This window comes from Palaemon carinicauda, chromosome 2 (assembly GCF_036898095.1).
Source record: "Palaemon carinicauda isolate YSFRI2023 chromosome 2, ASM3689809v2, whole genome shotgun sequence".
NCBI lineage: Eukaryota > Metazoa > Arthropoda > Malacostraca > Decapoda > Palaemonidae > Palaemon > Palaemon carinicauda.
The window spans coordinates 35,905,019-36,015,018 of NC_090726.1; the positions used below are offsets into that span (position 1 = coordinate 35,905,019).

General features: G+C 41.5%; 1 protein-coding gene across 2 annotated transcripts; it reads left to right on the plus strand.

Moving 5' to 3' along the window:
- The first annotated feature begins 48,322 nt into the window (after positions 1-48,322).
- On the plus strand, positions 48,323-103,348 carry LOC137623796 (E3 ubiquitin-protein ligase trim-21-like). 2 transcript variants are annotated; one of them, XM_068354613.1, is made up of 4 exons: positions 48,323-48,485; positions 61,292-61,954; positions 82,705-82,866; positions 103,121-103,348. In XM_068354613.1, exons 2-4 carry the CDS (start codon positions 61,295-61,297, stop codon positions 103,331-103,333), a joined length of 1,035 nt encoding a protein of 344 aa, XP_068210714.1. In that variant the 5' UTR covers positions 48,323-48,485; positions 61,292-61,294; the 3' UTR covers positions 103,334-103,348. The 2 variants fall into 2 exon arrangements, with proteins under 2 accessions (XP_068210714.1, XP_068210722.1); XM_068354621.1 differs by lacking the exon at positions 82,705-82,866 and having other exon boundaries at positions 48,328-48,485.
- The last annotated feature ends 6,652 nt before the right edge of the window (positions 103,349-110,000 follow it).

Below are 110,000 nucleotides of genomic sequence, written 5' to 3' on the forward strand. Positions count from 1 at the left end.
AGTCAAGTAGTTTAGAGGATTACGGTCCTCTAGGAATGTCAGCGGGAACTTTTGGTCCGCACAATAGGATCCAAGATGCTCAAGAGATGAGCCTATGCCTGAGAGCTCATTCTCTTGAGTTTGGAGTTTATCCCATGTCTGGAAGAAATTCAAGTAAATCCCACAGTTGGGAATTCCTGCTTGCACCTGGTGAAGCCAAAAATGAATTATGAGTATGGTCAGAGGTCGTGACTCCTCTGCCATGAAGTGGGAACCTTCGTCCTTCTGAAATGTGGCTAGGAAGCCATACCAATAAAAGAATTGTGTCAGTTCTGTGACACTAATGGATGGGATGAGTTGGAGCGAGGCCCTCAGCATTAATTGCCTATAGTTACCGGAGACTGGGCAAGGATGGCAGGAGGTTGCGGAAGCCTTAACACCCTTCTGCAAGCCCGGCCGGAAAAAATGGGGCTGCAGCAGTTGGGTTGTGCGCTTCACCCCAGGGTGCTCTCCCAGTCCCTCATGGGCCATTCGTAGCACCGGCAAGCGGGAATTATGGGGGACAACTACACGCTGACGCAGGGCCTCAGCAGGATCGTGAGAACCTCGGGTGATTCTGAGGAGCACCCCATCCTTCTGCAGGAAGTTCTCCTTTGAGAGAGTAATTCTTTTTGCTTTGTCTGAATCAGCAACTTCCCCGTAGTTGTCCAGCGTCTTGTCCGACAGCTGAAATCTGATGGGCTCTCTTTGGCTCCTGGGGGTCTCTGGAATGATGGGTGCTGCCCCTCGGTCCTCCTCTGAGACCTCTGGCCTGTTGGGAAGCATCATTGCTTTAGCTGGGGAGCTCTCTCGGGTACAAAGCCTAGACTCATTTCTGGAAGGGGGAGACGCCTGGCCCTCTGAGACCTCTGGCATGGTGCTGGAAATAGCTCTATACCCTGTGGTGGGATGCAGCACACCTTCACCAGAATTAACTTCTGGCGTATGAGGCTCAGACTCACTGCTGGAGGAGGAAAACTCTTGGGCCTCCTCACTTAGCCAAGGTATTTCCCCAAGGTTAATGGTACCTAGCCAGTCGTCTTCCCCTGCAGGTTGCGTCCTCACAGTTTTAGGCTCCGGCTTGGCAGCCTTCATGCACCTGAGGGGCACTCGCTGTACACACTTCACAGGCTTTTGACCCAAGCTTGAGTTGTAGCCCTCATGTGCGAGATCACTCCCTGCCCCCAGTCCACACTTCTTGCCGAGCTGGGACATGGTCGCCTTCAGTTCCGCTGTAGGGAGTTCCTTGGTGAAACCTTCAATGCACTGTTTCTCTCTGCAGTTGTCCTGCTGGTCGTTGGCACTATTAGGTTGAGGTAGCGAGTTACTGAGCTGGGCTAATCGAGCGTCTATTTCCCGCTTCTTTAATTCATACGCTCTCGCTCTTTCTCTCGCATACTGCATCCTTTCTTGCTCCGTTCTTCTCCGGGCATTGGCTTCATCCGTGAGTTCCCGCACATACCTTCGCAAGGCCTCTCCCTCATAGCCTTGTCTTTCTGCCAAATCCACAAACGCACTGATTTCAGCAGCAGTCATCTTGCTAAGTTTTTGTGGAGACAGCGACAAAAAAAACTCAACAGCACAAGGTACGATATTGACCGTGCAAGAATTTACACGAAGGGGAAAGACGCTCTAGCCTTATGCAAGAGTCTCATGGAAGGAAGGATGAAGATGGAGCTTGGGGAAATGCACAATGGCTGTAAAGAAATGCCTCTCGAGAAAGAACTATCACCAAATAGTAATTGGACAGGAGCCTAACTCGAAAACCAGGGTCACGACAATGGGTGAGCTTAGGCTGTCCGGTTGTAATGCATCCAAACAAGTAATGATATATATGACAACTACTACACAATAAAAAATGGAATCACCACTATACAGTAAGTGACCCTCTAGGCTAGTCAGGAAAAAAAATGAGATCACAACTATGGGTGACACTATGTTGGACGAAATAAAACGGAATCACAACTATGGGTGAACCTTTATACTAATCATAAAAGAAATGGAATCACCAAAATGGGTGAATCTCTATGCTAGTACGGAAAAAAAAATGTAATCACAACAATGGGTGAACCTCTATGCTAGTCTTTTGAAAAAAATGGAATCACAACAATGGGTGAATCTCTATGCTAGTCTTTAAAAAATTAGAATCACAACAATGGGTGAATCTCTATGCTAGTCTTTTGAAAAAATGGATTCACAACAATGGGTGAATCTCTTTGCTAGTCATAAAAAAAACCGAATCACAACAATGGGTGAATCTCTATGCTAGTCATGTAAAAATGGAATCACAACAATGAATGACCCTCTGTGCTAGTCTTAAGGAAAAAAAAATGGAATCTCCACGATGTGTGACCCTCCTATGCTAGTCTTAAGGAAAAAAAATGGAATCTCCACGATGTGTGACCCTCCTATGCTAGTCTTAAGGAAAAAAATTGGAATCTCCACGATGTGTGACCCTCCTATACTAGTCTTAAGGAAAAAATTGGAATCTCCACGATGTGTGACCCTCCTATGCTAGTCTTAAGGAAAAAATTGGAATCTCCACGATGTGTGACCCTCCTATGCTAGTCTTAAGGAAAAAAAATGGAATCTCCACGATGTGTGACCCTCCTATACTAGTCTTAAGGAAAAAAAAATGGAATCTCTACGATGTGTGACCCTCCTATGCTAGTCTTAAAAGGAAAAACAATGGAATCTCCACGATGTGTGACCCTCCTATGCTAGTCTTCAGGGAAAAAAAAATGGAATCTCCACGATGTGTGACCCTCCTATGCTAGTCTTAAGGAAAAAGATGGAATCTCCACGATGTGTGACCCTCCTGTGCTAGTCTTAAGGAAAAAAATGGAATCTCCACGATGTGTGACCCTCCTGTCCTAGTCTTAAGGAAAAACAATGGAATCTCCACGATGTGTGACCCTCCTGTGCTAGTCTTAAGGAAAAAATGGAATCTCCACGATGTGTGACCCTCCTATGCTAGTCTTAAGGAAAAAATGGAATCTCCACGATGTGTGACCCTCCTATGCTAGTCTTAAGGAACAAAAAAAATGGAATCTCCACGATGTGTGACCCTCCTATGCTAGTCTTAAGGAAAAAAAATGGAATCTCCACGATGTGTGACCCTCCTATGCTAGTCTTAAGGAAAAAAAAATGGAATCTCCACGATGTGTGACCCTCCTATGCTAGTCTTAAGGAAAAAAAATGGAATCTCCACGATGTGTGACCCTCCTATGCTAGTCTTCAGGAACAAAAATGGAATCTCCACGATGTGTCACCCTCCTATGCTAGTCTTAAGGAAAAAATTGGATCTGTAAAAATGTGGGGGTGCGTTCTTGCAACACCACCACTTGCAACTCTGTGACTTTAAAGCAAGTTTGTATTTATACTTAAAGTATAACAAATTAAAATAAAACAGACAATGTCACTGAGATTGCTTAATGCTTCGTTAAAACCTCAGCCCCTTTACATACTTTCCTTTTAGAAGAAAAATGAATTTAATAAATTACACTCCCAAATATTTTATCTTAATGATCTTATACCCTGAATGAAAAAATTTAAATTAAATGTGACATCATAAGTCCTTTATCTTTAGGTTAACCATATTACACAGTCTAACGAAAATTATCCCCTTCAAAAAAATGTACATAAAGATAATATCCCACGAGAAAGTAATAAAAAGAAATTACATACCCTTACTTGTCAAACGGGAAAATTGAAAAAATGAATGGCACGTGTGCTTATGGTTACCAACACAGGAAATTAACACGTGTTTTAGTCTACCACGGTTTCTTCCTAAAATTTCGTAAATTTCAATTCACTTAGTTATAACACGAAATTAAACAATCACTCACTGCACAATATATATGAATGAAAAAATTTATCCCTATCAATAATGTACATGAAAATAATATCCCACGAAAGTATTAAAATGAAATTAAGAACCCTTACTATGAAAAGGAAAAGAAAATTGAAATAAGAAACACCACGTGGTCTTACCGTTACTCTACAGAATGATGCCTCACTGTCGTAAAACGTTTACGTGAATCGTAAGCCAAAGGTTCCGATATGAGACTAGTCTGTATCCTAGCACTAAAGATAAATGATAATATATTCCGTGCACAAAATTAAACGATTGATGTGCGTGGATACAACGAAATTAGACTAAAATCTCGGGTCTGCATAGAATTGGTGAACAATTAACAAAGATAATAATAACAGACAATATACCTTGGCTTCGTTCGGAAACACGGCGGCGGGCTGAGTTATACCAGGTTGGCCATGTTTTGAAATGAACACGTGCTCAGCCTGCCACGCTTTTTGTCCTAAAATATCGTAAGTTTCACTTCACTTATTTTCTGTTTTAAACACAAAATTACACAATAAGACATTCACCTACTGCACAATGTTTTAATAAATGGAAAATTTTAACACTGTGATAATAAACACTCAGAAAAAACAGGACACAAATTATTCTCATGCGGTTGGCTATCCTGCTAAACAATCGGACTAAAATCTCCCACGTGGTTTTCAAAACAAAAGGGTTCGCGGTGACTGCGAACACACGCACTAATAAACACAAAACTTTAACAATGAGATTAGAATGCTTTTGCTGTTTTCTTCCACGGTTCCAACTCCAGTGATTATATAATTTACTTGAAATGAAATTGAGGTTCGTCAAGTCGCTAAAGACAGAAAAAGGGGGGAATTTGACTTTAATAAAATTAATTTTAAATTACTGTCTTAACGAATCCTGGCAAGGTCGCCAATATGTTACGGGCCACTGGTTCGAGTCCGGCCTTGCTTAAGGGACTCAAGGGCCATAACAAACAAATAATAATGGTAAAGGTCGCCAGTCAGCAATGATACAAGGAATACTGACAAAAAGATGTATTTACAATAATATTTAAATAGAAATAAATGAAAGGGGAGCACAGCAGATAACTATTTTAGTTTGAGCCACGAGGAGCTTCGAATGGAGTTTGGTTGGCCGTGGATGAAACGCCAGCACAGCAATCACGTTCCCTGGAAGGGGGAAATAAATTGAATTATTAACAGCACACTTACTTCTACCGGCTGGGAACACGATGAAATCGTGTGGTTAAAACCTTTAAGCAAATTAAATGAAAATGCAAAGCTTAGGGATTTAAACGTTACACATGGGAATCAACACTGTCACAGGGTGAATGTATTAAAACTAGGACTAAACTGCACACGTGGTCTGGGTATAGGGGGATAGGATACAAGGTTCAGTGGGTAGGATTTTCTTTAGAGGATAAGGAAAAATGGGGTGTGATAATGAAGGGATGGCAGGTTGGGTAAGGATATTGAGAATCTCAAAATCAGACGCCTTACCTTTAGTAAAAATGACTCTGGTTTCTTTCCCTTGTGGAAAGATGTAGACAGAGGTCCTGCCTCCCTGATGTCTTGAGGGTGAAGAGAGATGATGTTTCCCTCAAGGAGGTTGAGTGAAGAAGAGGAGATGTTCTCCTTATGGGTGCTGACTTACGAAGGAAGATCCCCAGTTTTCCCTGGGTAGATCAACCCCACTTGACCCCCAATTGGGGGGGGGGGGGGTAGGGGGGATTGGCCTGACCGCTGTCCTATTGGTCAGGCTTGATCTCGTGTCCCCACATCCTTCACAGCTCGCTTCCCTTGTCCTGGGACCTCGATGTTCTCACGTGACTTGTAGAAGGTAGCTGAAATTGAGATCTCAGGGGGAGTAGACTGGTATAGGATGGTGGGAGGGGGGGTGAGACTCTGGGTAGGGTCCCAAAACTCGTGGCATTTCGACCCATGCTGGCGGGGTCTTTTGTTATTGGAAAAAAGGTGGCGTAAAGACCGCCATTACTAACAATATGTATAATTATATATCATATATATGTATATATATATATATATATATATATATATATATATTGAACCCACAAAATCATGTAGAAAATATTGGAGTGTCGTAGCTAAACAATTCCTTCCGTTAACAGCTATATTTGATTATTTTAACATTAGTCTTGTTCAAGTTACCGATGAACGAAAAAAAGTAATTTGAATTATGTTTCAATGTTAAAAAATATTAATAAAAACACCATACATAAGTTATACCCACATAAAGGACGTTCAGAGAGAGAGAGAGAGAGAGAGAGAGAGAGAGAGAGAGAGAGAGAGAGATCAAATGGTTTGAGCTTACTCTAGTTAATGAAGTAATGTAACAGCACATAAACTCCTTTTTAGACATTTATGCATATCAAAATATTGTTTGTCATCATTATGCAATGTTTCCAATAGAAATGATTGTATTATGCTCCCAAAAGCTTATCGTTATTTTTCAGATGATAGATTGACTGCTAAAAACTACTTACAGTTTATAGATATTCATTGAATGTAACATTTCGTAATATGTGAGGATACTTTATTGTAAAATATTTCCCAAATTATTCAGATTCAGGGGTATGCGCTATTTCAGTCATTAGACTCTAAGCCACTTTCCCTTTATTCATCATTTATGTTACATTCCCATTGTTGAGCTTTGTCATCTCACCGTCTGCTCTCTTGGCCTTGAAGGATTAGCATTGCCATTTGAACTAAAATCTTAAACATATATAGTAAAATCTTTACTACATTGCTAATTCAATCTTTGTCGTAAGTGCTTTATTCACTTGATAATTATTAAAACTAAATGGCAAAATTGGAGATAGTTATTACAGGATATAAATAACGGGATTATTTTTTTAGGATCAAATGCTTATCTAAATAATGGGTGATTTTGGGGGAAAATAACTATAAGTGCTTTTGGGCGTTTGGAGGATTTGCCTCCTTAAGGATCCGTATACCATTTGTCCGGCTGCATATAGTTTGTTCATTATAATTTATACTCCTCTATATACCTTAAATGCTCTGTAGGAAAATTTAACCAGTTGCTTTAAAATCGACTAAGATATTTTCGTTAACTGGAATAATGATAGAGGAATGGGAAATATATTGTATAAAAAATCTGAGGGGCACCACTTATTCATGGAAGCATGCTTCACAATGCATTTTTTTTTTTTTTACTTCGATGGAGATTGTAAAATCTAAGGTAGAGGGAAATGAAATACAGATCTCCAAATGCCTTATTCCGGAATCCAGCTAATGAATATCTTGTCTTGGTGTCACACAAATATCAAATAGTTCCAAGTTGGAATGGTCAAGTGAAGGTGTTTCTGCTGCCGCTTGGGAGAAATTTCTTTTATGGAGGCACAGTGAGGAGCTAAGAACCAAAGTTGACGCCCTGAGACGAGAACCGAGGCAGAAGGGCATTCATTTTAAAGATAATATTTAATAAATAAATGAATAAATAATGATAGAAAGAAACACACATATTAAATAATGAATCAGGGGATAGAGGAAGAAGCTCAGGAAATAAAATCTAAAGAATGAGAGAAAATATTTAGGAATCCATGAGTATCACTCCTCAGCTGTATAAGTTAATGATTAAAAGGACAATGAAACTTTTACTTTCGAGATATTTTCCATCCATATACCAAAGGCACTTCCCCCAATTTTGGGGGGTAGCCGACATCAACAAGAAACAAAAAAAAGGGGACCTCTACTCTCTACGTTCCTCCAGCCTAACCAGGGACTCAGCCGAGTTCAGCTGGTACTGCTAGGGTGCCACAGCCCAACCTCCCACATTTCCACCACAGATGAAGCTTCATACTGCTGAGTCCCCTACTGCTGCTACCTCCGCGGTCATCTAAGGCACCGGAGGAAGCAGCAGGGCCTACCGGAACTGCGTCACAATCGCTCGCCATTCATTCCTATTTCTAGCACGCTCTCTTGCCTCTCTCACATCTATCCTCCTATCACCCAGAGCTTTCTTCACACCATCCATCCACCCAAACCTTGGCCTTCCTCTTGTACTTCTCCCATCAACTCTTGCATTCATCACCTTCTTTAGCAGACAGCCATTTTCCATTCTCTCAACATGGCCAAACCACCTCAACACATTCATATCCACTCTAGCCGCTAACTCATTTCTTACACCCGTTCTCACCCTCACCACTTCGTTCCTAACCCTATCTACTCGAGATACACCAGCCATACTCCTCAGACACTTCATCTCCAACACATTCAATTTCTGTCTCTCCATCACTTTCATTCCCCACAACTCCAATCCATACATCACAGTTGGTACAATCCCTTTCTCATATAGAACTCTCTTTACATTCATGCCCAACCCTCTATTTTTTACTACTCCCTTAACTGCCCCCAACACTTTGCAACCTTCATTGACTCTCTGACGTACATCTGCTTCCACTCCTCCATTTGCTGCAACAACAGACCCCAAGTACTTAAACTGATCCACCTCCTCAAGTAACTCTCAATTCAACATGACATTCAACCTTGCACCACCTTCCCTTCTCGTACATCTCATAACCTTACTCTTACCCACAATAACTCTCAACTTCCTTCTCTCACACACCCTTCCAAATTCTGTCACTAATCGTCCAAGCTTCTCTTCTGTGTCTGCTACCAGTACAGTGTCATCCGCAAACAACAACTGATTTACCTCCCATTCATGATCATTCTCGCCTACCAGTTTTAATCCTCGTCCAAGCACTCGAGCATTCACCTCTCTCACCACTCCATCAACATACAAGTTAAACAACCACGGCGACATCACACATCCCTGTCTCAGCCCCACTCTCACTGGAAACCAATCGCTCACTTCATTTTCTATTCTAACACATGCTTTACTACCTTTGTAGAAACTTTTCACTGCTTGCAACAACCTTCCACCAACTCCATATAACCTCATCACATTCCACATTGCTTCCCTATCAACTCTATCATATGCTTTCTCCAGATCCATAAACGCAACATACACCTCCTTACCTTTTGCTAAATATTTCTCGCATATCTGCCTAACTGTAAAAATCTGATTCATACAACCCCTACCTCTTCTAAAACCACCCTGTACTTCCAAGATTGCATTCTCTGTTTTATCCTTAATCCTATTAATCAGTACTCTACCATACACTTTTCCAACTACACTCAACAAACTAATACCTCTTGAATTACAACACTCATGCACATCTCCCTTACCCTTATATAGTGGTACAATACATGCACAGACCCAATCTACAGGTACCATTGACAACACAAAACACACATTAAACAATCTCACTAACCATTCAAGTACAGTCACACCCCCTTCCTTCAACATCTCAGCTTTCACACCATCCATACCAGATGCTTTTCCTACTCTCGTTTCATCTAGTGCTCCTCCTCACTTCCTCTATTGTAATCTCTCTCTCATTCTCATCTCCCATCACTGGCACCTCAACACCTGCAACAGCAATTATATCTGCCTCCCTATCATCCTCAACATTCAGTAAACTTTCAAAATATTCCGCCCACCTTTTCCTTGCCTCCTCTCCTTTTAACAACCTTCCATTTCCATCTTTCACTGTCTCTTCAATTCTTGCGCCAGCCTTCCTTACTTTCTTCACTTCTTTCCAAAACTTCTTCTTATTCTCTTCATATGACTGACCCAGTCCCTGACTCCACCTCAGGTCAGCTGCCCTCTTTGCCTCACGTACCTTGCGCTTTACTTCCACCTTTTTCTCTCTATATTTTTCATACTTCTCTATACTATTACTCTGCAGCCATTCTTCAAAAGCCCTCTTTTTCTCTTCCACTTTTACCTTCACTCCTTCATTCCACCATTCACTGCCCTTCCTCATGCTGCCTCCAACAACCTTCTTGCCACATACATCACTTGCAATCCCAACAAAATTTTCTTTTGCTAACTTCCACTCCTCCTCTAAATTACCAGTTTCTCTTACTCTCACCTCGTCATATGCCATTTTCAACCTTTCCTGATATTTACTTTTTACCCCCGGTTTTATTAGCTCTTCAATCCTCACTACCTCCCTTTTACATCCACCTACTCTATTCCCCCACTCTTTTGCTACAACTAATTTTCCTTCCACCAAAATATGATCAGACATACCGTTAGCCATACCCCTAAACACGTGCACGTCTTTCAATCTTCCAAACATTCTTTTAGTTATCAACACATAATCCATTAATGCCCTTTCTACTACTCTTCTATTTGCCACTCTTACCCATGTATACTTATTTTTATCTTTCTTTTTAAAAAAGCTAGCACTTATTACCATCTCTTGTTCAACACACATATCTACCAGTCTCTCACCACTCTCATTTTCACCTGGTATACCATACTTCCCAATGACACCTTCTACCTCTCCAGCGCCCACTCTAGCATTTAAGTCACCCATAACAACTACATAATTCCTTCTACCCAGTCCTTCTACACACCTAGTTAATTCATTCCAGAACTCATTCCGCTCTTCACTTTTCTCACTACCTGGCCCATACGCACTGACAAACGCCCAACATTCCCTACCCAACCTAACCCTTACCCACATTAACCTAGATGATATCTCCTTCCATTCCACTACTTTACCTGTCATCCATTCACTCAGCAATAAAGCCACACCCTCTCTCGCTCTTCCCCTTTCAATCCCAGACACTCTACCAGACATTTCACCAAACATCACTTCACCCTTTCCTTTCATCTTTGTCTCACACAAGGCCAATACATCCATCCTTCTACTTCTAAACATACTTCCAATCTCACATCTTTTACTCTCCATCGTACTACATCCACGCACATTCAAACACCCCAAAACTAGAGTGCGGGGAGCAGTCACTCGCCCCCCAGCTCCATCTCTTTGTTGCTGTCTCACAGGATTTTTTATACAGGAGAGGGTGTTCCCAGCCCCCTCGTCCCGTCCCTTTTAGTCGCCTCTTACGACACGCAGGGATAACGTTGGCGCTATTCTAATTGTTTTTCCTTTCCCCTACTCACGACACCAGGTGTAGAAATTGTGGTTTAACTAATACCCTGATAGGCTGAGGAGTTGGTATGGATAGCTTTTGCTCGAGCAACCCGAAATAGAGCTACACGAATAGTAATGCATTTTTCGCTTGTTAAGCGCCCATCTACATTGCGTAATTTACCCGGTCAAGATACCTACATCTAGCACTCCATAGCTGGGCTAATTCGGGCACTTGGTCACTGTAAATAAGGACTTTATCATACAAAGCTAAGCGTATTTAAATCAAGATTATAAGACCTTTGTGAATTAAATTGATAAGAAGTTGGTTTGATCTCAAAGCTGTTTAATTTCTCAAGATAAAGCTACTAGCAAATATATAATAATTGATAACTTACAATCAGGGTATTAAAATGGGGAATCATTTCGTGCTTATGCCATCTATTCGTGTATATTTTCAGGAAAAATTATAGAATTTGTTTTGGGAAAATAGGTATATCATAGTTTCATGAAAAAATTTCTGAAAATTATGTCGTTCTGAGACTATGATTTGTTAATAAAACAAATTTTTTAAACCCTCTGCCAGAATGTGATAGCGTCCTCATCTACCTCAATATAAGTTATTTTCGATACGAAATAATAAATTCTGATTGTATTCAAGGTGCTTTGCAGTCATCAGTATCTATTATATCGATCATCGATTATCTATTATGCAAAGTTAACACTTAAATTTCGTTACTTATCGACCTTCCATCAACAGCACTTCTTTATTCTACTGCTGCTATCTTTTACAAATCAACTAATAATGAATTAGGTTAGCAAAATTTACTAGAACATTGACGGGTATCAAATAAATCTCAGGCAATGATACAATATCTTACAGGCTGTATCATGAGTCTACAAGCATCCTGTCTCCACAAACCCTAAAACAGAAATGACTTTCCTATTTGCTCAGTTTCGGAATGGCCAGGGCACGGGGTTAGAAGGAGAACCCCCCCCCCTTCCCTGGAAAGTGTCTACTTGGTTCCTCTTACGAAAAAAGTAGCATTTGAAAAATAATATTATATATATATATATATATATATATATATATATATATATATATATATATATATATATATATATATATATGTGTGTGTGTGTGTGTGTGTGTACAGTATATATATATTATATATATATATATATATATATATATATATATATATGTGTGTGTGTGTGTGTATGTGTGTGTGTGTATGTGTGTGTGTCTTGTATTTGTATTGAAAAGTTGAGACGTCAAATGATTATACAGAATTGAAATATGGCAACTCGATTTGTAACATTTGTATACTTTTGCTAACAAAGACGGCCCTTTACTGTCTTTGGTTCGCTAAAGGTTGGAGAAGGCTCCGCCCATTTCGTAGAAGTTGTAAGAAGAGCAACTCCTTGTCAGTTTTGTCATGGGAACACTAGAGACATCTGACGAAAGATTTCCCCTGAGTGCCGGCGTTCTTTTGATTCTGACTGTACCAATAGTGTTATTCTACGTAGTTTTTACTAATGATACATTTCATACCATGAAGCATTAGTTATCTTTTGGTTTCATAAAAAGGTAATTGAAAATTGAATGAAATAACTACGTAATTACTTTATTGTCCCACCTATTTCTTCAGTACACGTGGCACTATCTGGCGACATCCCCCCCCCCACCCCCCACCCCCCCCCCCCCTCTTGAACCCCAAATGTAATTGAACTAACGTCTGTTTGCTGAGGAAATATTTCTGTGACATTTTTTGTGAAATTTGTAATTTCCTAACTTGTGGTCAGTCAACAAATAATATCAATTCACGTGTAGACGTCTATCTTATAGCAATTTTGCGCCCAAATAGCAACAGAAATGAAGTAATGAAAATCATAATTAATGGATGATGGGACCAATTAGCAATTTGGTACCCTACTGCAAAGGCCATCTATTGACAATGAAAATAAACAATGTGTAGAGCTCTTTAATCCTTGCATTCTAGAACATTCCATGATGTCATTTTTGTTTAAGAATAGCCAAAAATAACCTACTTAACTGGAACTGAATATGATTTATACCAGCCACACATATCTCTACATAAGTATCAATCAATCATCCTTTTCCAATTGGATAGAACCATCACATGAATGGAACAAGGGACATGTGATGTCATCTTTCGACAAGAAGTAGAAACACTCGGATTCTATTCAAATTTGAAGAAATGTGTAATTACTAAAACATACTTTCATGGTAGTTTTTTTTAATAAATGCATCAAGCATTCATAATTCCAATAATAATAATTTTCTTCTGATTTTTAGGCTCTAAGTTATGGTAGTTATATGTAAGATATAGATAATTTGTTTCACCAAAATGTGGAGATCTCAATAACCTAAAAGCAAAGAGTTAGAACTCAGCCATAGAATTAAAAATCCTAGATTTAACCAAAATATATTCATGTCCGAAGCAAATACGTTATTAGCGAATCATATGCCCAATTATAGATATCAACCTTCTATAAAGTGTTCCTAGTGTTGTGTTTTCGAATCTGGGGCTAAAGTTAGGAAAAACAAATGAATGCATACTGCTGTTTCCTGATCTTTGATATAGCTAATCTAGTACCCTCTGAAAATCTTTCAAACCATGCTCTGTTAGCTTAAATCCCATTAGTATGTATATGAAGTATTCAAAGTGTTATAAGTTAATGATTTTTTTTTCTTGCTATGGGTAAGTTAGAATACAGCCAAAAAATTAAGAGCTTCTTCATTAACTTACCATTCAGACTCAAAGGCCGATGAAATAAGAATACCCTCCTTGACCAAAAACAAAATGCAGGTAAATACGCACACAAAATAGATACAGTAAAGTCCAGATGTAAAGGATTTGGTTGGATTATGTCAGACTGGGCCTAAATTTGCATGTATAAGTACCAGTTTAACGAAGGTTTAAAAATAACAAATTTGGGAATAATTTGGATTTTTCCTAACTATACAAACCTGTAGCTCTTTACATTGGAGAAATATTTCTGCGGTAGTTGAAACTAGCCACTAAGCTTTTCGCAAGGTGTAACTACCCTCTGCTAGGAAGCGGAATGGGGAGCGGCGTAGACTAACCAACCCGCTCACACCTGTACTAGTTACTAAACTTTACTTTTTATTTTGTCTCAGTAGAATAAAGCTGGCCTAAAAGCTTAAAAATCCTCTTTCTTTCCAGAGTGAAACCCTTGACTTCATGTAGATACGGAATCCGTCACTTCCCTTGGCAAAGCAATGGGAGCCACCACCATGGGGAGTCACTTCCATTGCCGCTTGCAGCAATTCCTACCTTCCTTGGGACTTTTGGGTCTCTCCCCTAAGGAATGGTTTCGCTGACCCCCCCCCCACCGTTCGCTGACCCCCCCCCCCCCCACCGTTCGCTGACCCCGCCGGCGTTCGCTGGCCCCGCCGGCGTTCGCTGGCCCCGCCGGCGTTCGCTGGCCCCGCCGGGGTTCGCTGGCTCCACCGGCGTTCGCTGGTCCTGTCAGCGTTCCCTGGCCCTGCCGGCATTCGCTGGAACCACCTCCGTTAGCTGGCCCTGCCGTCATTCAATGGTCCTGTCAGCATTCCCTGGCCCTGCCAGCATTCGCTGGAACCACCTCCGTTAGCTGGCCCTGCCGTCGTTCAATGGTCCTGTCAGCGTTCCCTGGCCCTGCCGGCATTCGCTGGCACCACCAGCGTTAGGTGGCCCTGCCGTCGTTCAATGGTTCTGTCAGCGTTCTCTGGACCTGCTGGCATTTACTGGACCTGCCGGCGTTCGCTGGCCCCGCTGGCGTTCGCTAGCCGTCCCGGCGTTCGCTGGCCCCGCCGGAGTTCACTGACCCCGCTGGCGTTTGCTGGCCCTTCCAGCCTTTACTGGCCCCGCCGGTGTTCACTAGCCCCGCCGGCATTTGCTGACCCCGCCGACGTTTGTTAGCCTTGCCAGCGTTCGTTGGCCTTGCCGGCATTTGTTAGCCTTGCTGTCATTCATTGGCCTTGCCCGTGTTCATTGGCCTTGCTGGCATTCACTGGCCTTGCTAGAGTTCATTGGCCTTGCCAGCGTTTGTTGGCCTTGCCGGCGTTTGTTGGCAATCATGGACACTGGCTGGCTATCCTCGACAAATAACTAGTTACTAATTCTGACTTACCAACTTCCTTTGAGAACCTGGCTATTGTTCGTGTTGTTTGCGTACTGGGCCAACAAACCCTTATATGCGAGATTATGCTTCTTCATGGGAGGAGAGCCCATCTGACACTAAGCATGGCAAGAAGTGCAGGCAAGCTACTCTACCTGAGGAGGTCTACACAAATACAGATATTCACTAATACCCCCATGAAAAAGGGCTGGTATGAGCTCCTTTGGTTGTCCATGCACGCTCATCCAACACAAAACTCTTCGGTTAATGCCACATTTAGGATGGCTGCCAACCATTTGCAGCCACCGCATGCTACCATTACACCATTGTGCCGCCATTTAATGCAGAAACAGATAGATTATACATAGTATGCATGTCGAATACTACTAAAAACATCGCTATCAGTGAATCCTACTTTCATATTGCTTCTTATTATTCCTTATCATTTCTTAGTGTCCTATAGTGCAACCTCAAACAATGCAGATGCACAGCATCCCTTGGTGCAGTGAAATGTAGCTGCTGTATTGGGGAGACATACAGCATCCGCATAATGATAAGGCTAACTTATGGATGTAGGAATAAGGTTGGAAAATGTCCAAGTTACTGGCACTTTGGGCAGTGTATGATTCAATGATAGTCGTTGACCAGATTATTCAGAGAAAGAAGGATCTGATTGATGGCATCCTGATGAACAGGATATGTCACCCATAAAATTTCATTTGTTTTTTAAGGAACGCTGTATTGAGCTGATTCAAATGTTTGGCAGTCTTTCATAACATCCATTATTCCTGGATCGACGTAGAGATAAAATATTTCAAGTTTGTTTTGGTTAAGGTCTCGATTGTGGTCAAGAAGTAAAAAAATCCAGTAGTGATGTCAAACTTCTTCAATCAGGCAATCCTCTTGCTGTTGTATAAATTGTGATGCCTTTACGCAAAGTCCAAAGAATAAGGCTTTATTCTGCAAAGTTCACAATAGTACCTGGAACCAAAGAAGAGGCATTTTAAACAAGGAAACAAACAGACAAGATACTAAGCATACAATTTCATCACATTTTCCCCTCATTCTGAAAAGCACAAATGTAAAGTTAATCTTACAAAAATGCAAATGCACAGGAGTGGTGTTGACACCTGGGGTGGTTATGGATTACCACCATCTTGGACTCGAAGACAGCGGCTGCAGCAGAGTAAATAGGAATTATATGCCAATATCAAACAATTAATGCAGAATCGGGCAAATTATACGTTGTATGCATATCTAATATCACTAAAAACGTCGCTATTAGTGGATACCCCTATTCTTATTACTTCTTATTGTTACTTATTGTCTTTTAGTAGGTCCCGTTATAAGTGAAACAAAATCCTGGGTTACAACGGGTATAACTTAAATGCCTCTACACGCAAGCAGTATTCAGTAAAGTCTCCCAGTATGAGAGAAAGAGCTAAAACAGAAAGTCCTAGGGGAGTAGGAGGTCGTGGGAAGAAAAACGAAGAATGATGATTCGAAGATAGATAAAAAGAGCATTACCATCCTTAAGTAAAAGCTTAAGTAGTAGGATTAGCGTCAGAATAAAGTATCAGCTAAGTAAGAGGGAGCTGATAAGTGAAAAATTCGGAAGAGTATACGTAGGAGAAAAAGGGGTTGGGCGGAAAAGATAGCTTAGAAAAGCTTAATAGCAAGAAATAGCAATACCATAACTTTAGCTTAGGGTAGAAGAGAAGCTGAAAGGAAAGTGAGTAATTAATAGTATGAGAGGGGACAGGAAATAACTACAATAGAAAACTCTACGACAGCTGCCGTGCTGTTATGCTTCTGAGTGGGAGAGGATATGGATATTTGAATAGGAAGGGATAGGTTCATCAGTAGAGCATATCTTATGAAAATTAGTTACGGCTGGCTGACCATCCTTATTACACTTCCCTAGGCTATGTAAAAAAAAAAAAAAAAAAGTGTTTGCATGTGTGGGGGATAGGGGATAAGGGCACCATGTGGGAAAGAAGCAATGCGAAAAAGGAATAGGAAGGTTTTATGTAGACTGTGGTTGTCTGTAATTGGGGAGGGTGGGACAGAAGTAGGGTGGGGATATGTATGCTGTAGGGGAATGGATGGGACAAGGTAGGCGAAGGGGGGATAAAACTAGAACAGAGAGGACGACACGAAAAGTAAGTGAAAGAGTGAGGGAAAACCTTAAAAGGGATTGATATTAATGTAGACAAAAAATAAGGGACTAAATTATTTTGATGAAAGTTTATATGTGAAGGTGGAGGATATTTTATGTACATATGATCAGGGGAGTGTGCTTACGTTAAACTTATCTAGGAGGAGGGTGGGAACAGATAAAGGCCGAAAGATTATGAATGTTTTCAAGAATGTGTTCATTGACTTACCCAGGTGTGCAAGGATGAAGGACAGTTATAGATTGACGAAGAGTTGTAGTTTCAGGAAAGTGAAGAAGATAATGGGATAGAGGAACGTTATCTTTTGAGAGATCTCAATATTTGCTGGGTTTATCTTCGATACTGATGATTTGCCAACAGCAAAGATAGTCCAGTCTAAGCCTGTGAATTATGACAGCTAAATTTCGGTTCGTAGTTTTAGTGATATCATAGGGCTGGAGATTGGTACCTGTCGGATTTTACATTTTTTTCCTGAAAGTTACAGTGGATTACCATTTTCTTTTTTGGTTGGTTAAGGGAGGGGTGCAAGGTTATATTAAAAGAAGTATATAGGAAATAGTCTAGTAGGAAGATAGGGCTCCCATGCACCCCCATGATACATTTTTTATACTTGCATTTTTGCAATCCCTGGGGTGTCTGGAAACAGAATCCCCTTTTTTCCCATTCAAAAAAATGTCCCATGTGGGTCGTTTAGCCGTCTATTTGTCCGCCATCTTGGATTTCTTGAGATGTAAAAGTTAGGGGTAGGGGAAATATAAAGGACCTTTTCGTAAAGAAATAAATTAGTTACAGGTACAAACTAGGTATCATTGGAAAGGGTATGAACAGCACTATCACAAGAACCCATCACTTACTCGGTCATGACATTGATGACATCATCAGGGGACAAAAGGTCACGTTAAAGGGGCACTAGTCAAAATTCGGGCCCATCCAATTTGTTAACCATCCTGCACCTAACTTAATAAATATTTTGGATTCTACTTTGCTTCAAAGAAAGTGTACATGAATAGGTAGTTTTTAAATCTAAAACAAATTAATTAACTAGAGTGTAACATTATTAACCCTTTCCACGAATAAAACGAAAATATTGAAAAAATGTGGTTATGCGCTGAGTTTACTGTTTCGGTGTGTCCTTTGCATGAAAGTGATTTCTTTTACTGTCCATAGATGATAACTGTTTATGGCTATGATTATTAACTGTTTTTTTCTATTTCAGGTGAGGGCATCGTAACTTCCTTGGCACTTTAGTAGTGGTGTTCAGTTTCTTCAACTGATAGTGCTGTCTCTTTTGTTAACAGGACACTGAGCAGTTTTGATAAAATGTTTTAGTAGCTGTAATTTCTGGTGGCATGCATACCCGCTTATAGCTTTGTAGTTTATTGGTGGTGGTTAATAATGTCTTTATTTCAGGTAACAGCTCTGGATTTAGTGTAGTGGTGGTGGCAGTGCATGCTTAGTTGTAGTTAACTGGTGATGGCGGTGGCTTTATCATGTCAAAGGCAAAGAAACGCCGAACTGATCATGGTTGCAATTTGGAGGAACTGCAGATGCCTCATTCTGTATGTATTTTACATGTGAGTGGCATACAGCAAGGTGAATTTATACCACTACAGAATATAAAGGGTCCTCCCCAGGAAAAACTTGAGATGTTACATAATCTTTGTAAGAAACGGCTCCTTCAGTCACATGATTCACCCACTCGTATGGAAGCTGTGTGTTAGTTAATTCCAGACAGTCTTGATGGTTTGGACTTGGAAATGACAGGCTATCACTGGGGTTGCTATCAGGCCTTTACCAAACATCAGGATCGTTTGAAATGTGTTGTGCTAGACGATGAACCTTCAACAATTTGATCCCCTCGTAAATCATCAACCTCTTCCAAGAACATTTTTCCACCTGAGTGTATTTTCTGTGGAAACCTTGAGATGAAAGTTTCTGGAAGGACTGAACGTTGTGTCCAGTTTGCATCTTTCAAGGGGAAGAAAGCAGCTTGGACTCGTATTGAATCTCAAGCCCTAGAAATGGGAGACAATCGTTTACATCGCAATGTGGCAGGCAAAGATTTATTTGCAAGGGAGGCTCATTTCCATAAATCCTGTCATAGTTCTTTCAAACTGAGACGTGAATTACTTACGTTATCAAGCCAACAGAAGTACTGAAGACAAGCATGATGTAAAGCATGAAGCTCATCAAAGCTTGCTTAATAAAGTTCTGGATTTTATACGTGAGAGTTATTGGCCAGAAGGAGGTCGTGCAACTTGGAACACTCCGCCACCTATACGTCTAAGAACTTGAACGCTGTGGATTTCCAAATCCAGATTTCAGAAGTGACAAGCTGAAGACCCGACTTCAAAGACACGAAATTAATTAGAGCATCGCTTTCACAAAAGTTTTTCCTGGGGACAGGGGATGCATAATCTTCAACCTGGTGTACAGCAAAAGCATCTCTGTTGCGGAAGCAGTGACATATGCATATAGATTTGATTCCAGAGACAAGTTTGAGGATGTTGCCTTCCACTTGCGCATTGCTGTTCAGAGGATGTTCCATGAGTCAACACCACTTCCTTGACCTCCAACAGCTGATGAGCTGGATGCCAGAGCATCAGAAGAATACCTTCCAACAAAACTTATGAAGTTCCTGTCGACTCTTCTGGTGGATGAATTAGTCATGGAAAAGTCTGAAAAGTGCCGACGTTTGGTCCTTTCCATAGCTCAGGTGAGATTTAACCACATTTGCTTTACCATCTTGATATATAGTTTTACCACACTCTGTAATGAAAATGTTAACCATTTTCTGTCTAATGTCTAGTGGTTTCATTTCCAGGACATCTGCCGTGCTGTGACAAACGGAGAGTGGAAATTACCTAAACACATTCTGCTTTGTAGCACCATACGACACCTGTATAGAAGCAAGCAACTCACCAATATACTCCATAGATTAGGTCACAGTGAGTCCTATGACTTTGGCTTGGAAGTTGAGACACCACTGGCAGGAGCCATTGACGATGTTTCCTCTTCGCTCACTCCCCAAATTGCTATTGGTGAGGACAACGAAGTTTTCCATGTTGAGTGGGAGAACTTAAACAAAATAACTACAAATGTCCATGGATCAAACGTGGTGAACAGCACTGGAGGGATTATGATACAGGAGGTGAAACCGAATGCTGACATTGCCGACAAAGATAGAACTCTCCCACTCAAGCAGCGGAATAGGACTTGTTGTTTGGAAGTTGGAACCCCAGCAACATTGCCCCCTCTTCATATTTATGGTCGCGTTGGGCCCAAGTTTCCACCAGGAGCAAAGTTCAGTCCACCCATCGCAAACGATAAGTTGTATGCAGAGTGCATCCAAGAGTACCGTTTGTGGTTACTAATGTGAATGGTCACTGGCAGTAAACACGGTAAAGAAACGCAACTTGTCCCTGGATTTGGTGGCTTCATGTCAGCTACTGGCAAAAAACTGTCTCGGAAATCGACTATTGACTATTTCAACCCGATCAATCAGCCGTTCACCGAATAATCCGTGATCAGGGAGCTGTTGAAGCGTTCAGAAGATGCTACGCTGGAGGTCGGCCAGAAATATGTTCTTAGCACCTTTGACCTTGGAGGTTGCATGGAAGCACTCCCCCTCATTTGGAAGTTTCCTGAAGAATACAAGAACCATGTGGTAACCCCAGGGCCTTTCCACACAGTGATGAACTATATAGGCATGTTGACTGGTCACAAATGTCTGGGCTCTGGCTACGCTGAAATCCTCCTTGAGGCTGGACTTGTAACCAGTGGCTGTCTTAAGAGTGTGCTAAAAGGGAAGGCATACGCCAAAGCTCTATTCTGTCTGAAGACTGTCAGTGAAGCAATAGAGCGGTTGTTGATAGAGCGCTTCAGTGAAGAGGAGAATGTAGATATCACCAACCCTGTGGCCCTGCTCAGTGCTGTCGAGAACTGCAGTCGTGAGTCTCTTGATCATGCCTTGCATGATCCATCTACTGTCATCATTTTGGACAAGTACCAGGCTTACGAAGACAAGGTTTGTGATGGCCATTTAGGGAAAACAGCCACTTTCTGGCTCAGTGTGATTGATCATATACGACTTATCCTACAAGCGAGCAGATATTCCAATCTTCTGGTCTCCAAAGCCATATGATCCTGAACAAGGTTGGGAACAAAATTATGAGGGTGTTCTGGAGCCAGTGTGGTCTTGCAGCCCGGTACTTTCCCCTGCCTTGATAGACTTAGTTCACAAGACTACGGAAGAGATGGAACAGTGTGATAATGACCCTGATGGAGAACAGGCTGACCAAGACAGTGACAATGAAGAACTTCTCAGTGATAATGAAGATTAGATTAATATGAACATTGAGACTTTTGGCAGTCATGATAATATTGCAGGTTAATACATTTTTGGCCTGCGTGTTATAGCAACTCGTTATCAGACATTCTGTCTATATATATGTGTGTAATGCATATTCTGATAATACCAAGTGAAGATACCAATGGAATTATACATAGACTGTATTTCGGGACTCATTGGAACATTTAAGGCCTTTTACCATAACAGAAAGGCAGAGAAAACAAAGATATGTCGAACTGGAATTTCACATTAATCTCATTTAAAAAAATCATTTTTTCAATATTTTCGTTTTATTCGTGGAAAGGGTTATTAATGTTACACTCTAGTTAATTAATTTGTTTTAGATTTAAAAACTACCTATTCATGTACACTTTCTTTGAAGCAAAGTAGAATCCAAAATATTTATTCAGTTAAGTGCAGGATGGTTAACAAATTGGATGGGCCGAAATTTTGACTAGTGCCCCTTTAACGTGACCTTTTGACCCTTGATGACGTCATCAATGTCATGACCGAATAAGTGATGGGTTCTTGTGATAGTGCTGTTCATACACTTTCCAATGATACCTAGTTTGTACCTGTAACTAATTTATTTCTTTACGAAAAGGTCCTTTATATTTCCCCTACCCCTAACTTTTACATCTCAAGAAATCCAAGATAGCGGACAAATAGACGGCTAAACGACCCACATGGGACATTTTTTTTGAATGGGAACAAAGGGGATTCTGTTTCCAGACACCCCAGGGATTGCAAAAATGCAAGTTAAGAAAATGTATCATGGGGGTGCATGGGAACCCTATCTTCCTACTAGACTAAAAGTGCTATTTGTAAGGCGATCAGCCTCTTCGTTACTACAAATGCCCTTGTGACTCGGGATCCAATTGAGAGTAATCTTTTTATTCCTACGGGAGTAAGCAAAGGCTCAGGCGAATAAGGTGAATATTTTTAGAATTACTATGACCTTTAGGGACTTGAGTGGCGCCTCTAGAGTCAGTATGATTTGTGGTCTCCAATTTTTAAAGGAAATTTTCTAAAGCATCTGCACTGGAGACCTGTTCTGTTTGAAGAATTGAGGCATTGTCTGAAAGCCTCCAATTGTTAACAAAAGATTCAGAGAATACAGCAGCAGCAACAGCAGAGATGTTTCGGTCTACTGAATCATCTGTAAAATAAATGTTGGGCAATTTTCTATTATCAATGGCAATTTGAGCAGCTATTTTCATGTTCAGCCTTCTGATGGACCGAAACAGGCTTCCAATATAATTCTTTGGATGGTCAAGGTCTTCATGTCAGTTAAGTAGTATAAGAATTCTATCTTTAAATGGGGTCGTTCCATCAGTTTTTAAAGTTTTGAAAATTATTGAGTGGAGTCTAATGTCAATTCTGTCGCTGAGGATAAAAGGCTGGTTTTAACACATAAAAGATGTTGTGGAGGATTAATTTTTGTTTTATTTTTTGTTTATTTTCTTTTGCCAAATCCAGAGAGAGAGAGAGAGAGAATTTCATTTGCTTTAGTTTTGCTAAATCGCGCGTGCACGAGAGAGAGAGTGTGTGTGTGTGTTTGTGTGGGTGTTTGTGTGTTTGTGTGTGTGTATGTCTGTTTGTGTGTCCGCGGTGCGCGCTGAAGAGCAAGTGGTAGTTAGTGAATGATTGTTTGTAGTGGGAAAGACTGTCGGTATATTTGAGGTTGTTTGTTTACATTTTTTTAGTTAGGTTACGACAGTGGTGAATGTTTCGGAGCGAATGCTTTTTTTATTTAACTGCAGCTTAAGGCAGTTGTGTGAATGCTGGATGTACTTCTATATTTTTCGACCATCGTGGAAGTGTTTATTTATTTAATAAGTAAGTACAGTTTTGTTTATCTTTGCTTGTCGTGATTGTGAATGATAGGAACAGTTTATTATTTATCTTTGATTATAGTGCGATAGTTCAGTTAGTTAGGAGTGTTTATAAGTGTTTTTCTTTTTTATGTTGGCAGGCCGTGATTCCTCCTTTGAGAGTTTTTTTTTGTTGAATTAACTGTTGATGACCTGGCCGGTTTATAAAGATTGTGTATGATGATGATGACGATGATGATGATGATGATACTGACACCTGTGACTCAAGGAGTTGAGGCCGTTATGGCAAATTAAGAACTCTTCTGTTACCATAAACTGTAGTGGTAGTTTGCCGTGAAAAGACAGTTCGGCTTGTGTGTGGCGACAGTGTTGGTGTCGTAATATATATAAACACATATTTTGAGTTGGTGTGCGGTTTAGTTTTAAGTTTGTTAGGGGTTTTTTACTTGAATGGTGTTACTGGTTTTTTTTGGTATATTTATTAAGTTAAAGATTAGTTATAAGTGTAATTATTTTGGTTGTTGATGTTGTATTGCAGTTTGAAGAAATATAGTTTTAAGGTTATGTTTTGTTTTGATTTTTGTCCTTTTGTCCAAGAGTCCCGCTGCTGATAGCGTAAGGGGAAAGATTGTATTGAGGAGACATTTGTCTGTTTAGTGTGATTCAAGGGTGTGGGGGTTGTTTTTGTAACATCCCGCCACAATGTAACCTCGGCCACGTTGGAGATCCTGTCGTTAGCCTTTGCATTGTTTTCGATGATTTCATGGGAAGAGGTGAGAGTGGGAGAGAGGCAGCAGAGGACATATATTCAACCTGAGAACAACCTTTGTTTAATGAGGTAATTCTCATTATAGCTGAGAACCGGGAGGTAATTTTTTGTCTGAGCAATTTAACTTGAGTGTAGGGCAAGAGTTTGCAGTTGATGTTGAATCCTAGGTAAGATAAATCTTGTACTCACTCAACAGGGTTACTATCAAGAACGATATTAAGAGTATTAAAAAGATGTTCGATTGCCATGGCCTTGGTTTTGTTAGGGTTGATCTTGAGACTAGGTTCAGTACACTCTTGATCAATGATGTCAAGGGCTTTTTGCATCTTTTTTGGTTTCTAGGAACGAAATAAGGACATACTATGCAGATATCATCTCCATAGATGAACATTTCTATCCCCGAAGGGAGATCCAATAAGAGAAGACTTTCAATAACATTGAAAAGGAAGAGGATAAAAATACCTCCTTGGAGAGTGCCGTTCTCCTCTAGCAGTCACAATTTTAGGTATACTGTTTGATATATGATAAAAAGTTACCTTTGATTCTTTTTAGAACAATAGAGTAGAGTATAGTGGGAAAACTAGCCAATTCATAAGCCCTTTCTAAGGCTAAAAAGACAGCAATTGCTTTGTCATCATTGAAGGTTACTGTAACTCGTTACACGTCATTTAGCATGGATTCAAGTACACTTCCTGTAGGGTGATATAGACATGAGCTTAATGGATCTTTTTCATCCGTTTCCTTGTCAAATTTTTTTACTTCGTAAGTAAAAAAGGATCCTTGGCCCCATAGGTGGGCTAAATGTCCAAAATTCATGTATCCTTTCCATTCAAACTTTACGAAACGTGAAAATATCAAATAAATTTTTAGAATTTTTTTTTTTTTTTTTTTTTTTTTTTTTGCAAAATTTAATTAGAAAGGATATACAGTATCTAATGTGGTACCATTTTAACGGGTATCTGGTGCCTTGTGTTAACTGAATCCTTAGCATCTGTCACGTACGTCTGATAAATATACCTACGTTTACCTTCAAAATATCGTTTTCTTCTATCACTATAAGTTTTCTTTTATTTAAATAGTATAGACTATTTTAAATATGACGACTGAGACCTAGTTATAGATTAATATTGGATAATATAAAACAGTTTACTTATAGGCCTACACTTTACTCTTTTTCTTATATATCAATGACATAATTAATGATTGCTATTCAAATGACTTTGAAAACTTATTCAGTCCAATCAGCCAATCGGAGACGTGTTTATAAAGTTTGTAAGGACACCGATCCCTTCGTCGTCCAGAAAATCGACAAACTACTTATTTGTTTAAATTCTCTCTTCGCCACACTGTGGTATCCTATGTATATATATTCCGCTCTACCAGAGCTACATTTTGATGTATGTATCGTTTCATAATATGTTTTTGTTAACCCATAATTCATATATTTGTAAGTGTAAGAAAACATATATTTTGGCGGGCACTTCAATCTGACTTGGCGCCAACGTCATCCTACGTTTCCGTCCGCACCTTGTAATATATCTCCGTGCACATTCAAATAAAGTATCAGTTGATCTTGGTGACGCTTGTCTCACTGTCCTTACAACTGGTGACCCCGGAGTTGAAAGTAGCATCAGCGGTTTTGGCTTTGCCATTAACGGACTTATTATGGCCGTGCTACCTTCTACATACTCCGTTACCTTAGGCAAGAACCTGCCTTTGGTTCTCCCATACTTCGGTGAACGTATGGCAGTAGGATGAGCTTAACCGACATATCAACTTCTCACCTCTTCACCGACTCGTCGTCTGGCCATGATGCAGGAAGCAACACGCCCATCGTACCCAACGGCCTCGCCTCCACGCCCAAAGTCAAACTGCCGCCCTTTTCTCAACACAACACCGCTTCCTGGTTCCTGAGAGCAGACGTACTTTTCCGCGTCGCTAGACTCAGCGACTCCTGCGCCAAGGATGACATCGTTGTCACCTCCATACTTGAAGAAGTATTCGACAAGATTTCCCCATGGCTTGACGCCCAGGCCGGCCAAGTTTCATATGACGACCTGAGAACGAAACTCATCGGTATCTACTCCCTCTCCGTCTCAGCAAGGGCACAGAAAGTATTGGACCTCGCCGGCAAGCCCGTGGGTGACACCTCTCCTGTCGAGGCGTGGGACGAGCTAACCGGCCTGCTTATGCTCCCCGAAACAGACAGCAACGGCCGACGACGTGAGATTAGCTTATCTCGCGAAATCTTTCTTCGACGCCTACCACAGGACGTACGGGCCCAATTAACTGACGCCGACACGCTTCCGATGAACAAACTCCTGTCGAAGGCTCGGAAGCTCCACGAAGCCTCCAAAGCATCTCGCCTCGGAGCATCATCGTCAACACCGCCTCCGTTCTCCTCCTTCAGCAGCTGCTCTTCCATAGACTCCTCGGCAATGGCCCTCGAGGACGACGAGATCAACATTCTATCAAGAAAGAAACCACCGCAACAGACGCGACCAAACCCTAGGCCTAACCCGGCATGGTGCTTCTACCACCAACAGTTCGGCAGTGACGCCAAGAAATGTAGAGCACCATGCAGTTTCCCTAGAAGAGGACGCCAGAAGCATCCACCTGCCACCATCGCAGCCGCAGTTAACCATAACAAGATTGGTTTCTGTATCCTCGATACCATTTCCAACCGTAGACTCATGGTGGACACCGGCGCAATGCAGTCAACGTTCCCTCCTTCGAAGTCCGACCTAGACCGTGGTCCCGACAAAAACGCCCCCACACTCATCGCCGCCAACGGATCTCCCATACGGTGCTATGGAATCAAGACCCTCATGATATCTATCATGGGCCGTTCGTATTCTTGGCCCTTCGCCATCGCCGACGTCAATCGCCCCCTCCTCGGTGCGGATTTCCTCGCCCACCATGGACTCCTCGTCGATGTCGCTAACAGACGTCTCATCGACACGGGAACCTGCCAGTCTCGCGCCCTAGAACACGGCCCTGCAACAATGTCCGTATCCGCCGTAACGACGCACCCCTACGCCGACCTCCTACGAGAGTTTCCCGAGGTTTTCAAGCCCGAGCTCTGACACTCGCCAGGTTCCCCGTCCAAGCATGGTACCTACCACCACATCACAATGACAGGACCTCCCACTCACGCCAAATTCCGCCGCCTCCCGCCTCAGAAACTGAAGGATGCCAAACGCGCCTTCGAGGACATAGAACGCATGGGTATCTGTAAGAAAGCATCGAGCCCTTGGGCATCACCCCTGCACATGGTTAAAAAGCCGGACGGGTCCTGGAGACCTTGCGGCGACTACAGGCGCCTCAACCTCATCACAACGCCCGATCATTACCCGCTGCCCAACATGCATGACCTAACGAACGCGTTGCACGGCGCAAAGTTTTTTACCAAGATGGACCTCCTCAAGTCTTACTTCCAGGTCCCCGTATTCCCGGAAGACATCCCGAAAACTGCCATTGTAACGCCGTTCGGATCCTACACCTTCGCATACTCAACCTTCGGTCTACGCAACGCCGGGGCGACCTTCCAACGACTAATGGATAGCATTCTGGGTGACCTACCTTTCTGCGTCTGCTACGTCGACGACATCCTGATATTCTCGAAAACCAAGGAGGAACACCGGGGACACGTCCGCACCGTCCTAAAGCGCCTACAGGAGAACGGCCTAGTCGTACGCTTCGACAAATGCACGTTCGGTGCGGAGGGAGTGGATTTCCTTGGTCACCGTGTGTCCTCGCGTGGGGTAAAACCCATGACAACCAAAGTCGACGCCATCAGGAAGTTCCCAATGCCTACGACCATCCGCCAACTTCAGGAGTTCTTGGGAATGGTCAATTACTACAGGCGCTTCATCCCCAACATCGCACAAACCCTGTCACCCCTCGACGACGTCCTGAAAGGAAAAGCAAAAAAACTCGAGTGGGGCTTGCCCCAGCAACAGGCATTCGCTCGGACGAAGGATGCCCTTGCGAATGCCACCACCCTGGCTCATTTCGACGACAACGCGCCCCTGCGACTAACGACCGACGCCAGCAACGTCGCCTGCGGGGCTGTGCTTGAGCAACTCATCGATGGTTCTCCTCGACCGCTGGCATTCTTCAGCAAGAAATTGAAACCAGCCGAAACAAGATACAGCACCTTCGATAGGGAACTCCTCGCCGTCTACCTCGCCGTCCGCCACTTCAGACACATCTTGGAGGGTACCCCCTTCACGATCGCAACGGATCATCAACCCCTCGTACACGCCTTCACGAAATCGACGGACGCATGGTCATCCCGACAACAACGTCATCTCACATCAATCGCCGAATTCGCATGCACCATACGTTACGTCCCAGGAAAGAAAAACCCAGCCGTGGACGCCCTTTCAAGGATTGAAATCGACGCGATCCACCTGGGAATCGACTACGCCAATCTCGCAACCGAACAACGCACCGACCGAGAAGCGCAGGTTCACCTGACGGAGCCATCCGCGCTCAAGATAAGTGCGGTTCCCCTCGGACCAGCAGGAGTAACTATTCTTTGCGACACCAGCATCGGCCGCCCTCGTCCCTGGATACCAGCCTCCTGCAGAAGGAAAATATTCGATATCATCCATGGACTTTCGCACCCCTCAGGACGCACCACCGCTTGCCTTCTGTCTGAAAAGTTTGTCTGGCCAGGGATAAAAAAGGACGCCCGGGAATGGGCGAAATCATGCATCAACTGTCAGTCGAGCAAGGTCAGCCGTCACACCGAATCGGGGGTGTGCGATTTTCCCCTGCCAAAAAGACGTTTCGGCCATATACACATCGACGTCGTGGGACCATTGCCCCCTTCTGGATCCGCTCGCTACCTACTTACGATCAGCGATCGCTCCACGAGGTGGTTGGAGGCATCGCCGATGACCGAAGCTACGACTCAAGCATGTGCCGAAGCCCTCCTGTCAAGCTGGGTGAGCAGGTTTGGCGCTCCTGACGACATCACGACTGACAGAGGCCCCGCTTTCCTCTCAGAAATATGGCTTGCTTTGGCGAACCTGATGGGGACGACGCTCCACAGCACCACGGCATACAACCCCGCGGCAAACGGCATGGTCGAAAGAACTCACCGCGCCCTCAAGGCATCCCTGATGGCGAGCTGCACCGACGGGGACTGGAAATCACGACTTCCTTGGGTACTCCTCGGCCTTCGCACCGCCCCTCGCGCAGACGGTGAACCTTCGCCCGTCGAAAAAGTTTACGGGGAAGCGCTCGCAGTTCCTGGCGAATTCTTTCCCTCATCAACCGACGACACGCAGCTGGATCACCTAAGGGACATCACCAGGAAGTTCAGGCCGTGTCTCAAAACTTACCAGGACAGAACCAAGCACTTCAAGCCAAAAAGCCTGGATGACTGCGAGTACGTTTTCGTCCGTGTCGACGCTCATCGACAACCACTGACTAGACCTTATCGAGGTCCCTACCGGGCAATTAAAAAGACAACGAAAGCCTTCCTTCTCGACGTCCATGGCCAAGAAGACTGGGTCTCAATAGACCCCGTGAAACCAGCGTTTCTCGAAGGAAGCGACACCGCCTCCTTCCTTCTCGACGTCCATGGCCAAGAGGACTGGGTCTCAATAGACCGCGTGAAACCAGCGTTTCTCGAAGAAAGCGTCACCGCCTCCGCTGGACCTGGCAGGCCCAGAGTTCCGCCTCAAAACAAGCCACCCAACGAAGGAAAAATCATCAAACGACGACAAGAGGAAGAGATCCTTACACCGACCGCCAGCGCGCCCCTCCGTTCAAAAACAAGAGGAACCCTCCGACGCCCGAAGAGATACGAAGATTGATCATCAGCCCTCTACGCCGCCCGATGTCTTGGGGGGGGGGGAGTACTTGTAAGGACACCGATCCCTTCGTCGTCCAGAAAATCGACAAACTACTTATTTATTTAAATTCTCTCTTCGCCACACTGTGGTATCCTATGTATATATATTCCGCTCTACCAGAGCTACATTTTGATGTATGTATCGTTTCTTAATATGTTTTTGTTAACCCATAATTCATATATTTGTAAGTGTAAGATAACACATATATTTTGGCGGGCACTTCAATCTGACTTGGCGCCAACGTCATCCTACGTTTCCGTCCGCATCTTGTAATATATCTCCGTGCACATTCAAATAAAGTATCAGTTGATCTTGGTGACGCTTGTCTCACTGTTCTTACAAGTTAAACCACCATGAAAATAAAAAAAAAAATAAAAAAACAGGGTTTGGTGGATGTGTCTTTGTAGACAAAGTATGACAGATGCAAAGGAATCAATTACCACAAGGCCCCAGTCACCTGTTGAGATATTACTGCTAGAGATACTGTGAGTTTTGACTGGCCAGATAGGGGTGTGACTGAAAAGCGTAAAGGAACGTAAAGGAAATAAATGGCGTATAGGAATGTAAAAGGATAAAAAATTAGGATAGGATTAGCCATTACCTTTCATAGTGATTGGTAATACACCTGCGATTTCCAGTATGGGTGATAATGTGAGTTGACAATACACAATGTTATTGGACCTCGATCTCGACTGGGTAGTAGGTTGGCCAAGGCCCCAGCCACCACCCGTTGAGATACTAACGCTAGAGTTATGGGGTCCTTTGACTGACCAGACAGTACTACATTGGATCACTCTCTCTGGTTAAGGTTCATTTTCACTTTGCCTACACACACCGAATAGTCTACTGTAGCCTATTCTTTACATATTCTCATCTGTCCTCATACACCTGACAACACTGAGATTACCAAACAATTCTTCTTCACCCAAGGTGTTACTGCTCTAGGAGATGGACACTCGAAAATCAAATCATTTTTCTCCAGTCTTGGGTAGTTCCATAGCCTCTGCATCATGGTCTTCCACTGTCTTGGGTTAGAGTTCTCTTGCTTGAAGGTACACTCGGGCACACTGTCCTATCTTATTTCTCTTCCTCCTGTTTTGTTAAAGTTTTTATAGTTTATATTGATCTTTATTTTAAGATTGCTACTCTTCTTAAAATATTTTTCCTTGTTTCCTTTCCTCACTGGCTATTTTCCCAGTTGGAGCCCCTGGGTTTATAGAATCCTACTTTTCCAACTAGGGTTGTAGCTTAACAAGTAATAATAATAATAATAATAATAATAATAATAACAGTACGGTTCTAACGGTGTTTGCTCCACCGTGGCTCGCTGTGGTCACAAAATTAAAATTACATCACTACTTCCATGTTGGAAAACGGTACCTGTTGAGTTGCGCTCGCAAACCCACGAGTCATTATATTTCGTGGATGTTTCTTCTCTTTCACATTTACATAAGCAACAATAGCTATTTGGATACTGCCTGGACAACTCCTTAATAAGAAAATCACATATATTGACCTCCTTTACATTCCTTTATGCTTTTATGCTCCTTTACACTCCTTTACACTAATCATCAATACTGGCCATATAGTATTGCATTGGATTCCTCTCTGGTTATGACTCATCTTTTGTTTTCTTGCCTACACATACACCGAATAGTCTGGCCTATTCTTTATACATTCTACCATTTCTGCATACACCTAACAACATTCAGATAAGCAAATAATTCTTCTTCACTTAAAGGGTTAGCTATTCTAGAAGTTTTGTTCCAGCTGTGACCATGTTGTGAAATAATCTTCCTAATCGGGTAGTTGAAACAGTAGAACTTCTAAAGTTTAAACTTGCAGCAAATGTTTTTATCTTGAACATGCTGACACAAGTCTTTTTATAGTTTATAAATGACATGTCTGTTTTGATGTTGTTTCTGATTTTCAGATATTGTTAATTTTTTCTCATATCGTTCATCTATTTCCTTATATCTTTTCTTCACTAGGCTATTTTCCCTGTTGGAGCCCTTGGGCTTATAGCATCTTGCTTTTCCAACTACTGTATAGGGTTGCAGCTTGGCTAGTAATAATAATAATAATACTGTATGGTAATTAAAATAATGATTTTGAAGGAGTCATGTGTTGTTAGGAGAAATCCCACTCATGCCAATAAGTTGTCTTCTTTAAAATACGAACATACGATTTCTGTTAATTCTAGAAAAAATTATGTAATATTTTTTCAGTTTCTTCTTAAAATTTTAAAACAGGATTTGCTCAGATTCTTGAGGTGAACATATTTATTATCTTTCACTAACAGTATCAAAATTCAGTAGCCAATCAAAATGAAGGCTATATATCCAGAGTAACCAATTAAAATGAATCATATATTTGTAAATCGAACTTATGTTATGTGCAGAGGAATCTTGGGTGTTTGTATCTTGCTGTTCAAAGGTCGATCATGAATGGCAGAGGCAAGAGACAGTGACAATGCCCTAGAGACTGGCCATATACTCATATAATCAGCGCCCAAGCCCCCTTTCAACCAAGCTAGGACCAGGGAGGGCCAGGCTATGGCTGCTGATGACTTGGCAGGTAGACCTATAGGCTTCCCCAAATCCCCCATCCCAAATCCCCCATCCCTAGCTCATAAAAATAATACGTTTTACAAAATTTGAACAGCTTGTTAAGCCATGTAAGAGAGCCAGCTTAGTTTTTTATCTTTAAAAGTTTTAAAGTTCCTGGTAATTTATGTCTACTCTATCATCGGCATCATCTTCATCAGCCATTACTAGATCACTGCAGCACAAAGGTTTCAGATATCCCTTTCCAACTCCCCTTTGTTTATGGTCTTTCTAGGCCAATATATACCACAAAATGTTCATAGCTCGTCAATCCATCGTCTTACTTCCTTCTCCTGATTCTTTGGTAATCTCTAGGTACCCATTCTATTATTCTTAATGTCCATCTATAATCTGTCATTCTCATTATATGTCCTGCCTATGTCCATTTCTTTTTCTACGTGTTGTTAGAATATCCTTTACTTTAGTTTGCTCTCGTATCCATGTTGCAGCGTTTCATTTTTTTATGTCCAAAATTAGGACAGTTAATGAGACAAGAAGCGTAGGTATGTTGCAAAATACTAGCAGGGATCTGGTTTTATACATAAAAATACCAAACTTACCACAATAGGTTCCCAAAACTGATAACAAAGTATTATCCAAAATTATTTAGAGGTAGAATGAGATAGAATTAAAGATTAAGATTTTCATTAATAATGTTGCTTATGGAACAAGTAAATAAGCTTAGAAACTTTGTACCTATCCATTCTGTTACAGAGTGCACGCAAACTTATTTTGCGGAGTGAGCAGTTAGGAACCGGGAACCAGGAACCAGGAACCAGATCTCTTATTGCTGCTCTATAATAATAAAGAAATCCAGCTACTTTTTACTTCTAAACTTTAGAGAGTTCCCGGTAGTTATTAGAAAATACTAATCCTATTAATTCACACTAATTTAACTGTAGGGCTATATTTATTTAAATATCAAATCATACTAATTCATTTAGAATATCACTTCACCAGCCGAGGTCATTTTTAGATCATAAGATTCATTTTACTCTTAACTTGACATGTAGTCACAGCATTCCTATCAAACAATCTCCTGAAGTGCAAGAGGCAACGGGTTTCGTTCATCAGGTTAATGACACGTGTTACTCAATACCTCACTCAAACCAGCAAATAGAATTATTCAGTCGTTTAGACACGCTACAAAACTTATCCTACTCTTGTTGACGTTACTAAAACACATTTTCTTTAAAAAAAAGTTAATGATTCATAAATCAGAATTTACCTTCCTGATAAAATATGTTATTGAAACATTTTATAAGGGATTGTCCCTTTATATCTTGAAAAAAAAAAATATATCACTAATATCCTATAAACAAAAAATCTTCAGCTCCGCCCGCCATAGCTAGAACATTTGAATGTTATTTTACGCAAAAAACAACACAAATGGCCAGTCCTCTGATAATCCGATTAGCTATATGCTCCTCTGCCAAGATTGGTTGCTGCCTTTGTTTACGATAGCTTTACGCACAAACACACACATATACATCTAACATTGTCATTACGTTATACTCAAAATGCATGTCAGGATGCCAGCTGTATAAAACAAGCCTTTTTATATAATGCTTTTGGGTTTTTTCCCTGAAGGTCATGATGATATTATAAATTTATTTCCATATTCAAAGTCTTCATTGAATGTTACTACGTGTTACTCAATACCTCACTCAAACCAGCAAACAGAACTATTCAGTCACTTAGACAAGCTGTAAAATTCATCCTACTCTTTTTAACGTTACAAAGACGTATCATTCTTGATCAAAATAATGATTTGGTTATCAGAAACTATCCCTATGATAAGATATGTTATTAAAACATCTTCTAAGGGACTGTCTCTATACATTTTCAAGAAAATATACACCTCTAATTCCCTTAAATCAAAAAAAAAAATCAGCTCCTGTCCCCAATAGCTAGAGCGTTTAAATGTAATTTTACGAAAATTTTGGTAGATTTTCCAAACAGCAAATCATAAGTCGCCAGAACTCTCTCTTGGTGGGATATTCCAGGGCTCTGATTGGCTGTATCTTCTCAGTTGTGATTGGTTGCTGCTTTTGTTTACAAATTCACAGTATACACGTCGTACATCATAGCCAGAACTTAATTATTTATTCCTTCAAAAATTACTTATTCATTCAGCTTACATCTTTAAACAAGATTTATTAACTACCTTATGACAAATTATTAATGATTTTGAGTTTAATTTCATAAAAATTTTAATTTTGTAAGCCCTAATTCATCTGTAATGTGTATAAGAATTTCACTTCTACCCAGTCGAATTCATTCATAAAATGCTATTGCCTGGCGTCACATACAACTACCAATCACAGAGGAGGACGAATCAGCCAATGAGACAATAGATATATCCTGTTAAAATGCATAAGGCAAGAGGGTTCCTCTAGTTAATGGGCTGTTGTTTATGAACGATTCAAATTCACGGGGGAGAGTTTTTTCATCCTATTTCTTATATATATATATATATATATATATATATATATATATATATATATATATATATATATAACAATGATAATTAAAGATCCATTTCATTATTAAATAACTGTTTTGGGGTTTCTTCCATAAAAGTTGCTACTCTTAACCTTTACAATGAAGTATTTCCTAACAAAGATAATAATCAGTTCAATAATATTATACTTTAAATGTTACTAAATAGGAACTAAAGCCACGTAGTTCCTTCACTATCTCAATATGATAATGGTATCCATCACGTCTTACGTAAATTTGACTCGTTTGGCAACAGCAGCTCATGTATAATATTTTTCTCATTGGCAGGTTGTATGTGATATAAGTCATTTGCAGGCTATTTATGAATGAATGTTACGGTAAGGTCTAATTCAGATGAATTTGGACTTGAAGATTGAATTTTACAAAAATATACTTGGAATGGTTACTAATTCTTAAATAAGATAAATAATGGATCTTATTGAAGGCCAAACACGATACATTCGAAGGAATAATTGACTCCGCTTCTGGCTACGATGTTAGATGTTATATGTTATGTTATATGAGTGAAGCTGTGGTAAACGAAGGGAACCGCCAATCACAGCTGAGGACGATATGGCCAGTCAGAGGACTGGAATTTACCGCCAAGAGAGAATTCTGGTGGATAATGAGTTGCTGTTTAAGAAACGTGCCCAATTATACGAAAATTTACATCAAACACTCTAGTTATGGGGGACAGAGCTGTTTTTTTTATTTTGTTTCTAAGGGAATTAGATATATTTTCTCCAAAATATATAGAAACAGTACCTTATAAGATGTTTTGATTATATTTCATGTGAGGGGTATAAATTCTTATTACCAAATCGATATCTTTACCAAGAAAATACGTCTTTGTGACGTCATAAGGAGTAGGATGAATTTTGCATCTTTTCTAAATGACTGATAATTCGGTGTAAGTGGGGTGTATTGGGTAAAGTGTGATGAATACTATTATCATATTAAGTTAAATAGTGAAGGAACTACATGGCTTTAGTTCCTATTTTGTTACATTTCAAATATAATGTAATTGAACATATAATTACCATTTATGTTAGAAAATACGTCATTGTATGTTTCAGTTTATGGAACAAACTAAAAAAAAAAAAAAACAATCTTTTAGTGAAAAAAATGGATCTTTGAATATTATTGTTTGTTATTATGTATAAAAAAGAAATGGGATGGGGAAAAACCTTAGCTAAAGCGTTCGAACAAACTGTCTCCCGTGAATTCGACTCGTTCATAAACAGCAGCCCATAAACTAGAGGAACCTTCTTGCCTTATCCATTTAAGCGGGAAATATCTGTTGTCTCATTGGCTCATACGTCCTTTTCTGTGATTGGTGGTTGTATGCGACGTCAGGTAATAGCATTTTATGAATGAATTCGACTGGGTAGAAGTGAAATACCTATACATATTACGGATAAAATAAGACATAAAATTACAATTTTTAGGAAATTAAACCTAAAATTATTATCAATTAGTCATACAATAAATAATTAATCTTTTCCAAGAGCGTAAGCTGAATAAATACGTCATTTTTGAAGGAATAATGAACTGGGTTCTGGCTACGATGTAAGATGTGTATATTGTGAATTTGTAAATAAAGTAACAACCAATCACAGCTGAGATGATACAGCCAATCAAAGGACTGGAATATCCCGCGAAGCAAGAGTTCTGTAAACTTATGCGTTGCTGTTTGAAAAATCTACCCAAATATTCGTAAAATTGCATTAAACGCTTTAGCTATTGGGGACGGAACCGAAAATCTTTAGTTTTTTTTAGAGAATTAGAGTTATATTTTCTTCAAGATATATAGAAAAAGCCCCTTATAAGATGTTTTGATAACATATTTTTTCAGAGGGATAAATTCTGGTTACTAAATCATTATTTATATCAAGATTTATGTCTTTGTGACGTTAAAAAGAGTGGGATGAATTTTGCAATTTGTCTAAGTGACTGAATAATTCTGTTTGCTGGTTTGAGTGAGATATTGAGTAACTCGTGGCTAACATTCGATATTCAGCTAAATACCACTCTCATATCGAGTTAAATAGTAAATGGAACTATATGAACGTAACTTTTTTTTTTTTTTTTTTTTTTTTGCATTTCAAGTATAATGTAATTATTCGAAGGAATAGTTGACTTCATGGCTATTTGAAATACTTTTCTCATATTTTATTTACTTGTACTGTGAGTTGAATCGCATAACGTTAACCGGAGTTTCATTTATGTTGCCGATGCACGATATTTTTTATAAGATGTCAGTTGTATGTGTGTATGTGCGTATGTAAGTGTGAGTGTGTGTGTGTGTGCGTAAAGCTGTAGTAGACAAGGGCAACAACCAATAACAGCTGAGGAACATATAACTAATCAGATTACCAGAGGTTTGGTATGTACCGCCAAGAGAGGGTTCCAGGGTCATTTGAGTTGCTGTTTTTGCCCAAATTTCCGTAAAATCACAATCATATGTTTTAGCTCTGCGGGGCGGAACATTAGATTTTTTTGTTTTGCAGGGAAACAAAGATATATATTATTTTTTTTTTCAAAATCATAAATACAATCCTTTATAAGATGTTTTGATAACATATTTCAGAGGGATAAATTCTGATTAATAATCATTATCTTTATTAAGAAAATACGTTTCAGTGACGTCAACAAGAGTAGGATGAGTTCTGTAACTTGTCTAAATGAATGAATGATTAATTCTCTTTGCTGGTTTGAGTGAGGTACTGAGTAACACGTTTCCCCAAATAGTTGATGAAACCCGTTGCCTCTGGTACTTCACGAAGTTGTTTGAAACAATTATGACTAAATGTCGAGTTAAGAGTAGAATGAATCTTATGATTTGAAAATTACCTCTGCTGGTTAGTGATATTCTAAGTAGATTAGTATGATTTGATATTTAGATAAACTGTATAGTTAAATCAGTGTGAATTAATAGGAAGTATTTTCTAATAACTACCGGGAACTCTCCAAAGTATAGGAGTAAAAAGTAGCTTGATTTCTTTATTACTATAGAGCAGCAATCAGAGATCTGGGTCCTGGTCCCTGGTTCCTAACTGGTCACTCCGTAAGATAAGATTGCGGGCACTGAATTGATAGGTGCAAATTTTCTAAGCTTATACTTATTATGGCAATTAAGCTTTTTTACCTGTGCCATAAACTAATTATTAATGAAAATCTTAATCTTTGATTTCATCCCATTCTACCTTTAAATCAGTTGGGTAATACCTTATAATCAGTTTTGGCAACCTATTGTGATGAGTTTGGTATTTTTAAATTCTTTTTTTTTTTTTATATGCATTGACCTACTTATGTATAAGACCAAATCCCTGCTAGGATTTTGCAACATACCTTCGCTTATGTCTTGCCTCATTAACTGTCCTAATATTAGGGATGAAAAAGAGTAACGCTGCATGCTTGGTTCTCAGCCTGTTGATAATCATCTTTTGTACATCTTAAAAAAAAAGAACTTTATTTAACTTGTGGGAGAAAGAAACAGTAGATTTGAATAGATAAATGACAGATTGTTATCATAGGACTTATAGATATGATAATTTACCTGTCTCATAAATATCTTACTTTATAAGTTTCACTTAACGTCCCCTTTCTTTAGAAAAAGAGATCAAACAATAAGACAGAATTATAAGCACATTAGCAGCATATCGGGGGTACATGCAACATCACTAGTAACGGTGCACACAATACAGGAAATGGCATAAGAAAACACAAATAAAGAGAAATCTAAATGAGACCGTCTTATAAATAAAATTAGAACACATCATTCAGAATAATAAGATAACCTTATTATATGGTTTAAAGCAATAGCAACTAAAGGTTTAGTCTCTCTCGAGCTTTAATTGTTCTACCAGACTTTGTTTTACAATATTTAATTCAGTGTTATTTCTCTTTGACACATCAGGAGTTCTACATGGAGACTGAACATCTCTACTATTGGTACCAATAGTATTTTCATCATCAATTGGAGCAGGATTTGTAAAACTGAAATAAGGAGTTTCTGGAGAGTTTTCTCTAGATTTTCTTAAAAATTGTTTATTTCTACGGTATATTCCTCCATCATCGGTAACTATGACCACTTAGTTTTTTACCAACAGTGGCCTGTTTCCACTCTTCCGTTTTATTGTCAAAGGGTTGAACTCTGACAGTGTCTCTAATACACAAGCGTTGCAACAGTTTTCTGTTTGAGTAACGATCAGCAACAACAATTTTTATGTTAATCTCTTTTCATTTTCAGTGGTAAACTTAGATGGCATACGGCGATTGTTAACTATAGGAATCAATGTTTTCGTACATCTTCCCATTAAGCACTGTACAGAACTAGTTTCTAGGTCTTCATGAGTAGTATTTCTCAGGTTCATAAGTCCCAAGTATGGATCTTCTTTGTCTTTCTTACACTTGCAAGTTTAACTGCAGCTTTAGCTGCATCATTAGCTTTACTGTTCCCTGGACTTAAAGACTCAGGAGAAAATCCCCATTTTAGAGCAAAATCATTAAACAGATGAGTAGAATATTGTTGACCATTATCCTAAATCAAAGCAAAATGAGGCTTTAATTTAGTGATCACAGCATCAGATGTAGTTTCTGACAGATAGTCAACATACTAGTTTTCCTTAATCCAAAAGAACTAAACAAAGTTCTATGACGCAAACATTTTACTGTACCAATTCTTGATGATACTTTGCATGAGTTAGGGAAGTCTACTGCATTTTATAAGGCCGATTTAGCATCTGACTTTTGGCAAGTGATGCTTCATGAGGCATCAAGCCTATTGGCTACTTTTCAAACACGTCTTGGTAGATTTAGATGAAGAAGACTCTCCTTTGGTCTCAGTGTTTCTTCAGAAAATTTTCAGGGACATACTCTTAATATATATAATGATTTACATGGTGTTGTTTGTATTGCTGATGATATCATTGTCCATAGAAGAACTCTAGATGAACATGACCCCGTAATCTTGAATCTTTTCTAAAAGTGGTCGTGAACAAAATGTAAAACTAAACCAGGAGAAATTTATGCACTGAACTAATAGTGTTTCCTTTATGGGTTATGTCATTACCAAAGATGGTCTTATTTTTGATCCTGAGAAAATGAAAGTCATATCTGAGTTTCCTACTCTTCAGACTCTTGAAGAACTGCGTCGTTTCCTTGGCATGGTGAACTATATGGCAAAGTTTTTATCTCGTGTAACTGATGGTCTAAATCCGCTTCATAATTTACTCAAAAAGGATGACCCCTGGAATTTTTCACAGTGCCAAGCAGAAGCGTTTATACGTGTTAAAAAGATTATTGGTAATAGACCAGTTCTTGCATACTATAATCCTAGTAAAGAAATGACGCTTGAAAATTATTCATCTGAGTATGGTTTAGGGTAGACACTTATGCATGAGGGAAAGCCTATTGCCTTTTCAAGCCGAGGTCTCACTATTATTATTATTATTATTATTAGTAGTAGTAGTAGTAGTAGTAGTAGTAGTAGTATCATTATTATTATTCCTAGCTAAGCTACAACCCTACTTGGAAAATTAAGATGTTATAAGCCCAAGGGCTCCAACACGGGAAATATCCAAGTGAGGAAAGGAAATAAGGAAATAGCTAGAATAATGTCCCTCAGTGTTCCCTCAAAAAGAGATCTCTAATCCAAGACAGTGGAAGACTATGGTACAGAGACTCTGATACTACCCAAGACTGGATAATAATGGCTTGATTTTGGAGTGTCCTCGTATAAACACCCATACATAAAGATGAATTATCTTTAATAAAATTGTTGTTTATCAATTATCAGACACAGTTTTTAAGTATCTGATCGAGGAAATGTTGAATTGTTATGTTATTGATCAATATCTTGACCAATCAAGCTAGTCTTGAGAGATCTTTAGTAAATATTAAGTTGCAATATATAAAAATCTTATTTACATCTGCACAGTACAATTATTATTATTATTATTACTTCTACTACTACTTCTACTACTATTATTATTATTATTATTATTATTATTATTATTATTATCTAAGCTACAACCCTAGGGCTCCAACAGGGAAACCTAGTCAAGTCAGGAAATGAAGACTCAGATAGAATAGTGTGCCTGACTGTTCCCTAAAAACTCTAACGCATGACAGTGGAAGATCTTGATGCAGAGGCTATGGCACTATCCAAGACTAGAGACCTATTGTTTAATTTTGAAGTGTCCTCCTCCTTGAAAAGGTGCTTACCATAGTTGAAGAGTCTCTTCTACTATTACTGAGTGGAAAGTAGTTCCTGAACAATTACAGTATAGTAGTTAACCCTTTGATTGAAGGAGAATTTTTTGCTTATCTTAGTGTTGTCAGGTGTATGAGGAAAGGGTAGAATGTATAAAGAATATGACAGACTATTCGGTATAGCCTATGTGTAGGCAAAGGAGCAACATTCGAGCCATGGCCAGTGAGGAATCCAATGCAGTACTATCTGGTCAGTGCTGCTAAATAATGTAAAGGACTGTAAAGGAGGTCAATATATGTAGCTATCCAGGCAGTACCCATAAAGCTATGGTTGCTTCTGTGAATGTGAAAGTAAAAATATATCCCCGAGATAATGACCCTCGGTGTTTGCTAACGCAACTCAACATGTGGGCTACCACTTACCAAAACACAGGAGTAGCGATGTAATGTTAATTTTTTCGAGAGCAGCCAGCCCCAGTGGAGCAAAACCCGTTGGAAGCCTTAGAAAATATCTCCGAAATAATGATTCACGGGGCTTTGGAGCACAGCTTAACATTACTGCTTGTCAGCACATAGAAACAGCGATGAAATATTAATTTTGCGAGCGCAGTAATTGCCACGGCTGAGCAAAAACCAATAGAACTGTAGCTGAGATCAAGGCCCAATAACGTTCGGTATTGTCAACTCACATTATCACTTAAGGTAGACATTCTAACCGGGTTTACAAAGTGACTGATCTAGTCTACATTAAGGTAGACATTCTAACCGGGTTTACAAGTGGGTGATCTAGTTTACGTTAAGGTAGACATTCTAACTGGAGCAAATTACAAATCATGCCAACGTTTCAAGTACCCATACGAGATAATTGAGGTAATATTTGGTAATGAGATCCAGGTAAAAGATAAGAATGACAGGTCGATAGCACAAGTAAATCATAGAGATAAGACATAACCCAGAAGCATTCCCAGTATGAAGGCCCGTGATCTGGATAATGGAAGATGTACGATGAAGGGAAGTTTTAATGAAAAGGTGGTTGTACATAGGTACACAGTAAATGGGTACAGATAACGAAATTCTAAAGGGCACTCATTTGGTAATCATGTTGATTATAATAATGATGATGATTATGGAAATAATATATGAAAACTGATAGTAAAGATTTTAGCAAATGCTTAAGCACATTGCCGGTGATTATCCATGATAGGATTATTTATCTTTAAATATAAAATAAAGATGCCTTATTGTATTGGAAATAAATGTCCAAATCAATTGTTCATGTCCATCAAGAAAATACATTTCATGGTCTCACTTAAGAATAGTAATATACAATTATGCTTGTTTGCTTACATTTTATCATTTTCGCAAAGCACTAAAAGAAACAACACTATATATATATATATATATATATATATATATATATATATATATATATATATATATATGTAACTAAATATTTGCAATAATAGGCTAATGTCTACTGCGTTAATATATTTCCTAGTCTCAATAAACAATATTCCCATACACTTATTCTTTTTTTCCTTATATTTATAATTTTACCAACACATTGAAGAGACCACACCAGTAGGCCTACATAGACCGAACCAAACATGAGGACACACCAGTAGGTCTAACTAGACTGAGCCGAATGTGGGAACACACCATTAGGCCTACCTAGACCGAACCGAATGTGAGAACATACCAGTAGGTCTAACTAGACCGAGCCACACTTGAGAACACACCAGTAGGCCTACCTAGACCGAACCAGACGTGAGAACACACTTGTAGGTCTAACTAGACCGAGCCCAACATAAGAACACACCAGTAGGCCTACCTAGACTAAACCAAATGAGAGAACACACCAGTAAGTCTAACTAGACTGAGCCGAACGTGAGAATACACCATAAGGTCTACCTCTACGAAACCGAACGTGAGAATACACCAGTAGGTCTAACTAAACTAAACCGAGCCGAACATGAACACGCCAGTAGGCCTACCTAGACCAAACCAAACGTGAGAACACACCATCAGGTCTAACTAGACCGAGCTTAATATGAGAACACACCATAGGCCTACCTAGATCGAACCGAACGTGAGAACACACCAGTAGGAGAACTAGACCAAGCCGAACGTGAGAACACATCTGCGTTGTAAGCCTGTTGCGAAGCGTTCATTACCTGAAGATATATATATATATATATATATATATATATATATATATATATATATATATATATATATCTTTTCTATACGGTATGAAAAAGCTGGCAATTTTTCTCCTGAAAATTTCTCCCAACTATCTAACCAGTCTTCTGTCTTCTTAAAAAACCTTAACAAGAAATCATATTCCATACAATTCCCATCCCACGTAAGTGGGGTACGATATTCATTATTAATTCTTTTCACTTATAATATTACCTTTACATGAATTATTGACCACCAAATCAAAAAACAACTCTCTATAAATTGTTGTGATTAGACTGTTTCTCTTTCCCAAGATTTCGCATTGCTGTAATAACATCACCATTAAAAATTTTGAGAACCAAATTTACGTTTAGTTTTCCAAATGTGGATGGCCGTAATGCTTTCATTGCTAACTTCTAATGACTTCCAAAGAGCAAATGACACATTTGGTTCGTTGCAATTTTTGCTGAATGGAAAATTTGGAAATACAATAGTTTTGTCATCATCCTTAAGACCCAACCAAATATTTGTAACACTTCTATATGTACACAGTGTGAACAACAAATTTATTATTATTATCATTACTAGCTAAGCTACAACCCCAGTTGGAAAAGCAAGATGCTTATAAGCCCAAGGGCTCCAACAGGGAAAAATAACCCAGTGAGGAAAGGAAAGGATTAATGATATGAGAAGTAATGAACAATTAAAATGAAACATTTCAAAAACATTAACAACATTTTAAAAAAAGATATTTCATACACAAACTATAAAAAGACTTATGTCAGCCTGTTCAACATAACATTTACTACAACTTTTTAAGTTCTACTGATTCAATTATCGCATTATTATTATTATTACTATTATTATCATTATTATTATTATTATTATTAGTTGCTAAGCTACAACCCTAATTTGAACGGCAGAATGCTTTAAGCCCAGGGGCTCCAACAGGGAAAATAGCCCAGCGAGGAAAGGAAACAAGGACAAATAAAATATAAGAGCAACATCAAAATAAACATCTATATAAACTATGAGAACTTTAACAAAACCATAGGAAGAGAAAGAAGATAGATTAGTGTGCCCGAGTGTACCCTTAAGCAAGGGAACTCTAACCCAAGACAGTGGAAGACCATGGTACAGAGGCTATGGCACTACCCTAGATTAGAGAACTATGGTTTGATTTTGGAGTGTCCTTCTCCTAGAAGAGCTGCTTACCATAGCCAAAGAGTCTCTTTTACCCTTAATTATAGTGATCACTTTAAATCATTTATCCCAAACCTATAGATACTTTTTTTTTCTAATAACATTTTGGCTTTTAAAATTTTTTACAGGAATAATACGAACCACATAACGAGATTTGGACATGACTGCCCTTACTATGAAGACCTGCTTCAGAAATATATCTAAAAATACCGCTGGCATAGTACAACACATCCTGCCTAAGAACCTTGGCAAGGATGAACATGCCATCCTCACCTCGAGCCTCAAACACAGGGGGCGGAATTAGAGCAGGCCTTTTGAGACAAATATCCCGGGCCCCTCCTACATTAAGGGGTGCCACCCCCCCCCCCCTCCCATTTGGCCTCCATCTACAACACAGAAGTTAAATCTAAAGCAGCAATACTTGTTCTCCTTGACTGGTCTTCAGCTTCTGACTCTCATCTTAATTTGTTGGACAGGAACTTACGGTCCATTGAATTTCTTATTCCTGATCTAGATAATAATTTCTGGCACCGTCGTTCAATTAGTTCGTTATGCATGTTGCATAAGATTTTTCATAATTCTGATCATCCTTTACATTCAGATCTTCTCAGACAGTTCCATCCCGTTCGTAATACTAGGCATGCAGTTAATTCTAATAATCAGGCCTTCTCCATCATGAGGCTCAATACTACACAGTATTCTATTAGTTTTATTCCAGCCGTGACCAAGTTGTGGAATGATCTTCCTAATCGGGTAGTTGAATCAGTAGGACTTCAAAAGTTCAAACTTGCAGCAAATGTTTTAATGTTGAACAGGCTGACATACGTCTCTATAATTCTTATATGAAATATCTGTTAGAATATTGTTAGTTTTTTTTTTTTTAATATTTTATTAATTGTTAATTATTTCTCATATCATTTATTTATTTCATTATCTGCTTTCCTCACTGGGCTATTTTTCCCTGTTGGAGTCCTTGGGCTCATAGCATCTTGCTTTTCCAACTATGGCTGTAGCTTTGATAATAATAATAATAATAATAATAATAGGGAAAATGGAGTTAGCATTCTTATTATCGTTCATCCAGGGTTGACTTGCTCAAAACTGTCTTAGTACCATAAAATGCATAGATTAACACAAGAGGATATTCACATACTACTAGGTAGTAGGTTGGCCAGGGCACCAGCCACCCGTTGAGATACTACCGCTAGAGAGTTATTGGGTCCTTTGACTTGCCAGACAGTACTACATCTGATCCTTCTCTCTGGTTACGGTTCACTTTCCCTTTACCTACACATACACCGAATAGTCTGGCATATTCTTTACAGCTTCTCCTCTGTCCTCATACACCTGATAACACTGAGATTACCAAACAATTCTTCCTCACCCAAGGGGTTAACTACTTCACTGTAGTTGTTCAGTGGCTACTTTCCTCTTGGTAAGGGTAGAAGAGACTCTTTAGCTAAGGTAAGCAGCTCTTCTAGGAGGACACTCCAAAATCAAACCATTGTTCTCTAGTCATGGGTAGTGCTATAGCTTCTGTACCATGGTCTTCCACTATCTTGGATCAGAGTTCTCTTGCTTGAGGGTACACTCGAGCACACTAGTCTATCTAATTTCTCTTTTTCTTCTGTTGTTAAAGTTTTTATAGTTTATATTGAAGTATTTATTTAGATGTTGTTGCTGTTCTTAAAATACTTAATTTTTCCATGTTTCCTTTCCTCACTAAGCTATTTTCTCTATTGGGGCCCCTGGGCTTATAGCATCCTGCTTTTCCTACTATAGTCCATTTCTTTTAGCGAGGCATATTTGCCATGACTCGCAGCGGTGCCCTTTTAGCTCGGAAAAGTTTCTTGATCGCTGATTGGTTGGACAAGATAATTCTAACCAATCAGCGATCAGGAAACTTTTCCGAGCAAAAAGGCACCGCTGCGAGTCATGGCAAATATGCCTCGCTAAAAGAAATGGACTATAAGGTTGAAGCTTAGCAAGTAATAATAATAATAATAATAATAATAATAATAATACAGACTGATGTTCAAAGTTATTACCGCAACTATGTTTATATGATATAAGAATAATAATTTATATTAGAAAGATAACGTATGGCGAAAACACCAACTACCAACTGCGCTCTTCCAGAGTTCAAATTTACGCGCCGGCAGCCGAGCAACGGAGATTGTTAAAGGAAGTTCTGCTTCATAATTTCTAGCAGTGTTTTAATATTGTGGAGGAGAAAACAAAGAAAATTTGTAAATATTTTAAACAGAGCAAATTCGTGACGTTTTGTGTTCATTTATCGTTAGGTATACCGGTAGCATACGTATATACACAATTATATTCCTGTCTAATACATTCGAGACGTATCACGTGACTTTGGCCTTGAGAAGTTGAACACGTGTCATTCTCACCAGTGTTGCCAGCTTATCCCACGCGCTAGATCTAGTGCAATTGTATCACAAATAGCGCACAGATTTTGTATTTTGCGCATAGCGCGTTTTGTAGCTCAAATTTCATTGTTTTGATGCATTTTCTAGTGCATTTCATATATATATATATATATATATATATATATATATATATATATATATATATATATATATATATATATATATATAAGGTGGAGAAATTCAATATCCCAAGTTAACGTTGTTCTGGACAACACACACACACACACACTCTTTCTCTCTCTGGAACACTATTGCCTGGAATGTCCACTTGTTAGTGATATATTACCCACAAAGACTCACAGTAGTTGATATATGTAAAAAGTTATTGACAGATAATAATTTGCTCGATGAAATCCTCATGCACCATCCTCACTTTGGTGGATACTGAATAATTAACTGTTTTGTCATATTAACTAAAGATAGGTACAACTTACATACGAAATCAAACTAATTTTTATTTTGTATTCCATATGAATCCATTTGTATAACCTTTAATATGTAGAAATGAACAATATTTTTTCTAATATGTACTAAATGTCTTTCTATACTTTATTTTGTATTACTTTGTACAACCTTCAATATATAAAGTAGATGTGAACAATATTATTTTTAATATGTACTTGAATATCCGTCTGTACTTTATTTTGTACTCTTTTGGCATAACATAAGTACGATGTAGATCTAAACAATATTACTGTTACCATGTACTCAAATGTCTGACGCCAATGGGCTCAATAAATGGATTAAAACTCTCTCTCTCTCTCTCTCTCTCTCTCTCTCTCTCTCTCTCTCTCTCTCTCTCTCTCTCTCTCTCTCTCTCTCTCTCTCTCTCTCTCCCTAATGTAATATTTACAGTAGTTTTACAGAAGACATCACCGTCGTCTATTTTCCATTACAAATATTGATAAATCATATTCCTCAAGTCCGTAGTTAAAGTTTGAACTGTGGTTTAAACCTGGGGCAATTCTATGATGCAATAGCCTACGTGTAGCCTACCTGCATTGAACTGTCGACTGAGTCAGCCGTATCATTCGTATAGCAAATCCGTATCCAACATTCACAATAATTGCTTGGTTGCCCTTAACTCTGTTATCAGTAGTTCATCCTCTATGCGAAGTATAACATCATAAAAATCCATATAGAAGGAGAAAACTCTTCCCTAGCGCATTTCAGATCTCAATCTAGCTCATTTATGTCCAACACAGTTGGCAACAATGATTCACACAGTGAATCAGTACTCGAGTCGATAGCCTTCACAGTAACTCACTAGAAAACTGCAAGTGCTTGTGCTCATTTAGCGTTGTATGTGTGAGGAATTCGAATGTAAGTATTTATATTAGTATTTACTTGTCTCTTGCTTTTGTTCATATGAATAGTGTGTTTAAACTTGAACCATTTGTGAGTTTGGTAAGCAGCTCTTCTAGGAGATGGGCACTCCATAATCAAACCATTGTTCTCTAATCATGGGTAGTGACATATCCTCTGTACCATGGTCTTCCACTGTCTTGGGTTGGAGTTCTCTTGCTTGAGGGTACACTTGGGCACACTGTTCTATCTTATGTCTTATTTCTCTACCTCTTGTTTTGTTGGAGTTTTTAGTTTTTAAAGTGATATTTATTCTAATATTGTTGCTCTTCTTCAAATATTTTATTTTTCCTTTCCTCACTGAGCTATTTTCCCTGTTGGAGTCCCTGGGCTTAAAGCATACTGCTTTTCGAACTAGGGTTGTAGCTTAGCAAATAATAATAATAATAATAATAATAATAATAATAAGTTATTTTGCCCTTTTGTTATCCTGTAGCCTACTCACGATTTTGTTTTATTAGCCGATGTTGATAACAACCATAATGTAGGTTACAGTGTTACATTCCTTTGCGTGATATTGAATTAAAATTTAAACATGCTCGTAACCTCGTAGTGGTACGGATTTTTATTTCGATTTTCCTGGGGGAAGGGAGGTTTTTTTGCTTTTGATTATAGGTTAAAGACATGAAATATTTGATCTTTTCCTTTGAACATAAAGGAGTAATGCAGTTATGGTTTTTAAGCCGAATCAATACTCCCATGGCAACTGATACGGTTGTTGAACTGATTGACGTGTTTAATACTGATAAGCACGCGAAATACCTTGGTCTTGATTACAGCACGGGAACCCCAATCTCTACAGGACCTCCACTGTCGTTTTATCTTATTTGTTCAGAGTATTTAAAGTTTCATGTCTCATAGTTTTCATTTACTGTTAAATCGTCACTGTCAAAAGACTCATGAAATACGAAAGTCTTCAGTTTCCTCTTGAAAGCCTTAATGTCTTCAATCATTCGAATGTTTCGTGGGAGCTTATTATAGTCTCGGGGCCGCATATTTAAAGGCTCTGGAGCCTTCAGTAGAGATATATCTAGGTTCCTATAGTTTGAAGCCATCTGTAACTATTCTCGTGTCAACACGATTTGTTGGCTGCGCAATATGTAGCAATATTCTTAAGTATTTTGGACGACCGGTTCTGATAACTTGGTGGGTTATTGTACATATTTTAAATTCAATTCTCGCTTTAATCGGCAGCCAGTGTAAATCAATTAGCACAAGGGTGATCCTTTCTCTAGGTGGGACACCTTTTATCAGTCTTGCTCCTCTGTTTATTATGTTTTGTAATTTTTAAGTTGCACTTAAGGTAAATCGTAGTCGATACAGTTGCAGTAGTCAATCCTTGTAATAACACAGTTTATCACAAGTTTCTTTACAGAATTTTCGTCCAGGTACTTTTTTTTTTTATAAACGCAATATTTCTTAGATGATAACCAACAGTTTTTATTACATTATATATTTGGGCATTTAGAGACAGGTTACAGTCAAGAAATACACCTAGATCTCGAACTTTACTAGATATCGGCACTGAGTCATATGTTCATTTGAATATCACCTAAGTTTCTCACGCTGTTTCTCTTGCCCACCACCATGAATTCAGTTTTGTTCTCATTTAATTTTAGTTGTTTAAAGGACATCCATTCTCTAACACTATCAAGGATTCGGTTTAGAGTTTCAGTAGTGTCATGTATATCATTTATGGAGGAGTAAAATTGTGTCTCATCTGGAAATAGTTTAAACTTCACGCCCTGCCTTTGTAGTATTTTCGATAGACTAATAGTATAGATGCAGAATAAGATTGGGCCAAGTACACTCCCCTGGGGTACCCCTCTGTTCAAGGGTTCATATGATGAATAAGAGTTTCCAATTTGTACACAGTAATTTCTACCAACCAAGTAGTCTTTTAGGTATTCGAAAGCTTTATCTTCAACGCCGATGGACGTAGATCATTTAGTAGCAGTTCATGCACAACTGTATTAAAAGCGGCACTGAGATCGATCAATATTAAAATACCACATTTATTTTCATCCATCATTTCTAGGATATCATTTACAACAGAGCAGATGGCTGTCTCCGTAAAGTATAGTTTTCTCTAAGCAGATTGGTTGTCAGGCAAAGCTTCTATTACTTCTAAGTGGCTGACTAATTGTTCAAGAATTACATATTCAAGCAATTTTGAGACAAAGGATAGATTTGAAATAGGTCTATATGAGCTTAATTCCTGGTGGTCCAGTGCATTTTTCAGAACTGGTGTGACTATAGCCGTTTTCTCAGATTTGGGAAACTTACATTCATCAATGCTTGCATTTGCTATTCTCATTATTATTTCGGCTAGACTAGAAAAGTCTCTCTCCAATTACTTCAGATATTGGCAAATCACGATCGCGCAGTTTGTTTTCTTTGCTCTTGATAAATCTGGTGATGTCATCTTATGTTATGTTGTTAAATCGTATTAATTTTGTCTGTGTGCCTGGTGTATCATTAATCTGATGCTGAGTATTTACAAATGACCTGGTTACATTTTCAATTTAGTTTATGATGAATGCTAGAAAATTATTTGCTAGTTCCTGGTCACTGTATCCATCTGGTAGCTTCTTTTCCTGTACATTTCCCATTATACCATTCAGGAGACGATATAACTTATTTATGTCTGTTGCTGCTTCGAGGATCTTTCTCTTATAGTATTCACTTTTTTTCCTTCTTAGTAGGTAGTTATATTGACACGCAGCAGTTTTGTATTCTACCCAAGTACTTTCAGTTTTTAACCTATTTCACTTTCTTTCTTTACATGTTTTTCCCTCTTTTTTACCAAAGTCTCTCCATCAAACCAAGGAGATTGGTCTTTTATGATTATAGTCTTTTCCATCGGTGGGCACATGGTATCATATTCAGTTTTACTTACTTTATTATAAGTGATCATAAGACAGATAGCACACTTAGCTCCTAACAGACGTTGGTCATCATGATCACAGGGAATGTTGATAGCATCATTTATTTTCTTTGTAACTTCTTCAATAAATATGGTAGGAGAAAAATTTGATTTATGTCTTAACTTTATTTTCTTTACTAATGTGTGTTTCTGTAGAGGTAGACTAAACGTAATAAGTTTATGTACTGGGAAGATAGTACATTTCTCTTCGACTTTTATATCAGATACAATATTATTCATGTCATCACTTAGAACTAAGTGTAGCGTATGCCCAGTTAAAGTTGTTGTTCAGTTCACATTATTCACTAGTCGATATGATTCTAGTAACTCACTAAATGCCGAAGCGTCGGGATTTGATGCGTCATCCATCCAAAAATTTAAGTCTCCACAGATAACTAATTCGTTTTCCTCCATGATAATCATCTCAATGAGAGCACGGAATTCTTCAAAAAAAGATACTAGTGTTCGTTCTAGGAGGTTTGTAGATTGTTACAAAGGATATTCTTCTATTTTTTGGCGTAAATTTTATTTCTTTATATTCAAAGCTTGTTACACTAATTCATTTCAACGTTTTGAGAGTTGAGTAGCTTTTATGATTAAAGAGTCCGACACCCCCACCAGACCTACCTTCTCTCGGTATGTGAAAGAAGGCAGGTGTGGGGGGCGTCATTTCAGTGATCTTTGCCTTGTCAAAGTTGTTTAGCCATGTTTCAGATAATCCTAGTATATCTAAATATTTCTCGTTTATCAATTGTCGAATTTGAACAGTCTTATTACCTACAGATTGTATATTTACATAGCCACAGTTTATGACATCCCTAGTAACCATGATCAGTATTTTCCGCTAGTCTTTTCAATTCCAAGTCAAAAGCATTGCAGTCTCTAGAATTTACTGTGTGGTCACTTGGTCTGTTTAACTTTGTGCAGTTTATACACTTTGACACTTCCGAATTACACTCCCTGGTGGAGTGTCTCCCTGAACATTTCCCGCAGACTTTATCTTCATTCTTAGACTTGCAATCTTTTTCAAAATGTCCATACCTCTGACAGTGGTAGCAGTTGACCACGTGGTACCTAACACGTATGTTATAGATACCGCATCGTAACGAAACTTTGTCCCCATTATCATGAATAGCCCTCCGAACTTCAGGATCACATTTCAGCACATGGTGGGTGGTTCCCCCCCCCCCCCAGGCATTTTTCTTCAGGACTACACTTATCTTATCTTCTATATTTTGGATATGGTCCAGGCAGCAATTTCTTTGAATCAAAGCATTTACTACATCATCTTCATCATTGTATACATTGCATATCATTATTTTGTGTTTTAGTTTTCCGATTCTTTTCGTTTCAGTGTCAGCCACCAATGTCTGAGTTTTGTTTGCCGCCTCTTCTCTGATCATATTGTTTGCAAAATTTACAACATTCCCCTTCGTAGTTGACCTCGTGTTAAGTATAGGAATGTCTTTAAGTGCTTTTTCAACCTCACGTTTATTTTTTTTTTTTAGTAATTTTAGTTGCTGTAATAGTTGATTTAATTATCAATAGATTTTTTTTCCTTAACTTTGTCAGCAAATGTCGGTTTCTCCGGTTTTGGGTCTATCAATGTTGGAAGTGTTACTTTAATTGAATCCATATTCATGGCAAGAATGTTGACTTTTTGAGTGAGGTCAGTGATCTGGGTGGAATTTGCTGTGTCTGCGGTAAGGTTCGCAAGTTGGTTTTTCCCGTCATCTATTTTCACATCTTGTTCCTTCAGGGCCAGATTACTCGTGTTAACATCTTCCTTTAATTTTGATATTACTAAATTGTTTTGTATGGCATCACATACGCAGTGGAGGCATAACCAATCTGGGTTATTCCGGTCAATTTCACTGATGGTTGTCACTAAATGCACACATCTCTTATGGTAGAGTCTTTTGCATTCACATACTATCCATTTTTTTTCCGATCTCCATCCGTTTCATTACATTTGAAGCAGATATAGTTAGAAGCAGACATGGTGTACTGTTTCTTAGGTTTCTCCATAAGACTAACTAATATCTTTTCCATGACATTCTAGGCGAGAAACACAAAGCTAAAACATGACTCAGGGATCAATAGCAGAGCTCGACACAACACGTCCACACTCTAGCACCGAGTTTTTTTTACCTCAAGATTATATTAGATTAGATTAGATTAGATTATGGTGTCAGACAAGTGATTATTTTTGGATAAATTTCATATGCTGGAGGTTTATGTATATTATTGATGCCTTTATTCATGAGTTTTATTAGTTAATAAGAAATAGAGAGACAAATGCAGTTAGTAGTAATTGTAAAGGTATAGAAAGAATTGTAGAGAGATACGAGAGCGAACGAGGAGTTAGGAATTGTTTTCGCGGAATTCCACTGAGTTCAGTGATATTTTCCCTAAACATCCCCCGCCGTCCTGTTCCCTTCTCCGAATGACTCATGGGACCCAGACGAAAGGAGGCGCGAAAACCAAGAAATCGTCACGTGATTAAGGACAGCTTGACACGCCCAGGACGACGATATATATAATCAACAGTGAGAGGTGATCTCTCTCTCTCTCTCTTCTTCCTAGAAAGTCACTCAGTATACTAGGTCTAAGGGCCTACTTCAACTTGCCGGACTCGAGGCGAACGAGTTGTAGCTGCACATATGTTACCTGAAGGACGGGGTATATTCAGAACCGGTTAGCAGCCGAGGAATTAAGGGGAGCCATTTATCCTTTGAAAAGAAGGACGACGAACAGAACTATTACGACCGCACTTGATAGACTGTGTGTGTGCTTAGCGTGACGTCCCAGAGTGACCGCGGCGATTAGAACATCGCGTCAGCCTTCCCAACACCTGACGGAGGCTCCTACTTCAGCGACGGCAGATGGCCTACGATTGACGTATAGGCCCAATTAAAACAAGGAAACATCTAACTCTTCAGCCAGTGTCAAGACTTCTGAATTCAACGCTACAGATTTTTGTAAAACCCATTCTCTTTTAAAACTGCATTGTACGTGACTGTTCAACCCCTTTTTGTCTAGTAAATGAAAAATTTGGCAACGAGTATCCCTCACCCACATAACTTTTCTTATGTTAGTTCCTGAGAAGCTCATTAAGTATTAAACAAGAATGGACTAAATTACAATTAAGAAATAGTAAGTAGAGGTAAAAATACTAGACAATTAATAAGAAGATTTATTGTGAAGCTTTATTACAAGAAAAACTAAAGGAATCATCATAATATCATATTGATTTATTGAGTGCTGTGTTTAAAATCGATACTCACAAATATCTTGTTTATATTATAATGATTTAAAAATATGTGCAAACACCGATTGAACAAATAATTAGTTGCTAATAATGATTACCGACTACTTTCAAACGAAGCTCCAGGAAGAATGAGTAAAACCACCCCCAAACCCTCCCATGGGATCATAAAAGAGATTTAACGTAAGAAAAATCCATTTTTGAGCGAGATAGTCATGTCGTCCTAATGGAGGTTTTTCTAGGCAGCTTCTACATGGGATATTTCAAGCGAGTGATATGCCAGAGAATTTCACCAGTAGAGGTATCACAGGGTTCTAACCCCTGGGACGAACATCCTGAGAGATATCGTGTATGTAACAGGAACGTGTTTATGTAGGACGTGTTTATAACAACCACGGCTATCCTGCCCCGAATTATGGGGTCTTTTAACTGGCCAGATGGTACTACATTGGATCCTTCTCTCTGGTTACGGTTCATTTTCCCTTTGCCTACACACATCCACACTGAATAGTCTGGCCTATTCTTTACATATTCTCTTCTGGAATATGCCAGTAGGCATCTGCCAGCTCTATCGAGACTGTGTACGCCCCTTTTGGTAACAGGGTCCTTATGTGTTGAAGGGTTAACATCCTGAACTTGTTGTTTTCTATGAACTTGTTGAGTGGCGACAAGTCCAGAATGACTCTGAGTTTGTCTGAGTCCTTGGGAACACAGAACAGCCTTCCTTGGAATTTGATGGACTTTGCTCTCCTTATCACCCGCTTGCTCAAAAGTTCTAGGGTGTATTCTTCCAGTAAGGGGGGGAGAGGGTTGGAAGAATTGAGGAAATGGTGGTGGAGCCTCACTCCAGCTCCATCCAAGTCCGTTCTTGATTAGGCTGTGGGCCCAAGGATCGAAGGTCCAAAGGTTTGCCTGCCTCTATTGCCTTCATTACAGCTTTAAAAGTCTTTGATGTAAAGGGAAAGGCTATCGAAGCTGGAGCAAGAAAGGTGGGATGCTTCTTGCTAAGGGCTGACACTTTAGAGTTAGTGTAGCCCTTCTTCTTCAGGCTACTTGACAAAAGAGCCTGAGCCTTATCATGGTCAAATACTATGACCTCCTTAGGTTTTGTCTCTTCCTTCAATGCTGGATCCAGCTTCAGACGGACGAAGCAGTCTGGGTAGGCTTGAAAACTGGGCCAGAAGTCAACATCTTCAATAGGGATGGTTCCCAACTTCTCTGAGATAAAGATCTTGCCATTGGTATTAGGCATGTATTCTGCATACCTCCAGGGATTAACGTCAGAGCAAGTTGGAAGATCTTGAACCCTGAGTCTCTTGTGAGACCCACGGGATGCGAGTTGGGCAATTCTTCTCTCCATTTTCGCCTCCCTTTCTTCGCCTTGTTTGCAAAGACTCTCCATCAACACCGTGAGATTGGCCAGTGCCTGTCTCACATCATCTGATGGAGGGGCAGAAGATGTTGAAGGTAATGGTTCAGGAGCCGAAACTGACGGAAGGGACTCCGAATCAACCTCGTCATCTTCTTCAGGAGTCAAGGTGGACTCCTCCTCGAAACGTTCCGCTAGAAGGTCCTTCTCGGCATCCGAAGACATCTCAGACATCCTCTCCTCTTGATGGATGTCCATGCTTTGCATTGCGTCGGTGACGTCCGTATCTACGGCAATCTGGACGCAAGGGATCTCAGGTCGTGGCTGGGTTATGACAGATTCCATACCCGCTTTTGGGAACAGCAAGGAGGGCATCCGTTCACTCGGAAGGTACGGTCCCGTGGCGTTCTTCTGAAAGCCACGAACCCATCTGCACATCTTCTCTCGTGCTGCATCCCTTGACTCTGCTGTCTTGGGGTCATCAAAAGCCTCGGTAACCAAGGCCTTGCAATTCTTGCATTCTGCATGGCCACAGAAGTCTTTGCTCCTGACGTTGCAGAAGACTACTTGGCACTTGGGATGGTCCTCCTGTAAAGAGAGGGAATTTAAATGAGTATGCAGTAGTTTATCTCACCTGATAAACAACTATATAAGATATTATTAATATTTTAGCATTATAGTTTAGGATAGACAAGCTAGAAAGGAACTAGGAAAGACACATACTTGTGTTTCTTGTCCAGCCAATTGCTGTGACCTCCCCCAAAATTAGAGTTTTCCTATTCAGGAAACCCAAGGGAAGGGTTCTAACCCTTAGGTGTAGATAAGTGTAACTTAACACTGACCTTTCCCAAGGTTTTAACAATGTAGGGTAAATGGTAACTGATCATCTGTCAGTCTGTTGAAAGAAATATTTTCCTTCAATATGACTGGTCTCAACAAAAGACTGTGCAAGGATACACAGGGTATATTGGAAAATAACTACTGTATAATTTATACTATAGTTTTCTGTCTGCAGTATGATCTATACTGCAAATATACCGGCTACTGTATAATCATATACTGTAGTTTAGCCGGCATGTTGCCGGCTAGGCTAGCACCTGGCGGCACGATCCAGCCGGCAACATGCCGACTGGGCTGGTGCCGCCAGGTGCTAAACCTGGCGGCACTGGCCCAGTCGGCTGGGTTAATACCTGGCGGCACTAGCTGATAGAGAGAGAGAAAGCATGGAGTGAAGGGTTACCTTATCAATATTTGTCAACAATTATTAAGGGTGTAAGTATTTAATCTTACTGCCTTCCTCCAGAATGAGGATTCAAATGGAAGGGGAGAATGTATCATTCAGGCTTCCATCCAACCACAAAACCGTTGCCGGTCACTGCCAGTCCCGGGTATGTGGTTGGCAGTCCAAGAGAGGACTGAAGAACACTCTACAGAATAGGAGTCTCCCACCGGCAGCCGCCACAGCCTGCACAGCTTTTCCAGGAGCTTTGTGTCCATGAGGGAGGAGTGAGCAACTAAGCAGCTGCTTAGGAGCCCGGCCACAGGGTTGCGATGGCTAGGCCATCGCTAAAGGACATAGGGGGCAAGGAAAAGGGTCCTGTTTAAAGTATGGAAGAAGGCTGCAGGGTTGCCGCCCTTACCACACAAAGAAGAAGCTCTGTTTCCATATCGGCGCCATCCTAGGCGGCAGAAGAATATCTATTCCTCAGCCTAGGGTCTGCCGAAATAGTGTTAAGAGGAGGCGGCAAGATTGCCGCCGTCTCTCAACAGAGAAGAAACGTTGTTTCAGTGTCGGCGCCATCCTAGCCGGCAGAAGAATGTCTATTCATCAGCCTAGGGTCTGCCAACACAGGACTAGTCTTCTAGACCGTAGGGGAGAAGGTGGCAACATCATATCACCACTTCAAGTGCGGCCTAGGGAGGCATAGCCTCCTATGCCGGCAGCAGAAGCCAGCAGGGGAGTGACTACTCACCCTGCTGCTCTGCCGTCAGCAAAGACTGAATACTCTGAGGTTCTGTCCAGAAATCCAAAGCTGGCTACTCACCGGCAAGGGTAAGAGACAGAAAACCCTAGCCTAGTCAAGCCTGAGTGTCTGCTCTATGGCAGGACCAAAATAGGGTTGTCGCCAGGGCGGCACTCAGAGGGAGAAGAGATTACCTTTAAATCTCCACTGGAGACTGGTATCAAGTTACATAATAATTCTAGGAGATATCTATCTCCTTATGAATTGATAAAACGATACACGAGGGTAAACCGGGAACATGTATGAAAGTATACTAAAGCGCATAGGCTAGCTAGCCTAACGCATGGTGAGACTCCGGTTACCTATATCACCGAAACTCTAACGTATACTATCGATAGGAAGAGGAAATGTATGCAATTTATGCATAAATCTTTACAAGTATAATGTGCCTAAATAGCTTATATTTTATTAATGCTATTACCACTAGGAAAGTAGACTTATATCATGCATGATAGTAAACTGAAGCGCGTAGGCTAGGAAGCCTAGCGCAGGCGAGATTCGGTTACCTAAATCGCCGAAACTCTAAAGAATACAATCGACATAATATGTATCATCCTAGTAACTACTTTAGTTGAATAGCCTCAAAAATATATATGCTATTACAACCGGGAATGTCGTTCGACTAACTAAATAACACATGCGTTATGAACGACAGCGCCCATGGCGCCTCCGGTGATCGGCTAAGCTCCAAACACTTAAAATTACTCTAATTTTACTGTGAAGCAGGAGCTAAAAATTGTATACTGTAAAGAATAAATACTCAACTTTCCAGAAGCAGAAGAGGCTGGAGATTGCATTGTAAAATCCGTAAAATTGAGCGCAAACGATAGAGCTACAGGGAAAACCACCGTGCAAAACTGCTACGAATATAGGAATAAGGCGCCATCTAGATACTCAATAGTAGTATGGTAGGAAGGGTACCTTGTTAACGGCTCCCCTTCTATTTTTGCCACTTTCCCCCTCGAAGCGAAAACGTTATTTGGGGTGAAGATTGCTATGTGTCATACCCAGATATACGTCCCCTGATTTATGCGATATCCTTAAGAGAAATTTTAAGGATATTTGCGCCAGGAGTTAGAATTCTGGAGACCTAAAGGTAAATTCTCTGGGAATATCACTGTAGCAAATATCCCTTAGAAAGCTACTTATAGGAACCTTTCATCAAGACGACATGGCTTGAGCCCAAAAATGAAAATTTGTAGGGAAATAGTCGGTGGGCCAGGAGTGTTAAAAAAACAGACGGAAATAATGTAGCTTTTATGAAGTATTGTGAGATAAAATCAAAAGATTGGTTCAGTGTAGAACCCAAATCCTTATCCTATACAGAAGACGAGAAGTGGAATTAGAAAATCAAGGTCTTAAATCAATGGGAGGAGAAAATCAAAGGATTGCCCTTGTCTAGTATTAACGAAGCTTTTGATCGGACTCCAAATGGTATGCTATCACAGAATACAAGAGGACATCATATTATAGAGATGGTTTTGCTATTTACTTAGACTTTTTCATTTTGAATAAGAATTGAAGTTGTTTTATTTGCATCAAACACTTAATGCGCTTCGTTTCTTATTTTAATATATTTCTCTCTTCTCTATCGATGGTTTTGTACATCCAAACAAACACAAAATATCCATATCTATAGGATTTCTCTGACCTCACCAACTCTTCTATTTTGATCGCATTGGCCTGTATTAATCTTCAGCCTTCAAAGAAGAATGTGTTAATTGTAAAGAGAAGTCAGACTTATCTACAACTCTTCACACAGTTCTCATTTATCGACAGTGACCCAGACTTTTAGGTATTTATTATGTAAGTTAATTCATATTATTTTTCTATTCACTTATAACATCAAATATCAATGGAACTTTATGCATATAATTTGTCCTAGTTTATTGTGATTTTTCGATTTTTTGTACATTATTTTCTGTCATTAGTGGCCATCTGGGGCAAGACTGCCAATCTTACTCCCAACAAAGCTCCTTTCTCAAAATTGACTAGGTTACCAACAGTTCATTGACACAGTATCTGAATTACAAGTAATTGATATAAATGTGCAAATTAAAACCAATAGCCAAGAGCTTTATCATTTGTAGTGTTCGTTTTCTCTTTGCCGACACACACACACTGAATAATCCGAAGGACACTCCAATATCAAACCATTGTTTTCTCGTCTTGATTAGTGCCACAGCCTCTGTACCATGGTCTTCCAATGTCTTGGGGGTAGAGTTCTCTTGCTTGAGGGTACACTCGGGCACACTATTCTATCTTATTTCTCTTCCTCTTGTTCTGTTAAAGTTTTATAGTTTATATAGGAGTTATTTATTTTAATGTCACTGTTCTTAAAATATATCCTAAGTACTGTTTATATATATATATATATATATATATATATATATATATATATATATATATATATATATATATATATATATAAAGTCGTGAGTTTGAAGTGACCTAAAAGTGCAACAAAAACAGAATTATTGCTTAGGGGAAAGTAGGGGAAAATGGTCCTCGTTTGTAGGGGAAAAGTAAAATTCTGAGTGGCAGCCCTAGTCGGAGATCTTAAAAAAGTTCACAATCAACACCAACCCCAAAAAGTGGGGTGTATTGATAAGTAACAAAAGGGCCCGATTGTGTATTAGTGACTGAGGGTCTGAAATTTTTAACAGATTCAACAGTTAAAGCATAAATATAGCAGTGGCTTTTGTGTCATGTATATCTGTGGCCACCCACTAATAGGAGAATGTTTTGTTGGAAACACATAAACAGTATATATATATATATATATATATATATATATATATATATATATATATATATATATATATATATATATATATATATGTTTCTGTACATTCGCACAGTTATTTTGAATAATGATCTTGGATTTTTGGTTTTTTTAACGAAATCTCTCCTATGTCATATCTAATTAATATTTCTTTATTTTAATCCAAGACTTTGAACATCATCCATTGCTTTATTAATAGTTGATGAAACTGATTCTTAGGTTTTCGTTAGTGGTTTAGCATACTCTACAATTTTTAAAGTGTATGTACTTAGAAATACTTAGTGTAACTCACTACTTATCAAGAAAAACTAGAAAAGTTACAGTATAATACTGTTTGGCCATTATGCTGCCCAATATACTATTTATTTGTTTTTGTTTTCTAATCCTTTCAGGGTATGGAGTCATCTGATTGTAGACTATGTGCTGAAACCTACAGTGAATCGATCAGGCCACGAGTTTTACAATGTGGCCATAGCTACTGTAGTGGCTGTGTGGAAAACCTGATCAAAGATGTCAACTTATCTTGTCCTACTTGTATGAGGGATCACCCAGGTGTTTCAAGTTCTGCAGATTTGCCTATCAACTATGATTTAGAACAGAGCATTTCAGATTTAAAACGATTAGGAGGATCTTGCCAGCCTAACAAATTCCAACCAAATATCAGAAAAAATATTGCTGAGCAGGTATCAAATGCAAAGGAATTACTGCTTTCTACCGAGGATATGGAGACTCAGCTAGAAAAATATAGAAAGTTCCTGTCTAGTTACTTGGGAGATCAAGAGGAATTACATCGAAAGCTCCGTAACATGATGAAGTGGCATGAGAGCATCATCAAGAAAACCAAAAAGGAGACACAGAAAATTGTCGAATTGCAAGAAGACCTCAAAAGTAATCATAAATCCCTGACTGAGATCTTACTAAGCATAACAAATGAATGTCATGAAACGATGAACAGGAGTTCAGCAGATGCCATAGCCAAAGTTCTTGTGAACATGGATGTGATTGAAAAATCAAAACTAGAGTTCCCTAATAGGGAATTAACTGCATCGCAAAAGGTAACCTATTACTGTTTATTTTTTCGATAAAGCATTTGCATGAATAATAAACTTCCAAGAGTGAATTATCAATTTTTATTTTTTATTTTTATTTGGAACATTATACAGCCAGGACTGGAGGTCATGATTATATTTTTTTCATTTAGCATTCTACAGTTAATGTTTATTTCACGTAGTATCAATACTTTATGTTATTATCATTCATAAAATAAAAGAAAAATGGTCTAGTTTGAAGAGTAAACATTTTTACAGACGATTTATGACAAAAATTAGAAAAATTACAAATGTATTATCATTAAACATCACCAGTATAGGAAAGACATGGGAGTTGTTCCGACACTAAATTCAAACCCTCGCTATTTATAGGGACCTTACTCTCGGCGAAGCTGAAAGTAGCCATAAGATTTTATAGCTTGGTATAAAGTGCCCTACCAGTCGATAGCAAGGAGGGATTTGTTAGGCAGGGTAGCCAGCCACCCCACTCTCACACACTTGTAATGTTTAGTCACGTTTTACTTTAGGCTTGGTGAGAGTAGACGTCCATATCTCTCCTCTCCAGCTGTTTTTCTAGCCCTTGACATGTTTTTACGAGTATGTTTTGTTCTTTTAGGGAACTCCTTTCCCTTACGCGGAACAGGTTGTCCTGCCGAGGGAGTTTGCCTTTCATTCTTTTTGTTTTCTTCAGCATTACAACGTTCTTCTCCAATCGGCTAAGGCAGCCGATGTAGATGTGCAAAGCGATCATTTCCGTAGATCAGCTGCCCCTGCCCTGTCACTGCCCTGTTCTCCGGCGCCTGTGGCAGCTCCTGATCAGCTCGATGACAACGACCTTTCTTCACGAGGGTTCGGTCCCTCTGAAAGTGTTACAGTTTATGCAACAATCTCTGCTTCTGCTCCTTTGCTCCTGATGCCATGTGGAAGAACAAGGGTAGTGACAGACTGGGTTTCTTTGGGCATTCCAGCCGGGGTCACCCCAGAAACGAGCCTCGGTCACCTTTCCACAGATAGGGCTCCATGCCAACCCTCAACTTGGATAGGGCTGTTAATGGAAAGGAGAGATCGCTGCCCGGAGGTACACCACCAGGTGTTGGTATTTTCCCCTCCGAGGGAAAGTCCCCCCACCAGTCACTGTTCGGCAATCTTCTAACTTACGGAGAAAATGGCCGACATCGGCAACGGGGGTTGGTCAATTTTTCTTGTCTGTGGCAAAGACTTCCTTTACCTGTTAGGTCTTTCCTTCGGGCGATTCCTCTGGCGGGAATTGGATTCTTTTACTTCTTAGAGACTTTCTGCCAACAATGATACATCTCATAGGTCACCGTTTCACTCTGGTTCGTCAAGCCTGCAGTGGACTCTTTCGAATCCAACCTCTTCATGGGCAACCAGATACCAGGTAATTCGGCAAGAGGATTTTCCGTCTCCTTGTGATCTTTACGTGACCCGGGCAGAAGAAGGATGACAAACAAGAATCTCCAACTGATTTGACGCTCCCTTCAAAGTCATCGAAGAAGTTGGGTGAGCCACAGGCTGTACCACTCAGCCTCCGGTCTCTGGTCAGAGTCTGAACAATACAGTCATTTAAAGTCTAGAGATGAGGCCAGCCTTCCTAACGAACAAGGAGTAACTCCTTCGGGGGAACTAAGATTCAAGCTTCGGCTACGTTTTTGAGGCAACACCTGATGTTGATCTTCAACTAGTTGATGGGAAACAGAGGGTGAGGCCAGGAGGTTGGGACTCTCCCTTTCAATGGAGAGTCCCTCCAACAGCCACTGGTCAGCAATCTTCCTGCTTGTGGGGAGAATTTCCGACTGCAGCAGCAGATCTTGGACCTTTTTTCCCGTCTACGGGAAAGACTTCTTTCACCTGCAGGTCTCCCCTTCAGGTGATTACTCCAGTGGGAGTTGGATTCATCCACTCCCCCTCCGAGGGAGAGTCCCTCCATCCAGCCACTGTTCAGCAATCTTCCTGCTTGCAGGAAGAATTGCCGACAGCGAGAAAGACTTCCTTCATCTGTTCGATCTCCCTTTTGGGGTATTCCTCCGGTGGGAATTGGATTCATCCATTCCCTGTCATTGCTCTTCGGAGCAGACTTCGTCATCGGTAATCTTGTCTTGCCCATCAGATTCGTCTTGCCCAGTAGACTTGTCACACTCACCTGACCCGTCTACAACTCCTGACAAAGATTCCGAGAAATCCTGCGGGAATTGGAGTTGTCCATTTCCTGCCCTTGCTTCTCGGAGCAGGCTTCATCGGCGGCAATGAGACTCGTCCTACTCAGCTGACTTGTCTGTAAATCCTGACGAAGATCCCGAGAGAACTCCTTCTGCGACACAATCCATTATAACAGCCACATGTGAACGTCTTTTTCCAAAGCCGTATCTTTGCTGCAACTTCACGCCTGGAGACTATCCAGCTCCTCTTCTCTCAGAGAGTCCTCCCTGCAACAAGTTGCGAAGAGGATGCCTGGATACCGTCTTACTGTAGATCTTCGGCTTCGGTCTACCAGGCCAAGTGGACTGTACAGTAGTTGTTATCGTGGAAGGGTTATCTCTCCTCTCAATGCCACTATTCCAGCAATAGTAGAGTTCCTCGTTTACCTTTAGGAGGAAAGCTTCTCTCGGTCTTGGTGATGAAAGGCCACCGCCATCACCTGTCCCCCGATAAGTCCTGCCTACATTAAAAAGTGATGATACAACAGAGGTGTGTGTGTGTGTGTGAGAGAGAGCAGGGTAGCTGGCTCCCCCCCCCCCCCCCAGTGCTAACTATGAGGTGGGTGGTTACACCTCACTAAAAGTCTTATGACTAGTCTTCCATCTCCAAAAGTATAATCCCAATCCCTATAAATAGCTACAGGTTTGTTTTGTTAAGAAAACTGCAAATTACTTTCAAATTTGTAATTTTTCTTCCTCCATTTTATATTCACATAACACTAAACATTCTAACTTTCTCCCTGTAACTTTATATACCATGAAAAACCCATTGCTATCCCCATGACCCCATAATGGAATTGTACAAACTTCTCAACTTGCCCTTTCATCTCTGTTTTTTAACTATACCCAAAAATTCTTTTTTTTTCTCCTTATACTGTGAACGTATTTTTGTTCGTGGTGTACCAATTTTCGTGGTCTTCTTGGGTGGGCGAATTCACGAATTTATAAATCCGACGAAAATTTTTATACACTGTTAGATTTTGGTATTGAACTTTGACACATTCGATTTGTGTTGGTGACCTACATTTTCTAAATCATTGTATTTTACTAATTATTTTTATTTTTTATTGTGAATATGTTTTATTTTGGTGTGCACTATAATAATTTTTTTTCTTTCTTTTGTAGGTTTAGTGATTTTCAGAGATTACTACAGTTTATTTTTTTTTTCTATATATTGAATTTTTTCATATGTTTTCTGAATGAAAATAAAATTAGAATCATTGTTTTTTATTTCATATTTATTTTAATATTTTCATCAATAAATAACAATGCGTTACAAAACAAAAATAATATTAGCTACTAATATGCATAAAACAAGACATGTTTTCAGCACTACACATGAAAAATATCAAATATAATAAAAACTGTTTTTCAAACCACAAAACATAGAAAATCACAACGACATGTTTGAAAGTGAGATATGCCTATTAACTATCTCGTCTCTATTTAAAGGCTATTAATTACCACTGAGTAACAACAAAAGATTTTGAGTAATGTTTTAGCATAGGATGCTATATTAGAAGAACTTGGGTAATTCTGTAATTTTCTTTTTTGGCGGCGACATTATAACCATTTGTAGTGATAAGTAAGTGTTAATTATTAAAATTTTTAATAGATGAATAAAAGCAATGCATTCAAAATTAACACTTTATCCTAATTGGGGTTCTACTAATAACCAAAAAGGTAAAAGTTTCAAAACCGAAATCCACGAATTTATGAATCCACGAACCAACATTTTTTATAAAACAACGAAAATTGGTACCCACGAAAAAAAATACGTTCACAGCATGCTTTTCTAATTTCGCCTTTTCCACTTATTTTTTCTCGCTTTTCCTACGTCTATCTTGAGGAAATGTTTTTTAATCACCATTACTACCACAATTTCATACTTTCCTCTCCAACTTATATCTAAACCTTTGCCTCAAACAAATAAGGAGCAGATATACCTCCCTGCAGATACAGAGTTAAGATGACAATTAAACAAATTTTCAATCTAATTATGTGGAGTGTTTTGTCTATTTTTTCCTCTTACTTTGAAGTTCCCTTAGGATAATTATTTTTCCATTGATAGTAATGGAAATGAGATAAATATGATAAATAGTAATCCTGTTTTGATTTCATTCCTCTTTATGAAATTAATGGAAAGAGGTGAAGTGAAACTGCTCTCCTAAATCTCTTTATAACAGCAGAGATCTTCCCCCAGATGAAATGATCGTTCTATGTTCATTTGGAATTACCCAGGGAACACTTCTTAATGCATTGCATTTTCATCTTTATTTTAGAGTCTGTAAATTTCTTTTGGAGACTGTTTGCATCCTAGATGTACAGATACTTAATTAATCACTTTTTTTCATGATACCTTATGGAGGATGAGCTTACTGATGCGAGCTTATCCCAAAATGCGTTTTTTCTGTACCTGGAATACAAACCACGCTATTTAATAGGGGTATTACTTTCGGCGTAGCCGAAATGACGAGCCATTAATTTTTAACGAGGGTTTACTACCCACACCGCTAGTTAGCGGGGGTAGGGATAGGTAACTTGCCCCCCCCCCCCCCCCCACACACCTGTGCTTGAGCCCACTTTGCTCTCGGCTCGGATGGTGGTCGGACGTGTCCGCTCTCATCCTCGCCGTGATTTGGCAGCTATTTAATTGCTTTTGTCTTTCTTTTTATAGTTCTGTATATGTGAAGTTGGCCACTGCGAACATGCGTACCTGCCCTGCGTTTCCCGACCGCCCCTGTGGGACGTTCATGTCGGCGGTCGAGACTGATCCTCAAGCCCTTTGTCCTTCTTGTAGGGGCCAACGGTGTGATAGCAATAACAAGTGTACGGAGTGGTCTACCTCCCAGTGGGAGAGGTTTTCGCGACGGCGGAAGAAGTCCAAACGGGATATTTCTCCTTCGAAGGTTGCTTTGAAAGGAGAAAAACCCAAGGCCTCTTCTTCCGTTGCCCAAACCTCCTCCCGAAGCTCCCACTCGGTAGGTCTCTTTCGAGAGACCGTCGAGTGGTAGCGTAGACCGATGTATTGTTAACCAACCTCGGGACTCGAGAGATAACGTTGCTTCCCCTAGCGAAGCAGCTCCACCTCTCCCCCTGGGGGAGGATAAGTCACTAACCTCCCTTTTTCAGCATTGGTCCTTCTTGGGGCTTATGGTTTCGCCCGCCAAGGAGGTTTTGCTTAACTACATCCGATTGGGTGCCGCTGTCAAGCAATCGTCGTCACCATCAGAGGTTGATCCTCTGTCTCTTGTCGACGTTGTGGTGTCAGAGGTATCCAATACGGTATCACCTATCACCTCTTCCACTCCAAACTCTACGGTAGCTGATGGCTTAAATTTTCCTGTTCCTGTTCAACCTACGAGGGAGAAACTAAGTCCATCGTCAGTCTCTCCTGCTAGTGTTTCTTTCCCTTGGGGGAGTTCACTTATAGACACTCCTCTTCGGAGGACTGCAGAAGGTCAGCTTGCTGATCCAACGGCCCCCAGAGGGCGCATTCGTTGGAAGGCTTGCCTTCTTCTTCGCCATAGAGGCCTTCCTTCACCTACGGTGAGGAGGCGCCTCTTTGGTTCAACATCTTCGATGCAGTCCACGTCAGAGGAGCCTCGAGACCAATCATCCATCACTGCTCCTGCATTGGTCGTGGACCTTTTTGCAGATCATTCGTGATTTCCTTCGGTGGAAGGTCGTCCTTTTAAAGGACACGTTGACCTTCCATCCGACAGACCTGCCGACCTGCCGTCGCCGTTTTTACATAGGCCTAACAAGGCTCCACCAAAGCACGCTGTTGCGCGCCAACAACATATGCGCTACACGCCAACGAGACCTGATGAACGCTCCTTAGTAGCTTATCAGGCCCCATCACTAAACCCTAACACAGGGCATCAAGGGCGTATGCGCCAACATGCGCATACGCTCCAACAGGAGCATAGCTCCATCACGCGCTATGCACGCCCTCATGCACATATGCGCCCACGTTCTCCTGCGCGGCAGGTCTTGCCTGCGCGCCCTGTGCAAACTGCGTCCACGCGCCAACATTCTCCTACGCGATCGCGCCCAGCTGCGCACCCTCTCTCACCTGCGCACCAGCGCTCACCTGCACGCAAACCACCTGCGCGCCATCAACCTTCTGCGTAATGGCGCTCTCCAGCGCGCCAGCGCTCTCCAGCGCGCCAGCGCTCTCCCGCGCGCCAACAGTCTCCTGCGCGCGCACACGCGCCCAACATCCAACTCTCTTGTGTGCCATGCTGTGCATCATCATACGCGCCAGGTAAAACCTCCGCCCCAACAATCTACTGAAAGCAGTACTTCTGGGAAGTCAGCAATGCTGGCTTCTCCCACGCGCCAACCAGTATCAACGCGCCAGCACTCACCTGCGTGCTAGCCTTCTGCGCGCACGCCCTGCGCACACTCGCCCATCCTCTCCAAAGTGTGCACGCAAACATTCTCCCGCGCTCCCGCACACCCCACATGATCCAACCGCTAGGGATCTTTCTCCTGTGCGCCCGCCCCCCCCCCCCCCCCCCCACGGCCGGAATAGATGCGCGCGAACTCTCTCCCGCCTGCCCGCGCACTCAACGTGATAATCCTGCGTGCCCGCGCGCCAACAATCTCCCGCGCGCGAGCGCCATTATTCTCCCTCGCGCGAGCGCCATTATTCTCCCTCGCGCGAGCGCCTTTATTCTCCCTCGCGCGAATGTAAATATCCTCCTGCACGTGAGACTACTGAACGACGTACGTCAAGGTCGCCATCGCCTCATTCCCCTCCCCGTAAGCGCATACCACCGCGCATTGTGGGAGAAGGGAAACATCCAGAGGGGTCCAGGATCCCAAAGCCACCACAGGCGAACCCGCCAATGATGGTGACTCCTCCCAGGGATCCTTCAATCCCTGTCCCTTCAAAGAGTATGTCTGACAGCGCGTCTGTCAGCCAACAGCCCTGGTTCTGTGCACTAATCAGAGCCGTAACTTAGGCTTTCAAGCCTTTCTTCTCTGAATTGGGACACAGAACCATGGCTTCTTCTACCCCTTTGAAGAGAAAAAGAGAAGTTCCAGAGACGGTCACTTCCCCAGGGGTAAAACTGACTCCACGCAGACCTTCGAGGCAGGTTCCTTCTTTTCCTCAGACAGCCTCTCCTTCCCTTTCGGACGAAGATTTCCCGTCCCTAAAGGAATCACGCTAAGAGAGACTTTCCCCCATCGCACCAATGGGGGAAACCTCTCCTCGCACCGAGGGGTCTACTCAGTCGAGGATTGAAAGGAACATGCCACCCTTGTCGAGTCCTACATCCTTCCCAGGAAGGAATCTAAGGACTCCAAAACATTGCCAAAGTCCTCTGCTAGGACTAGGATGGAGCCAGCTAGCCACTCAGGGAATGTCCGCGACTCTTCCCAAGAAGAGCCTTTGGGGATAGAAGGAGACTTCGCTGCAAGTCCTACAGCAGGAGGAGACCAGCAAGAGTCAGAACATGCGTTTTGGCAAGTTCTGACTCTAATAAGGGCTCCAACGGGTTTTCTGACCCAGAGATCCCTCCTCGAGAGGGCAAGGACATTACTCAGAAACCCTCCAAGACCAGTGCAGCACTGCCCTGTCTCAGGGGGTTAAGAGTATCAGGGACAAGATCTCACAACAGCTCTACGAGATGTCCTCCAACCGTTCCGGTGCCACCAACAAGCTCCTCCCACCTCCTCGCGTATAGCAGAGGAGGTACTTTGAGATCCTTAAGGAGCCTTGTTTAGCTCTTCCGCTTCACCACTCGCTGGAAGAGCTAACCAGGGGAGTCCCTCTTGAGAGACTCCAACCGGCAGGTCACATTCTCAGCAGCCGAGATCCTCAACCAGGAGAAAGTTGAGAAGTGTGCTATGCAAGCCACTTCGTGGCTCAATATCTGTAGTGGGACCTTAGGTATCCTGACACGTTCTGAGGACTTCAAAGAACGTACCAGGAAAGCTATGGAAATCTTCCTTCTCTCAGGTACTCGCACGATCGAGTTTCTGGCCCACCAAGTCTCGAACTTGTGGGCAAATACCATCCTGAAACGTCGGGATGCAGTAGCTGAGAGATTCCATCAGAAGGTCCCTAGCGCCAAGATCAATAGGCTCAGACATTCCTCCCTAGAGGGATCCGTCTTGTTCGAGCCTAAGGATGTGGAACATGCTGCTGAGAGGTGGAGGAAGTCTCATCAAGACTCCCTCCTTCATAGGGCTTTAACATCCAAGCCCTATAAGCCTCCAGCACCACAGCAGTCCCGTCCAGTCAAGACCACTACGACGACAACAGCAGCGAAGACCTTGGTGTCTAAGCCCTTTCCTGTCAAAGAAAGGAAAGGCAAAAAGTCCTCCAGGGGAGGCAAGAATCCTAGAGGGAGCAGCCAGGGACGCAAACACTAGGATAGGCAGTCCCCCTGCATTTCCACCAGTGGGGGGATGCCTACAAAGTTGCTCAAACAGGTGGAAGCAACTGGACAATCTCCGTGATCAGTCTAGGATATCGCGTCCCGTTCATAACATCTCTACCTCCCCTAACGACAAATCCAGTTTCATTGAAATCCCTTGCCATGGGATCGGCAAGGGGGCAAGCCCTTCGGGCAGAAGTCCAGACCCTGTTGAAGAAGGGCGCTCTCCAAGAGGTCCTCGACGGATCCCCAGGCTTCTTCAGTCGACTTTTTCTTGTAAAGAAGGCGTCTGGAGGCTGGAGACCAGTCATCTATCTCTCAGCTCTGAACAAATTTGTCAAACAAACTCCGTTCAACATGGAGACGGTGGACACAGTCAGACTAGCAGTAAGACCGCAACACTTCATGTGCACACTGGACCTAAAGGACGCGTACTTCCAGATCCTAGTCCATCCGTCTTCGAGGAAGTATTTAAGATTCAGCCTAGACAACAAAAAGTACCAGTTCATCATGCTGTGCTTCGGTCTCTCCACAGTACCACAAGTCTTCACCAGAGTGTTCACCCTAGTATCATCTTGGGCACACAGGATTGGCATCCGTCTCCTCCGTTTTCTGGACGGCTGGTTAATCCTAGCATACTCGGTGTCAACCCTTCTTCAACACTGAGACAAACTTCTGAGACTTTGCCAAGATCTGGGGATCATGGTAAATCTTGAGAAGTCTTCACTGCTTCCCACTCAAAGACTGGTATACCTAGGCATGATTATAGACACCACTCTCCACAAAGCCTTCCCATCAGACGACAGGATAGCAAGGCTGAGGAAGGTCGCAAGACCTTTTCTCAGACGAGAAGAACTTCCAGCCCTATCGTGGTTATGTCTCCTTGGTCACCTTTCATAGCTGGCCCGTCTAGTTCCCAATGGTCGCCTCAGGATGAGATCCCTCCAGTGGCGAATCAAGTCCCGATGGAATCAAGCGTACGACTCCCCGGACATCCACATCCTATGGGACCTGCGGAACTGACGGATCTCCAGTGGTGGGTGGCAGACAAGAACCTACAAAAAGGAGTGGAGCTTCTCGTCCTCCCCCCGGATTTGATGCTCTTTTCGGACGCTTCAAAAAAAAGGGTGCGGGGCCCACGTGCTGCACCACACGACCTCAGGCCTTTAGTCAGTCAGAAAAGTACCTCCACATAAATTTCCTAGAGATGAAGCCCATCTTTCTAGCCCTTCAACAGTTCTAACAGTACCTGGCAAGTCACTCTGTGGTGGTGATGAGCGACAACACCACAGTAATGGCCTACATCAGCAAATAAGGAGGTACTTTTTCGCAGCAACTATCCCATCTAGCAGTAGAGATACTGAGATGGGCCGAAATCCACTCGATACGACTATCGGCACGCTTCATTCCGGGCAAAAGGAATGTGCTCGCCGACAACCTGAGCAGAGCATCTCAGATAGTGAGTACCGAGTGGTCTTTGGATCATCTAGTAGCCAGCAAAGTCCTGACTTTGTGGGGTTCTCCGACTGTGGACCTCTTCGCAACGGCCCTGAACTTCAGGCTCCCACTGTACTGTTCCCCAGTCCCAGACTCCAAGGCTCTCTGGCAAGATGCATTCCAACAACGGTGGGACAACATCGACGTTTACACTTTTCCCCCGTTCTGTCTGATGAGGAGGGTACTCAACAAGACCAGAACATAGGTCAATCTTTCAATGACTCTCATAGCTCCGCTGTGGCATCATGCAGAATGGTTCCCGGACCTTCTGCAACTCCTAAAGGAGCCACCAAGAGAACTCCCTCCACGACACAATCTACTCAAACAACCACATGCCAACATCTTCCACAAAGCCGTAGGTTCACTACGGCTTTACGCCTGGAGACTATCCAGCATCTCCTCTCTGAGAGAGGATTTTCGCAACAAGTTGCGATCAGGATGTCTGGACACCTGCGAATGTCTTCAGCAGCAGTCTACTAGGCAAAGTGGAAAGTCTTCTGTGGTTGGTGTTGTGGAAGGGGTATCTCCACTCGATGCCACTATTCAAACAATAGTGGAGTTCCTCGTGTATTTGCGTGAAGAAATGCTCCTTTCAGTCTCGGCAGTGAAAGGCTATCGCTCAGCCTTAAGTCTCGCCTTCAGACTGAAAGGAATGGACATTTCCTCATCGCTAGAACTTTCTCTACTCATACGTAGTTATGAACTTACCTGCCCTCAGTCGGAAGTGAGACCTCCCCCATGGAACGTAGTTCGAGTTCTCAGGTCTCTTAAGAGACTTCCCTATGAACCATTACGCCAGGCATCAGATCGCCACCGAACCTGGAAGACGGTGTTCCTGCTAGCTTTGTCCTCGGCCAAATGAGTCAGCAAACTTCATGGTCTCGTATGACATTGCCCATTCAAGGGGATGGGGGGAGGTAACGTTCACCTTCGTCCCTGAGTTTATTGCTGAGACTCAGAATCCAGGAGTAGCAGATCCTTGATTCGACTCCTTCCGGATTTCTAGTCTCCATACTGTAACAGATGACCCAGACCATCTCTTACTATGCCCAGTAAGGAGCTTGGGGCTGTACCTTAAAAGAACAGCCGCAGCCCGTCCTCCTGTGCCAGCACTATTCGTCAGCACAGGATGGACTAAGAGGAGGGTCACCAAGAACACCATCTCTGCATGGATTCGCAGGGTCATTGACCTGGCACTGAATCCAGACCCTCCTCCGTCACGTCGCCCCAGAGTACATGATGTCAGAGGCATAGCTAGGTCCCTGGCCTTCAAAAGAAATTTTCCAGTGACGCAGGTTCTTCAAGCTGGGGTGTGGAAACGCCAAACAACGTTCACATCCCACTTTCTGCAAGACGTGACCCACAGGAGACTCGATACGTTCTCTATCGGTCCTCTGGTGGCTGCACAACAGCTGGTTTAAGACCTCAAGCTCCTTATTGGACAAGTAGCAGAAGGTTGAGGGCATTGTTACCCGGTTTTAGTCTGCATGAATGAAAAGGTTTGACTGGCCGTTATTCTTTTTTTCATCATCCCCTCTCTTGGGGAAAGCAGCATCCTGGGTTCTCTGCATAGCTGACCTCAAACCACTGCAGGTAAACCATGCTCCCTTGTGTTCCTAGTATTAAGATTAATACTGTTACGTCCCCATACCCTGACAAGGTGGTATTGGGAAAGTCCTAGTCTACAAGTTTCCATCTAAAGAACTTCAGAACAACTTTCTAGGACGAGTCACACTTCTTCATACCTTCACACACAGCTTGCGTAGGCCGCGGACCTTGCGTAGCAAGGTTTTAGCGAGGTTCAGGGACTCCTTATTTCTTGGGTGCTTACACACTCAAATAAGGAGTCCCCGGCCAAAGCCGAAAGCCATACTGGCTGGGACGTCCACCCTTCCTAATGGGTGAGACCCCTATTAAATAGCATGGTTTGTATTCCAGTTACGGAACAAATGACAAATTCGTAGATAATTTATATTTTTCCTAACTATTTAACCAAACTTGCCCGCCAGCCCTATCCCCCTTGAAGTCCTACCTCCAAGCAAAGTGAGCTCAAGCACAGGTGTGTGAGAGGGGGTGGGGGGTTAGCAAGCTACCCTCCCCTACCCCCGCTAACTAGCAGTGTGGGTAGTAAACCCTCGTTAAAGATTAATGGCTCGTCATTTCAGCTACGCCGAAAGTAATACCCCTATTAAATAGCTAAGGTTTGTATAGTTAGGAAAAATACAAATTATCTACGAATTTGTCATTTTGTATAATGGATGGCCTTTTTAAGGAGGAGGGGTCTTGGAGGGCAAGGAAAATTTATTTTGTAATATTCCTGATAAGTCAAGTTTTCTTTTAAAGAATTAAAATGCAAAGCTTCTCTTGATATTTCACATGATTGGAATTGGTGCAAACATTGCAAAATTTTGCCTCAGTGTTGATTCCCTGTAGAGCTTTACTTTTTACAAGGTGATTTACTTTTCTTTTGTTTTCAGATATAACTTTTTAAGATTTGTTGGAAAATTTTGGATTCTTACACACACCACACACTCAGATTACTCGGAGCTTATCTCCAGCCGCTTAAATTTCTACTTATCATTTTTAGTTTAGCCGGGCTTGGAGTAGCCAGGTTTATTAGAGGTAGTATGTTGGCCAGGGCACCAGCCACCCATTAGAAAATTATAGGGTCCTTTAATGGGCTAGACAGTACTACAATGGATCCTATTTTCTGGTTACGGTTCATTTTCCCTTTGCCTACACATACACAAAATAGTTTGGCCTATTCTTTACAGATGCTCCTCTGTCCTCATACAGCTGACAACACTGTGATTATCAAACAATTCTTCAGCCAAGGGGTTAACTACTGTACTGCACTGTAATTGTTCAGTGGCCACTTTCCCCTTGGTAAAGGTAGAAGAGACTTTAGCTATGGTAAGCAGCTCTTCTAGGAGAAGGACACTCCAAAATCAAACCAGGCGCACTATTCTATCTTATTTCTCTTCCTCTTGTTTTGTTAAAGTGTTTATAGTTTATTTAGGAAATATTTATTTTAATGTTGTTACTGTTCTTAAGATATGTTATTTTTCCTTGTTTCCTTTCCTCACTGGGCTATTTTCCCTGTTGGAGCCCCTGGGCTTATAGCATCTTGCTTTTCAAACTAGGGTTGTAGCTTAGCAAGTAATGATAATAATAATATTGTAGACAGATTGTATGAAGTCATGTGTGGTCTGTTTTTGAGTAGTTATGTTTATGTGTAGCTAAGGTTGTATGTAACAACATTTCAAGTAGCCGAGTTTATATATAGTTAGTTGTTCCGCAACTGGAATACAACCCAGCTACTTATTTAGGGGTATTACTTTCTGCGAAGCTGAAATAACAAGCCATTAAAATTTAGCGAGGGTTACCTACCCACACCGCTAGTTAGCAGGGACGTAGCAGGGGGGGGGGGTAGCTTGCTACCACTCCCACTCACACACCGGTGATTTAGGTCACTTTACTTTTGGCTCGGATGGAGACCGGTTGTATCCGCTCTTCATCCTCGCTTATTCTGGACTGCCATTAATTTTTGTCTTTTCACTTACTTTTTCTTATATGTATATATATATGAAAACATTCTTAATGTTTATGTATATATATATATATATATATATATATATATATATATATATATATATATGCATAGAAATGTTGTAAGTTTCCTTTTCAGTGTTTGTGCTGTGCGTGTGATACATATACAACAGGTTCTCAAGACACTTGGGCAAGGCCGGGGAACCTTCCCTTCCGACCTCTCCATCGGTCTTCCTGTAGGCATATAACCTACCATTGACTCGGCCGCCGCCGCAGGGGAATCGTCATCGTTTGGACCCTCCTCATTCAACTGTTGTCTTCGCCTTTCCCTCTTCTTAAGGGAAACATGGATTCACCTTTCATGTTCCTCCAAAAGTGTACTAACGGGGGAGCATCTTTCCCATTTGTGAGTCAGGTTGCGCTTCCAATTTTTTTTCTCAATTTTTTAATTAAATTATAATTGTTTGTAATTTTAGCTTTTCAGCTACTTCTCTGTGGGGAGCAGTTCCCTTCGGAGGATCAGTGGTTCTTCCTATTAGTGAATATTTTTAGCTGATTTAAATAATAGTAATTCTTGTTTTATTACAGTTACTCCCCGCTACCCTTCACCAATCGATGTCGACCGGAGAAGGGAGGGCGCAATACTTATTTTATGTTTGTTCCCTCGGTGGTCCCTCTTCCCGTCATGGACTAGGTGTTCCTCCCGATGGAATTTTCTGTTACATAATTTATTTTATTTTTCCTCAGTTAACAATGCAATTTTCTTCGTTCGACTAAGAGTGCCTAGGAAGCAGAGCTGTTCTGTTCATGCCTGGGGAATCTGCTGTCACTGCCGCCCTTATAGGACATCATCCCTTTTCTTAGAAGTACGCCCGTGGCAACACCTTATCAGCACTTCATCTTCTTGGAACTAGCTCTGGCTACGCTTCCTCAGGTAGCGCTCTCTTCAGATCATCTTAGAGTGCTACCAGGAGGTTCGCCTCCAGGGGTTGAACAACTTTCCCTTCCGAGGGAGAGTGTCCTCCCCAGTACTCCCTTCCAAGGGAGAACTTCGCCTAGACTACGCTCCCCCCTTGCTGAGTCTCTCTTCCTTTAGAGGCGGATCATAGTCTTAGGCAAGTTTCTCCTGCTAATTGATCACCTCTCTCGTTCGCGAGAGGGGCCACTCATAGAGACTCATCTCTGCAGGATTGTTACTGCTGAAGGTCAGCTTGCTGGTCCACCGGCCCTCATGGGCGTCATCTGTTCCTGGACCTTCTCCTGATGACGCTGCAGCTAGTCCATGGATTTTGGTCCTGTACTCTTCCGTGGATCGTTCGTGATCTCCATCGGTGGATGTTCGCCCTTCCAAAGGGCACATCCCAGTTCCTGATCGTCCTACCAGCTGACCTGCCGACCTACCAACGCAACCTCCCACACAGAGAGCAACGTTTGCCAGCGCACCAGCCAACCTACGGTCACCGGCGCAACAGAGCTCACCAAACCTTAGCACACACCTGGTCTACTGCTCGCCCAACGATCTCCTGCGCCTGCGCGGCAGCACTCATCTGCACCTGTGCGGCAGTGCTCTCCTACACGCCAGTGCTATCCTAACCGCCAGCGCTCTCCTGCGTGCCAGCATTCTCCTGTGCTCTATCACGCTCCCACGGGCTTTTGCCACTGTTGTACTATGCGCCAGTGCTCTCCTGCGCGCCAACAATCTCTGCGCACCAGCTTGCTCTGCGCACCAGCTCTCTCTGCGCGCCATCACTTCCGCGAGCGCCAGCAGTCATCCACACACGCCAGCACTCTTCCGCGCGCGCCAGCTCTCTCCTGCGCACCATTACTTCTGCACTCGCCAGCAGTCATCTGCGTGCGCGCGCCAGCACTCTTCCGTCCACGCACGTGCGTCAGCCCTCTTCCATGCGCGCGCTTCATCCCTCTTACGCGTGCACGCTTCATCCCTCTTCCGCGTGCACGCTTCATCCCTCTTCCGCCTCTTCCGCGCGCACCAGCAGTCTTCCGCGCAAGCGCGCCAGCAATCTCCCATGCGAGCGCGCCAGCAATCTCCCACACGAGTTGCCCAGCAGTCTTCTTCGCGAGCGCCAGCACTCTTGCTCACTCGCGCTAGCAGCTTTCCTCGCGCTCCCGTGCGCATTCTAGGGAGGCTGCCCAAAACCTTACACGGTGCCTTACTGCGTGCCAGCGCTCTGCTGCGCACTTGCACTCTCAGATCCAGTACTCTCCTGCTCACTTGCGCTCTCAGATCCAGCGCTCGCCAATGCGCCAGCTTTTCACAAAGACACAGCGCTCGCCATTGCGCCAGCTCTTCACAAAGACCCAACGCTCTCAGATCCAGCACTCTCCTGCGCTCTCAAATCCAGCGCTCTCATGTGCAGTTGCGATCTCAGATCCAATGCGCCAGCTTGTGCCAAAGAGCCAGCGCTCACCTGCGCACCAGTGCTGGCAGATCCAATGCTCGCCAATGTGCCAGCTCTTGCCAAAGAGCCAGCGCTCACCTGGGCACCAGCGCTTGCCTGATCTCCAGCGCTCTTCTGCACATTCACCGAAAACTGCACTGCAGCAGAAACTGAGCACTAGCATCATCCTGTGTGCCATCGCTCCAGTACTCTCCAGCACACTCGCGCAACAGGCAAAAAGAATAAAAACTTTTTGACAGGTCACCATTGCCCCATTCCTCTCCCTGCAAACGCATAACAGCATGGCTGCCGGGAAAAGAGGGAAGAGGCTTCACAGAAGGGTTCAAGATCCCGAAGATTCCATCTTCAAAGGGGAATCAAACGCATCTACCATCGGTCGAGACTCCTCACAGGGAACCCTTGGTCCCTTTCTCTTCAGGAGTTTTTCTTGATAGTACCACCGTCAGCAAACAAGAAATCATCAACCCACTAATCGCTAGATCACTGTTTGCTGATCCCTAGCACGCCGATTGCCAGATTGCCAATTGCTAGCTCATCTCTCTCTGATCATTGACCTCTAGTCTCTCCAATTGCTAACGATCTCCGATTGCTAGCGTGCTGATCGCCGATTGCTAGTCAATAACCAGTCATCAGCTTGCTGATCACTAGATCGCCGATGGGCAGCTCATCTTTCTTCGATCATCGACGTCAGCTTGCTGATCTTTAGCTCACCGATCACCGGTCCGCGATCGATCACTGATCATCAATGGCTCACCATCACCAACCGACTATCATTAAACCATTCTGATGTCTCTCAGGGCTTTCCAAGCAGATTACCAACTCATTAATCACCAACCTTCTTTGGCTGACTGACCAGACAGCCTTCATCTGCCTGTCAGTTACCATCTTCGGCTCACAGATCACCGATTCATCGATCATCAACAATTCGCCAGCAGTTCGTGACTCGGACTTACTAGTCAACCTCTGCCTGTGGTTCCCTAGATCAGAAGGCATACAACACACTTCTTGCTACTGGCCGTTCGCCATCACACCAATCCACTAAAGTGATCAGCAAATGATTGACAACCCTTATCAGCAGCTTGTCGACAGGTGACTACTTGCAAGCACTCTCCAACTGCACAGTAACCACGATACCCAGCCGTTAACCATTGATTAACATTCGCCAGACTGATGCTGCTCTAAGGAAAAGCATCAATCCCATCAGGGCGCATGGTAAGGTTAAGCGTGGCCTTACTTCTATCTGTGGAAGGAGTTCTCTCCCAGGGAAGAATCCTTACACAGGGTATCGCGTCCCATCCTTTAAGCCACGAGTCAAGACACCAGCGTCAACAATCTCCCATGCAGAAGGATCCGCAAGGAGCTGTCCCTTTAGGTCAATGTCCACACCATGTTGGGTTTCGGACAAGGGCCAAGACCCCAGGTCTTCATTTACACGCTGGACCTAAAGGTCGCATACTTCCAGGCCCAAACCATCCATCTTCTTGGAAGGATTGAGGATTCAGTCTAGACAAACAAGAAACACCAGTTCAGAGCACTGTGCTTCGGTCTATCCACTGCACCCATCCTGGTCACACTGGCTCAGCTTCTGTCTCCTCCGTTTCTGGACAACTGACTGACCTTAGCAGATTCGGTGGCAACTTTGCATTAGCACCAGAACTTCTGAAGTCTTTTTACCAAGATCTGGTGATCAAGGTAAACCTGTGGAAGTCTTCCCTACTTCCCTCTCAGAAGGCTGGTGTATCTGGGAATAATTCTAGACACCAATCTCCACAAAACCTTCTCATCAAAGACTGACGTAGAAAAGTCACAAGACCCTTTCTCAAAATAAGAACTCCCAGCCCAGAGGGACTTGAGTTCGATTGGAATCAGGCCTTTGATCCCCCAGACATTCTGACCCCCAAGGGACCAGAAATTTGGAAGAACCATAAGGGATGGGTGTCAGTCGAGAATCTACGGAGTGGTATAACCTTCTCATTCTTCCCCACCCCTTGGACTTGATGCTGTGCTTAGAAACATCAAAAGAAGGTAGTAGGGACCATAGTGCTGCACCACACGACCTCAGCCCTTTGGACAGAGTCCGAAAGTACCTTCACTTAAATCTCTTAAAGAGATGAAGGCCAACTTTCCGGTCCTTCAACAGCCTCATTAGTTCCTAACAGGCCACTCAGTGATGTGATGAGCGACAACACCCCACACCGCATAGAGGCTCACATCGACAAGCAAGAAGGAACTTGCTCACAGCCTCTTCCCTTCCTGCAGTATAAATACTAAGATGGGCCAAAGTCCGTTCGGTACCACTAGCAGCCCGCTTCATGCCAGACTAGAGGAATGTGCTCGCTGACAATCAGTGCACAGCATCTCAGATAAGGTGTAACGAATGGTCTTTGGATCACCTTGCAGCCGACAAAGTCCCGACTTTACGGGGTTCTTCAACTAGGGATTTGTTCGCAACGCCCCTGAACCTCAGGCTTCCACTGCTCCCCAGTCCTAGACCCCAAGGCTCTCTGGCAAGAAGCATGCCAACAACCGTGGGTACAACAATGACGTTTACGTCTCGTCCCTGTTTTGTCTGGAGAATGGTACTCAAGAAGGCTAGAACATCGGTCACCCTCCCAAGGGCTCTCATAGCTCCGCTATGGCATTACGCAGAATGGTTTCCAAACCTTCTGCAGCTCGTGATAGAGCCTCCAAGAGAACCCTCTCCACGTCACAGACAACCACACTTCGACATCTACCACAAGCTATAGCTTTGCTATGATTGTACGCCTGGAGACTACCCAGTACCTCCTCTCTCACAGAGGCTTTTCGCAATAAGTTGCGAAAAGGTTGTCTAGATATCTGAAGAATTCGTCAGCATCAGTCTACCAGGCAGTATATCATCTTCTGTGGTTGTTGTCATGGGAAAGCGTATCTCTCCAGTGGATACCTCTATTCCAGCAATAGCGGAATCCTCCAGTGTATGCAAGAGGAAAAGCCCCCCCCCCCCCCCCCTTTTCCGTTTCAACAGGTAAAGACGATAACTCAACCTTGAGCCTCGCCTTCAAACTGAAAGGAAGGGACATCCCCTCATTGCTAGATCTTTCCTAACTCATACGGACTTACAACTTGCCTTTTCCCAGTCGGGATTGAGACCTTCCTCTCAGAACATGGGTCAAGTTCTCCAGTCTCTAAGGAGACTTCCTTATGTTCCAATTCACCCGGCAACAAATTTTCATCTGGTTTAGAAGACAGTGTTCCTACACACTGACAGCAGCCATACGAATCAAGGAACTTCATGGTGTCTCTTTCGACATCGCCCATTAATGAGAATAGTGAAAGGCAACGTTCAGTTTCGTCCCCGAGTATGTCGCCAGACACAGTCTCCAGAGGTGACAGATCCTACACTCGGTAACTGACGATCCATATCATCTGTTACTGTACTTGGGGGTAAGCTATGAGGCTCTACCTTAAGAGAATGCCAACAGCCCACCCGGGTCCCTTCTCTTGTCATCAGCACTGGGGGAGACAGAAGGAAGATAAACCAAAACTTCATCTCTGCTGGATTCACAGAGTCATCAATTACGCCCTGAATTCAGATCCTCCTCCAACATGTCGACTCACGATGTCAGGAGCATAGCTATGCCCTTAAGGTAGATTACTCTGTGACACAGGTTTTACAAGCAAGGGTGTCAATGCTCCAGGTGACTTTCACAACCTTTCTCCGGCAAGGCGTTACCCACAGGAACTCGATACGATCTCTATCGGTCCTGTGGTGGCTACACAACAGCTGGTTGTATACCTCAAGCTCCTTATTGGACAAGTAGCAGAAGGTTGGGGGAACTAAATTTTAATGGCTCGTCCTTTCATTTTCTCAAAAAGTAATACCCCTAAATAAATAGCAAAGGTTTGTATCGTTAGGAAAAATATAAATTATCTACGAATTTGTCATGTTTATATCCATCTTCTTGTGTAGCCAGGTTGATATGGAGGTAGTTTTAGAGTACAGTACCCAGGTTCATGAAAGTCATCAATGAAAAAAAGTAAACATTCTATAAAATTCCATTGAATTAAAAGATATCTACAATAAATAAAGATGCTTAAAATTTCTATTAAATAAGAAGTAATTAAGGAACACTAAACATTCTTAAATTTTCCAAAATGCGTAATTTTTTCCTTTTAACCAACATATCTGCCATGCTTTCCTTATGACCAAACTAATTCAAAGTATTGACCTACCTCGACTATCATGAAAACTCTTTAACCTTAAAGACATGATTCACTGTAAACCTCAAGAAGTACACATTATTCATCGAGTAGTTGGAAGAAATCATTTCACATACATTCTCTGGGTAATCAGAACAACATTAACATGTAAAATACAGGTGTGAACGGGTTTGCCATTGTAAGAATTTGTCATATCCTCAAATCGGACAAACCTTACAAAAATTATTTTTAAACATTTATTTAAAATTCTAGCAGTTTTGTTGAATTATGCTTCCAATATATTATCCAACAGTAAACATATTACTCATATTTCAAATAACATTAATGAGTTGATCTGTAGAGGTAATCTGTTGGACAAATTGACTGGTGATAATGTAGTGTTCTATCTAATAATATATTTATCATTTAAAAATCTACTCACAGTAGTTTTACGTGTGAAATCTGAATAAGAAAGCAGAATCTTTTCCATAAAACAGGGGCTGAAGTCACTGGAGGATATGTTGAACGTCCTGGAGATATTGAACGTTACTGAATCCCACCACGATGGAGATTTACCTTTGACTTCAATTCATTCAGATGATAAACTAACCATTCTAGAGAAGTTCACAAAAAGTAAAGTGGAGGCTTCTGGCATCACTGTAAGAAAATTTGTTGATTTCATTGATTTTCATAATGGCATGAACATCTAATGTAACTTTTAATATAAATGCAGTATTTTAGCATTTTACATTATAATATTTGAGAGTGTAATGTAAACCTCATGCATTGTATGCTTTTAGAAGATTCTTTTCTCCACAAATGTCTGATATGAAACAGTAGTTTGGAGACTGATGGAAGGGTTGTTTTGTTAGAAGATTCTCTTACCCACAAATGTCTGATATGAAACTAGTTTGGTGACTGATGGAAGTCTTCTTTTGTTAGATGATTCTTTTACCCACAAATGTCTGATATGAAGCTAGTTTAGTGACTGATGGAAGGGTTGTTTATGGAAGGGTTGTTTTGTAAGAAAATTCTCTTACCCACAAATGTCTGATATGAAACTAGTTTGGTGACTAGTTTATGGAGGGGTTGTTTTGTAAGAAAATTCTCTTACCCACAAATGTCTAATATGAAACTAGTTTGGTGACTGATAGAAGGGTTGTTTTGTTAGAATATTCTTTTATCCACAAATGTCTGATATGAATCTAGTTTGGTGACTGATGGAAGGGTTGTTAGAATATTCTCTTATCCACAAATGTCTGATATGAAACTAGTTTTGTGACTGATGGAAGGGTTGTTCTGTTAGAAGATTCTCTTACCCACAAATGTCTGATATGAAACTAGTTTGGTGACTGATGGAAGGGTTGTTTTGTTAGAATATTTTCTTACCCACAAATGTCTGATATGAAACTAGTTTGGTGACTGATAGAATGGTTGTTTTGTTAGAATATTCTCTTATCCACAAATGTCTGATATGAAACTAGTTTGGTGACTGATGGAAGGGCTGTTTTGTTAGAATATTCTCTTACCCACAAATATCTGATATGAAACTAGTTTGGTGACTGATGGAAGGGCTGTTTTGTTAGAATATTCTCTTACCCACAAATGTCTGATATGAAACTAGTTTGGTGACTGATAGAATGGTTGTTTTGTTAGAATATTCTCTTATCCACAAATGTCTGATATGAAACTAGTTTGGTGACTGATGGAAGGGCTGTTTTGTTAGAATATTCTCTTACCCACAAATATCTGATATGAAACTAGTTTGGTGACTGATGGAAGGGCTGTTTTGTTAGAATATTCTCTTACCCACAAATATCTGATATGAAACTAGTTTGGTGACTGATGGAAGGGCTGTTTTGTTAGAATATTCTCTTACCCACAAATATCTGATATGAAACTAGTTTGGTGACTGATGGAAGGGCTGTTTTGTTAGAATATTCTCTTACCCACAAATATCTGATATGAAACTAGTTTGGTGACTGATGGAAGGGCTGTTTTGTTAGAATATTCTCTTACCCACAAATATCTGATATGAAACTAGTTTGGTGACTGATGGAAGGGCTGTTTTGTTAGAATATTCTCTTACCCACAAATGTCTGATATGAAACTAGTTTGGTGACTGATGGAAGGGTTGTTTTGTTAGAATATTCCCTTACCCACAAATGTCTGATATGAAACTAGTTTGGTGACTGATGGAAGGGTTGTTTTGTTAGAATATTCTCTTACCCACAAATGTCTGATATGAAACTAGTTTGGTGACTCATGGAAGGGTTGTTTTGTTAGAATATTCTCTAATGCACAAATGTCTGATATGAAACTAGTTTGGTGACTGATGGAAGGGTTGTTCTGTTAGAAGATTCTCTTACCCACAAATGTCAGATATGAAACTGGTGACTGATGGAAGGGTTGTTTTGTTAGAATATTCTCTTACCCACAAATGTCTGATATGAAACTAGTTTGGTGACTGATGGAAAGGTTGTTTCGTTAGAATATTCTCTTACCCACAAATGTCTGATATGAAACTAGTTTGGTGACTGATGGAAGGGTTGTTTTGTTAGGATATTCTCTTACCAACAAATGTCTGATATGAAACTAGTTTGGTGACTGATGGAAGGGTTGTTTTGTTAGAATATTCCCTTACCCACAAATGTCTGATATGAAACTAGTTTGGTGACTGATGGAAGGGCTGTTTTGTTAGAAGATTCTCTTACCAAAAAATGTCTGATATGAAACTAGTTTGGTGACTGATGGAAGGGTTGTTCTGTTAGAAGATTCTCTTACCCACAAATGTCAGATATGAAACTGGTGACTGATGGAAGGGTTGTTTTGTTAGAATATTCTCTTACCCACAAATGTCTGATATGAAACTAGTTTGGTGACTGATGGAAGGGTTGTTTTGTTAGAATATTCTCTTACCCACAAATGTCTGATATGAAACTAGTTTGGTGACTGATGGAAAGATTGTTTTGTTGGAAGATTCTCTTACTCACAAATGTCTGATATGAAACTAGTTTGGTGACTGATGGAAGGATTTTTTTTTGTTAGAAGATTCTCTTACCAACAAATGTCAGATATGAAAGTAATTTGGTGAATGATAGAATTGTTGTTTTTGTTAGAAGATTCTCTTGCCAACAAATGTCAGATATGAAACTGGTGACTGGTGGAAGGGTTGTTTTGTTAGAAGATTCTCTAATGCACAAATGTCAGATATGAAACTAGTTTGGTGACTGATGAAAGGGTGTCTCCCAAAAAATCAAAAGTAACCTACTTGCAAAGTTAAAACCTTTTAATATATATGCTTAATGTATATGCACTTTTATGACTGGTTCTAGTTGTCAGAGTATATAATCCATTGTGGTTAATAGTTTGTCACTTGGGTTAAAACTTGACTTAATTACTGGGGCTTCAGTGATGTGAATATTGAATATGTAGGGTCCAGCAGATATCATATGCAATATATTGGCAATTCTACCTCACCCATGTAAGTGATGACCACACCCAATATATGTACAAGGCAGACTGAAAGATACGTCCTAGCTACACATGATCTGTGGTTTGGCCTAAAACACAAGCTTGTTGTATATGCAGATGATGCTACTCTCTTTGCATCAATTCCATCTCCTGAATCCCCTAATGCAGAGCTAGTTAAAATTAGTGCTTAGTGTAAATTTAGGGGCATGAAATAAAACCCTAACAAAACTCAAAGAATGATTGTAAGTAGGTTCAGGACAGTTGCTCCTCAATATCCAGGTCTTTGCATTGAAGTTTTTCAACTATATAGAATTCCTTTAGAATTTTAAGCTTGATTCTATATTATAAATTTACTTTTGAGAAACACATTCAGCCCTTTTCTTCTTCAATTGCACACAAAAATGGCTCATTGAGTAAGTCTTTCAAGATTTTCGGTGATCAATTTATTCTGAAGAAATTTTTTACTTCTTTCATTCTACCCTGTTTCAAATATTGTTCTCCTGTCTGCCCTAAAGCTGCTGACTCTCATGTTAATTTGATATTAATCTGTGGCACTGTCATTTGGTTTGGACTGTGGCAGAGTGTGGACGTGTTGCGGGTCGTGTTTTTAGCTTTCTGTTTCTCGCTTAGAATACCATTGAAAAGATATTAGTTAATCTTATGGAGAAACCTAAGTGATAAGAAACAGTACACTATGTTTGTTCATAACTATTTCTGCCTCGTATGTGAAACCACGGAGGGAGACCAGAAAAAATGGATTGGATGTGACTATAATAGACTCTACCATAAGAAATGTGGGCGTATAGTGACAGGCATCGCTGTTAATGAACGGAATAACCTAGATTGGTTTTGCCCACACTGCGTACGTGAAGCCAGACAAGCCTATTTATTAATATCAATATTAAAGGAAGATGTGAATGTGAGAGGATTGGCCCTGAACGAACAAGACGCAGAAAATAAATGACTTGGAAAACAAACTTGCGGACCTTAGCACACACGCAGCGAATTTTACCCAGACTACCGACCTCACTGAGAAAGTTGGCATTCATGCCATGGATATGGAATCAATTAAAGCAACACTTCAAACATTGATAGACCCAAAACCGGAGAATTCGACATTTGCTGACAAAGTTAAGGGAAAAAAATCTGTTGATAATTAAGTCAACTAATAACACAACTAAAATTACTGAAAGAAAACGAGGTTGAACAAGCACTTAAAGACATTCCTATACTTAACACGAGGTCAATTACGAATGGAAATGTTGTTGTAAACTTTGCAAACAAAACGATCAGAGAAGAGGCGGCAAACAAAACTCAGACATTGGTGGCTGACACTGAAATGAGAAAAATTGGAATACTAAAACCATAAAATAATGATATGCAATGTCTACAATGATGAAGATAATATAAAAAATGCTTTGATTCAAAGAAATTGCTGCTAGGACCAAATCCAAAATATAGAAGAGAAGATAAGAGTAGTCCTGAAAAAAATGCCTTGGGGAGGGGGACCACCCACTATATGCTGAAATGGGATCCTGAAGTTCAGAAGGCTATTCATGATAATGGGGACAAAGTTCCGTTACGATGGGGTACTCATAACATACGTGATAGGTACCACGTGATCACCTGCTTCCACTGTCAGAGGTATGGACATTTTGAAAAAGATTGCAAGTCCAAGAATGAAGATAGAGTCTGCGGCAAATGTTCAGGAAAACACTCCATCAAGGAGTGTACTTCGTAAGTGTCAAAGTGTATAAACTGCTCAAAGTTAAACAATCCAAGTGACCACATAGTAAATTCTAGAGACTGCAAATCTTTTGACTTTGAATTGAAAAGACTAGCAAAAAATATGGATCATGGTTAATAAGGATGTTATAAACTGTGGCTATGTAAATATACAATCTGTAGGTAACAAGACTATTCAAATTTGAGAACTGATAAACGAGAAATATTTGGATATGCTAGCATTATCTGAAACTTGGTTAAATAACTTGGACGAGGCAAAGATCACTGAAATGACGCTTCCCCCACACACCTTCTTTCACATACCGAGAGGTAGGTCTGGTGGGGGTGTTGGACTCTTTATCCATAAAAGTGACTCAAATCTCAAAATGTTGAAAAGAACTTGTGTAACAAGCTTTGAATATATAGAAATAAACTTCACGCTAAATATCCTTTGTAACAATCTACAAACCTCCTAGACCAAACACTAGTATCTCATTTGAAGAATTCCGTGCTCTCATTGAGATGATTATCATGGAGGAAAACTAATTAGTTATCTGTGGAGACTTCAATTTTTGGATGGATGATGCATCAAATCCTGTGAATAATGTCGACTGTACAACTACTTCAACTGGGCATACGTTGGACTTAGCTTTAAGTGATGACATGAATAATGTTGTATCTGATATAAAAGTTGAAGAAAAATGTACTATCTTCCCAGTACACAAACTTATAACGTTTAGTCTACCTCTACAGAAACATGCATTAGTACATACATATACCAAGGTACTTCCCCCTATTTTGGGGGGTAGCCGACATCAAACAAATGAAACAAAATGGGGGACCTTTCCTCTCTACGTTCCTTCCAGCCAGACAAGGGACTCGACTGAGTTCGGCTGGTACTGCTAGGGTGCCACAGCCCACCCTCCCCCGTTATCCACCACAGATGAAGCTCCATAAGGCTGAATCCCCTACTGCTGCTACCTCCGCGGTCATCCAAGGCACCGGAGGAAGCAGCAGGGCCTACCGGAACTGCGTCACAATCGCTCGCCATTCATTCCTATTTCTAGCACGCTCTCTTGCCTCTCTCACATCTATGCTCCTATCACTCAGAGCTTTCTTCACTCTATCCATCCACCCAAACCTTGACCTTCCTCTTGTACTTCTCCCATCAGCTCTTGCATTCATCACCTTTTGCAGTTTAGCAGACAGGCATTTTCCATTCTCTCATCATGGCCAAACCACCTCAACACATTCATATCCATTCTAGCTGCTAACTCATTTTTTACACCCGTTCTCACCCTCGCTACTTCGTTCCTAACCCTATCTACTCGAGATATACCAGCGATACTCCTCAGACACTTCATCTCAAACTCATTCAATTTCTGTCTCTCCGTCACTTTCATTCCCCGTAACTCCGATCCATACATCACAGTTGATACAAACCCTTTCTCATACAGAACTCTCTTTACATTCATGCCCAACCCTCTATTTTTTACCACTCCCTTACCTGCCCCTACAATTTGCATCCTTCATTCACTCTCTGACGTACATCTGCTGCCACTCACCATTTGCTGCAACAACAGACCCCATCCCTAGTGCTTGGCTTAATGCCTAAACCCTATATTCAATTCAATTCAACAACAGATCCCAAGTACTTAAACTGATCCACCTCCTCAAGTAACTCTCCATTCAACATGACATTCAACCTCGCACCACCTTCCCTTCTCGTACATCTCATAACCTTACTCTTACCCACATTAACTCTCAACTTCCTTCTCTCACACACCCTTCCAAATTCTGTCACTAATCGTCCAAGCTTCTCTTCCGCGTCTGCAACCAGTATAGTATCATCCGCAAACAACAACTTATTTACCTCCCATTCATGGTCATTCTCGTCTACCAGTTTCAATCCTCGTTCAAGCACTCGAGCATTCACCTCTCTCATCACTCCATCAACATACAAGTTAAACAACCACGGCGACATCACACATCCCTGTCTCAGCCCCACTCCCACTGGAAACCAATCGCTCACTTCATTTCCTATCCTTTCACATGCTTTACTAACTTTGTAGAAACTTTTCACTGCTTGCAATAACCTTCCATCAACTCCATATAACCTCATCACATTCCACATTGCTTCCCTATCAACTCTATCTTATGCTTTCTCCACATCCATAAACGCAACATACACCTCCTTACCTTTGCTAAATATTTCTCGCATATCTGCCTAACTGTAAAAATCTGATTCATACAACCCCTACCCCTTCTAAAACCACCCTGTACTTCTAAGATTGCATTCTCTGTTTTATCCCTAATCCTATTAATCAGTACTCTACCATACACTTTTCCAACTACACTCAAGAAACTAATACCCCTTGAATTACAACACTCATGCACATCTCCCTTACCCTTATACAGTGGTACAATACATGCACAAACCCAATCTACTGGTACCATCGACAACACAAAACGCATATTAAACAATCTCACCAACCATTCAAATACAGTCACACCCCTTTCCTTCAACATCTCAGCTCTCACACCATCCATACCAGATGCTTTTTTCTACTCTTGTTCCATCTAGTGCTCTCCTCACTTCCTCTCTTGTAATCTCTCTTTCATTCTCATCTCCTATCACCGGCACCTCAACACCTGCAACAGCAATTATATCTGCCTCCCTATGATCCTCAACATTCAGTAAACTTTCAAAATATTCCGCCCACCTTTTCCTTGCCCCCTCTCCTTTTAACAAAGTTCCATTTACATCTCTCACTGTCTCTTCAATTCTTGAACCAGCCTTCCTTACTCTCTTCACTTCTTTCCAAAACTTTTTTTTATTCTCTTCATACGAACGACTCAATCTCTGACCCCACCTCAGGTCAGCTACCCTCTTTGCCTCACTTACCTTGTGCTTTACTTCCACATTTTTCTCTCTATATCTTTCATACTTACTCTGCAGCCATTCTTCAAAAACCCTCTTTTTCTCTTCCACTTTTACCTTAACGCCTTCATTCCACCATTCACTGCCCTTCCTCATGCTGCCTCCAACAAACTTCTTGCCTCACACATCACTTGTAATCCCAACAAAATTTTCTATTACTAACTTCCACTCCTCTAAATTACCAGTTTCTCTTACTTTCACTCTGTCGTATGCCATTTTCAACCTTTCTTGATACTTAGTTTTTACCCCCGGTTTTATTAGCTCTTCAACCCTCACTAGCTCCCTTTTACATCCCCCTACTCTATTCTCCCACTCTTTTGCTACAACTAATTTTTCTTCCACCAAAAAATGATCAGACATACAATTAGCCATACCCCTAAACACATGCACGTCTTTCAATCTTCCAAACATTCTTTTAGTTATCAACACATATCCATTAACGCCCTTTCTACCACTCTTCCATTTGCCACTCTTACCCATGTATACTTGTTTTTATCTTTCTTTTTGAAAAAGCTATTACTTATCACCATCTCTTGCTCAACACACACATCTACCAGTCTCTCACCACTCTCATTTTCACCTGGTACGCCATACTTCCCAATGACACCTTCTACCTCTCCAGCGCCCACTCTAGCATTTAAATCTCCCATGACAACTACATAATTCCTTCTACCCAGTCCTTCTACACACCCAGTTAGTAAAGAAAATAAACCGTAGATATAAATCCAATTTTTCTCCTACTGTATTTATTAAAGAAGTTACAAAGAAAATAAATGATGCTATCAACATTCCCTGTGATCAAGATGACCATCGTCAATTGGGAGCTAAGTGTGTTAACTCTCTTATGACCATTTATAATGAAGTGAGTAAAAGTGAATATGATACAATGTGCCCACCGTTGGAAAAGACTATAACTGTAAAAGACCAATCTCCTTGGTTTGATGGAGAGACTTTGGTGAAAAAGAGGAAAAAAAAAGATGAAAGAAAGTAGAATAGGTTAAAAACTGAAAGTTAGCCTACTTGGGTAGAATACAAAACTGCTGCGTGTCAATATAACTACCTGCTAAGAAGGAAAAAAGTGAATACTATAAGAGAAAGATCCTCGAAGCAGCAACAGACAGAAATAAGTTATATCGTCTCCTGAATGGTATAATGGGAAATGTAAAAGAAATGAAGCTACCTAATGGATACAGTGACCAGGAACTAGCAAATAATTTTCTAGTATTCTTTAAAAACAAAATTGAAAATATAACCATGTCATTTGTAAATACTCAACATCAGATTAATGTTACACCAGGCACACAGACAAAATTAATACGAGTTAACAATATAACACAAGATGACATCACCAGAATTATCAAGAGAGCAAAGAAAACAAACTGCGCGATCGATCCTATGCCAATATCTGAAGTAATTGGATAGAGAAACTTTTCTAGTCTAGCTGAAATAATAATGAGAATAGCAAATGCAAGCATTGATGAATGTAAATTTCCCAAATCTGAGAAAATGGCTATGGTCACACCAGTTCTGAAAAATGCACTGGACTACCAGGAATTAAGCTCGTATTTCAAATCTATCCTTTGTTTCAAAAGTGCTTGAATATGTAATTCTTGAACAACTAGTTAGTCACTTAGAAGTAATAGAAGCTTTGCCTGACGACCAATCTGCTTAGAGAAAACTAAACTCTACGGAGACAGCCATCTGCTCTGTTGTAAATGATATGCGGGAAATGATGGATGAAAATAAATGTGGTATTTTAATATTGCTCGATTTCAGTGCTGCTTTTGATACAGTTGTGCATGAACTGCTACTAAATGATCTACGGTCCATCGTCGTTGAAGATCAAGCCTTCGAATTCCGAAAAAACTTCTTAGTTGGTAAAAATTAGTATGTACAAATTGGAATCTCTTATTCATCATATGAACCCTTAAACAGAGGGGTACCCCAGGGGAGTGTACGTGGCCCAATCTTATTCTGCATCTATACTACTGGTCTATCGAAAATACAACAAAGGCATGGCGTGAAGTTCAAACTATTTGCGGATGACACACAATTTGACTTTTCCATAAATGATGTAGATGACACTACTGAAACTCTAAGCCGAATCCTTGATAGTGTTAGAGAATGGATGACATTTAAACAACTGAAATTAAATGATAACTAAATTGAATTTATGGTGGTGGGTAAGAGAAACAGCGTGAGAAACTTGGGTGATATTCAAATGAATATAAATAATGATTCGGTGCCGATATCTAGTAAAGTTCGAGATATAGGTGTATTTCTTGAATGTAACCTGTCTCTAAATGCCCAAATATATAATGTAATAAAAACTGTGGGTTATCATCTTAGAAATATTGCGTTTATAAAAAAGTACCTGGACGAAAATTCTGTAAAGAAACTTGTGATAAACTGTGTTATTACGAGGATTGACTACAGCAACTCTATCTATTACAATTTACCAAAAGTGCAACTTAAATTACAAAACATAATGAACAGAGGAGCACGACTGATAAAAGGTGTCCCACCTAGAGAAAGGATCACCCCTATACTAACTGACTTACACTGGCTGTCGATTAAAGCGAGAATTGAATTTAATATATGTACAATAACCCACCGAGTTATCAGAACCGGTCGTCCAAAATACTTAGGAGAATTGCTACATATTGCGCAGCCAACAAATCGTGTTGACATGAGAATAGTTACAGATGGCTTCAAACTGTTGGAACCTAGATATGTATCTACTTTAGGCTCCAGAGCATTTAATTATGCGGCCATGAAACATCCGAATGATTGAAGACATTAAAGCTTTCAAGAGGAAACTGAAGACTTATTTCATGAGTCGTATAACAGTGACGATTTAACAGTAAATGAATAGTATGTCATATGAAACGTTAAATACTCTGAACGAACAAGTTAAAATGACAGTGGAGGTCCTGAAGAGAGGGGTTCCCCTGCTGTATGGGACCGGAAAAGCAGCCATCAACGTAAGTAAGTACTGTTAGTTCTTTATGCATGGTGCATAAGATTTTTCATAATTCTAACCATTCTTTGCATTTGGATCTTCCTAGACTGTATCATCCTCCATGTAGTAATGCAGTTAGTCTCAAGAGTTTTGTCTTCTCCATCATACGGCACAATAATGCATAGTATTATAGAAGTTTTATTGCAGCTGTGACCAAATTATGGAATGATCTTCCTAATCAGCCAGTTGGATCAGTGGAACTTCATAAGCTCAAACATGCAGTAAATGCTTTTTTTTGTTGAACAAGCTGACGAGTATGTCTTAAGAGTTTATATATGACAAATAGTTCATGGTTTAATGTTATTATGATCTTAAGATAGTTTTTTGGGCTCAGGCCATGTCTTCCTGATGGAAGTTCCTTCGTTAGTAGCTTCCTAGGTATATTGACTACAGTGATATATCCCAGAGAATTTACCAAAGGTATCCAGAATTCTAACTCCTGGAGCAAATATCCCTTAAAAACTTTAGAAGGGATATCGCGTAATATTAGAGGATGTATTCTTGACACGTCGCATAGCTATCTACACTCCTAATAGCGTTTTCGCTTCGAGGGGAAAAGTGGCAAGAATTATAGGGGAGTCGTTAATAAGGCAACGCTCCTACTACTGTACTGCAAAAAGTGCGCCAATCCGCCACCGCGCGGCGCCACCTAATCATTCTTTCTCTCATACCTTTGCTGACCAATGTTTATCCTGTGTTATCTCTCGCTATTTTGGAGTTATTTAGTCGCTATGATGTCTTCACCAGCCTCATCTGCTTCTGGAAAGTTAAGTAATATCTTTGAATTGTGTAAATGTAAGCTCTTGCCAGTTTTACTCTTCGATTGAGATCATAATTAATATAACAAGAGCTGTTGCCAGCCGGATGGCGTCATGGACGCGGTCGTTCTTTCTTGTACATTTCCTCTTCCAAGATAGTATACGAGAGAGTTTCGGTGAACGATTCTCCCTGCCCCTAGGCTACTAGCCTAGGGGCTTTAGTATACTTTCATACATGTCCCCAATTGCTCTTGTATTGTCTTTTAAGAGGAGACTGACACCTCCTATACCTTTTAAGTCGATACTAATCTCCTGGTGAGATTTAAGAGCAATTCCCCCTCCCTCTGATTAGCCTAGGCTATCCTCGGTTAGCTTTGCCTTGAACTGAGTTCTGGCAAATCTTTACTGAGGTGTTCCGTTTCTTTCTCTTAACCACCGAGTCGGTTTTTGAGCTTAGAATGGGACATCAGAGTATAATGTCTGTGTTTGGCAACCGTCTGTCTTGGTGAAATGATTTCCCAAGTCAGGTTAGGTTGCCTTTACAGGAGGCTAGACCTCCAAAGACCATACCTTGGAGGTTTTATTTAACAATTCCTCCTCCCATGGCCTAGCAGACAGTCCTGTGCTGGTAGATTTTAGGCCGAAGAAATGATTTCTTCCACTGCCTAAAATCTCTGGTAAGAGATTCTATTCTCTTGCGAGACTGCGTCCTGTGTGCCGCCTTCTCACTTAACTAACCCAACCTGGGGAATTGAATTTCCACTATGAGGTTACCTTTATATGGGATCAGAATCGATCAGGTTATGTAGTGCCTTCGGGTATTACCTCACCTATAGGACCCTTGCCCCTTCCCCGCTGTCCCTTTTTTGTTGGCTGAGCCATCACACACCCTGGCCGTCATTCTACATTCGACCCTAACGGTAGTCTGAAGAATTGGCCTGAGGTACCCTGTCTGCTGCCGGCTGAGCCGGCTGCCGGCAGGGGCCTTCATCTTCCTTAGTGTTCTTCAGTCCTCCCTTGGACTGCCTTCCATATCCAATATGGATGGGATATGGTTGGGTGAAAGCCCGAATATAATTCCCCCTTCCATTTGAACCCTCATTCCGGATGTAGGCCGGCAAGGCTGAGCCTTTGCCTTCCTCCATCTTTTCTTTTTCTCTGCCTTTCCTTATCCTGGGCCGGCCGCCGGCAGCTAGTACCTGTCTGCCGGCAGTTAGCTCTGCCGCCACTTGCCGTGGGTGTCGCTAATCGACGACCCAATGGCAATAGGCATACTATGGCCGGGTGCCGGCAACTAAGTTGTCTGCCGGCGACCGGCCACCCAAAGTCTAGACATTCGCCGCCGGCTTCCGCCGGGTCCTACTTGATAGAGGGATCCTTCGGCTGCCGGCCGGCAGAGCCGCTGCCGGCGACCTACCGCCCATTATCCTGAAGACAGTACCTGCCTTCAATAGCCCAGAACATGTCAGCATATGACGGCAGGCACGGCAGTACTGGCGGAATGCCGCCAGCAGTTAGTGCTGTAGCCCATACAATTTTTTCCAACCTACAAGGTGCTTCATGGGCAGCCTATTGTGAGACCATCACATATAAGGGAGCAATTCTCTCTACCATTTAATGGTTAACAACTATTACTAAAATCCCTAATATTGAACCTAGAAGATAGTGTTAAGAGGACACTTTATATCAAAAGATATAATCTTCCCATAAATTCGTTAAGAATTTAGTATTCAATATTGAAGGAGGTCATAGCAATGGGCTGGACAGGAAACACAAGTAGGTGTCTTTCCTATTTTCTAGCTTACTCTATCCTAAGCTAAATAATATTCAAGATATGTATGTTGAAATCTGAGAATTTCACCGAATACTTATATGCTTTTCTTTCTTTACAGGAGGAGCATCCCGAGTGCGGGAACAACTTCTGCAGGATCCGCAGTAAGAACTTCTGCGGCCATGATATGTGCAGGGCCCATGCTCGCTGCGCAATCACCAAGGGGTCTCTCAAGTATTGGGGCCCACAGGTATGTACCGTTTGTGATAAACTGGTAAAAGAGGCTTTAGATGATCAAAAGTCTACAGTCAAGGGATGCAGCAAGGGAGACGCTGCGAAAATGGGTCAGAGGCCTTCAGAAGAACACCTCTGGTCCATACCTTCCTAATGAAAGAATGAGGGACTGTCTTTTCCCTAGGCATCTTCGGATGCAATCGTTCCCCAGGCTCAACCTGAGATTCTCCTTGTCCAGATTCCAGTAGAATCTGATGTATCGGACGCCTTGAAGGGCATCCAATTGGAGGACATGTCGGTTGTCTCAGAGGAGACTGAGAATAATCTCCTGGTGGAAGAACTGGAACAGGAGGCTGACGTACCTCCTGAAGGCGAAACCAAGAAAGCCGAAACGATTTCGGTGTCATCAGCTATGATGGCTGAGCCAGTACCTTCGACTTCTTCTTCTGCCCCCCCCCCCCCCATTAGACTCGATCACTAACACGTTGCACACGCTCTTGTCCATGGTCCAGGACATGCAAAAGAAATCGTCCGAGAAAAAAGCTTCCCTTCAGACGGAGATGCATCAGCTAGTGGCAACGCATTTAGCTCCAAAGAAGCTAAACATCAAGGATCTCCCCGCTTTCTCTGACGTCAATCCTTGGAGGTATGCAGAGCATATGCCGATGTCAGGGGGAAAGATCTCCCTCTCGGAGAAACTGGGCACTGTCCCAGTAGAGGAAATAGAGTTTTGGCCCAGCAAGGGGGCCTATCCGGAGTGCTATGTCCGTCTGAGGACGGAACCTGCGTCCAAAGAGGAGACAGAGCCGAAAGAGGTCATTGTTCTTGACCTCTCCAAGGCCCAGGCCTTATTTACCAACACCTTGAAGGAGAGGGCCTTCACTAGCTCCAAGGTGCCGGCTCTCAGCACTAAACACCCTTCCTTTATTGCTGACCCCTCTTGTGCCTTCCCCTTTATGGACAAAGGGTTTAAGGCAGCCTTAAAGGCGGTTGAGGCAGGAAAACCTTGTCCTACACTTGAGGAGTGTAGACCCTTTTCCCTCGCCTTTCCATCGGATGATGCAGACTGGAAGGATGTGCACAACACCTTCACAGTCGGGAAGCTGGAGGCAGACATTGCCGGACGACAGTTCGGCGAAGACCTCCCGAAGTTGTCAGACTTTCTCCTGCGCAGGGAGTAGGAGACAAAAGAACGTCTTGCCGCCTCTATGTCTCTGCGAACTGGGCTAGAGACAATGGCAAGCATTGCAGACACCCCAGACATGTACATGGTCTTCGCCAAGTCTCATTTGGCGATGGTCACCAAAGACCTGTACAATTTCATGCAGGGAGTTCGTGTTCGCCTCGGCTGCGGTGAGGCACGAACCAAGGAAGTTGATAGCCTTCAACATCTGGGGAAAAGACCTCTTCCCAAGTGAAGTGGTCAAAGAGGTCGTGGACAAAGCCGCAACGGAGAATAGGAATCTCCTCTCCAAGTGGGGCTTGTCCTCTAAAAGAAAGTCTTCCGCTGATGAGGGTCCCCAGCCGAAGAATAAGTCAAAACGACCAAGAGTGCCCTCTCGTCCGAAACAACAACAACAGCCTCCCATGGCCACGGTGCCCCAGACAGTGGCACAACCAACCACCACCTTCCAGCTGGTGCCCCAATCTGTGGCGACCCAGTCGCCGGTGTCCACCCCAGTCTTTGAGAGGCAATCAACGACCTTTAGGCCAAAGTCTCAAGGTTCCTTTCGAGGATCCTCTAGACATGGCCAAGGAGGTAAATCCTCCAACGAGCACTGAAAGTGAGATGCTACCGGTAGGAGGGAGACTTCTCCTTTTCCGGGATCGTTGGACCTTCGATCCCTGGGCCCACAGCCTAATCAAGAATGGACTAGGGTGGAGTTGGAATACAATTCCACCAAACTTCCCTCAGTTCTTCCAACACCCAACCCCCATATTGGAAGAATGTGTTCAGGAACTCTTGAACAAGAGAGTTATAAGGAGGGCAAAGTCCATCAAATTCCAAGGAAGGCTATTTTGTGTTCCGAAGAAGGACTCGGAAAAGCTCAGAGTCACTCTGGACTTATCACCACTCAACAAGTTCATAGTGAACTACAAGTTCAGAATGCTGATGCTTCAACACATAAGGACCTTTTTACCCAAACAGGCATACACAGTCTCCATAGACATGACGGATGCATACTGGCACGTCCCAATCAACCGTCAAGTTTCCCCTTACCTAGTGTTCAAACTACAGAAAAGACAGTACGTTTTCAGAGCCATGCCCTTCGGTCTAAACATAGCTCCAAGGGTATTCACCAAGCTTGTAAATACAGTCATTCATCAACTACGCCTAAAGGGAATTCAGGTGGTAGCCTACCTGGACGACAGGCTGGTGTGGGCAGCATCCAAGGAAGAGTGCATGCAAGCCTCCAAGGAAGTGATCCAGTTCCTGGAACACCTAGGATTCAAGATCAACTTGGGAAAGTCTCGACTATCTCCAGCTCAGAAGTTCCAGTGGCTGGGTGTCCACTGGAACGTACAGTCACACTGCCTTTCCATTCCATCAAAGAAGAGGAAAGAGATAGCGGTATGTGTCAAGAGACTCCTTCAATCCGCCAGGATATCAAGAAGGCAACAGGAGAGTGTTGGGGTCCCTGCAGTTTGCCGCAGTGACAGATCCAGTATTGAGACCGATACCAAATCGTCTGCGATCCCTATTCAAGCCATGGTCGGAGGCCAAGAACCTAAATAAGAAGGTACCCTTGCAACCGCCTCCACCATCAGTCACCGTTCACACGGATGTCTCAAAAGAGGGGTGGGGAGGTCACTCTCATCATAGGAAAGTCCAAGGAACCTGGTCTTCCCTCTTCAAACCCTTCCACATCAACTTTCTGGAAGCCATGGCAGTTTTTCTCTCACTGAAGAAACTGAAACTTCGCTGCTCAATCCACATCAGACTGGTTCTAGACAGCGAGGTTGTAATGAGATGCCTAAATCGACAGGGCTCGAGATCGCCTCAAATAAATCAAGTAATACTGGCCATCCTCCGACTAGCGGAGAAGAAGAGATGGCACTTGTCAGCAGTCCACCTTCAAAGGTTCCGCAATGTGATGCCGTACGCTCTATCCAGGGTCAACCCGATAGTCAGAATGGTCCCTAGACGCAAGATCATTCTCTTTCATCTTACGCAATGTCCCAGGACTGCAGATAGACCTCTTCGCAACGAGCGACAAGAAGCTACCCCGGTATGTAGCCCCGTACGAGGATCCTCTAGCGGAAGCGACGGATGCAATGTCCATAGATTGGAACAGATGGTCTAAGATCTACCTGTTCCCTCCAACCAACCTTCTGCTGAAAGTCCTCGACAAACTGAGATCCTTTCAAGGGACAGCAACGATAGTGGCCCACAAGTGGCCCAACAGCGTTTGGTTCCCTCTAGTAACGGAACTACACCTGAAGCTGATCCCATTGCCAGATCCAGTTCTGACTCAACAAGTGCAGAAATTGACTGTCTCAGCTTCATCACAGAAAACCCGAAACCTTCATCATGATTTTCTCGCCTTAGCAGTCAAGAAAAGGTTCGGAATTTCTAGGGACAGTATTAACTTGTTAGAAGAATACAAGTCAAATTCAACAAGAAGACAATGTGAGTCTTCCTGGAAAAAATGGGTCGCCTTTGTCAAGGCGAAGAAACCTAAGGAGATTCCTTCGGATTTCTGTTTGTCCTTCTTCATCCATCTCCATGAACAAGGTTTAGCAGCCAATACGATTACTACGTGCAAATTTGCCCTAGCCAGACGAGTGCTTTACGCCTTCCAGGTAGACTTCTCTAACGAAATCTTCAACAAGATTCCTAAAACCTGCGCTAAACTTCGGCCCGCAGCCCCTCCAAAGCCCATTTCATGGTCTTTGGATAAGGTTCTTCACTTAGCATCAACTCTGAACAAGGAAGATTGCTCTCTGAAAGACTTGACTCAAAAGGTGATATTCTTATTTGCACTAGCCTCAGGAGCCAGAGTTAGCGAAATAGTGGCCCTCTCGAGGGATGACGGCCACATTCATCACAGACTGCGGAGAACTGAACCTTTTTCCGGACCCAACGTTTCTCGCCAAGAACGAGCTGCCCATTAAGAGGTGGGGTCCCTGGAGAATCTGCCCTCTGAAGGAAGAAGCATCCCTCTGCCCAGTGGAATGCCTAAAGGTCTATCTTCGTAGAACTTCAGCCTTTAAGGGAGGTCAGCTTTTCAGGGGAGAAACATCAGGTTCAACGTTATCCTTGAAACAGATAAGGGCGAAAATCACCTATTTTATTCGCAGAGCAGATCCAGACAGTACACCCGCAGGTCATGATCCGAGGAAAGTTGCCTCGTCTCTGAATTTCTTTCAGACTATGTCGTTTGAAAGCCTTCGTGCTTATACTGGATGGAAGTCATCCAGAGTCTTTTTCAAACACTACGCGAAGCAACTACAGGAAATGAAACATTATGTGTTGGCGGCAGGTAGTGTACTAAAACCTGCCGCTTGATTTCTGCGAAAAACAAAGCACTATTTGGGACTTTTAGTGAAGGGTGTACATGATAGACTCTTAAGGTATATCAGGTTGAGTGATGTGTCTAGTGATGACACTATAGACTGTTCTAACTACACAGGTGACATTAAGCATAATAGACTAACACAAGTGACATGCATACTTATATGCATAGTGTTCCTTGTAACAACAGAATACATAGTGAAATATCCATATTTCCCATTGAGTGGCTTGTATTTCCTTTTCAGGTGAAACTTATTATATTTCTGTTATTACTAATTATGCTTTTATGCAGATTTGTTCAGCGTAAAATGTAATTGATTATTACAACCATGATTTCTATTTTTATTGTAATAAACAATAGCAGGAATCTTTGCGTCTCATTTAGCCCCAAATATTCTAAAACTATGAATAAAAGTCAGAGCGTCTTTTGATCCTATCAATATTTAAGAAAACATTGGGAACTAAGGTTATTACTGTTCCAAGGAAACAGGTAAGGACTGATTGTACTAAACTGTTTATCTTACTGAATTAAGGTTTCCTACATATATATAAACCTGTCTGTATCTTTTAACAACCAGACTCGGGAGGTATCAGTAACCTACATAGATCAATGCCATCTAAGTACAAACTATGCTTTATGTACATGACGACACTAATATACAAACTGTTTGCTAGATTGTTCCTCGAACTCACAATCCTCGGGTTTTTTTTCCTAGAGTCTACCCAGACTCTTCCCTGTAGGGGGCAGGAAGCACTGACATATTCCATGATCAGTTGAATGATACATAATGGTAACATCAAGTGTCTCTAGGTTCAGAGGACCAAAGGAAAATTTATCTCGAGATGAACGGCACTATTGAAAATCCACAGATACATTAATGCTCTGGTAAACTTCCATCAGGATGACATGGCCTGAGCCCAAAAAACGGATTTTGAGCAAAGCGAAAAATCTATTTTTGGGTGAGGTAGCCATGTCGTCCTGATGGACCCACCCTCTTTTTGACAAAAGGATAATGAATCCCTCCCTATGGTACTGTATCTGTAACACCTACAAAGCTACAAAGAATGATTAGGTGGCGCCGCGCAGTGGCGGATTGGCGCACTATTTGCAGTACAGTAGTAGGAGCGTTGCCTTATTAACGACTCCCCTATAATTCTTGCCACTTTTCCCCTCGAAGCAAAAATGCTATTAGGGGTGCAGATAGCTATGCGACGTGTCAAGAATACGTCCTCTGATATTACGCGATGACCCTTCTAAAGTTGTTAAGGGATATTCGCTCCAGGAGTTAGAATTCTGGATACCTTTGGTAAATTCTCTGGGATATATCACTGTAGTCAAACATACCTAGGAGGCTACTAACGAAGGAACTTCCATCAGGAGGACATGGCTACCTCACCCAAAAATATATTTTTCGCTTCGCTCAAAATCCGTTTATATTCCTTATTCATTACTTTTCATATATATCGTTTAATTATGCCCTTACATTCCTCTCCTCACAGGGCTATTTTTCCCTGCCTTGGCCTTTGTTTTATAGCATTCTGCTTTTCCAACTAGCATTGTAGCTTAGCTATTATTAATAATGATAATACATTTTTTATGGATCAACAATTCGTCCTTTTCATACATGTGGCCAAATCAGGCTAACAATCTTTCCTCTTTCTCTATTAATCTAAAATCTTTAATTTCTCAATTAATGAGAACCTGACTAGACCTTTTGCATGTGGCATAGAGACCTGATTCCTTTACACACAATTGTGAAGGCTCCTTTGTCATTAAATTTTCACGAATATTACGCGGCACTTCACACAAGGTGTAAGAAAAGAGATATAAAGAATTGAATGAATTACTATGGAAAGTGATATGCATATGAATGTATAATTCCTGTGTATACTCTACAGTATGTAAGGATTGGTCATTCATTTTTCTCACCATAGTAGATAGCACTTGCTTTAGATTTAATTTTCCCCTCATGTTCACCCGTGTGCTAGTGGATCGATGATTGTCGGGTTAGTGTTGTTGGACGCGCGCACACACATTGATTTATGGCTCTTTTGGAGAAGATTGTAATACTTTCCACGGAATTTACGTGTGAAGAAGTATTTTTTTCTTATTGTAAAAGTGGTCATGAGGAATGTCTTATCAATTTGATTTTGTGGCTAGGAAAAATTTATTTTGTTATTTGAATTTAAATTTTTATTCTTCTGTAAAATTATTCTATCGAGTAAGAACTCATCTCAAAAAATTCATTAGGCATTGTGATTCATTAGGAATTGTGATTAAGTGACGCAAATTATTCGTAAAAAAAAAAAAAAAAAAAAAACTGTACTTTCTCAAAATTAATGACGAATTGGGTCATATATGTCATCCTACCAGTAATTAGAGATTGTCCTCATTACAAACCATAAAACTATGAAATGATTACAATTGTGAATCTTATGTTTAGAAAAATATCTTAATGAACGAATGTACAGGCAGATGAGATGAAACGAAATCCAGATTTCTGGAAGAAGGCTATTGCGTCGGGAAAGGTGTTTGCAGTGGAATCAAGTCATGGAAGTTTGCGATTTGCCGAAATGACACTCGAAGATGACAAAGTATATCTTTATCACCTACAAGATCGAGAAATTCCACCTTCTGCATATATAATCAAGGTAAAATCTGTGTGCTTTTTTCTACTCTATTAGGTTTTATATTTCTGCTCCTTGATATCACAAGAGTAAAAAGGAGAATTAATTTGTCTTTTCTAAAGTTCTGATTGCTAATTTACTTTTGAGAAATATATTTGGTCTGTTTCTTTTTCAATAGCACAAAAAAGGGCTTATTGAGAAAGTCTTAAAATTGTTGGTGATCAATGTATCTTTAGGAAATATAATTCATTCGTTCTCCCTTATTTTGAGTATTGTTCTCCTGGCGGGTCTTCATTTATGCCTTCTCTATCATAATCGCAATAAATACTACACAGTATCCTATAAGTTTTATTCCAGCTGTGACAGATTGTGGAATAGTTTTCAGGTAGTTAAATCAATGGAACTTTAAAAGTTCGAACTTTTTGTAAATTCGTTTCTGTTGATCAGGTTAACATAAATCTCGTTTTATGTTTTATATGTGACTGATCTTTTTTAATATTGGAAGACCCAGACCTACATGGCTGAGAACTATGAGACGCCAAGTACGAGATGATGAATGGAGAAGTATTGATTTAAAAGCTCAAGATAGAGACAACTGGCGAAATCTAACAGAGGCCCTTTGCGTCACTAGGCGTTGGAGGAGATGATGATGATGATTTCAATATTGTTACTGATATTAAAATGTTTTACGTATTTTATTTGTTACTTGCATATAGCTTATTTGCTAGTTGCTTATTTCCTGTCATCATTGGGTTACTTTCCAAATTGGAGCCCTTTTGCTTGTAGCCTTCTGCTTTTCCAACAGGGTTCTAGCTTGACTACAGAAGGTCCTTGACTTACAAAACTTAAAAATGGCTCCAAGAAGCTGTTTTCAAGTCCAATTTTGTTAAATTTTGACCTCGGGTAGGTCTAACCTGAATTCCATACCTATGATTTCCAACCACAAAAGTCAACAAATACCCCTGTAGTCAGGTTTCATATGAAACAGATGTCAGGTTATTACAAATGTTGTTTTGCTTACAGTATAAAATAATGTGATATTGTTTTATTACAGTATTTCTGTATCTTATCTTTATTATTTTCAGTTGGAATATGTGTTTGTATCTCCGAATGTTTGCAAGTTGAGGACTAGTAGTAATAATAATAATAATCTAATACATATAAACTTGAAAATGGTAGCACAGTGTTTATCAGGTCAATAAATGGTATTTTTGGGCTCGGCCATGTCGTCCTGATGAAAAGTTCCTTTAGGTAGCTTTCTAAGGGATATTTGCTACAGTGATACTCCCAGAGAAATAAACCGAAGGTCTCCAGGATTCTAACTCCTAGCGCGAGTATCCAGTTAGGGATCGCAAGGGATCAGGGACGTATTTTTTAGATACGACACATAGTAATCTTCACCCCGAATAGATTTAACTCTGTGATATAACGGGGAAAAGTGGCGAAAGAAAGAGGGTGCCGTTCTAGGTACCCGGTGGACCTCCTATCCGTACTACTACCGGCCGCCATTCCTTTACTTGTAGCATTGTAAGCTAAGTTTTCTCCCAATGTTTTCCCGGTGTTGTTGCAAGTTATCAGAATATTAATCATGCAATCTCCAGCATCTTCATCCTCTGGAAAGTTGAGTATTAATTCTTTCCTGTGTATAATTTTAGGCTCCCTTCTCATAGTTAAATTCCAATAATTTAAGTGTGTTGAGTTGAGCGTTACCATGAACGGAGGCGGCCATTTTACGACCGCTTTCGCCGATTATCATTGCATTTTATTTAGTCAATAGGGCTATATTTCCAGGTATTTAGCTATAATATTACCTAGTTAGACAAATTATGCAAGTGAAGATTGTGCATACAAATAGATTATTATTCCTCTTCCTAATTTGTAACTTTACTTTTCGTATACGGCGGGAGCCCCGGCAGTAATAACCTTGGCCGTGGTTCCTACCAGAGCTAGGCTAGCCTCGCTTATATATACGATAATAAAGTAATTCCCCATGTTTAGCTTCACCCTATCGTTCCTTCTTAATTCGGATGAGGACTTGCATCCTCTAGAATTTGTGGAAAAGGTTTGATATACATTCTCTTTTAGAGAAAAAAAGACTTAACCCTTCCTCCCCCCTGAGTGCCGCCGGCATTACTGGCAGCAACCACTGTCTTTCTTCATTGCTGTCGAGTAGAACTCCGGCTTTGGGTTAGATAGTAATCAACTCAGGGTGCCCTTGTCTTGCCGCCGACGATGTCGCCAGCAAAGGAATCATGTTTCCTCTGCTGCCGATGACGTCGTCAGCACAGGAAGCCATGTTTCCCTAGTCCACTATCGAAGGTAGGCGGCATACCTGCCGCCACCTCCCTTCCCAGTGAACTACAAGACCCTTTCCCTTCCCCTTTCTGTCCTTTAGTGTCGTCATAGCCGTCACAACATTCTTTCACCGGTATTCTGACAGTCATCCCGGCTCAGCTACCTTCCCCCTTATGTCCTTCCTTCACCGGAAGTGAATGTCACGGGGGGAAGATTGAGCTGGCCCCGACGGCTGCCGGTGGGAAACCCAACATACTTTTGAGAAGTCTTCAGGCCTCCCTTGATCTGACATCCACAATTATTGCCGCCGGCTGTACAGCTGGCGGCAGGCCTTTTGTGGATGGATGGAAACTTGAATCAGATGGCTTCTTATCCCTTCCATTTGCACTCTCATTCTGGCAAGGAGACAGTAGGCGGCCTGACAGTCCTCCTACGCTTGCAATTGTTGTGCTAAACCATAATAATAGGAAAAACTCCTTTCTTAATACTTTCTCTCTCTATCGGTTAGTGCCGCCAGGTACTAACCTAACCCCGGTAGTGCTCCGGCTGAACTACAGTATACAGAAAATGCAGTAGTACATTTATTTTCTAACATACTCTGCGTTTCCTATCACTGTCTATTGTTGGGACCACGATATCATGTTGAGGTTGAGTAATTCCTCAACAACCAGATGATTCCTTTGATCATCGGGACCCTAATAAATCACCGTTCTATATTAATATACTACAGGTGGATAAAGTTAGTATAAACACCTACTAACCCTAACTCTAGTTCCTAGAGTTTCTTCCACCCTGTATTCTCCCTAGCAAGGAATACAAATATTATTATTGACGAAGTTCTCAGCAATTGCCTGGGAGAGGAAACACAGATATGTGTCTTTCCTATTTCCTTTCCAGCTTACTATCCTAAGCTATCATAAACGATAGTGATTACTATTGTTGATAAAAATTGTATGCTTTTATATCACTGATATAAAAAATTATATTATCATTGAGCCCCTTTTCCTTTACAGGAGGAGCCAATGGAGAAGTGTGCAGCCTCAGCCTGCAACCACAAAGGCACAGACATTTGTGGCCACAAAGTGCATGACTCATGCCCCCTGCAGCATCGTGGGGGGAGTCCTGAAGTATTGGGACCCGAAGGGTTGCCCCACCTGTTCGACCCTGCTGGCCAACGGCTTCGGAGAAGCTCCCTCAGTCAACATAGAGACTAGAGATACAGTGAGGGAGACCCTTCGCAAATTGGTAAGTAGATTCCAAAAGAATTTTCAGGGACCGTACTTACCCAACGACTCCCTACTGTTCCCCAAGTCTCTACCAAATGCAGTGGTGCCCCAGGAACAGGTCCAGTCTTCCCTCATACAACTGAAGATCGACGCGGACATAAATAAGGCACTGGAAGGCATGGACATCCACCAAGAAAGGACGTCAGAAGTGTCCATTGACACTGAGAAGGCCCTACTACAAGTAGGCCCCGAAGAAGACGTGGAACATCCACAAGCGGAGGAAGAAGGATCTGTTTCAACGGCAACCAAAGAACCTCAGTTCGCTGGGACGGCATACCAACCTATGCCGTCAACCTCTTCAATCCCAAGTCCACAACTAGTGCCACGTGCCGTCAAGAACGAAGAGATTCTCACTTCGATTCAACGGATGATGGAGTTGTTCCAAAAGGTACAAGAGACGATGAGAGAATCACTCAGACTGCAACAGATACTATTGCAAGAGAGGACGGACCGCCTCGGACCTACCAAGAGCTCCGAAACCAACCCCTGGAGGTATGTGGAGCATATGCTCATGATGAATGGGAAACTATTCGTCTCGGAGAAGTTGGTGACCAAACAGATTGAAGATCTTGAGTTCTGGCCTAACTTTTCAGCTTACCCAGAATGTTACGAGACTGCGGGATGAACATGCAACCTGTGAGGAAATGGTACCCAAAGAGGTCATTATCTTCGAGCATAACAAGGCGCAAGCCATCCTCCTGAAAACCTTGAAAGGAGCCAGGTACACCAACTCCAAAGTCTCAGCACTGAGCAAGAGACATCCCACCTTTCTTGCTCCTTCCTCCATCTCTTTCCCCTTTTCAGAGAAAGCACTAGACTTTGCCGTCAAGGCAGTCGACGAAGGCAAACCCTGCCCAACCCTAGAGGAATGCAAACCATTCTCTCTAGCATTGCCTGCCTGCGAGGAGAAGTGGAAGGATGTCCACCTAACCTTCTCCGTCTCTAAGTTGGATCCAGAGATAGCAGGCCAGCAGTTCAATGAGAACCTTCCGAAGTTGCCAGACCATCTTCTGAGGAGGGAACAGGAGACGAAGGAGAGACTTGCCGCCTCCCCTTCTCATCAGAACTGCCTGGAAAAACTAGTCCAAGAGATCATAGCCAGAGCAACCACGGAGAACTGGAACCTTCTCCAAAAGTGGGGCATGAGCTCAAAGAGGGAATCTTCTTCAGACGGAGGTCCCCAGCCTAAGAATAAAAAGGCAAGGAGACCACGCAGACCTGTACAACTTTCTGCCGTGACTATGACCACATTGCCTCAGACTACCTTTCAGATGGTCCCTCCAAAATTGGTAGCCCAATTGCAGTGTTTAACCTTAACTTTGAGAGGCAGTCGACTTCCTTTCGCCCTAGTCAGAAAGGAAAAGGCCCTAAGAGAAGTTCTCCCCGAGGTAACACCTCTCAGGACCAAGGAGGACATGGTCGTGAAAACAAATCCGCAGGACCCCCAAAGCAATGAGGTGTTCCAGGTAGGGAGCAGACTGTATCACTTTTGGGATCGCTGGACCTATGATCCCTGGGCCCACAGCCTAATCACGAATGGACTTGGGTGGAAATGGAACAGAACTCCACCCCGTTTTCCAGAATTCTTCCAACACTCCACCCCCTTGTTAGAAGAATATACCTCAGAACTCTTGAACAAGAAGGTAATAAGGAAAGCGAAGTCCATCAAATTCCAGGGAAGGTTGTTTTGTGTTCCCAAGAAAGATTCAGACAAACTCAGAGTCATTCTAGACTTGTCTCCACTCAACAAGTTCATCGAGAACAACAAGTTCCGGATGCTTACTTTGCAGCACATAAGGTCCCTTGTACCAAAAGGGGCGTACACAGTCTCAATAGACCTAGCAGATGCTTACTGCCATCTTCCAATGAGTTTCCCTTTCTCCTCCTACCTAGGATTCAAGCTACAGAAGAAGAAGTTTGTCTTCAGAGCAATGCCCTTTGGACTGAACACAGCCCCAAGGATATACATGATACTAGCAGACACAATCGTCCAGCAGCTACACTCCGAAGGAGTTCAAGTGGTAGCATATCTAGACGATTGGCTGATATGGGCAGCATCCAAGACTACTTGTCTGCAGGCAGCCAACAAGGTGATCCAGTTCCTGGAGCACCTGGGCTTCAAGATCAATTGCAAGAAGTCTCACCTTTCTCCAGCTCAGCAGTTCCAATGGCTAGGAATCCAATGGGACTTAAAGTCACACCACCTCTCCATCCCATCCAAGAAGAAGAGAGAGATAGCGGGATCTGTCAGGTGACTAATCCGTCACAAGAGGATTTCAAGACGCCTACAGGAAAGAGTATTGGGCTCTCTCCAGTTCGCAGCAGTGACAGACCCGGTGCTAAAAGCATGTCTAAAAGATGTGTCAGGAGTCTGGAGAAGATTCGCATCAAACGATCGAAGAGATCAACTAAGGCTGACCCCGACCCTGTTGCGCACGCAATTAAGGCCGTGGTCAACAGCTAAGAGCCTAGCATGGACAATTTCCCTGCAACCACCACAACCATCGGTGGTGATACACACGGACGCCACCTTGGAAGGATGGGTAGGCCATTCTCACGAGAGAAAAGTGCAAGGGAATTGGTCGCACCAGTTCAAAACCTTTCATATCAACATTTTGGAAGCTTTAGCAGTTTTTCTGACATTGAAGAAACTATCCCCTCGCAGAGCAATCCACATCAGATTGGTCCTGGACAAGGAAGTGATAGTAAAATGTCTAAATCGACAAGGCTCGAGATCGCTTCACATCAACCATGTGATATTAGCCATCTTCTACCTAGCAAGGAGGAAGGGATGGCACCTATCAGCAGTTCACCAACAAGGGTTCCGCAATATGACGGCGGACGCTATATCCAGGTGAAAGCCGATAGAGACAGAATGGTCCCTTGACGCAGACTCATTCTCCTTCATCTCGGAAAAAGTCCCAGAACTGCATATCGACCTCTTCGGAACGAGTGACAACAAGAAACTACCTTGTTACGTAGCCCCTTATATGAACCTTCAAGCAGAGGCGATGGACGCCATGTCCCTCAACTGGAACAAGTTGAATCGCATTTACCTGTTTCCACCAACCAATCTCCTGCTAAGAGTCCTCGACAAGCTAAGATCCTTCAGAGGGACAGCAGCAGTAGTGGCCCCCAAGTGA

What these genes read in the sequence shown, in the direction of transcription:
- LOC137623796 (XM_068354613.1), top strand. Translation starts at nt 61,295, where the DNA reads ATGGAGTCATCTGATTGTAGACTATGTGCTGAAACCTACAGTGAATCG. An exon ending in AATTAACTGCATCGCAAAAG is followed by an intron (nt 61,955 to 82,704) that starts GTAACCTATTAC and finishes TCCATAAAACAG; the next exon opens with GGGCTGAAGTCACTGGAGGA. An exon ending in TGGAGGCTTCTGGCATCACT is followed by an intron (nt 82,867 to 103,120) that starts GTAAGAAAATTT and finishes ACGAATGTACAG; the next exon opens with GCAGATGAGATGAAACGAAA.